Here is a 105,558-nt window from a genome sequence, read left to right as displayed (position 1 = left end):
CAAAAATCTCACAGAATGAGCAAAACCCTGAGCTAAGGAGACACAGCTTTTTTTCTGTGACTTTTTTTTTTGAGAGTGAGAGAGTGGGGGAGGGGCAGAGGGAGAAAGAATGTTAAGCAGGCTCCCGGGTCAGCAAGGATCCCCACATAGGGCTCCATCCCATGACCCAGACATCATGACCTGAGTGGAAATCAAGACTCCCATGCTCAATCCACTGAGCCACCCAGGCGACGTTCTGTTCTGTGACTTTGATATCTAAATTAGTCCCTCAAATCTTGGGCCCCAGTCTATAAGGACTGCTTAGACAGTATCTAATGTTCCCCATGTTCTGCAATAGTTTTTCTTTTCTCTCTCCTTCACACCCCTTTTGTGGATTTATAGGCTAGGGCTCTATCTCCCCACACCCCCCCACACACACCCCCCACACCCCCACCCCCGTTGCCTAGGCTTTAGACCCTTCCTTCTAGGGGCCCCTGAGCTAAAGACATGAGTGACTTTTCTCTGGTATAGAGATTCGCCTGGAGTCTCCCCCCCCCCAACCCCCTCCACACACACACCCATAAATCACCACTGTCAGTTCCATCTCCCTTTCATCAGGGAACTCCTCCGCTCAAAAACCTTCCGTGGCCCCCCATTGTCCTCAGCACGAGAAGCCCACAGCATTTTCGCGTGTACTCCTCCTCTGGCAGTCCTAACTCACGCGATCTGTGTTCCTTGATTGCCCTACGTAAGTGGGGGCAGTGGACACTATAAAGTCGTGTCCCCTCTGGGAAGCTTCTCCTGACTGCCTCCCGCCCGGCTTGGGAACCCTTGTGCCCCGCGCTCGCCCCCTCTCCCCCGCCCCCGGGCTTTTATTGCCTATGTTCTGGTTGTCGGTGCCCCAGCCAGACTGCAAGCTGCAAGGGGCAACCGAGGCGGCTGACTCGCTGCCCGGGACGTCCCAGACCCCAGCGCCGCGCCCGACCCGTAGTAGGTGCCCCACAAACGCGTTTGGCGACGGAGCGAAACGGGCAGGGGGGCAGGGAATGTCGCCGCCGCTTCCGTGCCTGTGTCTCAGGGTCTCGGCCGCCGCCGGGCGCCTCGCGCCAACAGATCCCGGGCCTGGCGGAGACGGAGAACACCGCGCCGCCCGGTCTCCAGCGAAGAAAGGGTTAAGCCGCCGTCGCCCTACCCACCCCCCACCCCCCAAAAAAAGGCGAGGGGAAGAGTCCGGCAGAAGGTCCTGTTTACGGGAGCCGCTCGAGTCCGCGCGGCCCTGGGAGAGGCGTTGCCGTGGCAACGGGCCGGGCGCCCGCCAGCTGCGGATGAGCTCACTGGAGCGGCGGCGGCGGGCGGGGGTCGGCGGCGGCGGGGCGCGCGGCCCGGCGGAGAGGACGCGGCAGCCGGCCGAGCCCGCCCTGCACTCGCCCACAGCGGCGGCCGGGCGGCGGGCACGCGAGCGGAGGGCGCGCGGCTCGCCGGGCGCCGGGAGAGGCCCGGCCGACACCAGGGCGGAGGGCTGCGGGGCCATGGCGCCCCGGGCCCCCGCCGCCCGCCGCCCCCGCCCGCCCGGGCGCCCCCGAGCTGCGCCCCGGAGCCCGCGGAGCCGCGGCCCGCCAGGAGGTAGGGCCGGGCCGGGGGACCGAGGAGGGGACGCGCGGGGTGGGCGGGGGCCGCCGCGGAGGGGACGCGCCGGCGGGGGGCGGGGGTGGTGAGGGGGTCCTGGGGGGAAGGGAGGGGACGGGGGGAGCTGCCCCAGCCCGGGGCTCGGAAGCGGCTCTTTGCAGACTGAAAACCGGGTTTCCCGTGTGCGGACGTGGGGACTGAGGCTCTTCAGCCCGACCTGAGGGACTTGAGCAAAGTGCTGGCCGGACGGCCTTTGGGGGCTCGGCGTGACTTTCAGGGCCGAGTGGGGAAGCCGTCGTCCCGCGCTTCGGAAACCTGCAGAAACTGGGCAGAGCCTGGGTCCGCCGGGCTGTGTCCCAGGGGGCGTGAGTGAGAAAGAGAGAGAGAGTGTGTAGAGAAAGAATCCAGTGGGGCTGAGCAGCCAGAGACAACCCCCCCCCCCCCCCCCCCGCAACTGGGTCAGAATTTGCAGTCTTGGGAAAGCAGGATGGTCAAGATGATTAAATGCTCTTATTTCTCCCACTTTTCCCCTAAGGAGGGATTTGGGAGCAGATGGAGCCCGGGGAGTGGGGTGTCTCTTAACAACACGGGGTACGGTGATATTTAGGAGAGTCACAGAGAGCTGGATTCAAACCCTTGAGGACGGCCAGACCTCAGCGGTGGGGTCCTTTCCAGGGGACCCGGTGGGGAAGCTGGGCAGTGCACTCCGGCCGGGCGGGGCAAGGGTTAGGGTTAGAAGCGGCCGGTACTGGAGAAGGAGCAGGGGGAATTCTAGCTGGTGTGGAGATGGGCTTCAGGAACCGACTTCTCTAATGCCTCCAGCCACTCAGATAGCAATGGCCCCAGATTGGTCGTCTTATAGTCGGCACTCCACCGAAATTTTGTTATCAAACTCTACGCCCTTGGTGGTTACGGCATAAAAGAACTAAATCCTCTCTGCTTGCACTGTCAAGTATTGAACACACCAGCGTGGTGGAGTAGAAAGCCTTTGGCTGGGCTGCTTAGATGGAGCAAAAGTCTGTGAGAAGTTAAGAGCAAACAGTGACTGTTTTTGAGGAAGGGTAGTGAGTGGAAAGGCTGGTGGAAGAGGATGGCTTCCAGTGCTTTTATTGGGAAGATTTGAAGCCTCCCTGTGTTGTGTAATCGTTCACTTAACAGCACTGTGCTAGGCGTTAGGAACAAACCCAGTGATGAATAAGAGCTCTCTCTTCCTTCCAGAACTCACCATCCCAGCTGAATAGTCAGAAGAATTAAAACCAGGGGTGCCTGGCTGGCTCAGTCTGTAGAGCACGGGACTCTTGATCTCAGGGTTGTGATTTCGAGCCCCACATTGGATGTAGAGATTACTTAACAAAATCTTACCAAAAAAAAAAAAAAAAAATTAAAACCAGTCCTGGGCTGGCCTGGCTGTGGGTGCTACGTGCTAGGGGAACCCAGAGCTGGGCCACTCAGCTCAGGAGAGGCCCACAGAGTAGGTAATGCTGGGACTGAGCGCGGAAAACCTCTTCACCAAGAAAACAAAGCAGGGAAGGCGGTTTCCAGCTGAGGGAACGGAAAGCACAAAGTCACCAAGACAGGGGGAGGGAGAGGGCGGGAGGGTAAGTGTGGGGAGAATTCCCAGTGTGCCCCCAGAGGGAAGGAGGATCTCACTGAAGCTGGGTTCAGATGATGTCCTAGAAAGCTCGCTGTGGTTGTTGGGTGGAGGTCTGGAGGAGAATGTGACCGCGGCTTTGCAGTGCCCGGGCCAGAATTACTGACGCGCAGATGATGGCAATGCTGAGGCAGGACGGACGGATCCAAGAGATTAAGAGGTAGGACCCTGGCGACGGGCACAGGTGAGGTAACTTAGACCAAAACCAAGTGCCGAAAAGCTCAGGAGAAAACAAAGCAAAGCAAAAGGAATGGATATTTTGAATGGCCTGAGTTTAGCAGATTACAACACTTGGACAACGAATTTGGCTCTAAATTTCCTGGCAGCTTAGAGACAAACAAAAATACACTGGATTGCACAGTTTGGAGTTTGGACAACAGAAAGCTTACAAATTAATTTTCAGAACACAATTTTTCCTGGAATGAACTCAATAGGGAATTTGTCATGAGGAACCTTGTGTAAAGACCAAAGAGTGACAGAGGGAAAAAAAAATGTTCGTTGTCGGTGTTACAAGAGATGGGAAGATAAAATTCCACGTGACTGGCTCCTTATACCCTCTTCCTGTTTTGACTTGGGAGCACACTGCATTTCTGCGGGCTGCTGAGCGTCAGCTCAGACTTGCGAGCAGTTGGGGCCAGGGGAAATCTATGCCCATGGTCTCAAGAGCCCATGGTCTCAAGTGGAGGAGGTGACACCAGCTTTGATGAATGTAGAGAGCAAAGCACCCCGGGGGCCCACTGTGAAGGGGAAGCAGGCAAGTCGTAGAACGGTCCCCCGGCTGGTAGACTGAGACTCTGGTCTGCTGAAGGATCTGGTACGAAGTGTGCATCCAGAAACCCTGACCAAAAGGGAAGCAGGCAGTGGGGGCAGCATTCGAGGACTGCGGTCAGATGGGCAAGTCCACGTCTCACCCCCCACGCCCCATCCCCACCAGATGCCCTCAGACCTGCTGTTAAGCCTGCTTCTCCACAGCAGGGAAAGGGTGGGACTCGGGAGACCAGAGATTCACCCTGAGTGAGGCCGGAGGGGGTGGGAATCTTGTTTGCTGCAACACCAGGAATGTCACAGGACAGGGAACGCAGACCTAGAGTTGAGAGGTTCTGCGGACTCCGCCACAGATCCCTTGGCTGGGTCCTTCCCTTTGCTTTCTGAACAAGGGACTGAACCTGCGGAATCTATGTCCATGCATTGCTGCTGTTGAAACCATTTCTTGCTAATTTTAGATGTCTTAAATTAGCATTGAATAGGTGTGAGACTCTACTCCTCCAGCCCCCCTCCCCCAGCCCCCCTCCCCCATCACTTTCTTAATATTTGTAACTGGGAGTGGCCCATTAAAACACACATTTAGGGGCGCCTGGGTGGCTCAGCCAGTTAAGTGTCTGACTTCAGCTCAGGTCATGATCTCACAGTTCATGGGTTCCAGCCCTGTGTTGGGCTCTGTGCTGACAGCTCAAAACCTGGAGCCTGCTTCAAATTCTGTGTCTCCCTCTCTCTCTCTGCCCCTCCCCTGCTTGTGCTCTCTCTGTCTCTGTCTCTCTCTCTCAAAAATAAACAAACATTAAAAGGGGGGTGGGGTGGGGCGCCTGGGTGGCTCAGTCGGTTAAGCGTCTCAGGTCATGATCTCAGGATTTTTGAGTTCAAGCCCTGGGTTGCGTTCTGTGCTGACAGCTTAGAACCTGGACCCTGCTTCAGATTCTGTGTCTCACTCTCTCTGCCCCTCCCCTGCTTGCACTCTCTCTGTCTCTGTCTCTGTCTCAAAAATAAATAAACATAAAAAAAAATAAAAATACACACACATTTAAATGTCTTAGGGGAGCATTTTTTTTTTAAAGAACAGATGCCTGGGCCCCACACTAGAGAGAGTAAATAAAAATCTCTGAGAATGGGCCCTGGGCATCGGTATTTTTGAAAGTCACAGGTGGTTTTAAGGTACAGCCAAGGGTGAGAGTGGCTGCTTTAACAATCACATAAAGGGTTCCTTACAGCAGGGGACAGAAACCTCAGATTCCAAAAACAAGGACCCCATAAAATTTAGTTAGGAAGCCCGTTACTCATAATAAAAATCAAATAGCTAATGTGCGTTCAACATCAGAATTTAAAGCCAGCTTGAACAGAGCTAGATACAAAGGCTGGTGGCAGACACATTTGTGTGTATATGAAGTATGTTTTTACAAAAATAGAAATTCTTGGGGCACCTGGGTGGCTCAGTCGGTTAAGCATCCAATTCTTTTTTTTTTTTTTTTAATGTTTATTTATTTTTGAGACAGAGAGAGACAGAGTATGAACCGGGGAGGGTCAGAGAGAAAGGGAGACACAGAATCCGAAACAGGCTCCAGGCTCTGAGCTGTCAGCACAGAGCCCAACGCGGGGCTCAAACTCCCGGACCGCGAGATAATGACCTGAAGTCGGCCACTTAACCGACTGAGCCACCCAGGCACCCCTAAGCATCCGATTCTTTTTTTTTTTTTTTTTTTTTAATTTTTTTTCAATGTTTATTTATTTTTGGGACAGAGAGAGACAGAGCATGAATGGGGGAGGGGCAGAGAGAGAGGGAGACACAGAATCGGAAACAGGCTCCAGGCTCTGAGCCATCAGCCCAGAGCCCGACGCGGGGCTCGAACTCACGGACCGCGAGATCGTGACCTGGCTGAAGTCGGACGCTTAACCGACTGAGCCACCCAGGCGCCCCAGCATCCGATTCTTAATTTAAACTCAGTTCATGATCTCACGGTTTGTGAGGTTTGTGAGTTTGAGCTCCTCGTGGCAGTGCAGAGCCTGCTTGGGATTCTCTCTGTCTCTGTCTCTGTCTCTGTCTCTGTGTCTCTCTGTCTTTCTCTCTCTCTCTGTGCCCTTCACCTGCTATCTCTTTCTCTCAAAATAGACAAACATTTAAAATATTAAAAAATAAATAAAAATGAAAAAGAGAAACTCTAAAAGCATAATCACAAGGCTTCTGCAGTTAGATTTGTCTAATCCAGCTGTATGCATGCTTCACCTTAGCCCAAACTGAAAACATTTGGTAACTTTCTCTCTTTGCTTGGAACTCACATAAGTCTACTTTTCTTGAGTGCTGAGCTTCTGAGTTCTGGGTACTTTCTACTTGCCTCAAGTAGACACTTCAAGTGTGTTTGTTTTCTAACCAATGTCTTCTGGATTGGAAAGAAGCTGGGAAAATCAGTTTGCAATGGAACATCCATAAAGTCTTAATCAAAAGGAATGAATCTCTACGGGTTGAATTCAGCAACTCTGACAGGATAATAGGGGAAATATTTTGAGGCTCAATGACTTTCCTTATAACACTCAAATACACCTTGCAGGCAGTTGCTTCTTTGGCTGTAGGCAAAGTTGACTCAGCTTCCTTTATGATCTCTGGAACCCCAGCCCCTTCTTTTTTGCTTCCTGAGGGCCCATGGAATGTCTCACAGGCACTCATGAGTGACCCAGGTTGTGTCATGCCCAGTCTCCTGTGTCTAGGCATGGACCCTTCTTCCTCCACAGAGCCAGATGGCCTCCATAGGTACCCCAGGTGATCTTTAAATGCCCCTCCCTCCCCCCCCCCCCCACACACACGCACACACACAGGCTACCCAACAGAAAGACTGACAGACGCATGTACCCCTTTAATTATAGGAGAAAAGTCAGTGTCTGGAACTGAGGTGAGTGAGTAGCTCAGTTTTCTACATTTGATATCCAAAGACAGAATATGTTGGGAAGCCAGAGTCAGACCATCTTTTACCCTTGTGTCAAGATCATTGTCTGATCTGGGCAAAAATGTATCCTGTCGACTCCCAGCTTGCCCAGAGTTAAGCCCTTTGCCAGCTGCAGTCCAGAATTGCTTTGTCTTTGGCTTCTCTTTGATGCATCCATCCTTGGCCTGCAGTTGACTGGAAGAGGGGTGAGCCCTAGACCCCCTTTTCTAACAGGCTGAATTGCCAAAAACTGCTATCTTTTCCTTCTCCCTGGCCTGAAGGAAGGATGGGGTGAGTCATCTTCATGGCAAGCTCAGGGAAGAGGTTAGCTTCCCTCAACAGTGGGGAACAAAGAGGTCCCATGGCTCCCCCTCAGAAGGAAATGAGAGTAGGATCGAGCTGGAGTGGGATCAGGACAGGAAGTCCTGACAGTGACCATTTTTTCCACGGTATCCAGGCCTTCCTTGGGCTGTGCGTCTTATCAGGAGGGCTTGTCAGACCAGTTCAAACACAGTATCAGATGCATTTCCTTAGGTAGTTTTGTTTTCCTAAAAAGCATACTATAAAGTTTTAAGATTACTCTTGTACACGTACTTGTACATATACATACATTTTTCTATGTAAACTGTGAAAGTTATATTTGCTATAAAACATTTAAGCAATAAGGAAAAAGAATAAGATGAAACATGAAAATTTACTGCATACTGTCTCCCTCCTTAAAGGCAATCCCTGTTTGGTATATATTCCAAATAGCCTCAGACTTTCTTCTTTGCCTGTAATATGTTTGCTTGTTTGTTTACAGAAGTGGCAACATGCTATCATAATTGAACACTCGTTTGTGAGAATAATTCTGTGGGGGACCTACATAGTCCTACTGTTTCTTTGCATGGATTGCCTTCATTTGTTTAACAAATTACCTGTTTTTGAGCCATTGGTTGCTTCTGAGTTTAGCCACTACGAGCACTCTGGGTCACTTGTTCCAATAGTTCTGTAAGATGAATTCCCAGAAGTGCAATTGCTAGATTAAAATAGATTTCAAAGCCAAATGGATATTGAATATATTTGTGCCCAGTGACGTATAATTTAAAAATGAGATCCGGGGCGCCTGGGTGGCGCAGTCGGTTAAGCGTCCGACTTCAGCCAGGTCACGATCTCGCGGTCCGTGAGTTCGAGCCCCGCGTCGGGCTCTGGGCTGATGGCTCAGAGCCTGGAGCCTGTTTCCGATTCTGTGTCTCCCTCTCTCTCTGCCCCTCCCCCGTTCATGCTCTGTCTCTCTCTGTCCCAAAAATAAATAAACGTTGAAAAAAAAAATTAAAAAAAAAAAAAATGAGATCCTGATGCTCAGCCTTAAAAACAAAAACAAAAACAAAAAACAACTGTAAAATGTATTATTACCTCTCTCTCCCTTAACCCAAGCATTACCACCCCAGCTCCCCACTGAATTTACTCTGAATTTCTATGTAAGTTAATACAAAAATTAAAATTCATAGTGTGGTACATTCATAGAGGCAATCTACTATTTTGAGTTATATTAAATTTAAAAAGGCAATATATTAACATTATGATCTCTAGGAGATTTTTTATGTTTTGTAGTTTGTGATCCAACAAACCATCTTAATTTTTGTCTCTTGCTGTTGGTTTCATGTTCCCACAACCTCGATCCCACATAATCACGATTCCACGTATTGTGTAGGCGGGAACCTGGGATGGGTGGGGTGGGTTACACACAAGAGTCAACCCAGCGCAGTAATCTAAAGTACCTCCCTCTTTCTCCCTCATTCTTGCTTCTCAGAAAAAAATGTAGTCAGGGTTGTGTTTGACTTAGCAGCAAGTTCTCTGCAAATTCACTATGGGGAATGGATAGGGGAACCATAAGATACAAACCGGGCCACTTTGAAAGTAAAAAGGGAGCACTTAAGATAAGTTGTTGGGGCGCCTGGGTGGCTCAGTCAGTTAAGCAGCTGACTCTTGGTTTTGGCTCAGGTCATGATCTCACAGTTTCATGAGTTCGAACCCGTGTTGGGCTCTGTGCTGACAGCGAGGATCATACTTGAGATTCTCCCTCTCTCCCTCTCTTTCTCTGCCTCTCTCTCTCTCTCTCTCTCTCTCTCAAAATAAATAAATAAACAAAATTAAAAAAAAAAAAAAAAAAGGTAAGTTGTTAATTGATCTACAACAGGCCTGCCCTGGGACTATCCCTGGAAACTGCAACTTGCGAACGCCCTGGGAAAGGGTGAGAGTTGGCCATTATCTGTCCATTCTCCCTGCTGGTCCAGGGGCATTGACACAAGCAGAAATGAGTTTGCACCATCCCTCTGCCCCCCAGCCTTTCTTAGCCCCCCTAGAGTAGAGCCTGAAGCGCGGGGAAGGAGGCGGGGTCAGCTGGATAACCCGGTGCTACATGTGAACTTCTCATTCCCACTAAAGGAGTCAGAGGAGTTGGACACTCATGTCCCTGCCTACCCCCAGCTCACCATGGAAAAAAAAAAAAATCACGACTGCCTTTTCTCAGCAAATTGGAACCATTAAAGCAGGACACTTCTATCATTTTGTCTGTGCTTTTCATGTCCCTGTGAATTACAGGCTCAACCTCCCTGGATGTCCCATTTGTATGGGATCAGCAAATCGGGATTAACACTCACCTTGCGTGGTCAGGGGAGATGTTAGTTGGGGGAGAAGCCACAGAGCACTGATCTGATCACTGGGCAGGGGTGCCGGGGGCACCTGAGGTTTAGAACTTGCCTCCCCTACAGCTGGAGCAGGCCAGCTTCTCAGCCACAGACTCGCCCAGGGTGGAGACTGGGAAGACACAGAGGACCTTCTCGAAGCAGCTTGCCGGTGCTCTGGGCTTCTCTGCCAGAAAACGTCTCCAGCTCTCTGGGGGCGCAGGGGGGTTCTCTGCTTAATACTCTGACTTGCGGGTGAGAGTGGTTCAGATGTGGAATGAAGTGTGTGGTCATCCAACCCCCAGCAAAGCTCCCCGGCATCTTGTGGCCGCTGTCATCCTTTACATCTGGCCCATTTCACCATCTGCGTTGGTGACAGGCAACAAACACAACAAACACACACAAGCTCCCAGGACATCAAAAAGAGACCAGTGCTCTCTGTTTACCCTCCAGCTGAACTGGTGCATCTAATGGGGTGAAAAAATGTCAGAGAAAATTAACCCCCTAATGCCTCCCAGAACATGGAGACTTAGAGGTCTCAGCAGTGCCGAGGGAGGGTCACAGAGGCTCTCCTTTCCCCTGAACCCTGGATAGCCCGGATCCCGGGCCTGGGGCAGAGAGGAGGGAGTTGGGGAGGGGGTCAAAGAGACAGCTTCTTTGGTTCAGGCTCCAGGTTCAAGCTGCCAACCTCCTGGAGGAAAAGAGAAGGAGGGGGTTTCAGGATGGGGACCTGGAACAGCAGGAAGAGCCCCCGGGGGCAGGTCCACCAGCAACAACCCCCCCCCCAAGTCCCTGAAATCTGGCTTCCTTCCCTAACCCTCTGCTGAGACCTTATCCTAAGTTTCTAGTGAAGCCCGTTCACTGTTCTTTAGCTCCCTAGTGTATGCGACACCCCTGACCCAGGTCAAGGTTGATGGAGAACTGATGTGCACTGATACACTGTCCACTTGTCAGAATGGCTAATGCTTCTGAACCACTTAGTAAGCAGTCACTGCCCAAGCTCCCAGTGTCCCGCATCCTGGGAACCCCAACCGCCCCAGATCCAGCCATCACAGGGTTCACCATAAGGCCAATTCTCATTGGCTGGTGTCCCAGCCACACCTTTGTTAAGTACTCTGCGTATTGCCTCCCCACCTGAGACACCACAAGATTTTGGTTATTCTAATTATCTGTAGAAAAGGAGATCTTCACTGATTCATTTTCTTTTTCTTATTCAACAAGCATTTGTACCTCACCCATAGTAGCCTAGTGTGGGTTAGGTGCTGCAGAGGAATAAAAAGAAGCCCAACCCTCATGTCCTACCACTGTCTAGTTGGAAGGCCCAGATGAGGACACATAAAAAGAAACTGAGTCAGCGGGGCACCTGGGTGGCTCAGTGGCTTGGGCATCTGACTCTGGCTCAGGTCATGATCTCACGGTTCGGTTCGTGGGTTCAAGTCCCGCGTCGGGCTCTGTGCTGACAGCTCAGAGCCGGGAACCTGCTTTGGATTCTGTCTCCCTCTCTCTGCCCCTCCCCCTGCTCACTTGCTCTTTCTCTCTCTCTCAAAAATAAATAAACACTGAAAAAATTAAAAAAAAAAAAAAGAAACTGAGCCAAGCTGAGTAACAAGGGCAATGTAAGAGTGCCCCGTGCCTATTTCTTCACTCTCTGCACTTTTCTCTCAGGGATCTCCTTCATGCTCACAGGTTCGTGGGCTCCCTCCCAGATTTACACCCCCAGGGGTGTTCTTTCACCAGACCCCTAAATCTTTCCCTCTGGCTGCCTACTCCACATGGCTCCTCTTGAATGTGCCATTTTGACCCCATCGTGTCCAAAAGAGTGTGTTTCTCCATTCTGTATTCTCTTTATTTTCCCAGGTGAGCAAGTCTTAACTCCTCCTCCTTCCTTTCAGGACATCCCCCAGTGTAAGCCCCCACGCCATTCCATCTTCTCCTGGCTCACATCCCATCGGTCCCTGTGTCCCAGGTGGGAGTGTACCTTCTTGCTCTTGCCTCACCTGCAACCTTCTCCTTTCCCAGCTGTTGGAACCCAGTCTCCTCTTAAGGGCCACCAGGTCCGACCTCTTCTTTGAGGCAGTCTGTGGCCATTCCGACCTCCATTGCCCACCTCTGCGTTCCTCCAGTTTGTATTTGTTTGGTAACATCCACCACTGTAGTTCAAATTTAGTCCTTAAACTCGTGAAGCGTATGTCAGTCATTCCCTGGACTAATCTTGTCGTTTGATCGTGAACAACTGCAGTCTTTTACTGCCATTCGGTTGTTTGGGTTTATAGCTGTTATTCCTCCCTCTAAGAGGCAGGGACCATCCCATATACTTGTGTATTTCCCAGCATCCCCCCACCACCCAGCACCTCACGCTCTTTGATTCATCTTACTGATTAAATTCAAATCTCTCCATGCTGGCCCAGATGTGCTAAATAAAGTCATAGGGGAAAGACCATTTCCCTTTCTCAAAACCTAGCTAAGTAAAAATGAACATGTTCCCAGGCATTGCACAACGTGCAAGTCCCAAACACCAGAGACAGATAGTAAACAAACAGAGCCAGGGCCTCGGAGTTCAGGGAGCCAGAAAACGGAGGGGGAGGGGAGTCAGGATGAGCCGGCTGTGCTGATCTCAGTGGGCTCCTCCTACTTTCACATCCAGCTCTGAAGCTGAGCCTGAGCACGTCCTGGTTCCTACTGAAAAGGAAAAGGGGTCAGCTCCCCTTCCAACGTCAAAACCAACTCACACAGATTACATTGTAACAGCAACTCCGTGCTTGGGAGGGTTTTGCAGCTTTACCACACTTGCAGACAACTGAGGCTGGGTCAGTAGCCCTGCAGATGAGTTGAGGAGGTATTATTATCATCGACACAAGCTCCTGTGTTATTACTCCTGTTTGTATTATTTGGCAGAGTTAAGCTCGCTTTATTACAGAAGGGACGTGTGGAGCACTTTTTACAGGACATGTGCTGTGCTGAATGCTTTGCAGGTGCATTCTCATTTAATCCTTACTTGCAGTCTTTCAAAATAGGTGCTACAATTATCACAGTTTTACAGAGGAGAGGACTAAATCTTTGCAAAGTAACTTGTCCAAGGTCCCACAGCCTCAAGGGACAGAATGGGAAATTGAGCCTGGGTCTATTTGCAAACTCTTTGCTTTTAACCCCATCTCTCAAGGCCTTTCCCCGAACGGGGAGCTGTGGCAGAGAGGCCTGGGCCCCCTTCTCCCTCTCTGGGCTTGGGAGCCACGGTGCCGGCCCCGGGAAAGGGGGTGCGAGATGACGTCTTCCTCTAAGATTGCTGCCTTTTGTCCAAATGTGCTGGCCAGGAGCCAAGCTGGAAACTCTCTGCTCATGGAAAGAAAGAGAACAGAAGCCAGCAAAAGAGGGTGGGAAAGGGTCTGAGGGGGAGGAAAGGAAGAGGAGGGCAGGAATTAGGGAGAGAGGAGGTGGGAAAGTGAGGAGTTTGGGGCAGCACAGCTGGAGTCAGAGATGGGTGTCAGGAAGCAAATAAAATGTGCCTTTCAGGTGCATCCCTTCAAGTGGCTACCTCGTGGTGTGGTGCGGCAGCCAGCCCTGGGAGGCACAGGCCCGGGGGCTCTCCAGGTGCCCAAGGGTCAGGACAGATGGGGCAGGGGGCCCTGCCTCCCCTCCTCAGTATTACTGTTCGGTGAGGTCAGGTTACAGTGAACATCAGGAGAGCATTCAGAGGAAAAATAAGTCACAAAATGGCAGCCTGAGGGCTGCTTCTGGAAGTGGAAGAGAGGGCCAGGCAGTGCCTTGGTGCCAGGGTGTTCATGGTGGGCACGAAGGAGATGGAGGGGAGGTAGGAGAGGGGATGGATGCTGGGTACTTGGAATAAAATCCAAGTAACACTTTTACTGAGTAGCTACTCTGTATCCAGGAGGGGAAGGTCTGTACCCTACCCCCCCCCCCCCGCATTTATTTGGGTGTTAGGCACTGGACTTTTGAATCTGACAACCTGGATTTATTCAGCATGCATGTGACCTTGGGAAAAACTTACTCCCTCCAGGCCTCAGTTTCCACATCTATAAAGGGGAGGCAATAGTAGGGTTGGTGTGAGGATTCAACAAAACAATCCATGTAGAATCTTGCCTAGAGAATAGTAGATGCTCAATAAACGTTAGCCATGCGTTCATTATTGCAGTTGGAAGTGGCAAACATGTGGACCTTGGGTAAAAAGTATTTAAATAATAGTCGAAGCACGCTTATTAGATGATCATATGGAGATAAGTTAATAACTGCTCTAGAAATTCAGAAGAGCGGGGAAGAACTTTAGTTTGTGGGGTGGTCACAGTAGGTTCTGTGGAAATTTGAAACTAGATTTTGAGGGCTTGGTGGGAATATAATAGCAAACAAAAGGGAGGGTGACAGCCGAGAGAAAGAACACAAACAGAAGTGCGGGGATGGGAACGTTCCAGATTGCTGAAGTGCAGGAGTATTTGCCACTGGACTATTCTAGCTCCTCTTGCCCGCAGTGTAAACTTGGGCAATTTCATTTACATCCACTTCAGCTGCAAAAACAGCTGATCGCCAGGATGCTGCATCCAATGGAAGGGCGTCTGGGTGTCACCTAACAGAGCCGCCGTCTCTGTCTGCGTCTGGGTGGTTTCTTGCTGGGTCCCTCCTCTCCGTGTTTCAGTGCCGTTCTTTCCCTGTTTGTTTACTTCTCAGTCTTTGTCTTTCTTTCTGATTCTCTGCCTCAACTTCTATCTTACCCTCAGTCTCCAGTTCATTTCTTTTAACCTGCTAACACTAAGTCTCTTTTCCTCCCTGGAATAGGGCAGGGAAGCTCTGAACACTGTATCTGTTCATTTGTCTTTTTATAAAAAGAAAAAGCAGGGGCGCCTAAGTGGCTCAGTTGGTTTAAGCATCCGACTCTTGATTTCGACTCAGGTCATGATCCCATGGTTCCTGAGATAGAGCCCCACGTTGCTGCTTAGGATTCTCTCTCCCTCTCTCTCTCTTCCTCCCTCCCTCCCTCCCCTGTGTGCATGCGCCCTCTCTCTCTCAAAATAAACAAATAATTTTAAAAAAGAAGAGGGGCGCCTGGGTGGCTCAGTCGGTTAAGCATCCGACTTCGGCTCTGGTCATGATCTCGTGGTCCGGGAGTTCGAGCCCCGCGTCGGGCTCTGTGCTGACAGCTCAGAGCCTGGAGCCTGTTTCAGATTCTGTGTCTCCCTCTCTCTCTGACCCTCCCCCGTTCATGCTCTGTCTCTCCCTGTCTCAAAAATAAATAAACGTTAAAAACCTTTTTTTTTTTTAAATAAAAAAGAAGAAAAAGCATTCCATGGGAGCCAGTGGCTAAAGTTACCTCGCGTCTGTAGGGCAAATGCTTTTGTTTTTGTCGCTGTTTAAAAATCTCTCAACATCCTAAGACCAAAAACATTTCTCACTTCTTAAAGAACAAAACAAAAACAAAACAAAACAAACACCAACCACCAAAAACCCACTAACCTCAGAAATCTCTCTGGGTTTCTGAAGAGGTGGGCTGACCAAGAAGAGAGGAGAACCACCTTCATCAAGAACACGGAACTAGTAGACCCAGGTTCTTCTTTCCATAGAAACAGGAGTCATCTGGGGAAAGGAAAGGAGTGTGGAGCTGGTGAGTGAGCCCTGGACGGGCCACGAACCCTGGGTCCTGCTTCTGCCTTAGCCATCACCCAGCAGGGTGTCCAATAAGGTGAGCCACAAAACTCTTGGGCCACAGTGTCATCGTTTCTAGCCCCAGCTCCCCCCCACCCCCGCCGATCCGTCCCCTTTCTGTGTTCATATTTAGTAGCTTCTCCAAGCCAGGGGCCTTTCTGACTTCATTATGTGTCCCCTCCCCTTTTTTTCTTTGAATTTCCTCACTAGGCTGGGGCCTCCTAAAAGCACTGTCATTTACAGGCTGGATTCCCAGTACTGACTGGGTCACAAGGGTAGAATTGCTGAGGCCAGGAGGATGTGGAAGGCTGGGTCAGCCCGTGCAGGCGTCATTCCCAACAGGGTCCTGGGAGAAGGGGCTCAGCATTTCCTGAAAGGAAGTGACTCCCATAAATAGACAGAGGGATGGGAAAAGGATTCGTCCATCCCTTCCCTCCTGTCAACTCGGCTCTTCCTTCTGTTGTCCAGACTATGCAAACTCTTGCAAATGTTTTTCATTCAAATGTGTCCCTGCCAGTGTGTGTGTGTGTGTGGGGGGGGGGGGGGGGGGAGATGTGATATCTGCTTTCTTGTATATATATCGCAGATCTAAAATAAGAACTGAAGAAGGCGTACGTGCCTTTTATTTGTTCATTTACCCACAGTAACCTCTCATTAGTCCATTCCAATAAAAAGCTGGAGTTTTTCTCAGTGGGGTTTTATTGGCAAGAAAGGAAGGAGAGTGTTCATCTGATTCCATGTCCTATTTCAGGGTTCATTCAAGGGTTCAGCAGCTCTCCTGTAATAAGGCTTATAATATGCTCTTCAGCTTCTTGGAAAGGTTAGGTCTCAGGATAACTTTACTAAGAAGTTTCCGGGACCTCCAGTGCCATGAAGAGTCTCCGCAGGGACAGAAAGGGACTTCTTGAGAGCTACTCTTCTGACCCTCAGTCGTGTAACGGGAAAGATCAGAGAGCACCCAACCTCCTGCGCCAGGCTGGAGGCAAACCCAGTGGGGCTTGCTCAGCTTCAGCCATACGGTTGCAGATTCATGTTTAAAACTCATACATACAGTAGCTTTACTTTTTCGCTTTGGGAAAGTAGTTGAATGTAGCAGCTGAACACAGATTGAACAGGACACTGCATGAAGATGTCTGGTGGCACCCATGGGCAGAAGTGCAGCCTAGCCTCAGGAGGCGACTGGATCCAGGGGGTGCCAGGCCATCTTTGCACTGGCATCATTCTCTCCAACAGCCCAGCCCTCCGCTCCTTACTCCGCAGAGTGGAAGATGGCCACCTCACAGCACTCGCTTCTGTCTTCCAGGACACAGATTGACGCCACTCCCTAGGAGTGAAATCTGATTGGTCCGACTTGAGTCAGGTCTCCTCTGGAGCCAATCAGCTGTGGGTGGGGGTGGGCTCCTCACTCAAACATGGCTGCCAGTGACCCTGGGACCCTTCGAATGAAGGATGGGGCAGTTTGTAGAAAAAGGGAACTGCTTGTGAGGTAGGCAAGCTCGCATAGCGCCTGCCGTATCTACTACTTGGGTCATGTTTCTTTAACCATTTCATGTTCATTTGTTTTACCATTGTATTCATAAGTATCCTAGTTTCGCTAAGTACTTTGCCAGAGATACTGCTTGTGAAGGAAGTAACGACATTCTAGAGCAAGGGCTCTGGGGCTAGACAGGTCTCTTAAAATCTAGGCGTGCCTGGGTGGCTCAGTCGGTTAAGCGTCGGGTCTCGGCTCACGTCATGATCTGGCGGTTCGTGAGTTTGAGCCCTACATCGGGCTCTGTGCTGACAGCTCAGAGCCTGGAGCCTGCTTCGGATTCTGTGCCTCCCTCTCTCTCTCTCTGCCCCTTCCCCATTCACACTGTCTCCCTCTCAAAAAAGAGTAAACGTTAAAAAAAAAAAAAAAAAACCCTTAAAAAATATATAAAAAGGGGGCGCCTGGGTGGCTCAGTCGGGTAAGCCTCCGGCTTCGGCTCAGGTCATGATCTCACGGTTCCTGGGTTCAAGCTCCGCCTCGGGCTCTGTGCTGACAGCTTGGAGCCTGGAGCCTGCTTCGGATTCTGTGTCTCCTTCTCTTTCTGCCCCTCCCTAACTTATACTCTGTCTATGTCTCTCAAAAAATAAATAAATGTAAAAAAAAAAAAAAAAAGTTAAAAAGAAAAAAATCATGTACCTGTTGGTACATGATGCTAGATACTTAGATTCATCCTTCCCCATCCCACCTTCCTTCCTTTCTTTTTTTTTTTTTTTTTTTTTTGGTAATAGCTTTATTGAAGTATAATTCACTTACCATAAAAATTCATCCATTTAAAGCCTACAATTTCATGGTTTTTAGTGTATTCACAAAGTTGTGCAACTACCACCACAGTGGTTTAGAATATTTTCATCACAGGGAAGAAGAAACCCATACTCCTTAGCAACCACTTGTCTACTTTCTGTCTCTATAGCTTTCCCTGTTATAGACATTTCATATAAATGGACTCATACGATATATGGGCTTTTGTGACTGGCTTGTTTTCATTTAGCATAATATTTTCAAGGTTCACGTTGTAGCAGGTATCAGGACTTTGTTACTTTTAGGGCTGGGCAATATTTCATGGTATGGATATACCACATTTGGGTTGTCCCTTCATCATTGATGGCGTTTGGATTATTTCCACTTTATGGCCATTATGAATAATGCGATGAATGTTAGCGTAAAAGAACATATGTGGACATATGTTTTCATTTGTCTTGAGCGATGCATTATTTCTGTAATTATGTTTGCGAAGAGCTTAAATCAATGCCTGACAGATCACCGGATGTAGCAGTGCTAATTTCTTTACCCTGACCTTCTCAAAGGTTATGAATGAAAGCTATTTCCTGCTTGCTGCCCTTAGAAGAAAGTCAGGCTCCCTAAAAGGCCTGACCCCTGTGGGTCAGACTCTGAGGTTACTGTCCCCAAGGGGTCCTGGCATCACCAATTAGCAGATTCTTGCATCAGGTTGTGAGAGGTCTCAATCCTGGGTGGTTCTAGTTAAAGATACTGAGGGAGCAGATAAGGAGGTTTGAGGACCAAACTACAGAATTTGGAGTGGAGAGTTACGAATTCCCTATCCTGTCTCTTAAACAATCATGATTCTGGGCAAGTCTCTGAACCTTGATTTTCTCACCTTCAAAATGAGGATAACAGTAATGCGTCTGGAAATTGGTGGGAGGGAGTGGGCTTCTGTATGTTATCATGTGTGTGTATTATGGGTGCTGCACAATGTATTGTAAGCTCTAGGGCTGTCCTAGAAAAAGTCAGATTTTTGAAAATCCACTGAAATCACAGTGGGTTCTGAAGGCAGTTGGAGCCCCTCTGGGGTTGGTGTTAACCATTCAAGGCTGCAACCCATCATGTGAAACCCATTCTTGCCTGCAGCTGGTTCTCTGGCTCAGAGAAGGATGCGGGTTATCCTCCTGTAGTTCACTACCTCTGCAAGCACATCGGATTTTCTCTTTTTAAGTAGGCTCCATGCCCAGCGTGGGGCTTGAATTCACGACCCTGAGACCAAGAATTATATGCTGTATTAACTGAGCCAGCCAGGCGCCCCAGGCACATCAGATTTGCGGGGTGATCTTACACGAACACTTTTGGACTGTTTGGTTATTCCAGCATCATTTATTTAAAAAGTCCATCTTTGCCCTAGTGATTTAAGATGCCACCTTTATCATATATAAAGTTATTTTTTTTTTATTTTTATTTATTTTTGAGAGAGAGAGAGAGAGAGACAGAGTGCAAGCAGGAGAGGGGCAGAGAGAGGGAGACACAGAATCCGAAGCAGGCTCCAGGCTCTGAGCTGTCAGCACAGAGCCCAACATGGGGCTCGAACCCACAAACTCTGAGATCATGACCTGAGCCGAAGTCGGAGGCTTAACCCACTGAGCCACCCCATCACCCTTGCCATATATAAAGTTCTATGTGTGGTTAGGTCTAGCCTTTCTATTTTGTCCCACCAGTGTATTTATCTATTCTTATAGCGGTACCACACTGTTTTAGTTACAGAAGCTTTGGAGTATGTTTTAATATATGATCGTGGTCCCCAAACCCCACCTCCCCACACACATTCTTTTTTATTGTTCTTCTTTCATTTTTCATTTTATTTTTCTTCTTTCATTTTTCTTAGCTCTTCTTGCATGTCTGGTATTTAGGTTTTAAAGTTTTCATTGTCCTCCTGGGAGGTCCTGGTGGAGGATCAGAGTGGGTTGGGGGTTGAGTTGTCTTTTGGACCTGGCTGTGCTTACTTACTTTAGTAAACTGGTTTTGTTAGACTCTGTTTTCTTTCAAATTCATGAGCATTTAAGACTTCTGGTGCCTGGATAGAACTTACTTTCCCTAAACCTTCCAAACAGCATTTTAAAGCAGTCTTTAATAGAGTGTTAGAACTTGGTAAATTTGGATGAAGGGTTTATAAGACTTTTCTGTAATATTCTGGCAACTGGGGGCACCTGAGTGGCTCAGTTGGTTAAGGTCCAGCTCTTGATTTCAGCTCAGGTCATGATCTCAGGGTTTATGGGTTTGAGCCCCGCATTGGGCTGCACAGACAATGCAGAGTCTGCTTGGGATTCTGTCTCCCTCTCTCTCTGCGCCTCCTCCATGCATGTGTGCGCCCCTTCTCTCTCTCCCTCTCTCTCTCTCTCTTTCTCAAATAAATAAAAAAGTATTCTGGCAATTGTTCTTCAACCTTGAAATCATTTCTGAATAAAAAAAATCTGTAAGGTCGTTAGGCTTAGGGTAATATCTTAGTAAAAGCTTTCAGAAAATCTGCACAAATCGTGTTCACAGATTCTGCCTTGGTTCACATGTTGATTGACCCCTGCAGTGGAATCCAGCCACTCAGTTCAGTGTAACCTCCTTATGGAATCAGTGCTGCTTTTCATTCAGTGGTTTGTGCCTCTTTAAGTGTTTAGTCATCCTGAGATTATGCAAACATCTATGCAAAGGAAATTCAGCCCATCCTTCAAGCCCAGACCCACAAAGGATCTTGCCTTCACTCTTTTGTATCAGAGACACTCTTGTGCGTCTTTCCCTCCAGCTTTATTGAGATATAATTGACCTACAACATTCTGTAAGTTTAAAGTATGCAACATGATGATATGATATACGTATACATTGTGAAGGTTAGTTAACACATCTGTCACCTCACAGTTAACTTGTGTGTGTTTGCAGTGAGAACATATAAGATCTACTCCCTTAGCAACTTTCAAGTGCATAGTACAGTCTTGTTATGTGCATCTTCTTTCCTGTACAAGCATGAAAACTCTCAGAGGGCAAATCAATCTCTTTATTTTATATTTCTCTCAGGCTTCACTCTCGGTTTCCCTTGCAAAGCAGACACAACTATTAGTTGGAAGAATGAATTATAGGATTATTTTCCTGTTAACCATATGTTTCCATATAATCTCTCTTTGGACCCAGGGCAACATCTGTACTGGGAAGTGGCAGGCCAGAATACAAGTCTTGGTGGTCACTCAGGGAAAGGCGGTAATGAGAACAGTGTCACTTACCCTTTCATTTAGGAGGTAGCTGTGCCATAACAAAACAAGTGCTGGACTGATGGGTTCGGGCCAGCCCAGTGCCCAGCCACACTTGTGGCCATAAGGCAACCAGAGCCTTTTAAGGGGCGCCACAGGGCAGACTCAGACACCCACAGACAACAGGGTTTACATGTTCCCCATTATTTGTGACATTAATAGTAATGTGTGCTTATTATAGAAAGTTTGGAAATCTGTTTTTTGTTGTTGTTGAATTATAGGTAAGTATAGAGAATGGGAAAAAAATCATCCCAAGTTTCTTACCCAGTGACAACTGTTAATCATTTGTTACATTTACTTACAGTCATTTTCTTATACAGTTTTGGAAATTCCTTTTTAAGTTTATTTATTTTGGGTGGGGGGGGGAAGGAGGGAGAGAATCCCAAGCAGGCCTTGTGCTGTCAGTGCAGAAACCATCACGGGGCTTGAACCCACAAACGTGGAGATCATGACCTGAGCTGAAATCAAGAGTGGTCGCTTAACCCCCTGAGCCACCCAGGTGCCCCTTTTACACAATTTGGAATAGGAATAGATTCTTCCTCCTCTTTTTTTTTTTTAATATCTTATTCATATTGGACACTATTTTTAATTTATTTTTTTAAATAAGAGCTTTATTGAGATATTTCACATACAGTACAGTTCACCCATTTAAAGGGTACAGTTTAATGGGTTTTGGCATATTTATAGAATTGTGCAACCATCATCACAATCAATTTTAGGACATTTTTATCACTTTAGAAAGAAACCCCCAGCGCCTGGGTGGCTCATTCGGGTAATCATCGATTTTGGCTCAGGCCATGATCTCACTGTTCATGGGTTCAAGTCCTGCATCGGGCTCTGTGCTGACAGTTCAGAGCCTGGAGCCTGCTTCAAATTCTGTCTCCCTCTCTCTCTGCCCCTCCCTTGCTCATTCTCTGTCTCTCAAAAATAAATAACATTTAAAAAAATTAAAAGAAAGAAAGAAACTCCATGCCCATTGGCAGTCACTCCTCTTTTTCTTGCCATATGCACCCTTGACCTAGGCAACCACTACTCTCCTCTCTGCCCTTACAGAATGGTAGTCTCCTTAAACATAATTTCATGTGCTCTATGATAGCCCATCAAATAGCTATATTATAGCTTATGTTACCATTATATGGTCTGACATTTGAGTTATTTATACACCCGGGCACCCCATTTAGGATTATTTCTTAGGATAGATTCTCCAAATACAGAAGTATATCATCACAGACCATAAAAAAAAAAAAAAAAAAAAAAAAAAGAGACCCACAAAAACGTTCAGTCTCCCTCCCAGCTCACTCAGCAAGCTGAGTGACGAAATTCGGCATGGCTGCAAAGCAGTGTAAAACAGTTGTTGATTTTGAAGAGCTGAAGGAGACAGACACTGAAAACAACGAGCTAGAGTCTGTTTCTAGACTGAATGAGATAGTATGAAGCCACAGTTGTCGCATAAGAAGCACCAGATTTGGGTTCAAAACCTAGACCCGTTCCTGGCTCACTCATGAGTTGTTGTATGAACTTGAACAAGTGACCTAACCTAATTGAGCCTCTATTTCCTATCAGAAACGTGGCAGGCACTTTGGCATTGACTTCTGTAGAGGTTAGAAGTAAGAAGCGGCTTCTGGTGTAGCCCAGAATAGAGAGAAAGAAGAACAAGTTTAAATATTTGGGAGTTGAGGGGCGCCTGGGTGGCGCAGTCGGTTAGGCGTCCGACTTCAGCCAGGTCACGATCTCCCAGTCCGGGAGTTCGAGCCCCGCGTCAGGCTCTGGGCTGACGGCTCAGAGCCTGGAGCCTGTTTCCGATTCTGTGTCTCCCTCTCTCTCTGCCCCTCCCCCGTTCATGTTCTGTCTCTCTCTGTCCCAAAAATGAATAAACGTTGAAAAAAAATAAAAAAAAAAAAAATATTTGGGAGTTGAGGGGCGCCTGGGTGCTCAGTCAGTTAAACGTCCGACATTGGCTCAGGTCTTACATGATCCCGTGTTCATGAGTTCGAGCCCCACATCAGGCTCTGTACTGACAGCTCTGAGCCTGGAGCCTGCTTCAGATTCTGTGTCTCCATTTCTCTCTGCCCCTCCCCCACTCATGATCTCTCTCTCTCTCTCTCTCTCTCTCTCTCTGTCTCAAAAATAAAAATAAACATTAAAAAAATATTTGAGAGTTGAAAGAAGTTGGAACCTGACTCCTCCCAGTTTGGTGACCTCTAATACACAAAAGGAACCAAAAAAAGCTTAATTTTTGTTTTAATGAGGATAATACCACTGCATTGCAGGTTTATTATTTTTTTAGTAGGCTCTCTGCCCAACGTGAGGTTCGAACTCAACAACCCCCAGATTAAGAGTCACGTGCTCTACCAACTGAGCCAGTACTTTTTTTCTTACAAGAAAATATATTTACCAGAATTCAGATTCTTAAATCATATTTTGGCAGTGTGAGCATATTTCATAGCTTTTATAACTCATACTTTGATGATTTATGGCAAACCCATAGGAACTTTTTCCACAGCGGTGACACGGGTAGTTCTCAAGCATTCCCCCGGGAGGGCTGGCAGCACTAAAACCTTATACTCTGTAGCTTAGTGCTCATATGCAAGATGGCCACCTAATTGTACTTTATCTCTTTTTACCTCGACAAAATACACAACCTAAAGGCAACATATGGAAGTATTTCTACATTGCGAGTGACGGAAAAAGCATGGGTTTGCAAATACTGTCAAGTGAAAATGTGTTTCCATTCTACTAAGGTGGCCAAATACATCTCTCTGTACATAAGAATGTTCTGCAGGTGTGAAACTCGGGTTTATGAAAGGAAGAAGAATAAAAATCTTTAGCCGCCTCTGGCCACAGGAGCATCACAAAGTGTGTTCCTTCCTGCAATGTCAGGCTGTTCTGGCCACAAATTCCCAGTGGCTTCATTTGTCAGACAAACTGACAGGTGCAGGTCAGGCAAACACTGACCAAATTGTTAAAAGAAAATATTGTCAGTAACTGAGGAGTCAGACCAACAGAAAGTCTTAAAATGACTCAGATTATGCTTTTGGGCTTGAGGCCTCCTTTAGCGTGAAAATGAGCTTTTTCATTTTCAAATGCTCATTGGAGCATTTACCCCTGGGTTCAAGGGACAGAGGCAACTAACTGTGGGCTGATAACTCCTCCACCAGATTTTGGAGCTGCTCTGAAATAGGAGCAAACGGACACACTGGAGTGAAAGGCTGCCTTACAAAGGAGAGGCCGTAGGAGAGTATTTCTGTTGCCGACTGACGATGCAAGAGGCAGAAAGATAAATATGGTTTAGCAGCTCTGACACTGTCCCATGACTTCCCTGGGGAGCTTAGAGATGCATATTCCTAGGCCCTCCTGGCAGTATGATTCACTCTGTCTGGGGTGGGGGCCAGATCTCCTCATGATCTGCAGTTGTTCCTGCTTTTTGTTTTTAACTTTTTTTTTTTTAATGTGAAACCTCATGGTTTTTTTTTTCTTTTCTTTTCTTTTAATTTACATCCAAATTAGTTAGCATATAGTGCAACAATGATTTCAGGAGTAGATTCCTTAGTGCCCTTACCCATTTAGCCCATCTCCCCTCCCATGCCCCCTCTAGTAACCCTCTGATGTTCTCCATATTTATGAGTCTCTTATGTTTTGCCCCCTCCCTGTTTTTGTATTATCTTTGTTTCCCTTCCCTTATGTTCATCTGTTTTGTCTCTTAAAGTCCTCATATGAGTGAAGTCATATTATATTTTTCTTTCTCCGACTGATTTCGCTTAGCATAATACCCTCCAGTTCCATCCACGTAGTTGCAAATGGCAAGATTTCATTCTTTTTGATTGCCGAGTAATACTCCATTGTATATATACACCACATCTTCTTTGTCCATTCATCCATCGATGGACATTTGGGCTCTTTCTATACTTTGGGTATTGTAGATAGTGCTGTTATAAACATGGGGGTTGCATGTGTCCCTTCAAAACACCACACCTGTATCCCATGGATAAATAAATACCTAGTAGTGCAATTGCTGGGTCATAGGGTAGTTCTATTTTTAGTTTTTTGACGAACCTCCATACTGTTTTCCAGAGTGGCTGCACCAGCTTGCATCCCCCCCCTTTTTTTTTAAGAGAGAGCGTTAGGAGAGAGAGGCAGAGGGAGAGGGAGAGAGAGAGAGAGAGAAATATAGAGGGAGAATCCTAAGCAGACACCACACACAGTTCAGAGCCCAAAGTGGGGCTTGATCCCATGACCTTGGGATCCTGACCTGAGCTGAAATCAAGAGTTGGATGCTCAACCGACTGAGCCACCCATGCACCCCTTATAATGTATTTTTTGATGGAGATAATAACTCACATAAAATTTACCACTTAGAAGTGTACAGTTTTGGGCATCTGGGTGGCTCAGTCCATTAAGCATCCGACTCTTGGTTTCGACTCAGGTCATGATCTCACGGTTTGTGAGTTCGAGCCCTGCATCGGGCTCTGCACTAACAGTGCAGAACCCACTTGAGATTCTCTCTCTCTCATTCTCTCTCTGCCCCTCCCTTGCTCGTGCTCTCTCTTTCTCTCAAAATAAATAAGTAAACTTTAAAAAAAAGTGTACAGTTTAGTGACTTGTAGTATATTCACTGTGTTGTACAACTGTCACCGAATATTTCTGTCATCCCCAAAAGAAACCCTTACTTACATATCGGCAGTCAGTCCCAACTCCCCTTCCCTCTATGGACTTGCCTACCCTAGACATTTCGTGTGAATGGAATCATACAACCTGTAGTGAAGACTACCTGGCTTCACCAGACTGGTTCCCCAAGTGGCAGTGGAGGAAAGAGCAGACAGGCAGGCGTGGGCGGGATCCTGGAGGAGCTGCTCTCCCCCTTCCTTTCCCTGGTGAGAGCATGCAAGCGCCCAAGCACAGCAGGGCAGGGGCAGAGGGGAGGTGCCAAGCAGTCTCCAGGCTATCCGTGCAGAGTCTGATGCAGGGTTCGATCCCACAATCATGACCTGATCTGAAACCAAGAGTCAGACACTCATAGCTGAGCCACCCAGGCACTCCCGAGATACTTAGTTTTTAATTAATGATTTCACCTTGTAGTACTCCAAGGTCCTTAAGGAAACTGTTCAGAGATCAGGCTGGAACTTCAAGCTTAGTGGATTAACGTAAGGGAATTAAAAAAAATTTTTTTTTAACGTTTATTTATTTTTGAGAGACAGGGAGAGACAGAGTGTGAGCGGAGGAGGGGCAGCGAGAGAGGGAGACACAGAATCTGAAGCAGGCTCCAGGCTCTGAGCTGTCAGCACAGAACCCGATGCGGGGCTCGAACTCACAAACTGTGAGATCATGACCTGAACTGAGGTCGGACACTTAACTGCTTAACCGATTTAACTAAGGCGCCCCAACGTAAAAGAATTTTAAAATAATACAGGTTTTTGATCCAGTAATGTCAGTCTGGAGCAGTTACATTTTCTGTGGGCCTTTGAGACTGACCAGAAGCATCTCACTAAAAAATATATTCATGTACCACCCGTTATTTAGCTTCAGAATTTTGTCTAACATTTTAAATTGAATTAAAATGATCAGTACTAATTATTAGTACTAATTAAGCCCGTCTGATGAATGTCTCCATTGTATTTTTATGGAAAGCAATTGAGTGAGAAAATGTGTTTTTATTAGTCATACATTCATTATACCTCCTGGAAACCAGTCTGGATCACAAGGCCAGATTGCCCAGGAAGAAATAACGAACGTTGGGTTGCGTAAGAAATCACCTGAGGCCTTTGCTTTACTGTATTGAAATGCAGCTTCCAGGCCATTGCCCGGACAGTTGGTTTTGGTACATTGGACTGGTGCCCAGGAATCTACCTGTCTGACGAGGTCCCCCGGTTCCCAGATTCCCAGTGGACCACACTTGAAATCGCTCCGTCTTGCAATCCCAGACTTACAAAGTGATAGTGAAGTTATGGTAATTTTAAGTCAGAGAACTTCCCATTAGCAAATTAGGCTGGGCTTGTCACCTAACTAATGACTTTTAAACAACACAGGTGAAAAGGGAAGGGTCGTAGGTTTTTGGGGGCCGCATTTTCCATTCCTCTGTGAATTCAGAAATGCCGGCACGCTGATTGCTGAGTGGGGGACGTTCTTTGCCTTCTGAGTTCCAGCCCCTGAAGCTTCTTGGAATATGACATCAGCTGTTTCTCCAAAGACCATGCGTTTAGCACTCGAAGCTGTTACTGCCCCATGGGAATCGTCTTCACTTCAGTACCGTATTAAGTGCTTCTTGTGACTTCAACCTCAGAGTCCATATGTGGTTCTCCATGCAGGAGACACAGTGGCCTTTGTCCCTTTTGGAAAAACTCTGGCTTTCTGGGAAGTATAGGGAAATTGTTCTCTTTGGGGAGAGCTGGATGCCAGGGCCGATAGTGACCCAAGCACAGTCCCGGGTGTTCTCCCTGAGGGCACACTCCCTGTCTTCCTCATCCTTGAGGCCCAGAGCGTCCTGCACAAAGCCTGGCACCTCGTTGTAGTGCCAGGGAAAGGGGGTGCCAGCTTGAAAGAAGAGGGTAGGTGGACAGAGCAGCTGCTCACGGGGAACAAGGCTGCATCCCTGCGGTCGGTCTGTGTGGAGGCAGAATGCAGGCACGAAGGGGGTGGCGGGGGCGGCCACTGTCCTTGCCATCTGACAGGCCTTGCACCAGATTCAGGACAGAAGGGCAGTGTCTTTCAGTCCGGCCAAATGGAGAGGCTCCAGAATTTTTTTTTTTTTTTTAATTTTTTAAATTGTAGTATAGTGGACCAGAAGCTTTGTGGAACTTACGAGAGGGGCAGTGAGTTCCTTCCTGTCTCTGAAAGGCCCTTGAGTGCACTTTTCCATAACAGGAGAGGAGAACCCTGGGTCTGGCTTTCTTAAAGAGCTGGGCTTGGGGCGCCTCGGTGGCTCAGTTGGTTGAGTGTCCGACTCTTGATTGCAGCTCAGATCATGATCCCACAGTCGTGGAATCGAGTCCCACATTGGGCTCTGTGCTGAGCATTGAGTCTGCTCAAGATTCTTTCTCTCACTCTCTCTCTCTCTCTCACTCTCTCTCTCCCTGTGCCGCCTCTCCCCCACTTGTGCTTGCTCTCTCACTCATTCTCTAAGAATCGTAAAAAAAAAAAAAAAAGAGCGGGGCTTGCTTCCAGCATGGCCATCCCCCAAGCTGCAGGGTGCCGCATGACTGGTAAGGGGCAGTTGAGGTCTGTGCGCAGGCCTGAGCCTCTTTCCTCCTCCCCAAACGTACACCTTCTTGGACCAGTCTGTTCCCTTCCTGTATTTTCAGCTCACCAGTCCTACCCTGCTTCTTTTTAATTTGTTACCCACACTCACTCTCCTTTTTCTCTTCCTCCTGCTGGCCTCCCTCTCCTTGTTCCCGGGAGTTATATGGATGTTTTGAAGACTAGCCCTTTGATTTCTTGCAGGAAGGGGATGCCCAGGCCAGGAGTTTGGGCAGCCCACCCTGTCACCTGGCAGATAAACTCTCCTGGGAGAGGGGATGGGAATTTCAGAACTTTAGAGGAATTCAGAAGAGGAAGTCCCTGGAGGGTCAGTGGGAAAAACATGTGAATCTCCAATATCTCAATACTCCTTGAAACTCTAGTCAAAGAGTTACCTCGTCCGCCTCGGGAGGGACGGGGACGAGGTAAATGAATTGCATAGCCCATCCTGTTGGCATTCTCTGATGGGCCTCATCTTCCAAACCACGTCCACCTGAGCAATGTCCATTTGTCCTCGTGTTGAGAGACCCAGAGTTCTATAGGGACTTGCTGTTGAAATCATACATTTTATTTTATTTTATTTTTAATTTTCTTAACATTTATTTACTTTTTGAAAGACAGAACATGAGTAGGAGAGGGGCGGGGGGCAGGGGGGAGACACAGAATCTGAAGCAGGCTCCAGGCTCAGAGCCGTCAGCACAGAGCCTGACGTGGGGCTCGAACTCAGAAGCTGTGAGATCATGACCTGAGCCAAAGTTGGACGCTTAACAGACTGAGCCACCCAGGTGCCCTGAAATCATACATTTTAATCAGCCACTTCACTTCAGTTGAATGTCAGGCTCTGGCATATCGTGCAACCACCATGGCGCTGAGGCAGCTGCTTTGGTATCCACATGGTCCTGGTTATTTTTCAGGTCTAAGGTGCCCCGTGGGATTCCTGGGTTTGCCAGAACCACCTAGTTTCCCTTAGACAGATGACCCTAGGGGTTACATGTTTCCTCCCCTGGGTTTGCGGCCGCTGGGAGAGGTCCTTCCTACGTGGTTCCAAAGCCAAGGACGCTGTGGGTGCGTGCTTCTCGTGAGGGCCAGCGCAAAAGTACCTCTGTGCAGATGTTTCTGCTTTGGCACCTAGTTTATTTCTTTTTTTTTTTTTTTTTTTTTAATTTTTTTTTTTCAACGTTTATTTATTTTGGGGACAGAGAGAGACAGAGCATGAACGGGGGAGGGGCAGAGAGAGAGGGAGACACAGAATCGGAAACAGGCTCCAGGCTCTGAGCCATCAGCCCAGAGCCTGACGCGGGGCTCGAATTCACGGACCGCGAGATGGTGACCTGGCTGAAGTCGGACGCTTAACCGACTGCGCCACCCAGGCGCCCCAATTTATTTCTTGTTTCAAGTAAAGTAACAACTCGTTTCTTCTTTGGGGACTTTTAGCTCATTACGGGTTCTTAGGCTGAAAGTGTCACGTTGAGCTGGTATCTGTTTTGCTTACACACACACACACACACACACACACACACACGAGATTGGCATGGGGTCTGGAGGTGAAGAGGTTGGTATGGGGTCTGAGTCCAGGTGGACCTCGGGATTCTGTGCCCTTGCGCCCTCCCCTGGGTCCGGGATTCTGAAGGGTGTGTTCCAGTCACACATACCCCCGCCCCACTCCAGGGCTGGACTCTATCAGGGATAAATAGTTCAGGGTGTGGGCCCTAGATCTGCCGTGGTGACTCACCAAGTGTGCATCCCTGTTCCCCCAGGCGACTTGGAGCTCCTCTTGGTGCTGACATGATGACAGTGTGCAGGCCGGCCAAGGGCAGCCACAGCCAGACTGAAAACCTGAGCTACAAATTGGCTGACAAGTAAGAGTTTTTCTCCCCCGAGAGTGTAGGAATTGGCCTGGATTCTCAGTTTCCTTCCTTTCTCTGTCTCCTTTCCCTCCTCTCTGACCTCACTTCCTTGGACCAAGGAGGAGTTCTTTTCCCGGTCATTGTGATGCGCCTCCTGTACATCCTCCCCAAGGTGCTGCAGGACCTGAGGCCAAAGTGGTCAAGGGAAGGTCTGACTGATGTCCAGTTGTCGAGAGGACAGACGCATGGCAGCTTCAGGCCTCTCCCCGATATGCTTCCCAGCCCAGGATTTATTTTTCTAACTACTAGGATGCACGGGTATTTGAATTATACTTGCACCGTAAAGCTTTACAGCTGCATCTGTCCGCAAAGCCAGCTTTGCCCATTTTATCTCAGCAATGCTGTTTTCTGTCCAGATGGAGCCCTTTCCTCTGATTGTCTGTCTCATTCTTCAGAGGGGTTGACGACCGCTGGGCTGTTCACAGCTCTGCACCCCAGGCCCTAGTCCCTTCTGGAGCCATAGAGTCCTGGAAACGGGACCTTGAGAAACTCTTGGGTGCGGCAACTGTGTGGAGAAGGCACTCTGCATCTGGTTTCACCATCCCTGCCTCTCTTGCTTGAGCTTCGTAAATCCAGTGCAGTCTTCCAGCAAGCCATCCTTTCTCCTTTTCAGAAGTTTTTACATAGGGCCTCAGTGATTGTGAGGTCACTCCAGATGTTTGGGATCTTAGACAAGAGCGGTAATCACTACAATAACACTGCTTGCCCGGGGCTTCTGGGTGGCTCGTTTAAGTGCCGACTTCGGCTCAGGTCATGATCTCGCAGTTTGTGAGTTCAAGCCCCACGGCAAGCTCTGTGCTGACAGCTCAGAGCCTGGAGCCTGTTTTGGATTCTGGGTCTCCCTCTCTCTCCGCCCCTCCCCCGCTCGCATTCTGTCTCTCTCCCTCTCTCTCTGTCTCTCTCAAAAATAAATAAACTTAAAAAAAAAAACTTAAAAACACTGCTTGCCACTTAGTAATATCACAACCTACGCTGTGTGCTATAATGTGGGAACATTACCAATATTAACTCATCCATTCATTAATTTTGTAAATATTGACTACCAACTGTGTACTAGGCACAGAACACAAGATAAATTTGGCCTCTGCACCATTCAAGTTGCAGTCTAGAGAAGGGAGGGAGGTTTCTTATTTTAAAATGAAAAAAAAATGGAGCCAAGATTGAAACTGGGGTCCCTCTGACTCGAAAGCCATATTTATTTGCTGTCAATGATGTTTAATAGTACATATGATATTAATGATTATTATTCTATCATGCACTGTCTTTTTTTTTTAAGTTTATTTATTTTTGAGAGAGAGACAGCGTGAGTTGGGGAGGGGGAGAGAGAGAGGGAGAAAGAATCCCAAGGAGGTTCCATGCCACCAGCACAGAGCCAGTGCAGAGCTTGAACTCACAAAACCGTGAGGTCGTGACCTGAGCCATCCAGGCATCCCTCTCATCCACTGTCTTTAAGCATGAACTAACCTGAATTGTTCTCTCTGAATGCGTGTCTGTCCTGTCTCTTCATCTTGCTTCTAGCACTGTGAGAGTAAGGACTTTCACTTCTGCCTTTTGAACTCTCAGTAAAATGTCAACAAACTGATTCTGCTTTTGCTTCTGACTGATATCTGAATTCATGCTAACGTCTTCAGTGGTGACAGGGCAATTAAAAAATATGTTTCTCTTTTGTAAGCACTCTCTTGTGCGTTCTGATCGTTTATTTAAATCAGGAATTCTGCTTTGATAGCCATATTTAAAATATGAAAATGTGTTTGCGTTTGCACAAGTTTCTGATTTATGCTGTGTAACCGTGAACGGCAACACAATTTACGTGTTAATGTCCCAGTGGAGGGAGAAGTCTGCATGTAAATAACTCTTAGTCTTCGAACAGGAAGCTAAATACTAACAGAATGCATGAAATTATCCATCTCTCACTGTGAACCTTAACTAGAGTTTCAGAATTCCTATATTGTCAGAACCACCCATTCAAAAAATGTGCACCATGAAGTTGGTCCATGTGTGCTTGCTAATGATGGCATGTCCAAGGTCACTCTGCTTAGTTATAACCTTTGCTGGTGGAAGAATGTTTTGTATTCAAAAACATAGAGACTCCTGTTCTCATTAGACTAGCTTAAAAATGTTTTTCTGCTTTTCTTTCAAGATAATTTTTTAATGTTTATTTATTTATTTTTAATGTTTATTTATTTTTGAAAGAGAGAGAGTGAGCAGGGGAGGGGCAGAGAGAGAGAATCCCAAGCAGGCTCCGCACTGTGAGCACAGAGCCCACTGATGGGGGGCTCAGTCCCGTGAACAGTGAGATCATGACTTGAGCCAAAATCAAGAGTCAGACGCCTAACCGACTGAGCCACCCAGGTGCCCCAACAAAGTGATCTTTTTAAAGTGGTGGCTTCAATGTTTGTGACTTACAACTAGCATATAACATTTATATCTAAGTTTTAGCAAATCTTTATGAGCAGCCAAGAACAATAACCAAGAATGCCTCACCCAGTGTTTGTCTTTCTTGTCCAGGGTCAAGGTGGAAGGTCCAGAGGCTGGGGAAGACCCTCGAAGGCCATTTAGGTCCCCCATTCCTTCCCCAGAGACTGATCAGGATTCACCCCCCACAAGGAGCTCACTGGAAAGTCTCAATAACCTGATGCTAGAGTCAAGAGTGGACTGTTTTCAGCAGAACATGTTCAGCTCAAATATGATCATCAGCGACTCAGCTTCAGATCTCAATGCTAAAGAAGCCAGCAAGGCAAGAGGCAAGAGGCAGCTCGGTGGTGTCGAGAACCCGTGCCTTTCTGCCCGAGGCGGGGCCCGGCCCAAGCCCCTCAGCATAAAGGACAAGATATCCGAATGGGAAGGGAGAAAAGAGCTGCCCGCTCCTGCCCCCGGCAGGAAAGCAGACGGGCAAGAGGATTACCTGACGTCCTGTGTGATGGGGAGAAGCAGTGATGGTGTGAGAGCGTGGGGCACGGAGGCTCAGGATGGAACCAGGCCAGAAGCAGAGAGCAAGGAGGATGAGAGGAATAAAGGGCTTGTGAAAGTCAGGGGACAGGATGCAGAGCCGAGGCAAGACCTCAGCCAGCCCACCGAGCAGCCGGCTCCCAGCTTGGGCAGAGGCCGCGAGCCGCGGCCGGGCAAACAGCGCTTGCCGAATGACAGCCTTTCCGTGCTGAGGCAGGTGGAGAAACTTGAGCAGGCTCTGAAGGATGGGTCGGCAGGGTTGGATCCCCAGTTACCAGGGACTTGTTATTCCCCACATTGCCTGCCGGACAAGGCCGAGGAGGGGCCCGCCCTTCCTGAGAACCGAGGGGGCTGGCGGGGCTCTGAATTCAGGTCCCACCACTGGGACCTAGAAGCCAGGGAGCTCGCCCCTGAGGCTGCAGAGGAAAGGAAAGGCTCGTGCAGGAGGCCCTGCGACCGGAGCCTGGAGAGTGCGGACAGGGGCTCGGAGGGCCCCCCCGCCAAACCCTTCATCAACCCCCTGCCCAAACCCCGGAGAACGTTCAAACACGACGGAGAAGGGGACAAGGACGGGAACCCAGGCTTCAGGAAGGACAAGAGGCACCTGCCTCCTCTGCCTTCTCTACCTCCCCCTCCCCTGCCCTCCTCTCCCCCGCCCTCCTCTGTGAACAGAAGACTGTGGACCGGAAGACCGAAACCCAGTGCTGACCACAGGTAGGTGACAGGTGGCTGTCTGCTCCAGTAGTTTATGCTGCATCACAACTGCTGTGAGCCTCATTGTTTGTTTTTGTTTAAAAAAATTTTTTAACGTTTATTTTTGAGAGAGACAGAGACAGAATGCGAGTGGGTTAGGGGCAGAGAGAGAGGGAGACACAGAACCAGAAGCAGGCTCCAGGCTCTGAGCTGTCAGCACAGAGCCCGACGCGGGGCTCGAACTCACGAGCTGTGAGATCATGACCTGAGCCAAAGTCGGATGCTCAACCGACTGAGCCACCCAGGTGCCTCTCGTTGTTTGTTTTATTACGCTGATGGATCTTGTAGTTGGTCGAGACCGCTCATGGCTTGAGATAGTTTATTGATTAAACCTGGAGATGTGATAGCTGATGCATGTGTTTTGTGTTCTCTGTCGTCAAAAAAGAGTATTTGCTTTGAAAAATTACCTTTGGATGTGATAAGTCCTTGTCATTCTGATACTAACCAAGGGTTCAACGAAAACTCGTGTTAACCCTGGCAATTAACTAATTGGTGCCAACAACTCATTCTGCCACCACCATCCCCAACTCGTGCATGGTGCTTTGAATCTCCACTGGCTCATTTTTTCATGTTTTTTTCCTGGTATGAGCTCTAGAAACACACAGCCTGGGTCTACCTTGGTCCTGTCACAGTCTATCTATGTGACCTTGAACAAGTTATTGAGCCTGAAACCTCAGTTTCCTCATTTATACATGCTAAAAGATGCACACACTAAATACGGTAAATCCTTGGGTTGCAAGTAACTTGTTCCGCGAGTGTTCCGCAAGACAAGCAAACATTTGTAATAAATTGTAACTTGATAAACGAGTGATATCTTGCAGTACGAGTTGTATGTGATGCTGAATGTCACATGATCACAACTGAGCCAAGGTTCCCTCTCTCTCTGTCTCTCTCTCTCTGTGTCTCTCTCGCTTGCTCGCTGCAGAATTATGGGTGATCCTCTCCCATGCTTGGATGCTCCGTCTCATGCCACAGCGTTTGGCAGAAATCAGTGATTTTTCTGAAAGCTGGAAGGTGCCCACAGCTGGCATGAGTGTATTTTGTCACTTCAAAGCACAAAGTCCTTTGTTTTTCCATACAAGAGTAAGCCTAGGAATGCTTTGCTTCATTCTAGGTCAGGCTGCCTGCAGATGTAGATCCTTTTCTCTGCTGCCTTAATTGCCAGTTACTTTAAATACAGTCTGTGACAAGAGTTTATTAATATGTAGTGTAGTCAACATCCGTTAGTGATAGTGAAAGTCGTCCTACACAATAACCCTCCTCTCTCTTGTCTCCCTCACACCAGCCTCGAAGGTTTTCAAAGGCAAGCGCAGGTTAGTTTGTTTACTTTTCTTTATATTTTGTATTTCCTTTATTATTTTGTATTATAGTACAGTATTGTAACCATTTTTATCTGAATAATTTTGGGTTGTGGAATGAATCCTCTGAGTTTCCATTATTTTTTAAGGGGAAATTCACTTTGACATACAAATACTTTGGATTACAAGCATGTTTCCGGAACGAATTATGCTCGCAAACCAAGGTCTTACTGTATTTTATAATGTTAAAATAATACATTAGATAATAAAACGTGAATGCTTGAAGTTAAAATCTGCTTTGAAAACCATTTCCTTTCTGCTTTGAGAACTAATGTCTAGTCCATTTTTGTTATGTGCTAACTGGTTTGATACCCACTAATCTGGAAACCAGCTACAGTACAAAACTCAAACCCGTTGTGCCTGCTGTGGTCACCCTTCTTCATCTCTGTGTTTCCCTTGACTCACTGCAGTTGGGCTTTTGCCACTTATCCTGAAACTTCCCTTGACCCAAGGCCACCTGTGACCCCCATCTCACTAAATCCAACAGCCCGTTCCCTGTTCTTTTCTTACATGACATCTCTTGGCATTTGAGGAACAACTTCACTCCCTCCACCTGAAGCACGGTGCTCCCTGGGCTTCTAGGTCACTACCTCCCTGGTGGCCCTACTTCACAGTCTCTTGCTCAGTTCTGTTCTCCTCTCTCCCTGAGTGTTGGAATAACACGCCTGACACACCATCGACTGGGATCAGAGCAGCTAGTTCTCCATCTACATCACTCCCTAAATGATCTCATTCAGTCCCATGGCTTTAAATGTCAGTTACCTGCTTGCGATCCCCAGATGTATCTCTCCAGCCCTGACTCCCTCCTCTCGTGAAGGTTTGCACCGTCATGTCCTGCACAGTTCTCCATTTGGTTATCTGACAGTTTGGACTGAATGTGTCTAAACCTACATCCCAGTTCAGGCCAGATAACTGCCATCTTGTTAAAGGCATCATCCTTCATTGCACTTAGGCCAAAAACCTAGGCGTGATTTGTGATTCCTCTCTTTTTCACACACCCCTCATCTAATTCATCAGCAAGCTCTTCGGTTCTAGTTTTAAACATTATCTTGAATCTGATTCCATCTGCTCTCTTACTACTTATCTGTTGTCTACCTTCCACCTTAATATATTCCTCCTTAGCAGCCAGAGGAGTTTTCTAGAAATATATTCAGTCATGTCACTCTCCTACTCAGCATGGTCTGTCAGGTAGGATTGTTTTGCTGTAAGAAACATAATTTCTTTTGTTCTCTTGCAGTGGAAAAAGTTTGCATATTCGAGGGGGGGGGAATAGATATAAATTACGTCCTTTTTAAAAAGAAATCCTGGGGCGCCTGGGTGGCGCAGTCGGTTAAGCGTCCGACTTCAGCCAGGTCATGATCTCGCGGTCCGTGAGTTCGAGCCCCGCGTCGGGCTCTGGGCTGATGGCTCAGAGCCTGGAGCCTGTTTCTGATTCTGTGTCTCCCTCTCTCTCTGCCCCTCCCCCGTTCATGCTCTGTCTCTCTCTGTCCCAAAAATAAATAAACGTTGAAAAAAAAATAATAATTAAAAAAATAATAATAAAAAAATAAAAAAGAAATTCTGCTATATATACTGTTTTTCACATAGGATATCACGGAGATCTTTCAGTGCTGCCACTTTTTTTTTCACCTTCCTTTTTGAACTGCTACATTCTTTACCTCATGTGGATAAACCGTATTTAACCATTCCTCTACTGACAGGTGCTTCAGTTGTTTCCAATTTACATATAATGCTGGGGTGAATAGCATATAGCGTTAGAGAAGACTCTAGGGCCAGAGAACTTACTAGATCTGCTACTTACTAGCTGTGTGACGTTGTACAAGCTACTAAATTTGTCTTGGCCTCATTTTACTTATTTTATAACATAGCGATAACTCTAGAAACCACTTCATAGCTTTGTTGTGAAGATTGGATGAATAAATATGTGTAAACATAAGTGAAAATAGAACCTGGAATATGGTGAATGCTTAATAAATGTAAGCTGCTGTTATTTTTTTCTGGTTCTATTCTGTTTAATATTTAGAGTAGCTATTTCTCTATTTTAATTATTTTAATTAACTATTTTAATTATTTTAACCTCATAATATGTTGAATATCTAGTAGAGCTTACAGAAATTTCTTCTCGTTCCTAGTAATCAGTTGATTCTCTTTGACATACTACGTACACTCTCCTGTCATACACCAAAAAAAAAGTGACCAATTGTTCACCTTTGTAATAATTAGAACCCCCTTTTTTGTTTCCTTATTATCCTCCTTTTTTCAAAAATATCTTGACTGTTGTTGCATGTATTGTTCCAAATGTTCTAGATGTCACTATCACATTTCACACACACAACATATGTTAGTTTGTTATTTTTTTAATGTTTATTTATTTTTGAGAGAGAGAGAGAGAGACAGCACGTGAGTGGGGGAGGGGCAGAGAGAGAGAAGGAGACACAGAATCCAAGACAGGCTCCGGGCTCTGAGCTGTCAGCATAAAGCCCAACACGGGGCTCGAACTCACGGACAGCAAGATCACGACCTGATCCAAAGCCCACCACTTAACCAACTGAGCCGCCCAGGCGCCTCTAGTTTATTTTTTTTATTTTTTAATGTTTATTCATTTTTGAGCACAGAGCCCGATGAGGGGCTCGAACTCACGAATGTGAGATCATAACCTGAGCCGAAGTTGGACACTTAACCAATTAAACCACCCAGGCACCCCTGTATGTTATTCTCTTGAAAGACCCCTTCAAGAAATTTTTTACTGTTGCTAATTGTCAGTTGATTCTCTTGGATCTTCTGCGTATATAATATCGTCTGCAAAGAATTATCATTTTGCCTTTTCTTTTAAATCTCTGAACTTTTTCTCTGAGTCATACTGACTAATGCTTTCAGAACAGGGTTAAGTAATAGTGCTGATAGCAGTGGACAGCCCCGTGTCCTCCCTGACTTTCATGGTAATGCTGCTGGTGTTCTACTCACAGGTACTCTTGTTTGAGGTATGCGTTTATGTAATCAAGGTATTTTCATTTATACTTCCTTTTTTACTAAGAGTTTTAAAGATTAGAATTGGATGTCAGATTTTGTCAAGTTACTTTCAGTAGCTTTATATGATCATATGGTTCCTATCCTCTGACCTACGAGCAATGACTTTATATCCTAATATTGACCCATTCTTACATTTTTGGGATGAACTCTCCCATTTGGTCCTGGTTTATTACTCTATTTAAGATTTTTGTATCAGTATTCCATAAATGGGACTGGCCTTCACCAGGCTTTAGCGTCATCGGTATGTAGAATCCATAGAAGAATTTAGAGCTTCCGTGTTGATGTTCTGAGAAAGCTCGTACCCATCTCTGGTTCTAAATCCTTTCCCAAACCAGTGCCAAAGCCCAGGTGCGTGAGTGCTCTGGTGACCTCGCTGCTCATGCCCCCAGTGTGTTGTGACAGCAGCTCTTTGTGCCCTTCCTGGGCTGTTCCTCCAAAAAGGCTCCTTCTCTCGGGGCACCTGGGTGGCTCAGTTGGTTAAGCGTCCAACTTCAGCTCAGGTCATGATCTCACAGTTTGTGGGTTCGAGCCCCGTGTCGGGCTCTGTGCTGACAGCTCAGAGCCTGCAGACTGCTTCGGATTCTGTGTCTCCCTTTCTCTCTGCTCCTCCCTCGCTTGCGCTCTGTCTCTCTCTATCTCTCAAAAAATGAATTAACGTTAAATTAAAAAAAAAAAAAAAGCCCCCCTCTCCCAGGGGCAGGTTGGTTGGTTCTGGGAAATCAGAGTCTTTCTGCTGTGTCCTCATTGTGCAGACAGATCGACCTGGTGAACAGTTATTCCCATTATCTTTTCTCTCGTAGCTACCATCTGCTCTTTTCAGTGTTCCAGCATCCTCTTTAAAACCAGCTAAAGTTACTTAGTTTCAGTCCAAAGATGAAATTTTTCTTGGCCAGTTTGATTATGGTTGCATCAGCTGTGTTTAAGAATTTTGGCTTTGGATTTTTCCTTTTGTTTAAAATAGTACAATGGGGGTGATGAGGGCAAGATGTTCACTTTCTACTTAAAAAAATAATAAAGTGTGCTCTTTATTGTGGTCCTATCTCTTAAAAAAAAAGAAGAGGCTCAACTCAGGATTTGGCTGACTTACTGTCCTCTCTGAGGCAGGAGAGCCAAGCCAAGGCTGAAGAAAGAAATGATTAAGGATTTTGAGGTTAGGAGGGTTTAGAATTACATGGCCAGGCTGTGCACTTCAGAGAACGTATTCAGCTTATTTTCATAGGCCGACGGGTCCACTCTTGCAGGAGCCAGACCAGTGGACTGAGATTCTCAGTTTGAGAAAATGCCTTTTTTCTGGACATTCTCTTCCTTTTTTTTTCCTCTTCCCTTTCTCCTCTGTTCTGTGTTCTCTCCCCTTCCTCCTTTCTTCATTTCGCTAAAGCCCCAGGAAATTAAATGCAAGGACTTATGCCTTCAATCCTAAAATGGGAAATGAGAAACCCTTAAATGTCAGGAAATTCCAAAGATAAGGTTCCTACAGCAGCATTAACTTGGTTGTGTATGTTCTGTGGCGTGCATTGAATAACTCTGGCAGGAATGCCTGAAGGCCTACATTTAACAAGGAAAGTTACTATTTTTTAAGTGTAAGCAGCATCCTGAATTTACATGTATCTGTATACCCAAAATGTTTTAACTGGAATGCAGTTTTTTGGTGTTTGGTTTTTTCAGGTTTTTTGTTTTGTTTTGTTTTGTTTTTTTTATTTGAGAGAGAGAAAGAGAGCATTCACAGGTGAGTGGGGAAGGACAGAGAGAGAGAGGGAGAGAGAGAATCCCAAGCAGGCTCCATGCTGTCAGCGCAGAGCCCGATGCTGGCCTCAAACTCACAAACCACGAGATCATGACCTGAGCAGAGATCATGACCTGAGCAGAAATTAAAAGTCAGACACTTAACTGACTGAGCCACCCAGGTGCCCCTGGCATGCAGGTTTTTAATTTTAGTTTAATTTAATCCTATGATGGAGTTTTTAGATCCTTATGAAGCCAAATAACTATGTTGACCAAAATTTCAACGTTTCAACATTATTTGGCATTGTATAGATAGATTCAGCCTTTTCTTGAGGCTTTAGCGTACAATTTGCGGAACTTTTTGAGGACAGGAAGCCTGGGTCATTATATGGCTACCAAATCAGACGCCTGCTGTTATTGATTCCATAATTTCCATCTTCGGTAGGACTGATAGGGATCCCCAGAGTGGTCTGGTTGGACATCAACCCTCAGCTATTACCCAGTGAGTGCTTAATTTCACTTACCAGCCATATTGTGGTCTGTTCCTGTCATGGCTGTTCCAGTCAACATGCCATCCAAGAGGCAGTTGTAACTGCCATGTCTAAACACTGAGTGCTTAAAATCTTCAAAGGGGCAAATTGTTTGATTAATTTGACAAAGCCAAAGTTACTTTGAAAGCATGAGAGAAGCTTGATTTTGTAAATTCTTTATTTAATGGCAGTTGCATTAGAAAACAGAAATAAGAATAGAGAGGACAGGGGTGCCTGGGTGGCTCAGTCCATTTAGCGTCCAACTTTGGCTCAGGTCATGATCTCATGGTTTGTGAGTTCAAGCCCCCTGTCAGGTTCTGTGCTGACAGCTCAGAGCCTGGAGCCTGCTTCGGGTTGTGTGTCTCCCTCTGTCTTTACCTCTTGCCTGCTCACACTCTGTCTCTGCCTCTCTCTCTCAAAAATAAACATTAAAAAAAATTTTTTTTAAAGAATAGAGAGGAAAGTTGTTATTCTACATTAGAGCAGTGACTGTCAAGTCTTTTTTTAAAATAATTTTTTAAATGTTTATTTTTGAGAGAGAGAGCAGGGTAGGGGCAGAGAGAGAGAGAGCGGGGGGACAGAGGATCAACAGTGAACCCAATGTAGGGCTCGAACCCTTAAACCGCGAGATCATGACCTGAGCCAAAGTCGGATGCTTAACTGATTGAGCCATGCAGGCGCCCCTACAGCTTTTTTTTTTAAAAAAGAGAAAGCATGAGTGTTTGAGCAGGCAGAAGGACAGAGGGAGAGGGAGTCCCAAGCAGGCTCCTTGAACCAGCACAGAGCCCAACATAGGGCTCGATCCCGGGACCATGAAATCATGACCTGAGCTATAATGAAAAGTCGGATGCTCAACCAGCTGAGCCACCCCGGTGCCCCATGTCATGTCTTATTTCCCACTGGAGGTGGAAATGATTGGACGTTAGACATAATGGCGGATAAAGATGGGTTTTCTACTGGCATTTCTGTTTTGGATTTAGGATAGAGATAAGCATAAGCCCACCATGAGTAGCAGTAGCACTTTATGGGGGAGGTGTGAGCCCAGCTAACATAAGCATTCCCCCACTTAGCCCCACTCTCATCTCCTGATGGCACACACGCCCTTCCCAAGAGCCGGTGGGACCTGGGAAAGACCTGTGTGTGGTCACTGGACATGGAGACAAGAAGAGAATCTGTGGCAGCTCAAGGAGCCTGCTTCAGATTCTGTGTCTCCCTCTCTCTCTGCCCCTCCCCTGCTTGTGCTCTCCCTCTGTCTCTCAAAAATAAATAAATGTTTAAAAAAATTTAAATATTCACTCATGTATTCAACCGGCAAACATTTATCCTGCACCTGTGTAGTAATAGAACATAACAGTGAACAAAATGAACTGAGACCCTGGCCTCGTGGACCTTACGTACTCGTAAGAGAAGCACACAACTCTGCAGTTATGTAACTATAACCACACTCGGTGCCACGAGGAAGCCCATGGCGCTACGGGAATGTTCAGCAGGGTTATCTAGCCTGTTATGGAAACAGGGCCAGATTGGGGAGGATGTGGCACTCGGACTGAGACCTGAGATTCCCACGTGGACAAGGGGTGTTCAGTTTGAGAAACAGGTGAATGTCCCAGAGGAAGAAAGGCTAGTGTGTTGGAGGCCCTGAAAGGCAGTGGTGTGGCCAGAGAGATCAGGAAGGGTGGGAGCCGAGGCCTCCAGGTCCTCTGGAGCCTGGTCCAGAAGAGTCCCGGAGACCAGGGAAGTGTTCTGGCCTATCAGTTACTAGGAATGGGAAACTTTCCTTAAAAACTCACATTTTTTAAGAAGGGAGAGACCCGACCGGATTTTCATTTGTGAAAAGCTCACCTGGACAGCAGACAGGGTGGGTAACTGTGGGGTGGGAGGGGGTAAGCCCAGGGTACAGCTGCTGGGGGACTGAGAAAAGCAGTGGATACTAGGAATGCTTGGCCGGTGGAACTCTTGTTAATTGGTCAGATATAGGTGCTAAAGGAGAAGGGGGTTTGGACGGGACTCCCAGGTTTAAGGCATAAACATTTGGACAAAGGGCGATGGCCTATGCTGAGGAGCACTGGAGGAGGAACTGGTCTTCATTGGGGTGCGGGGGGAATAGGAGGGTGAGTTCAATTTTGGATTTATTAATTTTTTAAAACGTTTATTTATTTTTGAGAGACAGAGCATGAGCAGGGGAGGGGCAGAGAGAGAGACAGACACAGAATCTGAAGCAGGCTCCAGGCTCTGAGCTGTCAGCACAGAGCCCCACACGGGGCTCGAACCCACAAACCCTGAGATCATGACCTGAGCCGAAGTCAGATGCTTAACTGACTGAGCCACCCAGGTGCCCCTTGGATTGAGATTCCCACGGGTCATTCAAATGGAGATGTGGGATGAGCTCTTAGTATTTCATTTACAAAAATATAGAAAAGTCACAGGTAACCTTCAAAATACTACTTGAAATCACAGTATTTGGCATTGGTTGTCAAAACTGGGATATTACATATGTTGTGACCCACTTCAGGAAACATCAGCGGACCAGTTAAATCATCCCAGCATCTCTAAAACTAAGAAGTACCTCAATCACATGATAATTTGAAGGCCCAGGAAGCAAACTCAGGCTGGGAGGGGGTGTACCCCTTCACCAGGCTGTGGGCTCCCCAAAGGCAGGGACTTCTTGCCTTTGCTTCACCAGCTAGCTGTGAGCTCAGCTCGACCCCCAGAAGGTGCACATTAAACATATGGGCTGGATGTGGGACGAATGTGGAAGTGTTTAAATAAGAAAGAAGCCAGTTTGGATGTGGTTATCATTAGCCTTTTGAAATTTCCTTTTTCTCAAAGTTAATATGTAAATAAAGGTTTTAAAACTTTTTGTGACCACAGCTTTCCTCCTGCGTTGACTTAACTTCCATGCTCTGCTTAGTGCCTGTGCTGTGGAGAGCACCAGACATGGACCAGACTTCCTGGCTTCTGACCCTGGCTCCATCTCTTTCTCCCAGTGTGACCTTGAGCAATTTATCTGAGCTCTGTCTGTTTCCTTTTTTTTTTTTTTTCTTTTGAGTTTATTCATTTATTTTGAGAGAGAGAGAGAGAAAGTATGCACACACCAGTGGGGGAGGGGCAGAGAGAGAGAATCCCAAGCAGGCTCTGTACTGCCAGTGCAGAGCCCAATGTGGGGCTGGAACTCACGAACCCCAAGATCATGACCTGAGCCAAAGTCCCACGCTTAACAGACTGAGCCACCCAGGCACCCCTGTCTCTGTTTCCTCGTATATATAATATGTTTAATGATAGTAATTCTTTACAAGGTTGTTGCAAAGTTTGAATGTAGTAATCTGAGTACAGACTCAGTTGATACTCAGTAAATGTTGAGTGATTCTGCGGCCTCTTTGAACAGTTTGCATCTTCCCTACCAAATCTAGGTAGTATGCATGCTGGGGACTTGAGCTACCAGAATCCGGTTAGCTCAGCCGGGGAAACCCAGGAGCTGTATGGCCCACTCCAGGCCGGTAACTTCACTCTGCTCTGGGCCACAGACCACCATGCGTCCATCCCCAAGCATTTGCCTGGCTAATACCAGCCTGGGCTAATGGCATCCCCGACTAGGGAGTGTTCGGGGCGGGCAACAAAGCACAGTGCGATCCCGTCGTAGAGAAAACAGCTCAGACCTGCTTCCACCCCATAGACCACATCTGTGGGAGCTCTGAGGCACAGTCCTTCCTCTCCTGGCTGGACACCTCAAGGGGAGGAAGAAGGGGTTTATGGAGAGGTAGCCCTTCCTTTGCAGCAGGAGCTTCCGTGAGTGCATCAGGCACCTCTGGGCATGGGTGACAGTTTCAGCCTCATGGCCTGACTTAAGGCCCTGAGGACCTAGGCTGGAAGCTGGAAGCTGGAAGCTGGAAGCATGGTCTTTCTTTATGTTCCTGTCCTGAGTGCTGAGTTCAGGTTCAGAAGGGAGAAGGGTGAGGTAGAGATTAGGGATGATGAATTCAGGTGTGGAGATACTCAAGTTTAGAAGCCTGGAGAGGAAAAACCTGGGGAAACACCCAAAGCCCAGAAAGAGGGAGAGAAAGAGGAAGAAACAGCTACAAGCAAAGACACAGGCAGTTGTCTGAGAAGGGGAAGTGGCCGGGGGGCCAGCATTGCACCCAGCTCGTCAAACCCCAGAGGGTGCCTGTGTGCCTGTGTTTGCAATCCTTTGCTGAATGATACTTCTGTAAAATACAACAAAAAGGAATTGCCAGAAAAATGAAATGAAAAAGACAACAATATACAAGCCTTAGTTGTCTTTTAAAAATTTGTTCTGTCAAATTGCTTTAAAATTTTCTAAGCACAGGGGCACCTGGCTGGTTCAGTCTGTAGAGTATGAGATTTTTGATCTTGGGGTCCTGAGTTCGAGCCCCACGTTGGGTGTAGAAATTACATTTAAAGCAAAGAGAAAAATAACTTTTAAAAAAGAGTTTTTAAATGCCTATTCTCAATTATTGTACCTATGTCATTGGCACACCAGCCCTGGCCCAAGGATTGCACTTTGAGCACCACAGCCTTATGCTATAGAAACTAACAGGTGTCACATAAAGAAATGCCCCAGAAAGTGATTAGGTTTTACCAGAAACTCAGTAGTGACCCTCAGGGGGCAGCTTCAGAAAAGGGATGCTTACAGAGGCCAGGTTGAGAAGACAAAGAAGGAAAACCTGTGAGTTCAGGTAAACTGATAGACAGCCTCAGCTCCTCCCTTCTCCACCTGCCCCCAACCCCCACCAGCTTAAAACCCTTGGCAAGGAAGGTGAGAAATCCGCAGAGCTGCAAAGGTCCTTGATTCCAATGAAAGTTTTTCTAGAGGAAACCCGTATGTGTTTAAAGAGGGAAAGGAGCTAGTGGAGAGGGAAAGATTTAAAATGTAGCAAATCCCCAAAGCTTGGAAAGCAGGCCCATGGCATCTGCCTGGCTCTGCTGTCTCCTCCCACCGCGCTCACCACCCTGTTCCCTACAATCCAGCCTTGCCGGGTGTCTGTGTGCCTTTCCCACAAGTGTACCAAGTTCTCCGCTGCTGCAGGACCTTCACAGGTGCCCTTTCCTCTTCTTGGACCACTCTTCCCCGCCCCACCCCACCCCCCCGCCCCAACTGAGGTCTTTCTTTGTATCCTTGGGTCTCAGCTTTAATGAGTGACTTTGTCAGCCTCCCCAGATGCATCCCCAATCTACGTCAAGTCCTCCTTGATAGTCTCACTCGTGACACCCTGTTCTTTTCCATCACTGACCTTAACACAGGTTATTATTATTCTATGTATTTGTGCGTGCTCTGCTTGAACGCCTGTCTTCCTCCCTGGAATGTAAGCTCTCTGAGGCAGGGACTCTGATTCTTTTAGTCACTCCTTATTTATGGAACCCTGAGCACAGTGCCTCTCACATAGTTCACGTTCAACATAAAACATTTGCTACGTAAGTAATTATAGCACTGCACGGTCATAGCAACAGCTAACACTTGTTGCATGTTTGCTAGGTGCTAAGGACTTTACAGACTTTCTGTTTTCTATTCTTTGGGCAATCCTATGAGATAATTCCTGTTTTTCAAGTCAGGAGGAAGAGTTTCAGCCCAGTTAAGTAGTTCATCCCAGGTTAAAAGGCTTGTGAACAATGCATCTGGGATCTGTGTACTGATCTGTTTAATCTTAGAGCCACCAGAGGGCACCTTCCCCAGGGGCAGAGAGAGATTGGAAGCATGGGTGAGAAGCAAAGACATACACTTCTACGTAGTCAGCCACAGTTTACGTCAAGCAGGTGCAGGATGCTGTGCTAGACACGGGTGCCCAGAGTAAGGAGCTGTGACTCCTGGGCCATGGGAGGCTTGTGACCATCCTATACCAGGAGGAGTGAAGGGCTAGGACCAAGTCAAGGCCAGCTGGGGAGTGTGCCCTCAGGAGTGTGGGTGGACTAAATTCCATTCAAGGAAGGCCCGAGTGTGTTCAGCGCGAGTTCCTGACAAGTCCCCTGGACGGACAAGATGAGCCTCGAGAGCCTGAGTGGACAGGGCTGTTCTGGTCCAACTGGGGGGAAGTTGTGTGTTACTGTGGAGAAGGAGAGAGGAGAAAAAAGGGAAAGGTGGGATGAACCGGTGAGGTGGCTGATATTTTGTATGTTCCACAGTATGGTCTACCTCCTGACCTTCCTAATGTTCAGTAAAGCTAAAGAAATCATAGAAACTCAAGGTGAGCCACTGTGTATGTTGGGGGTGGGGGCTGGACTTTGCATTAGGTCAACAGGGACAGCTCCTGTGGATGTAGAGGGTGTGGTGAGGGTGATAGCCATTTATTTATCATCATTACTGATCATCCTTACCACATTTGCACAGATCTCTGCAGGGGGAGTGCGTGAGGGAGTTGGGGTGTCTCAGCTGGCCTCTGGGTTTCATTCTGATAATAACCACTTGAGTGAGAGAAGTGAGAAGGGGGCCCAGGCCTCTGGTCCACTCTGAACTGGCCATCACTGCTCCTTTCCGATTATTAATGTATGCTCTGTAAACATTGCAGATTATTTAAAAAGTCCACAAAGTAAAAGTGAAAAGAAGCCATGAGCCATTCCTTAGCCCTAAGATATAGCTGTATATTTCACTTCCTTCACTTCTTTTCTATGTATATGTGTGCTTACAAAGTTGGGGTTGTATTTTATATGTACTTGACTCCCTTTACTCAGCGTAACAGCATAAACATTCTTTCAGATAAAAGCCACACCTCTTATGTAAGGATTTTCATACCTTCTTACAAGAAACAGAGTTGATTTCATTAATAGAAATCTTTGCAGGAAGAAAATTTGGGGGCATATAATCTCTGGACCAGCCTAATTGATTTGAGTTCTTGTTTTTTGGTTTTTTTCTCCCATCTTGTACAAACCAGAAAGTCCTATGAGTTTGAAGACTTACTGCAATCTTCCTCTGAGAACAGCAGAGTGGACTGGTATGCACAGACTAAGTTGGGGCTCACACGCACTTTATCAGAGGAGAACGTCTACGAGGACATTCTAGGTAAGAGGCCCACATACCTGTGTATGAGTCCGGGTCTGTCTCTGGCAAGGGGGAGAGGAAATGGGGCTGACCCCTTGAAACACAGACACACACACACTCACACACACACACACACACACACACACACACACACACACACACAGAGTCTCGAAGAAATACATGTACTCAGATGAACAAGAGAGCAGGTAGGGGGCATGGCAGAGTGGCCCACGGAGGGACATATGAGAGAAAGTGGGACCGGAGAGGAAAGAGGAAGGACTGGTGCTGAATGGCCATGGAGGCAGCATGTTGCAGTGGGAAACACTGGAGACCTGGGGTCTGAATAGCTGTGATTGAATCTCTGCTCTGCTCCTGATTAGCTGTATAACAGTGAGTGGGGGACTTCACTTTTCTGAACATCGTTCTCTCATCTGTATAATAAAGACGATGACAGTTACATTGTAGGGCTGAGGATTGGAGAAAATGGAATGGAAAGTACCTGGTTTGTAACAGATGCTCAGTAAATTTAGGGATTATGGAATGAAGGAAAACTAAGGCCACCACGCTCTTCCTGAATCTGTAGGAGTGTGACAGTAACAGGGCATCAAAATTCAGACTAAAATGAATGTCTACTATTTTTAAAAGTAGCTTTGGCCTAAGTTCTTTTAAATTCTAAAGTGGAGCTCAGATTCACCAAGTTTTTTTGCATTTCTTTATTTTTTAATGTTTATATTTTATTTTGGATTTCATTTGCTAATATTTTATTTAAGAATTTTTTTTTTAATTTATATCCAAGTTAGTTAGCATATAGTGCAATAATGATTACAGGAGTAGAATCCAGTGGTTCATCCTCTACATTTAACACCCAGTGCTCATCCCAACAATGTTTATTTATTTTTGAGAAAATAGCAAGGGAGGGGCAGAGAGAAAGGGAGACAGAGGATCCGAAGTGGACCCTCTGCTGACAGCAGCGAGCCGGATGTGGGGCTCGAACTCCTGAGCCATGAGATCATGACCTGAGCCAAAGTCAGACATGTAACCAACTGAGCCACCCAGGCGCCCCTGTTTGCATTTAAATTAGTGAGTTAATTGGGGCGCCTGGGTGGCGCAGTCGGTTGAGCGTCCGACTTCAGCCAGGTCACGATCTCGCGGTCCGTGAGTTCGAGCCCCGCGTCGGGCTCTGGGCTGATGGCTCAGAGCCTGGAGCCTGTTTCCGATTCTGTGTCTCCCTCTCTCTCTGCCCCTCCCCCGTTCATGCTCTGTCTCTCTCTGTCCCAAAAATAAATAAACGTTGAAAAAAAAAAAAAAATTAAATTAGTGAGTTAAAAAGGAAAATAAAATCAATAAATTAGTGAGTTCAATAGTCTTCAGGGAATATCACAGTTTTCAGGGAAGTGTGAGCTCAGCCCACCGTCTGCATGCTAGGGTCAAGGGTGAGAGTGGGAGAAGAAAGGAGCTGGTAAGAGGGAGAAACCCGTACGTGGCCACATGCAAGGGATCGGTAGGGCAGATACACATATACATATGTGAATGGAATCATCAATACCAGAACAAACTCCACAGTAGGAGGAAACACGAGACTTGAGGCAGAATAGATATTTAGCTGAGCTATGAATTTCACCATAGACTGTTTGAATTATAGCGTCCAAGTTTGGGAGATGGGTTGCTGCCAAAGCAGTAGGCTTCCCAGGTCCGAGCGGGTATGAGGTCTGGACTTCTCTTAACAGTGTGTACCTAACAGGGAAGTTTTCAGTTACAGAGAACGGAAGACCCAGCTGAAATAACAAGGGAGTTTGTTGGTTCATGTGACCAGAACTGGCCTATTCTCTCTTGTTTCCTCCCCCCGACCCACCTTTTATAAAGTAGGCTCTGCACCCAGTGTGGGGCTTGAACTCACAATCCTGAGATCGAGAACTGCCCACTCCACTGACTGAGCCAGCCAGGCGCCCCTCTTCTCCCTTGTTATCAGTCGGGCTAGCTCCATTCTCGGCGGTTTCCTGTGGTCTTCATGATGGCTGCCGTCAGCTCCCTGGAATCTGTAACTTCCCGTTGGGAAGGAGATCCCATGTTCTGCACCCAACAAAAATGCCGAGGTTCACGCTGAAGAGACCGGTTTAGGTCCCTTGTTCACCTTCGTAGCCCAGGAATGCCACGCACTGGTTGGCATAAGCTTGGGATGTGAGCCCTTCCCTGAACTGGACACTGAGGCGGAGACTGGGGATGCTCACATTGACTGATGCTCTGAACTTGGAATGGAGTTAACTCCATATATCTAAGAAGGGGGACACAGGGAGTCACTCCAGCGAAAACCAGGGTCCAAGAGGAAGGAGGTGAATGGATAGCAAGACATCAGACATCCCCACCAGGAGAGGCCGAGACGTTGGGTGGCTCTCTGATAAGGAAAACTTCCGTAATGTTCCCAGTTCCTGACCTGTTGCCTTTGACCACAGATCCACCAATGAAGGAAAACCCTTATGAGGACGTGGAGTTGCACGGTCGCTGCCTGGGGAAGAAGTGTGTCTTGAACTTCCCTGGTTCTCCCACTTCTTCCATTCCTGACACACCCTCCAAGGTATGAACCCCCCGGGGAGTGGTGCAGGGAGAGGGGCCCCCAGCACCCCCAGCATGGTGGCCTCGAGCAGCCTCGAGCTGTGGGTTACACCGGAGTGCCAGGCCTCCCTCACCTCTGGGTTCCTGGATTTGCCTATCAGCTGCCTGCCTGCTCTAGTTCTGCCTCTAGTTCTCCCGGAAACCCTCTGCTCAACCAAACATCCTAAAATAACATTTTAGTTTCTGGGTCAGAAACCTCCCCAAACTGGGTAAGTAAGATAGCACATCCGTATTATACAACTGTAAGGAAGAGTAGCCTGACCTAAAACAAAGTCTAAAATATAAGACTGAAAGTTCTGGTACAGAAACAGTACCTTTATAGCATGCCACCATCTTTGAGGTTTTAAATAGAAAAATATACATACATGGAAACCCAAATATGTTAGTGTATGTAGAGGAATATCCCTATAGGGAACCTAAGAGTGAGTGGGTATATCTGTGGAGTTGTCTGAATGTGAGTACCTGGAGGGCAAGGTGCAAAACTGACTTTTTTTTTCTTTTTTCTTTTTTTTTTTTTTACCGAATATCCTTTTGAACCTTTTGAAATTTTGTACTAGGTACATATAGATAATATAACTATACTCATGTGAATGATATCTTCAACTCATTGCCAAGAGGATTGAATTTATATTCCTTAGCTTGGCATTAAATAATCCTTCATAATTGATCCCTGGGCATCCATTATTACCTAATTTCCTACACTTCCTACATACAAAAGCTCCCGTCTAGCCAAAGCATACAAATTGCCCCTCTGATACTCTAGGCCCAGATTGACAGACCTTTTCTGTAAAGGACCAGAGGGTAAATATATGAACTCTGTTGTGACTACTCAGTGCTGCATTATAGTGAAAAGCAGCTGTAGACAATATGCAAACAGATAGATGTGCTGTATGTCAATAAAACTTTATTACAGACACCAAATTTTAATTTTACATACTTTTCACATGTCGTGAAATATTACTTATTTTCCAACCATTTAAAAAATGTAAAAACCATTCTTAGCTCGTGGGCTGTATAGAAACAGGTGGTGGGCCAGATGTGGCCCAGAGGCCACATTTGCCCACCCCTGTGTTAGGTCATTTTTATATCTGCTCTTGGCTCTTGTCTTTCTCTCCCCATCCTTTTACAACCCAGATCAATCCTGCCTCCTTCAAGAAGTTTCTAGGCCATTTCAGCCACTGGAACTTCTTCCCCTCTTACTCATTGGGCTAAAGTGTTCATTTTACACCAAATTGTGTATACGGCATTATGATATCTCTGACGTTGATGATTTAAAATCTGATTTTAGTCATGTAATGTATCTTAAAAACCTCCCCAGCTAAATTATGAATTCCTGAAGTTCCTCAATATTCTCTTCCTTTGTGTCCGCCATTAGTGGTTGTTCTACAGTGTGTAATTGATGAAGAAATTAAGTAAAGGAAGGCCAAATCCAGGCCCCGGGTGTCAGTTTCAGTCCCATTGCAGGATCTATTTCCAGCCTAAGAAAAGAAGCCATCTTCCTCTCTGGGCTCCATGCATTTGCTGGCAGGTGGGGGGTCCGCACACGAGGCATGCCTTTTGTGCTCAGTGGTCACACAGGGAATCTTTCTGCCACCAGTCTTCCTGAAGAGAGTTGAAGGTAGACTCCACCATGAGGGGTGGATCTTACCTAACCAAGCGATTACTGTAATTCTTGCGGAAGCCAGTTAACTGCTCTTTTTCTCCTCCTACGGAAGAGTGTTGTCATGAATAATCCAGCACAAGAGATAATTAGCAGAATTTTCCTACTTGCCTTTGAAATGTGTTTTCAGTGGACATAGATGCCTTCGACATTTAGGAAATCCTTCATTTCCCATAGTGGATAAGTCTGGCTTAAAAGAAGGAAGGCTCTCTCACAACACAGGGTGCCCTTTCGTGTCCCACCTGGCTCTCCCCTGCTGTCCTCTTCACGCAGGGAATGCACCGCCTGCCCCTTAGGAGCAATGAACAACATCTGCCCCAAGCAACTCTGCAGTTAGAGCTGGGGGCTCCTCCCTGATGCCAGGAAATAAGGACTTAACGGCCCTCTTCTTCCCCTTCCTGCCAGCCAGAGAAAACCTAGGTCCTGTGTCACCAGAGCAGCTAAACACAGTAGGTAACCACCTCCACAAGCCTATCCCTGTCTCCAGTTGCCCAGGGTGTGTGTCTGATTGCCGCCGATTCCTGCCAGCTGCTTTCAGCCTTTGCACGTCATCCGCAGGACTCTGTGTCCACGCTCATTCCTCCGCTCTCCCACATCTGGGTATCCGGTTTGTGCCCATTCTGGGGGACAGCTGCAGACTTCACCACTTCCTCCGTTTTAACTCATCAAATATTCATGGAGCATCTGCCGCATCTGGGCTGCACCTGGGACCTTAGAACTGGCGGAAGCAGTCCCTTTGTGGCGACCTCCTCTGTCAGCCTCAGAAAGATCCTGTGACAGCTTCTGGGATTCTCATTTAGTGAGACCGTGCCTGGACCCAGCACCAGGGTAAGGGTCAGCTGGACAGACAGAAAGGAGCGGATGTGCAGATGCTAATGCTTATAGACACACAATGCAAGCTCTTGAGCCGGGGCTATTTTCTTTTCTTGCTATGTGTTACCTCCATCCCCACACCTGGAATAGCACAGTAAATGGAGTAGGAACTAATTTTGATAACAAAGGAAATCTAGGCTAACGTGAGACATTCTTTTTTATGTACTGACTCGTAAGACCTAAGGGAAAAAACGTGTCACTAAGTAGCATTCTCTGGTTGCCTGGGGAGCCCACCCACGCCATCTCCCACACCAAAAAATCCTGTATCACTTAGCTGTAGCTACAGAGAGGCAGTATCTGGTCAAGTGTGCAAGTTCTAGAGTCTGTCTCCATTCAGAACTTGCTAGCTGAGTGACTTTGGGCAAATGATCTCATCTACACGGATCAGTTTGTCACTGATAAAATAGGAATGATAATAGTACTCTCCTGGTAGGGATTTTATGAAGAGTAATCAAATTAATCCTTGTAAATACTTAGGCTAAGTAGCTACTATTTATGTGCGGTTGGTAAATATATAGAATTGTGCTTTTCAGTATGTGTTCTTTTTTTTAAAAAAAACTTCGTTTCCTAAAAACAGAATATTCTCATCACAAAAAAAAATTTTTGGCTGGGGGGTGGTGGGGGGCGCCTGGGTGGCTCAATCAGTTGCGCACCCGACTTCAGCTCAGGTCATGATCTCATAGTTCATGAGTTCAGGCCTCACGCTGGGCTCTGTGTTGACAGCTCAGCCTGGAGCCTGCTTTGGATTTTGTGTCTCCCTCTCTCTCTGCCCTCCACCCATCGTGCTCTCTCTTTCTCAAAAATAAATAAGCATTAAAAAAATTTTTTTAAATTTTTTTTGAGAGAAAGAGAGAGAGAGAGAGGGTGCAAGTGAGCAAGGGGCAGAGAGAGAGAGAGAGAGAGAGAATATCCCAGGAGGGGCAGAGGAGGAGATGGGTGTGGGTGTGGGTGAGGGAGACAGTGAGAAGCAGGGCTCACCTGAAGCTGGGCTCACGTTTTACCCTAAGCTGAGCGTGAGCTCATGAACCTGAGATCATGACCTGAGCCAAAGTCAGATTAATGACTGAGCCATCCAAAATTTTCTTAAATACTGAAAAGTGTAATGAAGAATATAAAACTCATCCATAATCGGGGATTTTTATTTTTCTTTAATAGATTGTTAGTGTGTGTGTATGTGTGTGTGTGTGTTTGTGTGTGTGTGTGTGTGTACATAAAAAAGATTTGGGATGATGTCTATATACTGTTGCTGGCCTTTATCCTGAGTATTTCCCCACATCATTAATTTCCTTTTAAAAACAATGTTTGTTGTCTGCCTGGCATTCCATTGTTTAAATGTAATGTCATCACTTTGTATAATGTCCCAATTGTTAAAATATGCGTGTTTGCTTTCCTATGTACTTCTGTGTGTGTATATTTAAGGAAGTGTTTATGCATTCATGGAAAGATATGCACCTGTGGGTATATATGAGCTAACGGACATGTTTGTGAGAATGACATCTAAGTCCTTAGAGGAGGCCTCTATAAAAGAGACCAGGAATGAGGTTAAGTTAGGTTAGGAAGAGATGGGATATTTGGTATCAAGGGCCCTTTCAGTCTTCTTACATCACTGTCTTCTGAGGCAGTAAGACAGGGACAAGAGAGGACAGGAAGGAGTTGAGCCACCAGCCACCATTCGCAGACAAGAAGGGTGAATGAACCCTGGCTTGAGTCCAGGTCAGCTCCCTTTAGGGAGGCATGCAGTTTCCTTGCCGCCCCTCTTCCCCACCAAGAAGTCCCCTGGCCAGGGCCCATCACACTCAGTCCCCCAAAATAACTCATGAAGTTTCCACAGAGAGTTCTTGCCTGCTTTTCTTTTTTGGACACCACAGATCTTTTGCTAGGTCCATTCTGTGTGCCTCTGCAACAGCTGGGCCCCTCCCTAGAGGTTATTCCATAGACACAATGGAATTAGGCATATTACCATCAGAGCACATTGGTGTGAGGCTTTCTTTCTTTCTTTCTAAGTTTATTTTATTTTGAGAGAGAGAGCAAGCAGGGGGAGACAGAAGAGAGAGAGAGAATCCCAAGCAGGCTCCACACTGTCAGCCCAGAGCCAAACACAGGGCAGAGTCTCAAACTCACAAACCACAAGACCATGACCCACGCCAAGCCGAAATCGAGAGTCAGACGCCCAACTGACTGAACCATCCACACGCCCCGAGTGAGGCTTTCTGATCAAAAGCAGGAATCTTATCTGGGCCATAGCCTGATATAATCACCCCTGGGGTCCTATAGTATCTATTCTTTTAGACTATCGTTCAGGTTTGACCAACTTCTGCTGGTTGACTGATTTTGTAAATAAAGTTTTTCTGTAACAGCCATGCTCATTCATGCACATATTTGGTATGGCTGCTTTTGCACTGCGGTGGCAGTCTAGTAGTCGTGACAAAGCCTAAAATATTTACCGTCTGGCCTTTAAGAAAAGGCTTGCCACCCACTGCTAAGTCCAAGAGTCATACCCTTACCTTCAAAGGCCTTCCACAGATGATTTGATGTCCTCCTTGGTGTGTGATCTCTCCCATCTCTTTGGCTGTACTCGCTCTAAGCCATGAAGACTCTCTCTGGTCTAATTTGCTCTTCCTCACCGCTATGCCTCTTCTCAGATTGTGCTATCTACTTGAAAACGCTCTACCCCAGAGCCCACTAGGTCCTCTTCTCAGTTAAGTAGCAGCTGAAACTCCACCCCCTCGTGAAAGCTCCCTGGACATTTGGGGGCTGATTCTGGGTGCTCTGGAGGGCACACCGGGGCCCCTTTCCCTGGCAGTGTCACCATGGGGAGATGCTGTCACCACGGGAGATGCAGCCCACACAGCCTCCCCCAGGTCTCTTGACACCCTTTAGAGAGTTGCGTACCATGTTCTGATTCCGTTCTGTTTTCTTTCTCCTCAGACTTCTTTATCGGTCAAATCTTTGAACAAACACTCTCACACCTAAAAGTCTAATAAAAACAGATGCCTGCTTTTTGCCAACAATGTGATACGTGATTCTAATACAGGGAAAGACTCGGGGCCATTTCCTTGGATTTCATTGCAGATGGAATTTGGCCTCTAAGAAAGCTTCTAGCTATTCCTTCTTTATGTGCTGGTTTAATTATGAAGATGCGCATAGTGAGCAAACCACACTGGCTTTTTCTGCTCAGGGCTTGTGGTGCTAAGCGATTGATTGCTGCCTATAGACTCGTGATACAAACATTGCAGCAGGCCACTTGGGAAGACTAGGAGTCTTTATTCCTAGAAATCTTCAAAAAGAAAAGGTTCTGGAGTTATTGTTACATACTATGTGGAACGAAACAAGAATAGAGAAATCGATGGAACAAAATAAGATGATTCTGTAAGAGTTTAAGATATAATAAATGTGGCCTTGTAATCTGATAGGAAAAGAAAGACTTATTTATTAAGTGGAATAGGGATAAGGTAGCTTTGGGGGAAAAATCACTTTAGACTAACATGCAATAAAATAAATGACTCAGGGGCACCTGGGTGGCGCAGTCGGTTAAGCGTCCGACTTCAGCCAGGTCACGATCTCGCGGTCTGTGAGTTCGAGCCCCGCGTCGGGCTCTGGGCTGATGGCTCAGAGCCTGGAGCCTGTTTCCGATTCTGTGTCTCCCTCTCTCTCTGCCCCTCCCCCGTTCATGCTCTGTCTCTCTCTGTGTCCCAAAAATAAATAAACGTTGAAAAAAAAAATAAAAAAAAAATAAATGACTGATGGATTAATAAATAAAATATGTTAAGGGGCACCTGGGTGGCTCAGTCGGTTGAGTGTCTGACTTCAGCCCAGGTCACAATCTTGCAGTTTATGAGTTCGAGCCCCACATCAGGCTTGCTGGTCTCAATGCATAGCCTACTTCAGATCATCTGTGCCCCTCTCTCTGTCCCTCCCTCGCTCGCGTTTTCTCTCTCAAAAATAAAACACTAAAAAAATATGTTCGAAATAAGCTAAGAAAATCCACAAGAAAATGGAATTAAATATGTATTAAACCTCTAAAAATACATAGACTTTCTAGGCAAAGAGAGGCAAGATTAAATCATTCACAAAGGAAAAGATGAACAGATTTTCATATACAAAGATTTCACATGATCTTAAAAAAAAACATGGAAAAAACACACAACAAAACTGACAAATAGTTCATATCTGGTCTATATAAAGAGTTCTTCCAAATTAATAAGAAAAACACTAGGAACTCAAAAGATAAATAGGCAAAGAACATAAACAATATACTAAAGAAAAAAGCAGTTAGCATATTAAAGTATGAAAAAATGAGAAAAACTGTAGTGTATCAGGTATTTTGCTAGGTACTTTATATACCTTTAGCCCATCAAATGCATTAACTCATTAATTCATTTTAAAAAAGAGACTTTGCAGCTATAATTATAATACAGTGTGCATCCTGGAAGTACCTTTAGGAAGAAGATAGTCCAAGTAGTTTTTAAATTTTATTAGTATCTCTTATTTCAGTGTTAATGTATTCGTATGGCTTAAACTTTAAGGAGTATTAAAGGTGTACAGTGAAAAGTCTTCCTCTGGCCCCTGGCCCTCCATCTCTGTCCCCCAGAAGAACCACTGTTAGTTTCTGATGTGTCCTTCAGAACTGTCCTCTGCGTACACCAGCAGGGTAGCTCCTTAAAACACACACACATCAGCATGTTTTGCCAACTGTTCTACACTTTGCTTTTCATGCTTAACAACAGACCTCCGGGGCGTCTGGGTGGCTCAGTCAGTTGAGCGTCCGACTTCGGCTCAGGTCATGCTCTCGAGCCCCACGTCAGGCTCTATGCCGACAGCTCAAAGCCTGGAACGTGCTTCGTGGATTCTGTGTCTCCCTCTCTCTCTGCCCCTCCCCCGCTCATACTCTGTCTCTCTCTCTCTCTCTCTGTCTCCCCAAAATAAGTACAACATTAAAAAAAAAAAAACCAATATACATCTGAGAGAACTTTCCATATGAGTACATTAAGATTTTTCTTACACATGCATCGTATTCCATTCTGTAGATGTACCAGATTTTATTTGACCAGCTTCTGCTGGTGGACATCGTTTCCAGTATTTTGTGTACTTGTATTTTACAAGCCATCTCACAGTGTACACTACGGTTTGCACAGTATAGCTTGCCTCGTACAGTATAACTTTGCCCAAGTCTGGGTATATGGGTAGGGCCCATTCCTGGAGATGGAATTACTGGGTGAAGCGGCATGTGCATTTGTAATTTCGTTGGCACTGCTCCATCGCCCTCCGTAGAATTGTACCGATTTCTAGTCCCACCAGCAGTGGACGAAAGTGTGAAAGGGACTCACCAATAACTCCGGTGAGTTACCAAATTTATCTTCGCTAATCTTAGAGAGAAAAATGTCTCTTTGATGGAGTTTTCATTTTCTTTTCTCTTATGAGTAAAGCTAAGAATTGTTTTCCATATCTAAGCATCATTGTCTTTCTTTATTTTATAAATCTTCCATCCCTATCTTTTTGCCTGTTTGCCTTTTCATTAATTTATGTGTTACAAAAATGAGTTCTAGAGGGAGTTAATTTTAACCGACTGGGTCACCCAGGCACCGCTAGGGGAGTTAATTTTAAATCGGTACAAGATGGCAGAGGGGGACCAGACAGCATGGACCAGGGCCTGTGGAGCCCACAGACCAGCGACCCAACACCAGGTTAACCACATCTCTTCTGCAACCTTCCTAATACATATTTAAAAATTTGTGGTATATAAAAAAGAAAAAGAAGATCTGTAAGTTGTAGGGTTTTTGGTTTTGGGGTTTTTTTCTTTTTTACCTTTGACCTTAAAGCAGCTCATTTTTAGAGATAAGACCCCGAGGCTTAGGAAGTGAAGCTCCTTGTATAGGAGATCCTCAGCTTACCAGCTGGCAGGGGTCAAAACCAGGCTTAGGTCTTCTGACTCCCAGTCCGGTGGGTGTTAGTTGGCTGAGCTCCTGACTTGTACAGGTAAGAAAGCCAGGGTACTCCCACTTGTCTAAAAGGAGACTGGATTGGGTGTGCGTCCTTTGTCATCTTTATGCAGACACACTCAGCCTACCCTGGGAACAGAGACCAGCTTTCCCTCTCCATCTCATGGTCTGTATCACTGGCACCCCCAGCCATCTCCCAGTTAGTCCCTTTGTATTTATTTGCTCTTCTTTTCTCCTTTCCCCTCCCAGCAGTCATTGTCCAAACCTGCTTTTTTCCGGCAAAATTCAGAGAGAAGGAACTTCAAACTGCTGGACACTAGGAAGCTGAGTCGGGATGGATATGGGTCCCCTTCCAAAATCAGCCCCCCCTCCACCCCCAGCAGCCCTGATGACACTTTCTTTAACCTTGGAGATCCGCAGAATGGCAGGAAGAAGAGAAAGATACCCAAGGTAAGGCTTGCAGCAAACTTCGTGTGCAGATAGGTCCCCTTTCCTGCAAAGGAAGGCTGCAGAGGAATCTGGGCAGAGAACTGAACACTGGGCCGTCTTCTGCCTGCCTCATCACAGGCCAGGCAGCAGGCTGGAGTGTCTGAGCCTTTGTCATGATAGTTACTGTGGTCCTGTAGCCTTCCTCTTAGCCCTTCCTCTCCCAGCCCCAGCTCTGCTTGTGATCCCACACCACGTTTCCAATGCCCCTCCTCAAAGGGCCTCAAAAAGCAGAGCTCCGTTCCTTGTGCTGTGACTCAGACTTTGGTGAACACCAGCTACAGAGGTGGCATCGTGTGAAGCCTGTGCTCCGGGCCAGCACTTGTCAAAAATATATCTTTCCTGGCTCTTTTCTTTGAGAGAGAGAGAGAGAGAGAGAGAGAGAGAGAACCCGAGCAGGGGAGAAGCAGAGGGAGATAATCCCCAATAGGCTCCACGCCCAGCGCAAGCCCAATGCTGGGTTCAGTCTCACAACCGTGAGATCATGACCTGAGCCGAAATCAAGAGTCACGCTTCACTGACTGAGCCACCCAGGTGCCCCTTTGCTGCCTCTTTTCAACCGGAAAGGTGAAACATCAAAGGATGTTTCCCTTTCCTCAGCTCCAGCCCTGCTATGCTGGTCCCTCTTCACTGGCCACTTGGGTACCAACTTCCTATGAGAACTTTTAGAGCAGGAACTCTTCATTTCAGAATACATGGATGGATGGATGGATGGATGGATGGATGGATGGATGGATGGATGGGATTTAGAAGTCATGAAACCAATAATATCATGTAAAATTTTGTGTGCAGAGTTTTGGGGGATAGATGGAAGAGGGAGAAGATGGTCTATAGGTTTCATCAGATTTCTCAATGTGATGCATTGACCTGAAAGTCATGGGACATTTACAAGCTGGTTCCTCCTGACAGTTTAGTTAATCAGTATTTTGAGCCATAATTTCACCCCTACCACACCCGTTCCCAACCTTCTCATTCAAGTGAAGTGAAGTCACCTTGACAATCAGAGTGCGTTCTGAAGAGTAAGGGCAGCCAGGGTCAGGTGATTGAGAAAAGACTAAAACCCACAGCCTGGTAGGAGGGGGTTGTAGGTGGAACAGAGGAGAAGACATCTTGCTGACAGAGGGCAACTGGAGGGGCCAGGGTGGAGCCAGGCCTCCTCCTTCTTCTGCTCTCCTTGTTGGGCCTTGTCCTGCCCAGAGTGTGGTGCAGGTTGCATACTGATTATTTGATGTTTGCTGAATGAGCTCCACTAACACAGGGACCCAGTCTCTTTCAGCACAGACTCACTCCCCAGCGTCCCGTCGACTGCCTTCCACAGTCACTGTCCTGTGCTATCGTGATAGCTGCTCCGGGGCCCCCAGAGTGTGGCATCTCTAGGCACTCCCTTAACTCCCCTTCCGCTTTTTCTGGGACTGTTCATAGGCCTCTGAAATATCAAAATCCTACATTTGCAGAATAATTAAAAGTGACCGTTCACATCTGTACTGACAGCCTTACCATTATTTTAACAAATGAAACAGATAATCAAATGAATTACGTGTCGGGTTAAAAGAGCTTTAACACAACTCTAAGTTTGAGTACATGATTTTCTTACCAAGCGTTTAACCTCTGTCTTCTACCCCTGTCCTTTTACCCATCACTCCCCCGTGTACTATTTTAATGTCTTTTATTTAATTGTTAGAAAAAAATTGTTTTAATTTTTTTTTGTTTTTAATGTTTATTTTTGAGAGAGAGCATGAGCAGGCAAGAGGTAGAGAGAGAGGGAGACACAGAATCCAAAGCAGGCTCCAGGCCCCAAGCTGTTAGCACAGAGCCCGAAGTGAGGCTCCAACCCACTAACTGCGAGATCATGACCCGAGCCAAAGTCGGGTCGCTTAACCGACTGAGCCGCCCAGGCACCCATTTTTTTCAATTTGAGAAAGAGAACACAAGTCGGGGAGAGGAGTAGAGAGAGAGGGAGAATCCTAAGCAGGCCCCATGCTCAGTGCAGAGCCCTTTGTGGGGCTCAATACCACAACCCTGGGACCAAGACCTGAGCTGAAATCAAGAGTCAGACACTCAACCGACTGAGCCACCCAGGCGCTTCTAATATTTTTTAAAGGTTTTTTGAGACTGAGGGAAAGAGAATGCGTGTGCGCATCTTATGAGAGTAGAGGTGGAGGGAAAGCAGGGCTAGTGCTGCCTCTGTGTATGTGTTTAATTTGCAAATGCAGCAGTTCATTCCATGTTAAGTTACTGCCTGAAATGAAAGTGTCACCGGCACTTACACAGTGCCCAGGCACTTGGCCTGCCCCTCCCCCGCTCATGCTCTGTCTCCCTCTCCCTCAAAAATAAACATTAAAAAAATAAAATAGTACATTCACACTGTTATACAACCATCACCACCATCCATCTACAGAACTTTCCATCTCCCCAAATAGAAATTCTGTACCCGTGAAACACTAACTCCCCATTCCGCCCTCCCCCGCCAGCCTCTGGCAACCACTGTTCTTCTGCTTTCTGTCTGTACAAATTTGCCTATTCTAGGTACCTTACGTAAGTAGAATCTTACAATCTTTATCCTTTTGTGACTGACTTATTTCACTTAGCATAACGTCCTCAAGTTTCATTTATGTTCGAGCATGTGCCCAAACTCCCTTCCTTTTGAAGGCTGAATAATATTCCATTGTACGTACCACATTTGGTTTATCCATTCATCCCTTGATCGACATTTGGGTGTTTTCGCTTCCTGGCTATTGTGAATAATACTAGCATCTCATTTATGCATTGTCTTATTCCATAGGAAATGGGGCTAGCATTAATATTCCAGTGGTTAGAACATATGCGAAAACCAGCAAGTGCCATTTCATGGGTCTGAGCTCTGAAGCAAATGGCTGCTTCATAAGAAGAAATATAAATAAGCCACACTGCAGGGATTAGGCGGTGAAGGCAGAGACCTCATTCAGGTTCAAGGCAAAGCCAGGACAGGGTTAGGAATGAGGAATTCACCAAGAGAGCTGTCAAGGCCAGTGTTGGGCCACCTCGCAGGACCCAGAGTGTGCAGGTGTGCAAAGATGTGGCAGGGCAGTGCCCTAACAGTCAGCAGAGCTGAGGGGCCGGGGCCCAGGCCTGCCACAAGGAGACCTGGAGAATGAGCCACCTTCCTCCATTGGCGGTCCAGCACTCCGGCTCGTGGAGAGGAGCTGCTGAGCAGCTTCAGGGACTGGGACAGAGGGACAGAGGGCAGAGATGGGGATTGGCAACAGCCAACCCACTGTGCCCACCTGCATGCCCGTCACCCAGTTCATCATAGCACATCCTCTCTCCAGTTCTTCCAGTGCAAAAAAGAATATAAAACTTTCAAGGCAGCTTATAAACACAGCTCCCCTTTAAAATCACCAGTTGGGGGGGCGCCTGGGTGGCTCAGTCGGTTGACCGTCCGACTTCGGCTCAGGTCATGATCTCACGGTTCGTGAGTTCGAGCCCCGCATGGGGCTCTGTGCTGACAGCTCAGAGCCTGGAACCTGTTTCAGATTCTGCGTCTCCCTCTGTCTCTGGCCCTTCCCCTCTTGAGCTCTGTCTCTCTGTGTCTCTGTCTCTCTCTCTCTCTCTCTCTCCCTCCCTCAAAAATAGACATTAAAAAAAATTTTTTTTAAATAAAAATGAAATAAAATAAAATCACCAGTTGGGGAGTACCCAGCTGACTCAGTCAGAAGAACGTGTGGCTCTTGATCTCAGGGTCATGGGTTCAAGCCCCAGGTTGGGTGTAGAGATTACTAGGGAAAATAAACTTAAAAAAAATAATAAATTCACCAGTTGGTTTGCCTTGACTATACACAGGTAGACTTCCCTTCCTCGCAACCAGGTGGAGCCCAGGAGGCTTCCACTGGTGAAATTTGCAGGTGCCGTAAAGCCTGGTGGGAAGCGACCCAGGGCTTCAGTCGCCCGATGGGTCTGCTAGAGTCAGCCTGGAAAATGTGCTGCTCAGTAGTGGTGCCTGCCGAGCGGGAAGAGAGATCATGGAAGCCCTTACAAGTGTGGATGAGCATTCCTCCGCAGGAAGGGTGGTATGCGGGGTGCAGGGCATGGCTATGCAGCCCTGAGCTAGAACTTGAAAGCTGCTGTAATCCCTGCCCGCTTGCTGCCCACAGCTGCTCACACAGTCTTTGGCGTGTTTCCTACAAAACGGGCCCTGCCTGGGAAGCTTTTTATTTTTGCTGTCTCTTCCCTTTTCTTCTCCCACCACCGCCTCCCACCCCGGGGGGCACAAAGACTGCTCCCAAATCACAGTGACATCGCAGCATCGAAGGGGGAGCGACTGTCGCACAATTAGCCAATGAAATTGCCTCCCTGTGTCTCAGCTGAATGTGTTAGTATATTTAGACCTCCCCTGTTCATACATCAGGGAGGCGGGCAGCCTCCTTTACTGTCCTCGACAGTCCTGTTCCTGTCTGGTAGAAAGGAGTAATTGAGAGATGCCAGTGGGCCCGTGGAAAGCGGCCCCTCCCTCCTCCTTTCCCGGCCTTCCGTCGTCCTGGAAGAGAACGAGCAGCAAAGGAATCCCAGCTGCACATGGAGAGGAAGCCACTAACACTGGCTTTTCTTCTCCCGGTGTCTGGCAGTTGGTATTGCGAATCAATGCCATTTACGAGGCCCGGAGAGGAAAGAAACGTGTGAAGAGGCTGTCCCAGTCAACAGAGAGCAACTCAGGAAAAGGTATGACCCCCCGCCACCATCACTCGCGCCCCATCAATCTGAAAACAGATTCTTCCTAAAAGAGGCTTCCTGTGGTTCAGAGCTGGCTCACCAAAGATGAGAACAAGTCAGCCCTTTGTAAGAATCTCCTGTTGTCCACGGGACAGCGAGGACCCAAGAAAGACCTCAGCCTGGTGGCCTGTCCCATGGTCCTTTGACTGTCCACCCATCAAGTCAGCCCAGTGCCGCATGCTCTGAGCTCACCATGGGAGCAGTTCTCTTTGCTTAGCAAAGAGAGCCAGTCTCTTTGGCTGTATTATTTTGATATAGGTACCATCCGAACTAGGGCCGCATTCACGTGGAAGTACGTTTAGTTGGACAAAGACATAGTTTGTCCATGACATTTAAATTGACAAAAAGAAAATAGCCCCTCTGAAGTAGAAATCTTGGATTTACGTGACTGCATGCAAAAAGTTTCCTGTGTTAGAAAAACTCACGCACGCAATTTTCTTCTATTGCCGTTTTTTGTTTGTTGTTTTTCTGTCCAGTGACAGATGAGAACAGTGAGTCTGACAGCGACACCGAGGAGAAACTGAAAGGTGAGAAGAGCAGGTGGTGTGCAGGGCGCATGCAGATGGCTGTGGCGCTTCCTGCTTAACGTGAGAGACAGGACAGAGTGTCCTCGCACGAGCCGGTTGGGAAAGGCGTGAATGTGAGGGGACAGGGGACCCACAGGGTTGCTCAGGGGCCGGTCAGTCCTGAGCATGACCAGGTAGGACCTGTTCGGTCACTGAGCCTGTGGCTCCAGAGATCCAGGGTGGATACCACTGCAGTGGCCCCCATTCCTATGCCTTTCCGTTATCGGTGTTTTCCACTGCTGGCCTGGGACTCCAGGCACCTGGGCTCTTGTCCCACTCCCATGAAAATTGCTGTAAGATCAGGAGGAAATCACTTAAGATCTCAGGGCCTCTATTCCTCGTCTTTCAAATGAAGTCACTGAAGTAATTGGTCTCTGTAGATCTAAATTCATTGACTTCGGTGTAGGCTTTAGTGAGTTTTCCACAATTTCTCAGACCCAGGGTGGGGGGAAGCCAAAGAAAGCCATAACCCAGGGCTGCTGAGGGAGGTGATGGGGACCGGTCTGCTTGGCATCCCTGCCTCATTCACCTCTCATGCCCACCTGCTCCCCGGCCCACCTCTAGAATGAAGCAAGTCCATTTCCATCACATAGAATGATGGCAGGAGAGAAGGTGGGTGGGAGCTCTGAGTTAGTCATGTCTCTGCCCGTTCTGTCACACAGATGTTCACAAAGTTCCCCGCTCCAAAAGCCTTGTGGTCTGGATTGTGTCACATCCCACAAACTGGAAGATGAAGGGAATAAGTGAAGGGAGGAGTCAGCGTCCCCCACCCCATCTGACAGAGGGACGCAAAGATTACTCAAACCACTGCACCAAGTCCACACAACAGACCCATGGCTGAGCAGAGCCCCCGCGTCCCAGGCTTCCGCGCCCCCCACGAGCCGGGAGGCCTATCCAGTGTGGCTCGCCCCGAAGTTGGCAGGGACCCCAAACAAAGGGCTCTGAGCTAATTTGTTAAATGCGGGAACACTTTTTTAGGATTGGAAGGAACACACAGGCTGTCACAGCCCGTGCAGTGCCTCGTTGGGAAGACAGTGGCACACTGGCACTCACTGTCCCTGTCCCCCTAGCTCACAGTCAGCGCCTGGTCAATGTGAAGTCACGCCTGAAGCAGGCTCCGAGATACCCATCCCTTGACCGGGAGCTCATGGAGTACCAGCAGAGGCAGCTGTTCGAGTACTTTGTGGTCGTGTCACTGCATAAGAAGCAGGCCGGGGCTGCGTATGTGCCAGAACTCACCCAGCAGTTCCCTCTCAAGGTATGGACCCGGCCTCTGTGGCTTGCCAGGGGACTGCGGCGTTCTTGCCAACTTCGTGCTGGTATTCGTGGCTTCCGGGAGGTGTGGGAGTCTGAGGAGCGCTTGATGTCTGGAATCTTGAACGCGGGTCGTAACTAGGGTATATCAAATGCAAAAAGCTGCTGCTGGAGAACTTGGGAGGTCCCAAGAGGTGGGAGATTCAGAGACTCACAAGTATGGACAAAAACACTGACTCACTTCCTGTGGTCACTGTGCTGTCCCTACCAGCTTCTTCGTCCTCCCCATCTCCCTATGCAGCCACGTCTCTCCCCAGGCTATCCTAGAAGCCTCTTTCCCATCAGCCACACGACTGTCCCCTGGGAGTGTGTGTTTGCTGAACATCTGTGCATGTGCTGTGCACCTCTGGGTGTGCACCAGGTGTGCTAGGATCCCGTCCTAATCTAACATGGTTCGCGGCTGTGTGGATGTGGCTTTACCATACATTAAATCAGGTACCCAAAATGCATTGGGACTCAATAAAGCCTAAAATAGCATGGCCAATAATATATATATATATATATATATATATATATATATATATATATATTTCTTATATCTACTATATATATATTATTGTTATATCTATATCTATATATATTGTTATATATATCTATATATAGAGATATATAGATATGTTATATATCTATCTATCTATATATATAGATATGTTATATATATCGTTATATATATATATATATATATTGTTCTTAGTCTTTGACATCACTATTAAATGGGTTCCACCACATTTCAATTCAGTCCACCCAGAATTTACTGAGACCCTATTACATTCAAGCTGTTTTCTGCTTGGCCCTACTGTTATAAAGATGAGCAGAATATGTTTTCCGTCCTTAAGAAGCTTACACTCTGACAGGAGGTCATAAGATAAGCATACAAAGACTCATGAGGCAGAATGTGACGCTGTACGTGGCCTTCAGACAATGAAGGTGTTCAGAGACAGGAAGAGGGGAGGGAGGATGTGTCCTGGTCCCCTGAGGGCCTCCTTCTGCTGCCACTGCCCAAGCATGATCCCAGCATCTATGCTGGGCCAGCTTCCTTCTGTCCTGTCCACTGTGGTCCCGTGCAGTAATCAGGTCCTTGGAGTTTAGGATGGAAACTAGGTATCACTGAAGGAAATCATGGGCACCGGCCCTCCGGACTGGCTCTGTTCACCTGCATCAGCTGACCTCCAGGGATGGTGTCCAGAAAACCCCAAAGCTATGAGTATGCCCACATTTGGTTGAGGCCCACACGGAGCAAGCACCCAGGCACAGAGGACTGTTCTTTTATCCTGTTTACTTCCCTCGGGGCCTAGCACAGTGTTGTATTCGTGGCAATATTTAATCAGTGTTTCAGGAATAAAGGCCTTAATTCATGAATTAATGATTGAATCACTATAACTATTGAATGCTTATAGTTTCCAACCTGGAATCCCCAGGCTCCTAGACATCCACATAAAACTTTTGAGCGGAAACATGTATAGTCATTGTTGGAAAGGGGACCAATCTGGAAATGTATCAAGAAAAAGTCCTCTATAATCCCACTCCACAGAGATCATTGCTGTTAGCATTTTGTCATGTTTCCTCCCAGACTTTTCTCATAGTGTAATTTTCTTTCTTTTTTTTCATTTTTTAAATTTTGTTAAAGTTTGTTTTTGAGACAGAGAGACAGAGCATGAGCAGGGGAGGGGCAGAGAGAGAAAGAGGGAGACACAGAATGTGAAGCAGGCTCCAGGCTCTGAGCTGTCAGCACAGAGCCCCACGCGGGGCTCGAACTCACAAACCACGAGATCATAACCTGAGCTGATGTCAGATACTTAACCTACTGAGCTACCCAGAACCCCTCTCATAGTGTAATTTTCTAACAAAATTGATATTGTACGTTGTATAATCTTTGCATCGTGTTTTCTAAATGTATCATTATTTATAAACATATTTCCTATAAATTCTAAAACATTTTTTTAATTATATAAAGCTCTGTTATGTGGGTATGCCCTATTTAACCAGTCTCTTTCTGTTGGAAATGTATCTTGTTGCCAGTGTTTCTTTACATTTCTATTTTTTTTTTATATATATATATATTTTTTTCAACATTTATTTATTTTTGGGACAGAGACAGACAGAGCATGAACGGGGGAGGGGCAGAGAGAGAGGGAGACACAGAATCGGAAACAGGCTCCAGGCTCTGAGCCATCAGCCCAGAGCCCGACGCGGGGCTCGAACTCACGGACCGCGAGATCGTGACCTGGCTGAAGTTGGACGCTTAACCGACTGCGCCACCCAGGCGCCCCTACGTTTCTATTTTGAATGCTGTGTGATCATTCTGTGCATGCATTTTTACAGATCAGGCTATTTTATATCTTCTTGCCTTTGCTTCCTCCTTTCTCCTCCCTTCTAACTTTTTCTTATGGTTTTTATCCCCCACTTCTAGGGTCACCTTGACCAAGATTTCCCCTCCATACTTGCACACTAGAGATCATGCCTGCCATGTTCCATTAAAATGCTTGATATCATGTAATTATCTTTATGACAGTTCATGCAGACTGGGAAATTTTCCAGCCATTTATGATCGCTTGTATTTGTGAGAGACCTCTTTATGTCTCACTTCCCATAAATGAGCTTGTGTGCATGTAAGAGCACCCATGTACACATATGGGTTGATAACGCCTATGTTGATGACAGCATGTATAGGTACATGTGTGTACACATGTATGTGTGCCGTGCGTGTGATCTGAGGGTGGGCGCATCCACAAGGATGGGCCAAGTCAAAAAGTGCTGGAACTCACCTCCCTACAAGGCCTACTCTTTAGTTCTCTAAGGGTTTCCACTATGGAAAAATGTCATTGTTCTTTCCTTTTGTATTCTTTGGAGTTTATGGGCCTTCACTCTGCGATGATTAATGACCCCTTCCAGCAACTACACCCAGCAGGTATTTGCCTCTCTGTGAGATTATCCAAGGGTAGCCAAAATTAATGCTTTGGCAACGGTCTGAGCTAGTGAATTATCAACTCAAAAACTGCTCCTGGACAAGCTGGAATCTCATTTGTTATGTTTCATCATGGATGGAAGAGGGAACCATTATTCTCTCAGTAGTGACTATTGATTCTGAAGAACAAAAACCAAAGGACAATTAATGACTGGCTTTAGGTCTATAAATGGTGGCTGTGTTTCATTCACTGATAGTTGTCTCAACCATTAATATTAGTAGCAACTTTAATTATATTTGCTCTAGCCCAAGGAGAATCATACTAGAAGTAGGTTTTGTTTTTCTAGTTTTTTTTTTTTTTTTAACGTTTTTTCATTTTTGAGAGACAAAACACAAGCAGGGGAGGGGCAGAGAAAGAGGGAGATACAGAATCTTAAGCAGGCCCCAGGCTCTGAGCTGTCAGCACAGAACCTGACACGGGGCACAAACTCACAAACGACGAAGCCGAAGTCGTACACTTAACTGACTGAGCCACCCAGGCGCCCCTAATTTGTTCTGTTTTTTAACAAGAGGATATTCATCCAGTCTATGATGTCAGATAAAGCAGAGAGAGACAGAGATTGAGAGACTAGAGATTAAGATTCCTGGGGCACCTGGGTGGCTCAGTCGGTTAAGCGTCCAACTTCAGCTCAGGTCATGGATCTCACAGTTCTTGGGTTCAAGCCCCCTGTCAGGCTTTATGCTGACAGCTCATAGCCTGGATCCTGCTTCAGATTCTGTCTCTTCCTCTCTCTCTTTGCCCACCCCGCCCCCTCACACTCTGTCTCTCTCTCTCTTTCAGAAATAAATAAGCATTTAAAAAAATTAAAAAAAAAAAAAAAAAGATTCCTAGCTAGATTCCACACAAGTTGTGTGATCATGGGCAAGTCACTTAACACGTTAGGGTTTATTTCCTTATCTCTTAGATAAGAATGTCATGGAGTGCCTGGGTGGCTCAGTCAGTTAAGCGTCCAACTTCAGCTCAGATCATGATCCCATGGTTCGTGGGTTCGAACCCCATATAGCTGTTAGCTCTGTGCTGTTAGCTCAGAGCTGGAGCCTGCTTTGGATTCTGTGTCTCCCTCTCTCTCTCTGCCCCTCCCCCCTCATGCTCTCTCTCTCTCTCTCTCTCTCTCTCTCTCTCTCTCAAAAATAAACAGTAAAAAAAAAAAACTAAAAAAAAAGGATGTCACACTTGATGATGTCTAGTTTCCTTTTGATTCTGACATTCAAGGTCATTGAAATTCATTGAAGTTTACAGTATAATATAATTTGACTGGATATATTCACTAAGAAGTGTCATAAAATGTCTTTGCATGGATCAAGGCTTTCTTGGGCCCAGAAGTTGGAAGACCAGATTTGAGGCTCTGTCCTGCAGATTCATGAGTCTCCTAGTTGAAGGGGATTGCTATGACACTTTTTCCTAGTTGATTAAAATAGTTATATTCCAGAATGTTAAACATCAAAGATATTTCTCTAAAACAGACCAGTTTTTTTCCCCTGACTTGCCCCATGAGACTAGAGTTGACAGTGCCCTGGGGAAAAAAGGCCCCAGCAGACTGAGCTGCAAACCCTTCCCAATGTTAAGGTGGTGGTCTCCGCTGTGGGAAGGTGGAAGATGTGGTCTTGCCAAACATCTGCCTCTCTCTGCACCATGCTGGGGTTTATTCCCCAACCTTCTCTCACCCTTTTCCCTGCAGTTGGAAAGGTCTTTCAAGTTCATGAGAGAGGCTGAGGACCAGCTGAAGGCCATCCCCCAATTCTGTTTCCCTGATGCCAAGGATTGGACTCCTGTCCAGCAATTTACCAGGTATGTGCTGGTGTCTCCCTTCTCCACCCCGAAAAACTAAGGCAAGAACCAGGGAGGGTGTCAGAGATGGCAGATGTCATAATTCAATCCTACCATTAAGTGATCCCAATGGGCCCCAGGCTAGAGGTTTTCCCCACCATGTTTTAAAATGGGTATCTTTTAGAAGATACGAATCACCTTGCTAAGCATGCCCACTGAACGTGGGCATACATTTGGTTTATAAGCCTCTGTGAAAGGCAAACATAGTTCTTGGTCTAGGAGATGCTAGAGAAACATTACCCATCACCCTTTCCTTGTCCCTTGTCCCTTGTCCCTGGAAACATTTCTTTAATAGCCCATCCAGCTGTTACTCGGACTGTGACAGGTTTACATTTCTGCTTTAACCCACATTGTTACATACCAAAATTTTTGTTATTGGATGTGTTGGCAATTGACCAAACTCAGTAGGCTGCATACTCTGTGTTTGAGGGACGCCGTGTTCCTTGGAGTTGGCCCAGCAGTCTCTAAGGGCAGTCTGTGCTTCCGGTTGGCTCTGAAGAGACGGTTCTCAGGGAGGGTCACCCGAGGGGCACTTCCAAGGGGGGCACAGAACTGTCCCAGTCTTCAGCTGTTCCTTTACTGAGTCACATCCCTAGGACAGCAAAGGCCATCTCCTCCTGGACCTCACTGGGGGCAGGAGTCACAGTAGATTCTCCATCGGTGACTGCTGTGTTTCGGGCAATGGGATGGTTCAGGTGATAGAATGCTCTGAGAGCTCAGGGTGAAGAAAAATCCCCCATTCCTCTCAGGGTGCACTGGCACTTTGGGTCTCCCTCTCCCTGATACAGACCCCAAAACTATAGGCGCACAGAGTCCCTGCACAGAGATGGACGGGCAGGACAGACACAGGCAGGTCCCTGTGATTGCTCACTGCCTGGTGTCTTTTGTTGTGTTCTGCTTTGTAATGCACTTTTGTTTCCCCAACCACAGTGAAACCTTCTCATTTGTCTTAACTGGAGAAGATGGGAGCAGAAGGTTCGGTTACTGCCGAAGACTGCTGGTTAGTACATTCAGCTCTCAGTCTGCAGGAGAAGAGGCAGGAAATGTGACAGGTTAATCAGGGGAGTTAAAAACATGGAAGATTTGGGGGAATCACCTAAGTCTCACGGGTAGAAGGGAACAACACTTCTGTCTCCTTTAAGAAGAAAATACTTGCTCCGTTATTTTCCTTGCCAAATGAAAGGCCTTTCTCTCTTTAAGCCAAATGTCCTTTCTAATAAAACATGCTACACAGACCCAGAGAGCTTATAGTGCACATTCATAATGGCTGCTAAGGGTCAAAGAAAGGTAGTTCTCTTGTTCATGATTCAGATCATTCAAGAGTGTGTTCTTCAGGGGCTCCTGGGTGGCTCAGTCGGTTAAGCATCCAACTTCGGCTCAGGCCGTGATCTCACCATCCATGAGTTCAAGCCCCATGTCAGGCTTTGTGCTGATAGCTCAGAGCCTGGAGCCTGCTTTGGATTCTGTGTCCCCCTCTCTCTCTCTGTACCTCCCCCACTCACGCTCTGTCTCCCTCTCTAAAATAAAAACATTAAAAAAAAAATTTTAAGTCAGGATTGGATTCCAATGAAATGATCATGCTAACCCATTTCAGAGCTTGTCTTTTTGAGACTCATTCTTTTGAAAATCTTCAGTAGAAGCAAGTCATTTCCCTCTGAGTATATTTGAGTCTTTGACATAAGCCGATATAATTTAGAGTCAAGAATAATGCACAGCATACAGAAGGTATATTCAGTAATTATTTGTTGAATTAATAGTGAATAAAAAGTATGGGTAGCAATTTAAAAAGTTAAGTGGGAAAAAAATAAAAAGTTCAGTGGGATAATAAGTTTTCTTGATAAAATTACTATGACATAATGAGATTGATTTTCATCTTGGTTTGAAAATTAGCTTAAAAGGCAGTTTCCAAAAAGATTTTTCAGGAATGATTTCTGACTTGGAACTATCATTCTAATAAGCAACATGTGGTTTCAAGGTAACTCCTTAACAGGAACCACAGGGATCTGGGTGAACAAGTTTAGCCTCCTTCCTTTATGGCTCCATGGCCATTTTGAGTGCCTCCTGTATGCACAACACCCTCAATTTGGTCCCTTCAAGAGAAGAAAAATATATATACTACATGGCCAGAAGTGCTTCCCACTTATAAAATGGGGTATGGGTAACTACTTACCTCAGTGCGTTTTCAAAAGGTTCCGTGTGTGGAAACATCTGGCACATGATAAGCACTTAAAAATGTTTGGGTTCTCTTCTCTGAAGCGTTAACACTCATGATTTCCTTGTGTTTCGCCCCAAAAAGCCTGGTGGCAAAGGGAAGCGTCTCCCTGAAGTTTACTGCATCGTGAGCCGCCTGGGGTGCTTCAGCCTCTTTTCAAAGGTGAGGACTGGGGCCTTAGTGGAGGGAGGACACAGGAGACACCCGGACCCCTGGTACTTTTATAAGCGTATCCTGACATTTTCCTTCCCACTTGTCTTGTCATTGATATTGGAAATGAGAGCTGATGACGGTTGGCGCCCAGGAAAAGGGGGTGGGGGGAGAGTCAAAATAATTGTAGGTGGAGGATGGAAGGGGGTGGAGGATCTTCCCAGAATATTCCTTATGGTTTACTTTTGTACTTCTCAGCCCTGTCTTTTGTCATATTAGCTTTTGCATGACAGAAAGGCCACTATAATGGATGGATGTCTAAGTATCTGTGTATATAATATGCGTGTTGTGTGTGTGAGAGATGTATTATTGTAATTGTGCTCTAAATCTATCAAAATCCTTAATGTAATTTGGTCCTCTTTTTGGGAAGATAAGCCAATATATCAAGACCTAGGAACTGCTGTATTGAATTGGCTCATCCATTCTACTATTCGGTGGGTAGAGAGAAGCTAATTACTATCATATATGATAATCTTAAATATTAGGTATAATCCAACATTCATTTCCTACATTAACCAGACATGACCATCTAATCCATAAATTGATTTTAAGTTCTTCTTGAACATATATTTTAGTCTGAGCTTTCTTTCGAGAACTAAAGTCTTATGTCTACTGTCCATGGATGGAAAGCAGCATTTCCCAAAATCATTCCGAAATAAGTCTACTTCCTGCCCACCGTCCACTTATACTCAGAGGAAGCCTGACTTCTACTGATCTGGTGTAACCTCTTGCCTTGGTAGAACTTATACTTCTATTCAAGTCTGTTAGAAATAAAGGATGATATCAACTTGTCTGTGTTCCTCCCTCCACTCCAGTGAGGTGGTAAGCCTTTCACATTGAAGTTGGTCATTTGCAGACTCTAGGAAAGCTATGCATTGCTGCTCATGAGGGTCTTTCCGAAGGGGTTGTTTAAATTTGTTTTTTAATGTTTTATTTATTTTTGAGAGAGAGAGAGAGAGAGAGAGAGAGAGAGAGAGAGAGAGAGTGAGTATGAGCGGGGGAGGGGCAGAGAGAGAGGGAGACAGAGAATCCACAAAGCAGGCTCCAGGCTCTGAGCTGTCAGCACAGAGCCTGACATGGGGCTCAAACCCGTAAACCACAAGATCATGACCTGAGCCAAAGTCAGACTGAACCACCCAGGCGTCCCTCCTCACCCCACCCAGGGGGGGTTTAAACATGGAAATAAGGCTGTAGGTCACAGCCTTTGCTGTTCAGAGAATGCTTACAGAAGGGAGAAGTGGAACCGCTCCCATGAGTTAGTCTAGCATCCAGTGGCAGCTTTGGAATTCACATGAGCCCCATTGTTTTGTCATGGACAGGGGCTGACAAGCAAGTAAACGTATTAACATACTGTATGTGTGCAGTTCTGTGTTTTCATGGTAGTTTTGTTACTGGGGATATTGAAGGGTGTGTATGATAACTTGCCAAAGACCACACAGCAAATATGCAGGATAGAACCAGAAACAGAGCTTTAGCAAACTGATCTCTATAAACTCAGCCTATTTCCAGGTGAGGGACAAGGATGACTAAAATGACAAATTGTCCTTTTGTACAGAAAAAGAAATCAGGGGCACCTGGCTGGCCCAGTTGGTAGAGCATGCAGCTCTTGATCTCAGGGTTGTGAGGTCAAGCCCTACAATGGGCCTGGAGACTACTTAAGAAACAAAAACAAAAAACAAAGAAAGAGGAATCGTCTTTAAGAAGAACAGCTCTCAGGGGTGCCTGGGTGGCTCAGTCGGTTAAGCAACTGATTTCGGCTCAGGTCATGATCTCACAGTTTGTGGATTCGAGCCCTGCATCCGACTCTGTGCTGACAGCTCAGAGCCTGGAGCCTGCTTTGGATTCTGTGTCTCCCTCTCTCTCTGCCCCTCCCCCACTTGTGCTCTGTCTCTGTCTCTCCCTCTCTCTCTCTCTGCCTCTCTCTCTCAAAAAATAAATAAAATATAAAAAGAAAAAGAAGAACAGCTCTCAGGGGCACCTGCGTGGTTCATTTGGTTAAGTGTATAACTTCAGCTCGGGTCATGGTCTCATGGTTCATGGGTTCGAGCCCCACATCGGGCTGTCTGCTGTCAGCTTGGAGTCAGCTTCAGATCTTCTGTCTCCCTCTCTCTCTGCCGCTGTCCTGCACATGCTCTCCCCACCGCCATCTCAAAAATTAACATTAAAAAAAAAAAGAACACCTCTCAGAATCTCTGAAGAAAGGTATATCATTAAATATGACTACAGTCACACTTTGTAACAAACCACAGTAGCTTAAAGCAGCAATCATTTATTCTTACAGACCTGCAGGTCGGCCGGGGCTCAGCTCAGCTCATCTCCCCCTTCCCCCCACCCCTGGGCTCGCTCTTGTGTTGTGGGTAGGCCGGGGGTTGGCTGACCTGGGCTGCTTGGTCTCTGCTGTAGGCTGCAAGGCTGGGGTTGGGGCTGGCTCACATGTCTGTCATCCTCCTTGGACAGCGAGCTGGCCTGTGCACTTCTCCAGCAGTTCTCGTGGCTGTGGCAGAAGCCCCAGAAGGCCGCGGAGACACGTAAGGCAGCCTTCCTGAGGCCTAGGCTTAGACCTGGCACGCTGTCACTTCTGCCTCAGAATTCTTCATCCTTTTGTTATTACCACCTAGCCAGAGTTCTAAGATTTTTTTTTTTCCTTTGGGGCACCCGGGCAACTCACTCGATTGAATGTCCGACTTTGGCTCAGGTCGTGATCTTGTGGTTTGTGAGTCTGAGCCCCGTGTCAGGCTCTGTGCTGACAGCTCAGAGCCTGGAGCCTACTTCACATTCTGTGTCTCCCTCTCTCTGCCCCTCCCTCTCTTGCACTCTCTCTGTCTCAAAAATAAATAAACATTAAAAAATAAAAAAAATTAAAAAAGATTTTTTTCCTCCTTCATTGCCTCCCCTCATAAAATTCTTTTTAATTTTTTTGTCATATTATTTTTTTATTGTGCTAAAATATACATAACATAGAAGTCACTATTTTAGCCATTTTTTAAGATTTTATTTTTTTTTATTTTTTTTTTTTAATGTTTATTTTTGAGAGAGACAGAGAGAGACCAAGCATGAGCAGGGGAAGGGCAGAGAGAGAGACACACACACAGAATCCAAAGCAGGCTCCAGGCTCTGAGCTGTCAGCACAGAGCTCAACGTGAGGCTCGAACTCACAAACCCGGAGATCATGACCTGAGCCAAAGTCGGATGCTTAACTGACTGAGCCACCCAGACGCCCCTTAAGATTTTATGTTTAAGTAATCTCTATACCCAATGTGGGGTTTGAACTTACAACCCCAAGATCAAGACTCTCTTGCTCTACCGACTGAGCCAGCCAGGCACCCCTATTTTAGCCATTTTAAGTGCGCAGTTGATTAGCATTATGTTCATTCACATTGTGTGCAACTGTCACCATCATCCATCTCCAGAATTTTTTTACAATCCTGAATTAAAATTCTGCACCCGTTCAACACTAACCTCCCCGTTCCCTTCCCTCCCCAGCCCCTGGCACCCACCATTCTACTTTCTGTCTGTGTGAGTCTGACTACTCCAGGATCTCATGTAAATGAAGTCATATATTTATCCTGTTGTGACTGACTTCTATCACGTTAGCATATGTCCTCAAGCTTTATCCATATTGGAGCATATGTCAGAATTTCCTTCCTTTTTAAGGCTGAATAGCAGTCTACTGCTTGTATATATCACATTTTCTTTACCTGTTTATCCATAGATGGACATTTGTGTTGTTCCCACCTTTTAGATATTGTGAATTATGCTAACCTGAAAATGGCCATTCAGAAGTCTGAGTCCCTGCTTTCAAATTTTGGGAGTACATACCCTTTTAAGTGTGAAATTCCTGGATGGTAGGGTAATTCTATATTTAATTTTTTGAGGAACTGCCACACGTACAATCTTTTTAATTTTAATAAGAAATTTTATTTAACCCATATATCTAAAATACTAGTATTTCAGCACTTCATCAATATAGTCATTGATAGTTTACATTCTTAATTCTGTATTTTGAAATCTACTGAGTGTTTTTACATTTATAACACACATCTCAGTTCAGACTAGCCATATTTCAAGAGTTCAATACCTACACGTGATATTATTATAAATGAGTTTTTTAAGTTAATTTGTTTATTTTGAGAGAAAGAAAAGGAGAGTGTGAGTAGGGGAGGAACAGAGAGGGGGAGAGAGAATCCCAAGCAGGCTCCGTGCTGTCAGCACAGAGCCCGATGCAGGGCTCAGTCTCACAAACTGTGAGGTCAAGATCTGAGCCAAAATCACGAGTTCCATGCTTGGGGCACCTGGGTGGCTCATTCAGTTAAGCATCAGGCTCGGGTCATGATCTCACGGTTAGTAAGTTCGAGCCCTGCATCGAGTTCTCTGCTCTCTCTGCTGTCAGCACAGAGCCCACTTCGGATTTTCTGTCTCCCTCTCTCTCTGTCCCCCTCCTCAAAAATAAATAAACATTAAAAAAAAGAGAGAGAGAGATGGGGCACCTGGGTATCTCAGCCAGTTAAGCATCAGGTCATGATCTCACAGCTCCTGTCTTCAATACTTGCGTCGGGCTCTGTGCTGATAGCTCAGAGCCTGAAGCCTGCTTTGGATTCTGTGTCTCCCTCTCTCTGCCCCTCCCCCATTTGTGTTCTCTCTTTCTCTCTCTCTCTAAACAAAAAAAAATGTATGCTCAACTGACTGAGCCACCCAGGTACCCCTATAAATGGCATTTTTATTAAAACTCTTTGATCCACAACTAGATTATGGAGGGCCTTACATTTAGACCTTTCAGAATAACAGTTTTATTGAGATGAAGTTTGTAAACCATAAAATTCACCCTTTAGCACATCCACACAGTTGTGTAATTATCACCACAATTATAGGACATTTTTATCAACATTTTTATAGAAACCCCCATACCCATTAGCAGTCACTTTCTACTTCCAGAAAGCAGTCTGCTTTCCGTCCCTATGGATTTGTCTCTTCTGGAGTTTTTATCCTAATGGAATCATACAAGAAGTAGCCTTTTGTGACTCGGGTCTTTGACTTAGCCTAGTATTTTCAAGGTTCATCCCTGCTAGAGTATGAATCAGTATCTCATTCCCTGTAGTGGCTGATTATGGCATATAATGGAACATCACATTGTGTTTATCCACTCTTCAGCTGATGGACATTTAGGTTATTTCCCCTTTTTGGCTACAATGAATAATACTTTTAAAAAAAAATTTTTTTTAATGTTTATTCATCTTTGAGAGACGGAGAGAGACAGAGCATGAGCGGGGAAGGGGTAGAGAGAGGGAGACACAGAATCCGAAGCAGTCTCCGGGCTCTGAGCTGTCAGCACAGAGCCCGACGTGGGGCTCGGACTCTCGAACCATGAGATCATGACCTGAGCCGAAGTCAGAGGCTCAACTGACTGAGCCACCCAGGTGCCCCTGCTGTGAACATTAATGTGCCAGTTTTTGTGTGGACGTATGTTTTCATGTCTGTTGGGTAAATGTCTAGAAATGTAATTGCTAAGTCATATGGTAACACTGTGTTTAACCTTTTAAGGTACTGCCAGACTGTTTAGCTATTTTACATTCCCACCATCAGTACATGAGGGTTCCAATGTCTCCACTTCCTTGCCAACACTTACTATTGTCCGTCTTTTGGTTTTAGCCCTCTTAATGCGTGTTAAGTGGAATCTTATTGTGGCTTGTGTTTGCATTTCCCTAATGGCTACCCCCAGAGAGACTTTAAATCCACAGATATACTGTATATCTTTTTATGTACTGTCGCCCCTTAAAAGGCTACAAACCATTATAGTATCTAAGTTTTTTTCATCACCACCCCCAAGAACCAATTTTTATCCCCTTAGGGACAATATCGCTCCCATTAAAAATGCATATGTTAGCCCAGTAAGTTACATGTCCAAACCCAAAGTCAAGCGGGTCAAGGAACTTCACCCCTTTGGTGGAAAGAAGTGCAAAGGCACAAGGCAGAGGAGGGGTACACAGAAAGGAGATTTGGGACAAAACCGTATGGGGTGAAAGACGCTTAAAGTTTGGCCTGATGAGGACAGCAGGGCTTCCCCATAATTCTTCAGTCGCTGTGGTGGGCCCACTTCATCGAGAACAGAGCAATACCTTGGCACCCTGACATCAGGATAGCTAAGCTGCTTTGGTGACCCTTGCAGATCTTGGATGAGGTGGAAAAGCGACGAGGCATCTCTCCTGCCCTGGTACAGCCCCTCATGAGGAGCGTCATGGAGGCCCCTTTCCCAGCACTGGGCAAGACCATCGTCGTCAAGAACTTCTTGCCAGGATCAGGAACTGAGGTAAGCCATCAGATTCCTATTGTCTCCTAGAGGAGACAATGGCCCAGAACAGCCAAGTCCCAGTAAACCAAGCAAGGGGCTGGCTTTCAGTGGTCTGTCTCATCACCTGATGTCACATTCAGGTGTATGTAAAATCCACCCCAAGTCCTGTCTATCCATTCGAGGATTCATTCCCAGACAGCATCCCCAGAACTATGTCATGGCAGTATATGGTGTTTCTTTGCATGACCTTGGCCCCACAGATTAGGGACCTGCATTGAACATCCTTAGCTACTCTTAACAGCCCATTACTCTCATAGATGGCATTTGAACCCATTTATGTTTTTGGTCTCCGTCACCTCTATAACTTCATATTGTAAGATAGATTATTTTCAGGGAAGATGAGTTCAGGTACTACTTTTTTTTCACCCGTCAAGGACTTTGAGGCATGTTCCCCTCCTTGGCTGGGTTGGGATTGAATGCAGGATTTTGTTTTTCTCCTTCCCATTCCTTTTATATGGCTCTGTGGACATCAGAAGGTACATCCCATCCAGCCTGAGTATCTATTTATTTCCAAAAGCCCTTGAAAAAGCAAAGTCACCTCTGGAGACAGGAGAGGGGAGGATGGGGAGGGGAGGATGGGAAGGGGATATTCTGCCACAACTCATTTTCCCAGAGCAGAGAGAAGCATTCTCCCTGTTGCTGGAGAGTCTTGCACTGTCCTATACCAGGTACAAGCGACTTGGCCATAGGGATATTAACATTAACGTGCCCCACTGTGTGGGCAACACCGGGCAGGCATGGTGCTCAGAGTAAAACACTGGTCTCTGCTCACTGTGAAGGAGTCAGCTATTAAAAGAGAAAAACAGGAACGCCTGGGTGGCTCAGTCAGTTACACGTCCGACTTTGGCTCAGGTCATGATCTCATGGTTTGTGAGTTTGAGCCCCGCGTCGGGCTCTGCACTGACCGCTCGAAGCCTGGAGCCTGCTTCAGAATCTGTATCTCCCTGTCTCTCTCTACCGAACCCCACTGGTGTGCGCTCTTTCTGTCTCTCTCCCTCTCTCAAAAATAAATAAACATTTAAAAAAAAGAAATAAAAAAAAGAAGAAAAGCACACCCAGGAGTAATTGACTTGAGATGAATTTGGGAACATTTCAACAAGTACAGAATGAGAAACTATGCCCACTGAACATACAAGCTGTAAGACACATCATAGGGAAGGGACTGGTATGGGGTTGGGCTCACTGAGAAGTGCCTTCTAGAGGAGGTGAGTCTTGAAAGTGTTGCTTGGATCTTTTGGTCCTTCTGCGTGAGCCCATGACTCCATTCCAGCAGGTAATATTCCCTTGTGAGGCAGACACTTCCCTGTGGGACTCTAAGTGATGGGATAGCAACAGTCATGGCACTTCCAGGGAGGGGCGTGGTCCACATATGTCATCGCCAGCCAGAGCCACCAGCCATTTTGGGTCAAGGGCCATTGATTCTGCCACCCTCTGTCCCCACCTCCATCCGAACTTTCCTCACACTCGACTGCGACAGAGTCTCTTCCAAATGTACCTGCTCCCCAGTCTCCTAGGATCTTTCTTTTCCCCAGTCGCCTTGTCTTCCTTGTTTCCTTTCCCTTTTCCCCTGCCAGTGGGTGCGCCCTGCTGAGGACCTCAGAGCCCCCGGCCTGTGGTGCGGCCCCTCCTCACGGCTGCTCCTGTTCCCCGGCAGGTGATTGAACTGTGCCGCCCGCTGGACTCCCGGCTCGAACACGTAGACTTTGAGTCTCTCTTCTCCTCTCTCAGCGTCCGCCACCTGCTCTGTGTTTTTGCCTCCCTGCTTCTGGAAAGGAGGGTCATCTTCATCGCAGACAAGCTCAGGTACCAACCGTGGCCTCTCCTACTAAAGTGTCTGAATGACAGTCGGTCTCGGGCTGGCTGGCACGTGTAGGGCAGGTGATTGTCGGGGACTGCCAAGGAAGCACCCTGAGGGAAGAGTGCGAGTCAGTGGGCAGCGAGGAGTGGAGATCTGTAAGGTACAGCGGTTCTGAAACACCGGGTAAGCCCACGCCTCCCTACACACTTACCTGGTTTGCAGCCTGCCTTCCACCCGTTCCACTGTGTGCTGGGCACTCTGCCATGTGCTGGGGGACCGACGGTTCTAGAACTGAGCAGACCACCCAGTACTGTGTCGTAAAGGCTTACCAGAGCAGTGTGTTCTAGACAGGAGGAGGGCCCTCCTCCTCAGAGGAAGCCAGTTCTGGCTGAGTCCTAAGACTAACAGCAAGTAGAAAGCACATTCCAGGCGAAAGGAGCAAGGCAAGGAGGCCGGAGGCCGAGCATGACACCTTCAGGAACTGCAAAGCCGTTGGCTGCAGCTGAGCCCAGAGAGGAAGGCCCAGGAGGAGGCAGGGAGCCAAGGTTCACAGACGGCTGCAGGGTTGTGCTAGAGCACAGATGTATCCCAAAGGCGCCCCCTCTTCTCAGTGCTAAAATAAATTACACAAAGTCTCACACACACCTGCTCGCTGCTTGGTAGGATGCCCCCCACGTCCTATGGGTCACACTCAGTGATTTGCAAAGCCCACGTCACAAAGCAAGGAAGAGCCAGAAGGAGATACAGGTAGGGATTCGAGTTAATTCTAAACTAGGAAGGAAAAAAAAAGAATTCCTGGCATTTTCCTCCTTTCAAAATACCGAATCAGAGCCTTCTTTGCTTTGGAGCTGAGGGCACAGCGGCACGGGTAGTGAGTGAAACTCCACGAGGGGCTGAGATGTGGGACCCAGTCAGAGATGGGCCAGCCAACCAGTGAAAGCAGATGAGGCCAACCGAGGAGTCCATCTGGAGAGAAGAAATGCCAAAAACACAAAAATTAAAGAACCGTGGTTTGCAGAGGAAATCTGACTCCCAAGTCTGGAAAACAAAAGGGAGGAAGAGGAACAGGGAAAGAGGAATGGCAAGGACAGAAGGTATGAATGTGGAGTTCATCAGGAATGTGGTAGGAAATGGAATCCAGTCCTCTCCTCCCGCGCCAGCCCATCTGGTCATCTTGGTGATGCTCCTCTCTGGATAGCAGCCACTTGGCTATTCCCAGCCCGATCCCACCCTGGCCTTTAGTGAGCTATTCACTTTTACTGTCGTGGTTATTGCACTCCCTGTGCACTGGGGTCCGCTCAGGAAGCGGGCCGGCACTCCGCTGGGCGCGGGCAGCTCTCCAAGCTCGCTGGGCACTGGGGAGTTCAGACGGGAGAGTTCTGAAGGTTGGGGCTCTGGGAGCTGAGGAGGAGTAATAACCCTTCAGTGGCCAGGGTCAGATTTCATGGAGATTCTAGTAGCTGTCTGTATCCTCTGGAAGCCCCACTCTGTCCCCCAGAAGTAGAATTCTCAGGCTCGGCCGTGGGGGAGGGGAGAGTGGGGAATCTCAGAAAGGCCTAGGCTGGAAGTGATTGCCAGCCAAGTAAACATGCTGCCCACCAGGATTGGAGATGGAGCCAGACGGTCCCCTGAGGAGCCTGCTTCTGGGCTGAAGATGTTAGGCTCAGGAAGGTCCAGCCTGACAAAATGTCCAGGAAGATGGGCATGGCTGGAGAGGAGTGTGCCCTCCCCAGGCTTCCTCCTGGGCAGAGGAGAACACAAAATATCATCTGTTTTTCTTGTCAAAGTACAATGCAAGAGAGAAGGTGGGAACAGAGAAGGTCAAAGACAAATGCATCCCTGAAGGGCAACAGAGTGGATGTGTCAGGCTTAGGGGACCAAGACAGCCGGAAGGGCTCAGGACAGAGATCTCTGGGAGGAGACCACCACCTCGCCCCCCCAGCCCCTCCCTGGACACATTTCTGGGTTGATGGGTTAAAGCCCCTCCCACAGAACTGCTCTAAGGAGACAAAGGAAAGCGAAAGAGCCCCATTGCTGTAAATGGACCCTGCCCAGTGGCTGCATCTTGTTAGTTCTATCATCCTCTGCCCTCCGGCTCTGGGGCGGCTTTGTGGGGAAGACAGGTCACCAGTGTGGTCAGACTGGAGGCATTTGGAGCGTCCGCACCTTCCATGATGCCTGGTATTCTGCCGGTAGAGACTTAGTCCCTTGGACAAGCAAACACCCATGAGAGGGGAGAGGGGTAAGATGGCAACTGTGGACGCTGCAGGGACATGGAGAACGTTGGTGCTGTCCTTGGGTCCAGAGCTGGGCCACAGTGCAGCTAACTGCTGTGTGTGTGTATGGAAATCTCTTAATTACATTTTTAAACCCTTCGTGGCCTTCAGACTTGCACGCCCATCTCTCATCACACAGGACGTGGGGCCTAGGGGTGTCCCCCTACCCCCCGCCCCCAGGAGAGAGGAAGCCTGAACATCCTGCACTGTTGGCCTTGGGTCTCCTCATTTATGAAACAAGGGCTTGTCTGCACCCAGGTCCCTTGTCATTCTGACCTGCTTGGGCTCCCGTGTCATGTTGGCCCCAAAGGCAGCCCGTACTTTTCCTGTTACAAATGGCTCACAGTGTTCTCTCTCTTACCCAATAAATTATCTTTCTATCCAACACGAGTTCCATGCAGACCTGAAGAGGTGGAAAAATAAATAAATAAAGGCCCACAGAGCTGAGGCTGGAAAAGGAAACACAGCAGGCGGGAGCCAGAGGACAGTAACAACAGGCAACCGTCAGGAGCACTGGAATGTTGCCTCTGGGCCAGGCTCTTGGAAGGGTTTGACCTGTATTCTTTCAGGCTCCTGACAACTCAATCACATAGCTTCTATTATTAGGAAACTAAGAAGCACACAGAGGTTAAGACACTTTGCTCAAGCAAGCCAGAGGTTAGTGGAAGAGCTGGGACACAGGCAGCCTGGCTCCAGAGAAAATGAGAAGGAAGGAGGAGGAGCTGGCCTCATTTGGTCGGGGGGGGGGGGGGGGGTAGGGTGCAGGGTGGCCGTGCCTGTGACCCCACCTACAGAAATCTATAAGGAAAGTCTTTTTTTTTTTTAATTTTTTTACATTCATTTATTTTTGAGAGAGAGCACAAGTGGGGGAGGGGCAGAGAGAGAAGGAGACACAGAATCCGGAGCAGGCTCCAGGCTCTGAGCTGTCAGCACAGAGCCCGATGCGGGGCTCGAACTCACAAACCATGAGATCATGACCTGAGCCTAAGTCAGACACTTAACCGACTGAGCCACCCAGACGCCCCCATAAGGAAAGTCTTTTTAAAAACATGCCATTAAGACCCCCTTTGTGCTTGGCAGTTAGGCTAGAATTGTCTACGGAAGAAGCTGAGACCTCTGTGGTTTTCTCCCCAGGCCCTCCCTCTCTTATGGCCTTCATCTGGGGCCTGGAGAGGCAGGTGGGTCCAGATGACCCCCACACTCTCTCTGAAACTCCTGGCTGCACGGTCAGAGTGCTCTGGGCCTCCTGGACTGTGCTCCTTTGTGCCTTGCCCTCCCAGTGACCCTGGCCCAGAACCTGCTAAGGGCCCCATTCCTGACCCAGGACTCCCCTCCTCAGGCATCCTGTGCTTTCCAAAGCGTCCCCGGGGATGACCACCTCGTGTGTCCAGCTGTGCCGTGGGGAGGGATCATCTAATTTCTGCAGGACCTCTCCAGCTCAAGTTCTGCCTGACTCTGTGAACACGCTGATGAGGGAAGGTCAGCACTGCCAGCCCACATCTCCCTGCCCTCGGTAGGCTCTCTCCTCTCCCAGGTTGATCTGTTCAGTAGAAATCACCTGGGAAGCCTGTCCCAGCTACTTGGCGTCTGCGATTCTAATCCTAGACACTTCAGAGCTGGTGTGATGCCGAAATAACTGTGTGTGCATTGAATGCCCCTCTTAACATCACTTGGATTAAAGATAAATACACACCATGTTGTGGGTCCTCTCCAGGATTCCCAGGCCTCTGACCTAGACTGTGCCCAAAGTTGGGGCCCTCTACACCTCCTTTTACAGCTTAAACGGTCTACTTCTGGAGGCCTCAGTTTTGGGTTTCTCGGTTGTGACCCCTTCCCTAACAGGCCAGCTAAGCCAGTACAGGGAAGCCTGGCTCACCTGTAAGAAAGTGACATCGCTGGGATGCCTGGCTGACTCAGTCAGTGGAGCATGTGACTCTTGATCATTAGGGTTGTAAGTTCGACCCCCACATTGGCTGTAGAAATTACTTAAAAATAAAATCGTGGGGCGTTTCAGTGGCTCAGTCCGTTGAGTGCCCCGACTTGATTTGTCTCAGGTCTTGATTCCAGGGTTGTGGGATCATGCCCCACATCGGGTAGGCTCTGTGCTGAGCTCTGTCTCTTTCCCTCTCCCTCTCTTTCTCTCTCTCTCTCTAAAATAAGAAATAAAATAGGGACACCCCAGTGGCTCAGCATTTAAGCGTCCGTCAGCTCAGGTCATGATCTCACGGATCCTGAGTTTGAGCCCTGCATCGGGCTCTGCTGACAGCTCAGAGCCTGGACCCTGCTTCGGATTCTGTGTCTCCCTCTCTCCCCGCCCCTCTCATGCTCCTGCTCTGTCTCTGTCACTAAAAAAGTAAACATGAAAAAAAATTTGTTTTAATAAATAATAAATTCTTTTTTAAAAAAGAAAAAAGTGACATAGCTAGTGATCAAAGCACAGAAACTCCACCGAAGAACATCACACGTGTGACGCTGCTGTGTGAAAAAGCCAGAAGCCATGTTGTCCTCTCCGTCCTGCTCTGCTTCCCAGCTGTCCCTCCAGGACCAATCTGTGTGCACCTAAAGCTGTCTGATTTACAGGCAAAGAGCCATAAGGAACTGAAGGGTTCTCTGGCCAGGCCATGACAAACCAGGGCTTGGGGGACAGTGGCTGGCTGCAAGTTGTGTGACCTGGGAAGGTGCAGGAAGAGAGCCTCCCACATAAGCTCCCGTGGCTGGAGGTGGGGTGGGGGGGCTTTCCTCCTCCTCACTGGGCACAGTACTCCCCCCCTCCCACCACGCATGCTCCCATTTCTAGCCCTGTCCAGCCAGACGTTGAAGCAAGCCTCCCGTTCTCCTGATTCCTCCCAAACCTTGTGACACCGCAGAACAGCGCATGAGAGCAGGACATGCCACAAGCTCCGGGAGTGGCCGCGTGGCATCCCAGGGTGGACGGGGGCCTGCATTAGGCCCGTAGTCATGCCGCCATTCCCTCCCCTGCCGCACAGCGTTCTCAGTCTTCATTGCCGGGGAGTCTGCGCACTGCAGGCGGAAATAGCAGGGACTTGTGGCAAATGCTGAATGAGTTATGAAAGAGTTTTAAGTCAGGCCAAAAATCTATCAAACTTAGAATAACATTTTTGCTCCGTTTCATCTTCAGGGTGGACCCTGAGTGTTTCTTAAGGGCCTGTCAAGCCAAAGTTTTGACAGATGGAAAGGAAAGAATGCTGTTGTGATGGCTTGTTCTGTTGTCATAGCAACCCAACTAAATATTTGCTCATACCCCTTTCTTCATTGCCCCGATGGTAAACATTTTGTTTTTTAGTTTATTAATTTCAATTCCCAAAGTTTTGACTATATCTACAGACCAGGCTGAATAGTGAAGTCAGAGCTGCACATAAACAAATCTGTACAAAAGTTTTAGATGGGACAGATTTTTAACATTTAAGAAATTCACTTTTATCTTTCTGGAGTACATGAAGGCTAGAAGCCAAGGGACTGTTGGCTGATGATAAGTAGGATCAGGTGGTCAAATCTTGACACATACTGGAGTTTGCGCCTTGCCTTCCACACCTGGGTAACTACACAGATAAGTTCGTAGGTGGCTGTGCATTTTCATCCTTTTGTGTGCTCCTGTCGGTTCATTGTTTCATCGGTTTCTGTAAGCCTAGGTCCTCTGTCCTGCCTAGAATCAGTCGTGCTCAGCAATGCTTACCGTCTGAGACAAGGTTGGGTTTGTGAGCCTGCCCTCTCTAGGCAATGAACTTGCCTGAGGCCGACCTGAAGTTTTGGTAGCTGCCCCCTTGGTGGCCCTGGCACTCATGGGGCACCTGGGTGGCTCAGCCAGTTGAGCATCGACTTCGGCTCAGGTCATGATCTCACAGTTTGTGGGTTTGGGCCCCGTGTCGGGCTCTGTGCCGACAGCTCGGAGCCTGGAGCCTGCTTCGGACTCTGTGTCTCCTGTTCTCTCTCTCTGTCTCTCTCAAAAATAAATAAGCTTAAAAAAAATTCAAACTACTACTTCAGGGGGCACCTTGGATGGCTGAAGCTCGAGTCATGATCTCGCAGTTCGTGGGTTCAGGCCCCACATCGGGCTCGTTGCTGTCAGCACAGAGCCCCCTTTGGATCCTCTGTCTCCCTCTCTCTGCCCCTGCCCTACTTGCACTCTCTCCCTCTCAAAAGTAAATAAACACTAAAAAAAAAAAAAAAGTAGAACAAAACAAAAACAAGATATTATTTCAGAGGTCCTCAGCGTGGCTGACAGAGGTACATACATTTAAATCAGCAAAATTCTATGAAAAATACAGTGCTAGTAACATAATGACATCAGTCTGATTAAATATGAAGGGTCAACTACCTGTGTTTGCATATGAACACCAAGAAGGTAACACGCGGAGCCGGATTAAGAGACCAGCATAACCACAAATTGTCTTCTACTCCAAACCCATCTCAGGGTCACATGCTGTCAGGCGTGCTTGCTTTGTGTTACCGCCTTTTTGGAACTTACTGCCAAGACTCAAAACCTCTTCACTGCTTTTGTCTGTTAGCTCACTGTTGCTGTTCTGTCCTATCTCCGTTAACGAGCCCTAGAATTGTCTTCCGATGACCAGGCCTAGTTCTTTTCAATTTCCAGCTCTTCCCAGTTCCTGGCTTTCTCTCGTAGATTTGTAGTTTGTAAACATTTTGCTGGAAGGAGTTTAGAAATTATCTAGTCCATTTACTTATTTGATAGATGAGGAAGTTCAGGGCTTTTACCTGAGAGCATACGGGGAGTAGCAGACCCAGTTGGCCCAGTTTTCTTGAGGCCCAGCCTATGTCGTTGTTGTTTTTTAATTCAGCTACACGTCACTCCCAGGTTTACAAGTACGGCAATGAAATATAGCAGCCAGTGCCTGGTGCCATCCACCTCCCACTAGGTCTCCCCAGGCACCAGAGCAGACCGAAGTTCATCTTTCACTCCAGCTCCTGGGAATGATGCACCAGGAGAGATGCCTTGCTTGGGATACTAACAGATGCTGATGGATCATTCCTGAAATTCCTGGGGAGTCTGTCTAACTCAGGAAACTCATTGTTGACTTTTCTGGCAGCATTTTACAGGAGGCTCTGTGCTCTGTTCTTTCTGGTTCCCAGATGAGTTGAAAGGTTGCTGAACATAGTAAGCCCACATTGTGGCACAGGGGCTTGGTCGCCCCCCCCCCCCCTCCAGGAGAACTTGAGCGCGCACAGGCGCATCCCAGTGGCTCTGGGCTAATGCTTCAACCCTCGTGAAGCACTGCCAAGTAGCAAAGCATTCTGGGACCTGGCCCTTCTCCCCTGTGCCCATCTTTAAACCCTGTGGCCCAGCCAGCCTCGCACGTGGGCATCATCTCCCTCCCCTGCTTTTATACAAATTGATCCCAGCTGCAGGCTGGTGTTCCTTTCCTCCACCCCCACGTAACACAAGCCAGCTGGGAGGGCTCTCTTCCTAGGACTTCCTCCAAAAACCCTGCCTCTCCTCCGACCAGCAGGCCGCTCAGGGAGGGCATGTAACGAGATTGCTTGAAAAGTCATCCTCTGTGTCCCCCAAACCAAAACCTGTTCTTTCCATATTCCTAAGAGACCACCCCCCACCCCCATGGAGACTCACCTTCACGAGTCTGAGAATAAAATGTCATTACAGCTTGCAGCAGAGACCGAGGAAAGCACAAGCGACACTCAGAATAATCCCTTCTTTCCTCCTCTACCACATATTTTGGGGGAAGAGTTGTCATTGTACTCTTGGCAGAATTTGACCTTTCCTTCCAGTATTTCAAGAGGGGGGGGTGTATTTTTGTCCTTTGGGGCTTTTTTTTTTGTTCTGTTTTGTGTTTAGCGTGTTGGTGTGGGCTAGTGAGCAAGAGGAATGAGACACTCCTCAACCCTGCCCACCTGTTGTCGTGAGCACACCGGGCCCCCTTTGCGCCTGCCCGGAGGTGCTAATGATAACCAGGTGCAGAAACATTGGGCTCCAGCTGCAACAGCACATCAGATGATTTGAAAACAAACAGAAACCACTTGTTCGGAGAAACGGCAGTGCCAGCGCCTACCTACATGGCCAACGGGGTACCCGGCTGAGTTGTCATCGTGGGTCCCCTTCAGAATTGAATTCTGGTGACCTTTAGGTCAGTGCATTCCAGCCGCAAGAGTGAATTTGATCTTCCTCAGTAACACGTATCCCCCCACTGTATGTGTGAGGCTAGCGCTGGCACTGCTTATCGTGTTTCCTAACCGGTTCCAACTGCCTTCCTTGTGCAGCCGTGCACACTCCCCGCAGCTGAACGGGGGGCCTGCCTGACCTCTGGGGGCCTCGCCCACTTAGGGTTCCCCTAGGAGCCACAGGGAGCTCTAGCAGCAGAGAGAAGCGAGCCACCGATCGCGCTTTCTCCTTCCAACCATGAGGCCACAAGAAAGCAAAAGGGCAGAAGGCCTTTTCTTTGACTTGGGAAAAAAAAGTTAAACTGATTTATTTTTCTATTGCAGTGATTGAGAAAACCACAAAAGGCTTCTCTCTCTGTGCCTCTTCAAGCCTCCATTCCTCTCTCGGGATCTCTTCACTTCCTCCAGGCCCCGGGCGCCGCCTCGCTCCCCACCCTGAATTCAGAGGTCAACCTCAGCCTAGGTTTCTTTAGCTATAGAATTCCAAAGGAGGGACGCCTGGCTGGCTCTGTCGGTGGAGCAAGGGACTCTTGACCTCAGGGTTGTGAGTTCAAGCCTCACGTTGGACATAAAGCTTACTTAAAAAAAAAAAAAAAATCAAAAGATGAACTCTATCTCTAAGGTGGCTCCAGGTTTAAACTTCTGTGATTTTACAAGTTCCCTGGGGTCAAAAGTGCTTACACCACAACTCTAAAATGTGAATGAACTCTTCAGCGTGAGCATAGCATTTTTATTTTCCGGTAGCAAGTGGAAAGTGAGAGCCTCAGAGATGGCTGAGGTGGACCCCGCCAGACAGCGCCCTCCGTGGGGACCCGCCACTCTCCCTCCAAGTCCTGTTTAGGAGCTCACAACAAATGTGCTGTAAAAAGAGACAGGTTTCATACATGAGGCTTCATTCAGGGAATTCTTTCCTACGGTCTCCTTTAAGGTCCCTCTAGTCCCTTGGGAGTGAAAGCCAACCTCCCAGTAAAAAATGGAACATACCAGAATTCCAGTTGAACCATCTCTGTCCGCCTGCCTCCAACCTCCAGTTCTTCAGTCCAAGTCATTGGCTTCAGACCCTTTTTATTACAGACCATGATGAGAAATGCATTTCACGTCTAGACCCAATGCCAACACCACATACATACACACAGATAGTTACACCTGAAACACATTGCAGCACGCTCTCTTGTCTCTTCTTTCTGTTGTGTGTGTGTGTTTTTTTTTAATGTTTATCATTTTTGAGAGACAGACAGAGCGTGAGCAGGGGAGGGGCAGAGAGAGGGAGACACAGAATCCGAAGCAGGCTCCAGGCTCCCAGCTGTGAGCACAGAGCCCGATGTGGGGCTCGAACTCACCAGCCGTGACATCACGACCTGAGCCGAAGTCCAACGCCCAACCAACTGAGCCACCCAGGTGCCCCTTTTTTGTTGTTTTTAATGCTGATCACAACCCACTAAAATTATTTCAGGACCCAATGATGGGCTGCGAAGTATAGTCTGAAAAAATCCACTCTACACCTAACTATCCTCCTTTATTTTTTAACGTTCTTCTCGTTTTCTTGGCTGTGTTCTCACAACTATAGTACGTGAGCAGATCACCTTTGTACACTGGTCACACACAGACACAGAGTAGTCCTAAAACTAAAGAAATTTAGAACAGAGTAAATTCAACACATTCGTGATCAAGAAAATTAAACACAAATGGTGTGCAACTCACTGAAAGTATAAACATTCCTGGTATCTCAGAGAAAGTGATGCCTTAGGAAAATGCTTCTCTGCTTTGAGAGAAGATTCTTTGGAAGACAGAAGTCACCCCAAGCCACTGGCTGACTGATTGCTGTTATTCTCCTTGGTATAAGTCCTGACTTAATTATCCTGGGTCACTGTTACTCAAGAGGGTATTACATACTTTGTATACCTCACTCTTACAAAGAAGGTATTATAGTGATAAGAAGAAAATCTTGGGGTGGCATCTTTCTCATTTTGGGGGTGATAATTCGGAAGAAGAGACTAGGACCACATATCAGGGCAACATGGGGGTTCCGTGCTACTAAGAAGCATTTCATGACCCCAGTGAGTGTTCAGAGAGTGATGGTTTGCGAAGACAGGGAACAGGAAGGTCAGAGGGCTCATGCTGACAAATGAACAAGATTCAACATTACTCTGGTTCGAGGGGCCCCGAGTGCAGATGGGATGGAAAAGAGGGCTGGTGTGTATTTTAAGGATGTTCAGGGAATGCCATATTCATAGGAACTCCCTTAGAAAGTAAGTGATTTTTTTTTTTTTTTTTTTGCTATTTTTTTATTGTGGCAAACCATAGATAACAGAAGGTTTACTTTTCAAGTACACAGATCAGCGGCAGTAAGTATATTCACAGTGTTTGCACCCATCAACACTGCCCATTTCCAGAGGCAGCAACTGCCTGTTCTCCCTCCCCCAGCCCCTGGTAACCTCTGTTCTATTCTGTCCCTGTGAATTTGCCTATTCTGAGTCCCTCATGTAAGTGGAATCATCCGGTATTTGTCTTTTTCTGTCTGGGTATTTCACTTGCTAGCCAATATCTTTTCTCCTTAAGGAAGCCAAAGTTAAGTGATTCCACTAAAATGGGCTTGGGAACGTTTTATGACCATGACATTACATACCTCATTCTGTTGCACTTTGCAGATACTGTGTTTTTTTACAAGTTGAAGGTTTGTGGCAACCTGCTTCAAGCAAGTTTATCAGCACCATTTTTCCAGCAGCATTTGCTTGCTTTGTGTCTCTGTGTGACACTTTGGTAATATCTCACGATATTTTTCATTATCATTATATTTGTTATGGTCATCTGTGATTGGTGATTTATGACTCACTGGAAGCTCAGATGATGGTTAGCATTTTTTAGCAATAAACTATTTTTTAATTGAAATCTATACACTTTATAGACATAATACTATTGCATATTTGCATACTGTATACTATGAACATAATTTTTATATGCACCGGAAAACAAAAAAAATCATTTGACTCCCTGTCCCAAACATATTTGCTTGATTGTGGGGGTGTGGAACAGAACCCACAGTATCTCCAAGGTATGCATGCCTTTATAGGTGCCTGACATCCCTGGGAACCCAGTAAGGGGGCATTCATCTATCCAGAACTCTGCTTCCTAAACAGAACTCAGCTGAAAACTGGGGCAAACATTAAAAAAGTGGCCTAACAAATCAAATGCTGGTTATAGGGCTTGTGGCCTGAGAAGGATGCTGTATACTCCAGGGAGGACCCATGGGCCCTCGCTTTTATTCTATTCTTACATTACACATATTTCTAACAAGCTTCTGACGTTTTGAGTCCCATGGCATTTTAGAACAGCATACTAGGATGTGAACAGAGAGGGTCTGACCCCAGCAGGCTCACCAGCAACAAGAAACTGCCCAGAAGAAGGGAAAGTCAGCTCTTGCCCACCCTGGGAGGCTGCCAGGCATCACCATCTGTGGCACAGTGGGGCTGATATTCCAGATGACAGCCCGGGGTAATCCACCCATTCATCCAGCAGACCAGGCATGAACTCAAGCTCCGCACAGAGCACTGGGGACGGTGATCAGTGGAGCTCAGGGCTTGCCGATAAAGGCTACACCATGATCATTATTCTTTAAGAGAGAATGTTGTGTTTTTTTGTTAAGTTTTGAATTCTGGGTAAGGGGTGACTGACTGCATATGAGTTTCTTGCTTACAAGGAGAGCCTCACAGTTGGCGATTGCCATGTAAATGCCAGAGGAGCCACCCTGTTTGCCCTGATGGCACCTAGGTATTCGTGCTTGGCTGAGCGAATGTGCGGAAGGGAACGAGGAAGCAGCTAGTGTTAGAATATAAAAGTGTCTTCAGTAAGAGAAATCCATGAGCATCCATGAAAAAAGAGGCTTTCGTTGTTTTGGAAGGATATGGGGAAGAGGGGTGAAAGTGAATGATGTGGTCAAGATCTTACCAGAATGTAGCTCATGGGGCGCCTGGGTGGCTCAGTAGGTTCAGCGTCCAACTTCAGCTCAGGTCATGATCTCAGGGCTCATGGATTCGAGCTCCTCGTTGGGCTCTGAGCTCCGCGTTGGGCTCTGTGCTGACAGCTCAGAGTCTGGAGCCTGCTTCGGATTCTGCGTCTCCCTCTCTCTCTCTCTCTGTCCCTCCCTGCTCATGCTCTGTCTCTCAAAAATAAACATTAAAAGGGGTGCCTGGGTGGCACAATCGGTTAAGCGTCCGACTTCAGCCAGGTCACGATCTCGCGGTCCGTGAGTTCGAGCCCCGCGTCGGGCTCTGGGCTGATGGCTCAGAGCCTGGAGACTGCTTCCGATTCTGTGTCTCCCTCTCTCTCTGCCCCTCCCCTGTTCATGCTCTGTCTCTCTCTGTCCCAAAAATAAATAAACGTTGGAAAAAAATAAAATAAAATAAAATAAAAAATAAACATTAAAAAAATAATAAAATAAAAAAGAATGTAGCTTGCATGTGAAGGGACACTAGCAAAAGTTAGCTGAGGCATTCAATCTGTCCTGGCTGTGTGTCCAAGCCTCACACAGGCTCCATGTGCCTGATATACTCTGCGTTAGGACTGTGTTACGTGATGTTCCTGCTTACGCACGTGACGCCCTTTCTGACCAACACGCCTTCGGGGAGGAGTGCCCACATTTGTCTCCAGCCTCCTCCATGGAGGCCGCCCACCCTCTGAGCCTGAGCAGGCCGTGTCTGGAGCTTTCCCTGAATCTGCACCTTCTCCCCTTCTCTCCCCTTCACTGCAGCACGCTGTCCAAGTGCGGCCACGCAATGGTGGCCGCCATCTACCCGTTCACCTGGCAGCACACCTACATCCCCGTGCTGCCCCCCACCATGATCGACATCGTGTGCTCACCAACCCCCTTCCTCATCGGGCTGCTCACCAGCTCGCTGCCACTGCTCAGGGAGCTGCCGCTGGAAGAGGTGAGCTCTGGGGGCATCCCTGTTCCCTCCGGAGGGTGCCCGAGGTAGAGGGGAGGTGTTGGCTAAGGCACTGTAGGCACACAGGGAATGGGGGACCCCATGGCTTTGTCTGTTAGATCCACGCCCCCCACCCCAGTCCGCCTCAGTGGACCCTCAGTAGCCGCAAGTTCAGTTCTCTCCCCTAAATGAACCTACTGGCCTGAGAAGGGCAGACATCTACAACTTAACCAGATGTTAAAACGTTTCATCCAGAAGTAGCCATCTACCCTAACGTCCCCTCCCTTGCATTCCCCAAAACTGGGAGGTGGGCGGGGAGCACACAAGAGCTAACTGGAATTTATATTTGGACTAATAACAAAGTTGACAGATTGTGCGAACAGGTCCTTTTTCATATCAGTTAAAGAGACAACAACCAAAATGTTTTTAATCCTCCAGTTCTGGGTTCTCAGGCTTGCACCCAAGCAGGGAACATCCTACCTGGCATTTCTGTGGGTATTTAGCCCCAGTTCCTTCCTCTAAATAATCACTGTCCTGTGTCCTGAGCTCCCAGCACTCAGAGAGGGAACCAGAGGGGCCTAACTGATACTACTCACTTCCAAACCCCCGGGGGAACGCCTGTCCCTGAAATTCACCCCGGGGCCCCAGACGTGGCTCTTCTAATTGCCCAGGTAGCCTGAAGCCCCATTAAGTATTCACCAGCACACACAGCTCTTCGCGTGTAAGTTTCTGAACTGCAAGGAGCTTGTCTAGGTACTGTGTGATCCCTGAAATGGCTCAGTTCAACCCCAGAAGGAGGAATGGGAGGGCTCCCTCAGCTCCTGGGCACAGTCTCTGGGATGTATTAGAGCCTGTGTTTCCAGCTGTTGGTGAGAACATGGTGGCCATGCAGGCCCATGGTCTTCCTCCATCATAGCCAGTGTGGCCCATGCCGAGGCCCAAGTGAAGGCCCCACTCCCCGGGTCATGTAAGCAGAGGCCAGCATTTTCCTGACTTGTGCTGTAGGCGCCTCACTTGCCTCACACAACACCTGGCCCACCTGGCCCGGGTCCCAGTCCCTGTTTACGGAGACAAGGGGAAGGTGCCTACCCTAAAAGCTTTGACTAATGAAAACCCAGCACCTGCAGCTTGATTTATTCTCCAGCTGGATCCACTCCTCTGGGTTTCTCTCTTCTTGTCCCGTTCAGAGAAAGGACAAGGCCACCTGGGTAGCTGAGAAGAGAGAGCAAGCTGGGAGTGGGGGGTGGCAGCGTCGAATGGAATGGAAGCAAGGGGGGGCTGGGGGGCCTGTAGCATCTTTTGCCCACCCCAGTAACCTGCACACTAAAAATCTGTCCCAAAGGCTCTGCCTTAGCCAGCGTGGGAACGGGACAGGGAGTCCAATCTGTGGCATACACATGTCCCAGCTGTGGTTTCAGTGTTGAAAGCATGCGATTCTGGAAAGCCCTTCCCCACCCCCTACCTCCCCTCTTCATCACTTGTGGCTACAGTGGCAACGTCGGGAAACCACAAATGGGCCACTCTATCCCCCACCCCAGCTGCCTGTCGGGATGCCAAGAAGGAAGAAGGCTAAGAGTCTGTCACTACATCCCAGAAACCCTGGTGACAGTAATCGTCCCTTTTCTTCATCTTGCAGGTCCTTGTGGTTGACCTGGTCAACAATCGGTTCCTCAGACAGGTGAGTAAAAAGGCTGGCTTCAGCGTGCTGCTCTGTTTTCACCTCTCTGTTGTTTGGGACACAATTTTCCAGGTCTGGAAAGGCTCCTTGGTGGGCCTGGGATTGCACAATAGGCCGGCAGGCTTGAGTGATCCCTAGCCGGGCTGTACTGAGAACAGGACAGAAGGCAGGGGTCAAAGGGGAAGGGTTTGGGAATGGATTGAGTCCCATTTGTTGTGTTAGAAAATTATTTTCTAACAGTTAGAAGCTTTGTATAGGTTATAACTATAGACGGGGCGCCTGGGTGACTCAGTCGGTTAAACATCGGACTCTTGATTTTGGCTCAGGCCACGATCTCAAAGTTCGTGAGTTCAAGCCCCACATCAGGCTCTGCGCTGACAACAGAGAGGCTGCTTGGGATTCTTTCTCACCCCTTCTGTCTCTGCCCCTCCCCTGCTCATGCTATCTCTGTCTCTCTCAAAATAAATAAAATAAACTTAAAAAAAAAAAAAAAGAATATCTTAAAAAACAAAAGGAAAGAGAAAGAAAAAAACACAGTTGACCCTTAAACAACACAAGGGTTAGAAGCGTCCCTGCATAGTTGACAATCTGTGTATAATAACTTTTGACTTAACCAAAGACTTCATTACCGATAGCCTACTGAAGGCCAAAAGCCTTACTGATAGGATAAACAGTTGATTAATACATATTTTCTTTGTTATATGTCTTATACATCAGATACTTGGAATAAAGTAAAGCTAGAGAAAAAAAGAGAAAGTATTACCAAGAAAATCATAAGGAAGAGAAAATACATTTACAGGACTGTACTGGATTTATTGAAAAAGAAGTTGCCTGTAAGTGGACCTACAGAGTTCAAACCTGTGTTGCTCAAAGGTCAACTGTGTGTGTGTATACGTGCGTGCGTGCGTGTGTGTGTGTGTGTGTGTGTGTGTGTGTGTGCATGCGCACCTCTAAAAAAGATGGAAAGGAAAACTCACCAAAACATGGATACTAACTGTTTGGGGTAGGAGACTGAAAAGGAGGCAGAGTGTGAGAGATCTTAAATTGTTTCAATACTTTCATTTGTTTTCTATAATGATCATAAACTGCTCTCATTATCAGAGAAAATAATACACATTTATTTTCTTGTTACCACTCGCCTAAGAGAGCTAACTCCTATCAGATCTTGCAAAGAATCACGGTAGTAAGGTTTTCCAGGCATTCTGTTGGATTGCTTTTAAACTCGGACGTGGCCATACTGCTGAAAAGTTCTGTCATGTTAATGTGGTTTGTTCGGTTTTTTTAATCATTACTTTTGTCTGCTTGCCCTTCCCAAGGCCCTCCTGCTCTGAGGTCAGATCATAAAGCCAACTTCGGATCACACTGGTCATCTGTCCTGACCACAGCTCCCTTATTAGCACTGGCTATCCTGCAGGGTGGGGGCAGCGGGGAACATTGGTTGAGTATCTACTAGGTGCCAAGGACTTTGTATTGTACTTAATTTCCCCCCAGCTTTATTGAGATATTACTGACATATACCAGTTTACAATGATGATTTGATACACGTACATACTATGAAATGATAATCACAATAAGATTAGTTAACACTTCTATCCTCCCACATAATTATCCTTTGTGTGTGTGTGTGATGACATTTAAGACCTAGTAACAACTCTCAAGTATACAGTGGAGTGCTGTTGTTAACTGTAGTTACCATGCCATGCATTGGATTTCCCCGGAACTTATCTTACAACCTGAAGATTATACCCATTTCCCCCACACCCTGGCTCCTGGCAACCACCATTCTACTCAAAATCTGTGAGTTCGGCTTTTTTAGATTTCACATAGAAGGGAGAACATACAGGATTTGTCTTTGTCTGACTCCTTTCACTAAGCGTAATGCCCTCAAGGTCAATCCATGTTGTCACAAAGGCAAGATTTCCTGCTTTTTTATAACTGACTAATATTCCATTATATGTGTATGTGTGTGTGTATACATTCCATTGTGTGTATGTATGTATATGTATGTTGTATGTGTGTGTATATGTGTGTGTATATTCTTTGTTATCTATTTTTTTTTAATTTTTTTTTAATGTTTATTTATTTTTAAAAAAAAATTTTTTTTTTTAACGTTTATTTATTTTTGGGACAGAGAGAGACAGAGCATGAACGGGGGAGGGGCAGAGAGAGAGGGAGACACAGAATCGGAAACAGGCTCCAGGCTCTGAGCCATCAGCCCAGAGCCTGACGCGGGGCTCGAACTCCCGGACCGCGAGATCGTGACCTGGCTGAAGTCGGACGCTTAACCGACTGCGCCACCCAGGCGCCCCTTAATGTTTATTTTTTGAGAGAGACAGAGACAGAATGCAAGTGGGTTAGGGGCAGAGAGAGAGGGAGGCACTGAATCCGAAGCAGGCTCCAGGCTCTGAGCTACCAGCACAGAGCCCGACACGGGGCTCGAACTCACAGACAGTGATATAATGACCAGAGCCGAGGTCAGACGCTTAACCGACTGAGCCGCCCACGCGCCCCTGTCTATTATTTTCTTTATTCACTCATCCATGAATGAACACTTAGGTTGTTCCCATGTCTTGGCCTTTGTGAATAATGCTGCAGTGAGCATGGAGGTGCAGATACCTCTTCAAGATAGTGATTTCATTTCCTTTAGATATATACCCAGAAGTGGGAATACTGAATCAGAGGGTAGTTCTATCGTTAACTTTTGAGGAACCTCCGTTCTGTTTCCCATAGCCGCTGCACTAATTGACGCTCCCACCAACGGTGCACAAGTATACGACCGTCGTTCATCATTTCTTTCACTGTGCAGAAGCTCTTTAGTGCAATGTGGCCCTTTTTTATTTTTGCTTTTGTCACTGTGCCTTTAGGTGTCATAACCGAAAAAATCATTGCCAAGACCAATGTCAAGGAGCTTTTTCCATTTATTTCCAATAGTTTTACAGTTTCAGGTCTTATCTTTAAATCTTTACTCCATTTCATGTTGATTTTTGTGAGCGGTGTAAGATAAGGGTCCAATTTTTTGCCTTTGCATGTGAATTTCCCGGCACCATTTGTTGAAGAGACCATCATTCTTTGAATTGAATTCTTTTGTTTTTTTAAGTTTTTTTTTTAATTGATTTTTGAGAGAAAGCGTGAGTGGAGGAGGGGCAGAGAGAGAGGCAAAGAGAGAGAATCCCAAGCAGGCTCCACACTGTCAGTGCCACAGCCCAATGTGGGTCTCAAACCCACAAACCGCGAGATCATGACCTGAGCCAGTCAGATACTTAACTGACTGAGCCACCCAGATGCCCCTCCTCATTGAATTCTTAGCTCCCTTGCCAAATATTAGTTGAGCATAAATGCGTGGGTTTATTTCTAGGCTCTCGTATCTGATCCATTGGTTTATGTGTCTCTTTTCATGCCAGTACCATACTGTTTTGATAACTATAGCTTTGTAATAAAATTTGAAATCAGGAATTGTGATGCCTCCAGCTTTATTCTTCTTTCTCAGGATTGCTTTGGCTGTTCATTGTCTTTTGTGGTTCCATGTGAAATTTAGGATGGCTGTTTTTATTTCTATAAAAAATGCCATTGCAATTTTGATAGGGATTGCACTGAGTCTATAGATGGCTTTGGGTAATACGGACATTTTAACAACATTGATTTTTCTTTTTTTTTAATTTTTTAAAAATTTTTTTAACGTTTATTTTTGAGACAGAGAGAGACAGAGCATGAACAGGGGAGGGGCAGAGAGAGAGGGAGACACAGAATCTGAAACAGGCTCCAGGCTCTGAGCCGTCAGCACAGAGCCCGACACGGGGCTCGAACTCATGGACCGTGAGATCGTGACCTGAGCCGAAGTCAGACACTTAACCGACTGAGCACCCAGGCGCCCCAACATTGATTTTTCTAATGCATAAACACAGAATATCTTTTCATTTATTTACATCTTTGTCAGATTCTTTCATCGATGTCTTCTATATGCATTTAATCTTCACAATGGGGTAGATATGGATTGCTAGCCCATTTTACAAGTGGGGAAACCGAGGCTCATATCGCTTGTAAAAAGTGGAATAGAGATTCAAACCTCAGATCTCTGTCTCTAAATCATATTCCTTCCGCTAAACCAAAAACTGTGCCAGGATGGCCCTGCGGTGTATCCAGCATGACCTGCTGGCCAGGATGCAGCTATCCACCCCAGAAGCCCTGGGGCAATGGCCCACCTGCTTTTTCTGCTTTACAGATGGATGACGAGGACTCCATTCTCCCCAGGAAGCTGCAGGTAGCCCTGGAGCACATTCTGGAGCAGAGGAATGACCTGGCTAGTGACCAGGACGAAGGGCCCCCGGACTGCAAGCGTGGTAAGTGCCCAGCCACCTCCCAGACTGCACCTTGCTCTTCCGTCATTACAGTCCGGGAGCAAATGGGCAAGTGACTGTCCCTTCCACGTGGCCGGCCAGAGAGGCATGCCAAGAGAGAAAGTGGGTGTGTAACCCCTTTATCTGGATCTCATTCGAACACTGAATCCTGAGACGATTTTTCCCGCCTCCTCCGTTTGGGCCCTAAAATCCCTGATGACAAGGGGACACGAAATGACTTCATCACCTTGGGTAACCTGTGTCTCGGGGGCTCTTGTCAACCCTGCCCTCACCGGCCCCTCCGCACTGTGCTCAGGCCCGGAGTCCAGCCCCTTGAACGAGGTGGTGTCAGAAGCCTTTGTCCGCTTCTTCGTGGAGATCGTGGGTCACTACTCCTTGTTCCTGACGGCGGGTGAGCGCGAGGAGAGGACCCTGCAGCGAGAGGCCTTCCGCAAAGCCGTCTCCTCCAAGAGCCTCCGCCGTTTCCTGGAGGTTTTCATGGAGACCCAGACCTTTCGGGGCTTCATCCAAGAGCGGGAACTGCGCCGGCAGGATGCCAGAGGTGAGGAGGCACCTTCCACGTGGGGGCCCAGGCAGCTAGGGACGCCCCGGCCCTGGGGGCAGATGAGTCAAAAGGAAGGTCATGGAGCCAGCGCCCTGGTGGGACCAGTGCGGCTGCCTGCTCTGGAGAACGCCCCTTCTTGCCACCTCGGAGCTGAGCCAGCTGCCCCAGTGTCCTGCCTGTCTTCTCGGGCCATCTCTGTCCCCTCTCACAGCCTCTCCCAGAACCACAGTCCAGGTTCTGGTGGCAAGTTCTCCTTCTGTTCTATCTTACAACTTGACGAAACCCTTGAGAACACTCTCTCCTGTCTCTCCCTGGCCCCTCGTCTCCTTTTCCTCAGGCCTCTCCTCCTCCCTTCTGCCCTTCTTTCCTCCATCTCCACTGGGCAGGGCAGGAGCCAGCTGGGACGGGACGGGGGAAGAGAGGAAGGCCGAGGCCTCCACTTTGTGTGAGGGCCTCCTGACGCTTAGCCAGATTGACCACACAGGAGGGAGGACAGCAGTGGCTCTCCCAGCATGGGGGTCATCTCGCCACAGAGGCCACCCATTCCCCTCCTGCACTCTCTCTCCTCCCTCTTCCTGTCCCCTTTGGCTGGGTTCCATCATATTTCCAGGGCTGGAGGAGGCAAAGTATGTGAAGGAGGATCAGATCATTCCCCTCTCTTTCTTACATCATCTTAAGCCCTTTCAGGAATCGAAAAGCTAGAAATGTGGGTAGACAGTCACCGATGGGATTAGACCGGGGTTGGTGGAGAGACGCTTACCACCCAGGTGCAGTGAGTAGGGAGGGCAGGGGGGCCCTGGGAGAGCCTCGGCCTGGGCCTTGCTGTCCTCTGGTGCTGTGATGGCAGAGACTAGGCTAAGGAACCAAAGCCCCACATTCCTGGAGCTCTTTGCAAAGTAATGATGGAGGCTGGCCACACTTCAGGTATTCTGATGAGTAGTAACTGAAGAGACAAAAGGAAATTGATTAAAGTATGAGTCACACTCCCCATGATAGGATTCCTTTAAAGAGAAGCTCTGCTTTACCAGCATATCTGTCTACAGATCACTATTTGATAGAAAGGTCGAGAGACACAAAAGCTTAAAAGTAGCATGGAAGGCAGCCTCTATCCAGGGAAGACCGATGAGAAAAGAAGACAGAATGGCTGAGGCTCTCGCCCTGGCCTCACACCTACGAGGTGCTGTGTCTGGCCCTGCTGAGCCGATAGATGGCTGATGGATTCCCAGGAAGCCAACCACTTGGACTTGGCCAGCGTTCCTCGTATGGGAGGCTGCAGGAGTCCTGAAAGCCAGGGCCGTCTGGTTCATCCTCCAAACCGCGTGCCTGGCACGGTATAGACACTTGGAAGGTGTTTGCTGAATAAAAATAGGATTTCACATACGGGCTAGCTTTCTAGCCTTCCAAAGACACTTACTGCACAAGGTTGGGCAATTATAAGGGCAATAAAAACCCTTAGAAACCTTACGATTCAGAGCATGTTTATAGGAGCCGCTCGTCTCAGAAGCAAGGTTTTTTTTATGGCAGTAAGGAAATGGGTATGTTTAGAAGAGAGGGAAAGAGAAGGGACTAAAATGGCTGGGATTTCTTTTGCCAACAGGTCTGTTTGAGGTCCGAGCCCAGGAGTACCTGGAAACACTGCCCAGTGGAGAACACAGTGGCGTCAATAGGTTCCTGAAGGGACTTGGTAAGGCCCAGCTGTCAGTCCCCAGCACCAGCCTCTGGTCCTTGGAGTCTCAGCCAGTTGCCTCCCCTGGGGTGGGTCCTAAATAATGCTGAGCTGTGCTTCTGCATCAGCATTGTAACCTCCTATTCTAATCTGGCCCCAGAATATAAACTGAGGAAGCTAAGGACCCCTCCTGCTTTACAGCCCCCTGGGCTGTCTTGCTATCTTCCTTCGCTGTTATCTCCCATGTTTTTTTTTTTTTTTTTTTTTAACTTATATAGTTAGAGAGAGAGAGAGAGCAGGCTTGTGTGTAAGGGAGGAGCACAGGGGGAAGGAGAGAGAATCCCAAGCAGGCTCCACACCCTTAGTACAGAGCCCAATGCGGGGCTCGAACCCACAAACTAAGAGATCATGACCTGTGCTGAAATCAAGAGTTGGAAGCTTAACCAACTGAGCCACCCAGGTGCCCCCTTTTTGTTCCCCCTTTTTTACACCCACACTCTCAAATCTTCTGGGGAATTGAGTTTAGGAAGTGCGAAGGGAACCAGAGAAGGGTGTATGGCAGGAAAGGCCTGGACTAGCCTCCAAGTGGCCCTGAAAAGTGGAAACGTAAGAATTATAAGGACCTTGGGGCGCCTGGCTGACTCAGTCAGTGGAGCGTGCAACTCTTGAGCTCAGGGTTATGAGTTTGAGCCCTATGTTGGGTGTAGAGATTACTTAAAAAAATAAATAAAAGTTAAAAGGAAAATAAAAGAATTGTAAGGACTCTGGTTGAATTGCACTGACAAGGCACAGGAGGAGCTACACGTGGCCATACTGTGCCTGCCCCGACCCACCGGGCCGCCGGGAGTCTTCTCCATCCTTGGGTCCTCAAGGACACGGCATATTCAGTGCTTCCTGTGTCACCAGTGCAGGAGCAAAGCCTCCTTTCCGGCTCTGAAGCTCTTCCTTTCAAAACTCCCACCTCTGGGGAAGATCCCTTTTCATCACGGAAGGGCACGCAGAGAGGCTTCAGAGGTGACACCGGAGGCCACACTTGTCCACACCGCGTCTGGGATGAAAAGAGCAGGATTTCACTTTTGTCTGCCTGGTGAAATGTTCTCGTTTTCTTTTCTTTTTTTTAGGCAATAAAATGAAGTTTCTCCACAAGAAATAACCTTCGGCTCGTCCTCAAGGGGAAACTTCCTCCTAGTGCAAGCACATTTTTAAAAAAAACAGTCCCAGTGGCCTTTCTGAAACGCTGGGTCCTGGTTGTCCCACGTGTGGGGTGAAGGCCAGGATGGTTTCCGGCTGCCGCACAGCCTCCCCAGGACCCAGGGCCCAAGAGCCGTGCAGGAGGTGCTGCTTCTCCAGAACAGCGCTGTGAAGGGGACCTGAGACCAGGCATGTCACCGACATTCAGATGTGTTGTTTGGGTTGTTGGGTTTGGGACTTTTTATATTTTTAACCTTAGGTATTAAAAGAAAGAAAAGTGTTTGGGTTTTCTTTTTATTATGCCAGGGCTAGGAAGAGTCTCTTCTGCCCTGTGCCATCTTGCCCTGGTTCATCCTGCCTGGCAGCTGGGCTCTGAAGCCAAGAGGAGGGAGGAGGAGGAGGGCAGGAGCAGAGACCAGGGGCTTAGAAACAAGGTGCTCCTCTGGCAGAAGTGGGGACAGATGCAGGTGTCAGGGGAGGAGGGCTGTGGCAATGCCTACCACGCTCCTGCTCACAAGTAGGGGGGTGGGGGTGGGGGACACCTTTCCTCTCCCCGAAAGGATCGGCCTGTGTGTGGAATGAGGTCATATCGGGGCTGTAGGAACAATTGCCTCCTGGGATGAGCTGCACTTGAGGCCAGCCAATGATGCCACCTGGTGGCCAAGGTCATTTGTTGTACAACCCAGTCTCGTCCCAAAAGGACCTGACTCCTCTGGATGGCCTTCTTCTCTCTTCAAAGCCGTAGCATCACTCACTGCCCAAGCAGTCCATGACTTTTAGAGGCACACACAGGAAGGAAATCTCCTGCTAAGGTCTGTTAAGGAAATGTTCTTGGGGTCCTTAAAACACGGAAGCCACAGCTTTGACCCTATTCCCATTTATATCGTAGGAAACGTTCCCATCTCGTTGTAGGGACCCAAATCGGCATAAGTGAAATAGTACATGTGCAGGAAAAATGGAGGGGCTTGTGGTGTTGATGTTAACAAGAGGGGCATCCAGACTTTGGGGTTAGCTTCCTCAGACCTGTGTTCCAGCAAGGAGGCTTACTCCTCTGGACCAGAAGCAGGGAGGTGTGGAAGAGGCTGCACCCCAAGTGCCATCCTGCAAGGGCTGCAGGGGGGATGCAGGAAAAGAATGGTGGGCAGCACAGGCAAGTTCTCAAGCAGGCCTCAGGCCCACCACCACAGCATATCCCGCTGGTGGATCCCCTCCGGACGGCACCAGCAGTCTGAACTCTGTAATGGCCCAAGGACCTGTGCCACTTGGCAGAGGTTCTCACCTTTAGGGAGTTGGGAGCAAGGAGTCCTCTAAGGGGGAAAAAAAAGAACAAGAAGGAAAATGAAGAAGAGGTTGACCTGTCATTCTCCATTAAAGGTTCTTAACTGGAGTCATGAATGACCCCCTCCCACCTGCAGGTTGTATCCAAGCTTTGGTATGTCCATTTGTTTTTTAGGAGAGAGGATCCATGGTTTATATCGGATTCTCAAAGGGGTCCAAGACCCCCCAAAATGGTAGGAACCAGTCTATACATCACAGTTAACCTGGGTAGGTATGTGTGTTGGGGTTGGGGGGCAGGGGAGACTGAATAGGCGTCTCTTGAGTCTTGGGGGCTCAGGAATTTGTACCTAACAAGCTCCTCAGATTAGTTTGTTTTATTAATACCAATATTCTACCCAGAGATGATCACTTTTAATATTTTGGAATATACCTTCTTTTCTAACTTATTTCATATTATATTGTTTACTTAACACCTCCAGGTGAATAAATACACATCTTTGTCAACATTTCTTATGATTGTGTAACACTCTATTTTATAGATGTACTAAAAGTTATTTTACCAATCCTCTATCTTTCTGCATGCAGGATATTTCCAGTTTTTAATATCCTAAAGAGCATTGAGAAAAGCATCATTGTATAAGTATCTCAGTACTTCGCCTTATTTT

At 47.2% G+C, this 105,558-nt stretch overlaps 1 protein-coding gene and 1 long non-coding RNA gene across 7 annotated transcripts; one reads left to right on the top strand and one right to left on the bottom strand.

Annotated features, from left to right (window-relative positions):
* Positions 1–992: 992 nt before the first annotated feature.
* DENND2A (DENN domain containing 2A) lies at positions 993–104,930 on the top strand. 6 transcript variants are annotated; one of them, XM_045495886.1, is made up of 20 exons: positions 993–1,602; positions 29,798–29,899; positions 32,456–33,610; positions 47,171–47,298; positions 49,728–49,849; positions 58,609–58,809; positions 63,447–63,540; positions 64,068–64,118; positions 65,228–65,415; positions 70,116–70,225; positions 71,195–71,264; positions 72,561–72,638; positions 78,850–78,990; positions 80,687–80,835; positions 94,007–94,184; positions 95,818–95,859; positions 100,079–100,196; positions 100,510–100,755; positions 102,356–102,442; positions 103,546–104,930. In XM_045495886.1, the coding sequence occupies exons 2-20, from the start codon at positions 29,826–29,828 to the stop codon at positions 103,575–103,577; spliced, it is 3,264 nt and encodes a 1,087-aa protein (XP_045351842.1). In that variant the 5' UTR covers positions 993–1,602; positions 29,798–29,825; the 3' UTR covers positions 103,578–104,930. The 6 variants fall into 6 exon arrangements, with proteins under 6 accessions (XP_045351842.1, XP_045351844.1, XP_045351841.1 ...); XM_045495885.1 differs by lacking the exon at positions 993–1,602 and adding an exon at positions 3,241–3,416; XM_045495884.1 differs by lacking the exon at positions 993–1,602 and adding an exon at positions 16,658–16,746 and having other exon boundaries at positions 58,612–58,809.
* LOC123606963 lies at positions 7,158–15,771 on the bottom strand. The gene is made up of 4 exons (XR_006716586.1): positions 15,072–15,771; positions 9,588–9,975; positions 7,863–7,933; positions 7,158–7,505 (listed from the first exon to the last, which is right to left on the bottom strand). It is a non-coding gene; the product is annotated as an uncharacterized LOC123606963 (long non-coding RNA).
* Positions 104,931–105,558: the final 628 nt, after the last annotated feature.

Source organism: Leopardus geoffroyi, chromosome A2 (genome assembly GCF_018350155.1).
Source record: "Leopardus geoffroyi isolate Oge1 chromosome A2, O.geoffroyi_Oge1_pat1.0, whole genome shotgun sequence".
In the NCBI taxonomy this organism is placed as follows: Eukaryota; Metazoa; Chordata; class Mammalia; order Carnivora; family Felidae; genus Leopardus; species Leopardus geoffroyi.
This window is presented reverse-complemented; position numbering and strand designations above follow the sequence as displayed.

What these genes read in the sequence shown, in the direction of transcription:
- DENND2A (XM_045495883.1), top strand. Translation starts at nt 16,673, where the DNA reads ATGGCTGCCAGTGACCCTGGGACCCTTCGAATGAAGGATGGGGCAGTT. An exon ending in CCTGTCCAGCAATTTACCAG is followed by an intron (nt 70,226 to 71,194) that starts GTATGTGCTGGT and finishes CCCCAACCACAG; the next exon opens with TGAAACCTTCTCATTTGTCT. An exon ending in GCTTCAGCCTCTTTTCAAAG is followed by an intron (nt 72,639 to 78,849) that starts GTGAGGACTGGG and finishes TGACCCTTGCAG; the next exon opens with ATCTTGGATGAGGTGGAAAA.